This window comes from Macaca fascicularis, chromosome 13 (assembly GCF_037993035.2).
Source record: "Macaca fascicularis isolate 582-1 chromosome 13, T2T-MFA8v1.1".
NCBI classification, from domain to species: Eukaryota; Metazoa; Chordata; class Mammalia; order Primates; family Cercopithecidae; genus Macaca; species Macaca fascicularis.
In genome coordinates, this window is record NC_088387.1 from 80,032,398 (window position 1) to 80,162,100 (window position 129,703).

The window sequence follows — 129,703 nt, forward strand, 5'->3', positions numbered from 1 at the left end:
AGGTGCTCGGTAATAATTGTAGAAGGACTGAACATGACGTTCCAGAGATCTTCTGCCAACTCAAGCTGAGCCCTTCCCCTCCTGTGTTTTGGACATCATGCATCTAGTGATGCACTCATCCTCTGATCTTTTTAGGGATATCATTCTTGTGTCAGAGGCTAAATGACAAGTGTCTCTTCACCAGCAGAAGAAAATCCTCTCCTCTGTCGTCTTTTTTTTTTTTTTTTTTTTTAGACGGAGTCTCGCTCGGTCGCCCAGGCTGGAGGGCAGTGGCATGATCTTGGCTCACTGCAAGCTCCACCACCTGGGTTCACGCCATTCTTCTGCCTCAGCCTCCCAAGTAGCTGGGACTACAGGCGTCCGCCACCAAGCCCGGCTAATTTTTTGTATTTTTTTTTTTTTTAATTGAGACAGGGTTTCACTGTGTTAGCCAGGATGGTCTCGATCTCCTGACCTCGTGATCCACCTGCCTCAGCCTCCCGAAGTGCTGGGATTACAGGTGTGAGCCACCGCTCCCGGCCACTCTCCTCTGTCTTAACCAAACCCAGTCTTTTTATCAGGAGCCAGGTTTCCTGTTTCCTGCAACTGTGACCTGCCCTGCTCTTCAGAATTTACCTGCCTTGTGTCGTATTTGCTTAGGGCTGTCCTTTGTGACTTTGAAGGTGACAATCAGTTAATCCAATAACAGAATCCTGCTAATGTGCTAATGGGAAAGGGTGAAAAAAAGGCACCCAGATCCCTCCCTTCTGACTCAGGTAACATCTGTGCATTTAACAGGGCCCTTCTGGAGACAATTAAATAAATGCTTTATTGAAACAATAAAATTAATAGGGGTCTCATGGAACTCAATGAAAGGTTTTTAAAAATTAACTTCATTGTTTTTTAAGCTTCCAATCAAGCTCTGCTAAGCTAGGGGGTTGGGCAGGGCCAGATTCTCATTAAAGCGGGTCTCTGCCCAAAGGGCTGCACATAGCGGGTTGGGAGCCCAGGCCTGAGCTTTCCATGGGGAAGAACCACTGCCGCTGTTCTGAGGGCCTGGCTCTAATGGGCTCCCCCAGTAACAGGCAAGGTTTTTCTAAATCATAGGTCTGGTTCTGTTCCTGGGACACTGTGACCTTGTACATTTATAAATCGCAGACCGCATGGGATTTGGGTGCCCTAGATTAGGTGTCCCATCCAAAGAAATGTCATGATGACATTTGTCATGTTGAGTAAATAAAATGATGAATGCTGGGAGCACTCACTCTGCCAGGAAGTGGGCGGGACATCGGTCTAGTCTGCATTTGTCTGGATCCAGGCTTATTGACCCCACCACATTGCTCCATACCCCCTTCCCAGCCTATAACCCCCGGCTACTCATTTCTCCCTAGCAATCCTTTTCAGCCTCAAGAAAGGCCTAAGAAGTCAGAGCTTGTCAAATCAGAAGGCCAGAGATTTTGGAAAACCTGTGGGTGGTTCTGCTGGTGGGGGCCAGGGAGCAGGTGTTGATGTGGGACCAGGGACTTCCTCATGAAGCATTTGCCAGGCTTAGAGGGTGATGGGACCCTGGACAGGGAAACTCTCGTGGAAGAAGTGGTTCTATGTCCAGATGGATGGAGCTGGCATAAGACTGTCTTCGAGACTCCTCATTATTCCTATCAAGGTAGCATGTTGATTCAAACCATCTGTGGGCTTGTGAGGTCTGATTAGACTTGGCGTTTCCAACCCTGGGCTCCCGACTTACGCCCTATGTGAGGGTGAGGAGTAAGCTGAGGGTGTGGTTGAACTTGGGAGTGGACCCTCTCTCCAAGCCCCAGACTCCTGGCCCCCAGTGATTCAGGGCACAGGCAGCTCCAGGCCCCTCCCCTCCCCTAGTCTGGTCTGCCAATAGGCATTGGGAGGGGTTCTGAGCTGAAAGTCAGAAGGCTTCTGCTCTCAACTCTGGCCTGAACTACCTATGTGACTTTGAGCAAGTTATTTAGCTTTTCTGGGTCTCAGTTTTTTCATCTGCAAAATGGGGATAATGACACCTGTGGTGGTTGTTTTGAGGATCAAATGAGGCATAGGTGTGAATCACTTTGAAGTGCATGAAGAACAAATTATACAAAGGTTGTTTTCGTTAATGGTGTTCCCAGTCTCAAGGAACAGGGCCTTCCTACCCTGGAGTTACTGTTGCCTGAGTACTGGGTTCAGGATATCTTTTGACTCTGGAAGAGAGAATGAAGCTTTTGGGGGATTTGCTTATTAACTCCTCTGGCTCCCCACTTTCCCTCAAGGGCAGCTTCCATTACCCTTCCCCTCTCCACCACCCTTCTATCCTCCCAGACTAGAGATTTTGGAGGTGTCTTTGACTGTCTTCTATATTATCTTATATCTATTCTGTCAACACATCTTGTTTCCTCCTTTGAAATCTATCCCAGACTTACCTTCTCTTTCCTAGTCTCACTGCCATCACCTTAGTCTAAGCCATCATTATCTGGGTTTCTGCTGGAGCTCCTCAGCTGGTCTTTCCACCTTTGCTCTTTCTCCCCTCCATGCCTTCCTGCATGGGGCTACCACATTAATCTGCCCAAGGTCCACTTTTTATTGGGTCACTTCCTGGCTCAAGAAGGCCCAGTGGCTCCTTAATGATCTCATCAGGGCCATTTTCCCTATGTGCTTTTGTCAGAGGTGTTTGAACCAGAGCAACTCCATCTTGAATAGGGGCTGGTTAAATAAGGCTGAGATCTACTAGGCTGACTGCATTCCCAGGAGGTTAGGCATTCTAAGTCACAAGATGAGCTAGGAGGTCGGCACAAGATACAGGTCATAAAGACCTTGCTGATAAAACAATTTGCAGTAAAGAAGCTGGCCAAATCCCACCAAAACCAAGATGGCGACGAGAGTGTCCTCTGGTCATCCTCATGGCTCATTATATGCTAGTTATAATACATTAATATACTAAGAGACACTCCCACCAGAGCCATGACAGTTTACAAATGCCATGGCAACCTCGAAGTTACCCTATACTGTATAAAAAAGGGAGGAACCCTCAGGTCCAGGAATTGCCCACCGCTTTCCTGGAAAACTCATGAATAATCCACCCTTTGTTCACCATATAATCAAGAAATAACTATAAGTATCCTTAGTCCAGCAGCCCAAGCTGCTGCTCTGCCTATGGAGTAGCCATTCTCTATTCCTTTACCTTTTTTTTTTTTTTTTGAGATAGAGTCTGGCTCTGTTGCCCAGGCTGGAGTGCAGTGGCATGATCTCGGCTCACTGCAATCTGGGTTCAAGCGATTTTCCAGCCTCAGCCTCCTGAGTAGCTGGGACTACAGGCACATGCTACCATGCCCAGCTAATTTTTTGTATTTTTAGTGGAGATGGGGTTTTACCATGTTGGCCAGGCTGGTCTCGAACTCCTGACCTCAAATGATACGCCTGTCTCTGCCTTCCAAAGTGCTAGAATTACAGGCGTGAGCCACCGTGCCCGGCCTACTCCTTTACTTTCTTAATAAACTTGCTTTCACTTCACAATATGGACTCGCCCCGAGTTATTTCTTGTGCGAGATCCAAGAACCCTCTTCCTGGGGTGAATCGGGACCCTTTTCCGGTAACACTTTCGAAGTCTTTCTCTCCTCTGTTCCATCTGCTCTACCCAACCTGATTTCCCTTAGGTCGCCTACACGCACCCTCCTCCACAACCAGACCCGCTTCCTCCAATGAAACTGTGTCCATTCCCTCTGTGCCTTTGCACATTCCATTTACCCTGCTTGGTGTGGGAATACCCTCCCCTAGTCTTTCTGCCAGTCTCCCCAGTCTGCAGCATCCAGCTCAGGTCCCAAGCAGCCACCCCCAGAATTTTCTTAGGAGATTGTCTTATGGAGCTATCTCCCAACTCTGTTTATCCTAAGTTTGTGTGTGTGTGTGTGTGTGCGTGTGTGTGTGTGTGTATGTGTGTGTGACGGAGTTTCACTCTTTTGCCCAGGCTGGTGAGAAGTGGTGCGATCTGGGATCACTGCAACTTCTGCCTATCCTCCCGCCGCCGGCCCCACCCTGGGTTCAACCGATTCTCCTGCCTCAATCCACCCACCTCATCCTCCCAAAGTGCTAGGATTACAGGCATAAGCCACTGCACCCAGCCTGCAGGACTGATTTAATATCAATGATCTTTCATGCTTCTCCCCCTGCCCTGTTTTACCTAGATTATGAACTGATTGAGGGCTGAGACTCTTTCCGTCTTTCCTATAACATCGAATAGAAGGCCAAATGTCCAGTAAATTCTTTGTGGTCTAGGTGCTGAAATAGGTCTGGTTTGCGTATGGAGACCAAGTGTGGAGAATCTCTATTCCAAACAGAGATTTTTTTTTGCCCCCTCCACTCCTTCCTCAGCTCCCCTCCCCCTTTCTTGAGAATCTGCCCCTGCTGCTATGTCTTCATCCATCAGTAATAAAGCGGGAACAATAGGGGGTTTCTTTCTAATTAAAGGGAGCAGTTAGTGTTTCCACTTCAAAGCCCTGAGAGAGAAGACTTTTGTTTCTTGGGCCTGGGAGCTCTGGGAGCCCCGATTGGGTTGGGAAGTGGAGCTCCAGGCCCAACCAAGCATTAAGCTCATGAACCTGAGAGCCCCCCATTTGCAGGCAGAGAAGCTCAAATTTAAAACAACAATGTAATTTGGTAACTTCGGCTCTGATAAAACAGTTGGGGGAATTTCTTCTCTCCTAGCGTCTGAAGCCAATGTTATTACAGGTGTGTGCTTGTCTCTCTCACACCCTTCTCGGCCTCTGTTACCCCAACACACACAGCACACATATGTGCCACACCATGCACTCTCGTGTATGTAGCACTCAAAATCACATGGTGCACACTTAGTGGGTCCGTCCCCACACTCCCGTTCCTGGGGTCCTCTGGCCCACACTCTCCCACACACCCACACCCAGTTACTTTCACACATATCATCTCTCCACCCTGAATGCCCAGGAACAAGGGTCTCTGGCTTGAGAACTTTCCATTCTCTATTCAGTTCCAAGTCAGCTTGGCAGAGATGTGTTCTCTTCGTGCAACTTACACCGGCTACAGACTGACCCTCTAACATAGCCCCAGACTGATTCCCACCCTGAAGATCAACTGGGTCTTATCTCTGACCACACCCTGAGACCTAGAGTGGACACAGATGGTGTTGCCCTAACAGTAGTCATAATCTGAGACTCAACAAAGAGCATAGCATTTGTCTTTGGTCTAACAAATCCTTTCACAAATTTGACTCATTGATCATAAAGGAGATGGGAAGAGTTTTTGGCTCAGCTCCACTGCTGAAATTCTTCAGAGCACACATCACCCATTTATCCAGCCAAACAGCCATCTTATATATTGAGCACCTATTCTTTGCCATGCCGTGGTAAGCAAGGCTAAGGTGCTGTCCTCAGGTACCTTAGTGTCATAATAATAGCATGTGCTTTGGCATTTTACAATCCTGTGTTCAAGGTTCCTTTCTTTGATTTACTAGCTGGGTCACTGTGGACAAGTTACTTGACCTTTCTCAGTCTCATCTTCCTCTTGGGTAAATTGGGTATAATAATATGAATGACCTCTAGGATGTTAAAAGGATTAAATGAGGTCATCTCTCAAGGGCTAACACAGTGCCTGGCACATAGAACATGCTCAGTAAATAATAATGATCATTCATTTAGTTATTCATTCTGGGGATAAAGATATAAACACCTACAATTACAGAACAGCATGATAAAAGCTACGCTGGTTACATACATGACGTATTTCCCCCCCGGTTGGAGGGGGAAGCTGGAAAGAGACTCTGGGTCTTCTGGGGACTGAAGGGGGAACCCAGAAAGAGACTCTGGGTCTTCTGGGGACTGAAAGGGGAACCCAGAAAGAGACTCTGGGTCTGCTGGGGACTGGGGAAGTCTGGAAGGTTCTGGAGAGGAGGAGGGAGGCAGCCCAGGGACAGAGGCTTGAGGAAGTAGGAGCTTGCTTGGCTGATCAGACTCATTGGTCCAGGAGGAGGAAATAAGCATGTTCCACTGAGGCCAAGAATGGCATTCCCCTGCAGACTAAAGACTGTATTTTGAAGACCACAGAGAGGCCCTATTCCCACGACACACTTAATCAGCACGTGCCACTAACTGATGAAGGCAGGTAACATTCTGAGCATCCCTGGGTCTCAAAGGGCATTTGATGATGGTGATGGATGGTGATTGCGGGGAAGCGATGGCATGATTAGGAAATGATGGCTGAGGGCTTTGGGCTGCACATCTTCCCTTTGCTCTGACCTAGCCTTCTCCTCTCCTTTTCTTTCCTGATCTCCCCGCTGCTTGCCTTTCTTCACTCTCCTTTGTCTCTGTGGAGCACAGAGGGGCACCGTTGTCCTCACTGCTTGATTCCCTCGTCCCCCCAAGGCCCCTCTGGTCCGGGGTCTGCGGGGCTGTTCTGCACACGTGATCCCGACGGCATGGGGCATGGCCGTCCTGCTGCGGCCTGCTTGCTCCCCTGATTATTTCTCCTTAATTGAGCGTAAAGAATGTGAGGAATGTGGAGTAGACTGCATGAGGAGGGCTGCTGCAGCTGACCCCCTCGGGGATCAGGGGATCCGGATTCTGGACCCTGGGATGGGAGAATTGCAGATGGCCGGCTAAGCCCCACATCGTGTGTGTGTCCATTTCTGGCACCCCAGCCCTTCCCCATGGGGGTGGCCCACTTCTCCAGACTTGATCTGGTCACTTCTCTGCTCTGGGGCGTGCTTCTCCCTGCTTTCTGCCACAGAGAATTTCACTTCTTTGTAAAACTGGCCATGGTCTCCTCTATTTCTGGAAGCCTTCCTTTGTTTAAACCCATCTGACATGAATAATCCTTCTGAATCTACAATTCCAGGTGGAACTCTAAAAGCGATTCCTTCTTCTCTTAAGATAAAGGAGGAAGCAATGTTTCTGGCTGCCCTTTGACCTTGCTGGGCTGCCGAAATCCTGTTCCCCGGGCTGTGAGAAGGTGTGAGAGCCGGGGTGAACCCTGACGCTGGCTTGTCAGGAAGGCAGCCAGGGGAGTCTCAGCTGAGCACTGTGACTGCATGTGTGCCTTCTCTTTCCTCTGCCTACTCAGCAAATGTCAGGTCCAGCCTTCCTGTCTCCTCAGGTGGGGGTGTGACTTAGAGGAGGAAGCGCAAGTTGAGGGCTCAGACCTGGGTTCCTATCCTGACTTTGTCATCTATCAGTTCTGTAACCTCAGGTGAATTTTTTGTTCTCTCTCAGGTGGTTTCCTCACGTTCAAGATGTTGGTGGTATTTTCTCACTTGTAGGGTTGTAGAGATGAAATTAAATGTGCTGAAGTATATGAAGACTGGGCATGGTAGCTCACGCCTGTAATCCCAGCACTTTGGGAGGTTGAAACGGGAAGATAGCTTGAGCTCAGGAGTTTGAGACCAGCCTGGGCAACATGGCAAAACCTCATCTCATAAAAAAAAAAAAAAAAAAAAGGCTGGGCACGGTGGCTCATGCCTGTAATCCCAGCACTTTGGGAGGCCAAGGCAGGCAGATCATGAGGTCAGGAGATCGAGACCATCCTGGCTGACACGGTGAAACCCTGTCTCTACTAAAAAATACAAAAATAAATTAGCTGGGCGTGATGGTGGGTGCCTGTAGTCCCAGCCACTTGGGAGGCTGAGGCAGGAGAATGGCGTGAACCTGGGAAGTGGAGCTTGCAGTGAGCGGAGTTCATGCCACTGCACTCCAGCCTGGGCGACAGAGCAAGACTCTGTCTCAAAAAAAAAAAAAAAAAAAAAAAAAGCTGGATATGATGGCATGTGCTTGTGGTTCCAGTTCCTCAGGAGGCTGCAGTAAGCAGTGATCATGCCACTGCACTTTAGCCTGGGTGACAACACAAGACTGTCTCTGTCTCTCTTTCTCTCTCTCCCTCTCTCTATATGAAGCACCTAACAGGTATAAGTATTTGTTTGGTTCATTGGAGATGACTGGAAGAAGAGGATTACTTTTTCTAAAAGAGGTCATTTCAGAAAGCCTTCTCTAGGGATCCCCACCGAAGGGACAGGGTAACGCTGAAAAACCCAGTCCTAGGCCGTCCACTCAGAGGCAGGTTGATCTGAGAGCTGCACTCTGCCAGTGAATAGGTCTGTGTAGCATGCAGACAAGAAGAGTGTTAGTTGGGGGACTTGGCAAGCTCAGCACTGTGGCTGTGGCTCCTTAGTGGAGGACAGGGACAGCTGTCTTCTTCCACCTCCCCTCTCCTGAGGCCTGACCAAAGGAAATGACTGATTCTGCAATAGGAGGGGTTCAGGCTATATTTAAAGAAGAACTTCCTGCCCAGGAGAGATGTTCTATGTTGAGATAGCCAGTCCTCCCAAAATAGCAGAGTGTGGGCTGCTCACCTCATTTTCACAAACAGGACCCAGATGGGGGCTGGGTGGGATGCAGGCCAAGCTCACCCAGAGGCAGGGGCTGGGCCAGGCTCCCTGGCTTCTTCCCACCACAGGCTCTGTTGGCTACCTTCAGCCTCCTGCCTCCTCTGCTCCCTGATAGGTGACTCCTTGGGGAAGCTCTGTCTGAGCGTGACAAATCTGAGAATGCACTGATTATATTCTACAACTTCCACAAAGTTCCTGCTGTTAGCGATTTGCAAGTTTCTCCTGAGATGAAAATTCAAAACAAAGTGGAAAGTAAATGGGCTTCGAGTGCGATGGTGTAGGGAGCTCTATCATTGGGGGTGTTTATGTGCAGGAGCTGGTGAGCAGGGCTGTAGGACCCTTCATCTTTATGGCGCCTGGAATGCTGGGTATTAGCGAGGCTTAGGACAGAGGCTGACCTGCCAGGCTGAAACTGACATTTCCCTCCATTTTCCAGAGATGGAGGCAGTTGTTGCTGCCCTCCCTTCTGTGGCAGGAGGTGGTCAAGGAGGCTGCCTTGGCCACCAGTGGATAAGGGTCCTAATGAAGTTGAGGTCAGGATGGGCAGCAGGAGTTGGAGGAGAGATCGAAGCTGGGGTGGATGAGGGTGGAATACCTATTTGCAGCAATCTATTTTCCCCAGGAACAGGCTGAGCATTTTTATGAAGTCAGACACAAGACCCCTCTCTTTCTCAGATCTGTGTTCTTCCTGGAGCCCTGAAAAAGCTCTGTTCCCTCCTCCAGCCCTCATCCCCACCCCAATCTGGATTTACATTCCTGTTCATAGTCACAGCAGCCCTGGCGGCAAACACGGCTGAGCCACATCTGGGGTGCTGATGGCCACATCTGCATCCACCCCTCTGAGAGCTGGTTGTTTCTATTCTTTTATCTGCATCTGTGGGATCTGGAGGGGATCTGGCATGATGGGTTCCCAGCCCTAGGAGCTGTCAGTTTCTATGGGAGGGCTTGGGAAGACTCCATGTCATAGGCCCCCACCTCTTGGCAGACGTGGATTCCTGGCTCTTAAGTTTCAGACAAAGACAACCGGGGAGCCATTCCATGAGAGTCCTTGCATCTCCCTCTGCAGGCCTTCTCCCTCCTCTAGATCTACTCTGCTTAGCCCACTCACCTCTCTCCTCCAGGAGCCAGTTATGCTTATTACTGTTACTGACCCCACTTTATGGGTCCCAAATGACAAACGAGCATGAGGGCAGAAGAAAAGGAACACTCAGGTTGGATATGAGAGGGAGATGAATGTGGGAGGTAGGAGGAGGAAGAACAAGATGGTATTGGATGCTGGTGGATTCAGGAGGTAACCCCTGGCTGTCTTGGGGTCCCCAGTCTGGTTTGGGAGAGGCTGTAAGTCATGCCAACATGCAACACATGGGCCAAGGGTTGTGTGGGCAACAAGTTCGGTGCTTGCAGGCCAGTCTCCAGTATCCATGAGGGACTTCTGTTGGCTTTTAAGCCAGAGCACTGCGGGCCATAGGCTAGGTCCCTCTGCTGGTCTCTGGACAGGTTTCTTTGCATCCAGGGTGTCCTGGCTGGATCACATTTTCCAGACTGATGGAGAGTGGTATGGGCCGGGGCTCTGAGCACGTCTTAATGTGGTCCTTCATGGTTGGACAGACATCCTGGCCATAAAAACCCTGACTCAAAGCCTGACCCAGGAAGAAATGGAGGACTCCAGAGAGTAGATGCCTTTCTTCTAGTCCGGCCACACCTGCTGATGTCCGTGGATTCTTGCAGGCCAGCATGCCCCTGAGTAAGGTCCTCTAGGATGAAGGAGGTAGACCTGCTGTGGGCTTTCCTCACTGTACTAGAGAAACCATCAGTTTTGGGGCAGAGAAAAGACACTGGAGAGGACCCGACCAGGACAGTGTATGAATATATGAACAAGCCCATCTGTGCATCTGTGCATGGGGTAAACACTGTGCTTAGAAGGTTGTCATCCTTGTCCTGATCAAGGACTCTCCTCACTGTGTACTGGAAGGCTCGGGGAACTTGTGATTTAGAATGCTGTTTTATGTGGCCCCTTTTTCCAGGAAGGTCTGGAATATTAGCTGAGCCCAGTTAGGGATGGCTGATTAGAAGAGGACCCCCAGAGTGGTGGAATGGGGACTGCAGTTGTGGGATCCTTGGTGGTTCCATGGAACTGGGGGCTAACTTGCTTTGGGGTGATTTTTCTGGATTTGATCCTGCCTGTCTGTGCTATGATGCTTGTGTCACTCTGCAGTGTGTTTCTGGGCTCTGAATCCTCAGGGCCAACTCTCACTCCCTATCTGAGCAGAGACCCCATTTGGATCTCATCTGACAGGGCTTGGTGTGGCTTCTGGGGCAGCCATAATAATCTCTGTTCCCTCTGCAGATTGAAGTCCTCCTAGCTGAGACCTCTTATTCACTCTGCAGGATACTGCTGGTGGGAGTAGATCATTCCAGCAGTCACCTCCCAGGCTAGAGACGCCTTACCTGAGTAACTAGCTTAATCTTTTTGAGCCTTGGTTTTCTAATCTGTAAAATGGTAATAATAGTAATGTCTAACTCATAGGGTTGCTATTATGTAAATATGGCAATAAATAGAAAAAGCCTGTTATACTGCAAACACCTCATAACTGTACAATACATGTTAACTTTTCCTTTGTGTTAATTCTCACCTCACAACAGATAACTTAGTCAGGTTTGTGATGCAGATCAAGGTGACAGTCCGGATTTGGGGTGAGAGTAAGGTTTAGAATTTGGATGAGGATAAACGTGTGGGGTTACATTCAGTGATTTTGAAGTGTTTGGGCTGAGACCGGTGTGGAGTTCCTGTGAGGGATGGTTTTAGGGTCATCCCTCATGAGCTTAGGGTCAGGATCATATGTGGGATGGAAGTCACTGGGAGAATTAGGGTTAGAGGAGGAGTTGGCTTTAAGGAAGTTCTTTCTGTTGGAAATAGAAGGCCTACATCTGTCTATATCTCAGCATATACTCAGGAGACACATTGGGGCTCTAAAATTCTGTCTTCCTCAGGGGCTGACCTTGTCTACCTCAGCCTGAGCTATTGCCAGGATAACTCCTCCAGGCTCTGTTCTGGGGGACAGAGCAGTGTACAAGGTCAAGGCCTCCCTTGTGGAAAAGCCTAGAAGATCAAGACTGGAGAGAATGTAGGGAACTCACGTGGCTGCCCAGCGTGTTTGAGTTCTGGTAGGTTCATTCCTCCTACACCTAAGCCCTAGGCCTCCCACCTCCAGCCAGCTCTCTCCCTGACGCACTCCACATTCTCCCTGGACTGGCCTCTGATTCCAGGACTCTGTGTCCCCATAGAGTCCGATCTGACACAACTCCAATCTGATAGCTCCCTTCCATGATTTACAGGGAGCAGCAGGGAAAACATTGGCCCGGTCTGGGTGCCCGCTCCAGTGCCCCTGCTCCAGCCTCCAGTTCCTGGGGGAGGGTAGGACACAAAAACCGGATCTCCCTGACAGCCCCATCCTCCTCCCTCCAGCCCCTCTCCCTCTCTCTGAGTTCCCTCCAGGGCTGGAGGAGGCCAAAGAAAACAGAGCGCTTCCCCAGCTCGCTCTCCCTCTCTCCCTCACTTCCTGCTGGGGAAGATGGTTTACTCCCTCCCCTGCCCTGGCTCAGGACCTGGCCTTGGTGTCAGATTTCTCCAGAGCTTCCAGAATCAGAGGCCCTGCCTGCACTCAAGCTAGACCCCTCACCTCTCTCAATTTCACCTTTTCCATGTCTTTTCTCTCTCATTCCAAGGCTGTTTAGCCCAATCTCCACTCCCTGTAGTAAAGTTTTGTTCTTCAGATGTTGGAAAAAATCCAATGGAAGAAAGGTTTCCTTGGAGTGTCGGGCACGCAGGACGAGGGTAGGGTGAAGGAGGACAGATAGCTGCTATGGAGAAGGGGTCTCTGTGCAGCGGATAAGAAAGAGTCATGTGGACACAGGGATCAAACACAACTCCCTTTAGGCCTGCTGATCATGGGGGAAAACAGTTCCTTCTTGCAGCCCAGTAGGAATGGCCTCCCTGGTGCCGTGCAACATGGTGACCCTGGCCAGTGGGCATCCTTAAAAGACCCTCCAGTAGCACCAGTGGGACAAGAGGCCCCAAGTTCATTTGTGGCCAGCTCAGGAGACGCTTTATCAAAGAGCCTGAGCTCCTGGGAATTATGGAGGCTCTGAAGCCCTGGACATCTCCTACCCCTGCTGAGAAAGCAAGAAAAAGAGAGAGGAGGAAGCAAGAGCAAAAAGAGAAGTGCAAAAAGAGTGCAAAAAGGGAAGACGAAGGACAGTCTGGGGAGCCAGAAGAGAGGCCTGCTTATGGAGATTATTATTACTGTTGCCATATCTTACGATTACCCACCTGAACCTGCAGGCAATCCACAGAGACTGTTCAAGGATGACAGAAGAATCAGGGTTCCTTTTATTACTATTATTTTTTTATTTTTGAGACAAAGTCTCACCCGATCACCCAGGCTGGAGCACAGTGGCATGATCTCGGCTCACTGCAACCTCTGCCTCCTGGATTCAAGTGATTCTCCTGCCTCAGCCTCCTGAGTAGCTGGGATTACAGACATGTGCCACCATGCCAGGTTTTTTTGTAGTTTTAGTAGAGACGGGGTTTCACCATGTTGGTCAGGCTGGTCTCAAACTCCTGGCCTTGTGATCTGCCTGCCTCAGCCTCCCAAAGTGCTGGGATTACAGACATGAGCCACCATGCCTGGCCTCAGGGTTCCTTTTCATAGGACTGAGGCAGGACTCCTAGGATTATTGAGTGGGGGTTCAATAATTTGTCAAATCCAGGAGTCCTGGGTTTGCAAATCTACCACTGTGTAATGCCTATCCTTGCATTTAAAACAAAATTAGGGCTGCCTTCTTTGCTTCCATCTTCCCTCTTCCCTCCCTCCTTCCTTTCTTCCTCTCTCCTATCTTCATTCTTCCCTTCCATTCCTCTTTCCTTCCTCATTCTTTCTTTTCTGCACTTAATACTTATTAAGAATCTAATCTGGCCCAATACTTTGCTATGCACCAAGTAAATGGTAACAGATAAGAAAGAGACAAACAAACTGAAGTCTGGTCTTGGGGATGAGGAGACAAGCATGTAAGCCAGAAAATACAATGTGGTGTCCTAGCTACCTATAGTAAAAGGACACCCAGATAGGGTGGAGCATAAAAAAGCTGAGTTAGTAAATCTTAAAAGCTGAGGGGTTCAGGGCAGGTTTTCAGGCAGAGCAGTAACAAGAAGGTAAGAAATACCATATTTCATTGGGAATATCTTTTCTAGCTTGGAGTTGAAGACTGAGCATGAACATGGGATCTGTAGAATATATTTTTCTTTTGGAGAATGCTAGAAGAGCTAAGTTTGCTTGCTCCCTCTAGAATTCATCTGGGAAAGCCCTTCTTCCAGTTACCTTATGGCTTGCTCCTCTTCTCCTTCAAGTCTTTACTCATTTGCCACTTTCCCAGTGAGGTCTTTCATGACCATCTGGGAATTGCAACTTGCCTCTCTGTATTAGTCCATTCTCACGCTGCTTATAAAGACATACCCAAGACTGGGTAATTTATAAAGAAAAAGAGGTTTAATGGACTCACAGTTCCACATGGCTGGGGAGGCCTCACAATCATGGTGGAAGGCGAAGGAGGAGCAAAAGCAAGTCTTACATGGCAGCAGGCGAGAGAGTGTGTGCAGGGGAACTGCTCTTTATAAAACCATCAGATCTTATGAGACTTACTCACTATCACGAGAACAGCATGGGAAAAACCCATCCCCAACATTCAATTACCTCCTACCAGGTCCCTCCCACAACATGTGGAGATTATAGGAACTATTATACTATTCAGGATAAGATTTGGGTGTGGACAAAAAAACCAAACCATATCACTCTCCCTCCACAGCTCTATTCCATACCCCTGCTCCCTGCAAATCCTTCGACTTGCTTAATTTTTCTCCATAGCACTTATTGCCTTCTAGTGTTCCTTACATTTTATTTTTTGTTTTATTTGTCCCCTACCAGTAGAATGTAAGCACCATGAAGAAAGGGATTTTTGTCTGTTTCACTCATTGCTCCGTCACTAGTGCCTGAACAGCCTGACACATAGTGGGGGCTCAATAATTTGTCAGATTGGTACTCATTCCTTGATTCATGTAGGAAACATGTTTGGCTATCTCTAAAACGGGCCAAGTGTGGTGCTGGTGAGCTGTAGCCAATGACTCTCAAGTGCAAATTTCACAGACTTGCTGTATCAGAATAGGGTGTTTATTAAATATACAGATCCTGGAATCCTACTCAAGACCTAATGAGTTAGAATCTCCACAGGTGAATGATGCGTTTTAGTAAGGATGCCCGGTGATTTGATGTGCAAGAAGGTTAGAAACCACAGCCAGACAATCTGAACGACAGAATAAGCTTCCTTTCTCAGTAATGGTCAATAAGAAAATGGAGCCTCAGGGTGTGAGACCAGTCAGGAGACCCTTGTTATAGTCTAGGTCAGAAAACAAGGGGGCTTGGACTAGGTAAGGGTTGAGGCATTAGAGATGGAGAGAAGTGAATGGATTCAGGGGGTGTTCAGGAGCTAAAATCTTGAGGATGTGTTGCACATAGCAGGCAAGGGAGAGAAGGTGTCAAGAAGGACCACTAGATTCTAGCTTGTCCAAATGTGTGGATGGAGGGGCCATCACTCAAATAAGGCTACTCCGGAAGAAGACCTAGTTTGAGAGGTAAGATACAAATTTGTTTTTAGACATATTAAGCTTAAGGTGCTTCTGGAAATCAAAAGGGGAAATGTCACGTCAACAGATATATGCCCAGGCTAGGAGATTTTCAAAGCCAGTTCTCCAAAAATATCATGGTCAAAATGGAAGGAGATAACTTTCAGCTAAGCAAAAAAACTGAGATCAAAGGAATTAACATGGACTACCTCAGCATGTTTACCTGTCATGTGAAAAAATATGGAAACATGTAGAGTTTCCATTGTGAGCATTGTGAGAGGCAAATAGAGCAACGAACCTAGAAATTACATGTGCTCTAAACTAAAAAAAAAAAAAAGCAGGAATGTTACAATTGTAAAATTCATGTGTAGCTCTTACTGCAAGATTTAAATCTTGCTGACACCAATATGAAATGATGGGTTGTGATTCACAGGGAAGGTAATGTGATTTCTGCACATGGGCTCTGACCTCGGGCACCTCAGCCCAAGCTTGGAGAGCAGTTCTAATTGAATCAACACTGAACTGGGTGAGGGTGGGGTAGACACAGAATGTTTACAAGGACTGTGGGAAGACACTGCACTTTAAACAGAAAGAAAAAAAAAAATCGGTCCCCAGACAAGAGGTGGTTCACATGGAAAAAGGGCTTCAGAGAAGCAGGATGTGTCACGCTTCTGCAGCCTGGCCTCGGGGTTGGTGCATAGGACATGAAAAGCAGCCTGGTGACGAGAGGGTGTTCAGTGCTGTGGGGGACGAGGGATATTTCACTGACGTCTCCCAAGTGAAGGGAAATGATCTCCTCAAGGGCTCTTTGTTCTGATTCTGGGCTTGCCAAGCAGCCTTCTGGTGAATTTGACTTAATAATAGAGAACACTTTCTATGCACATAGGGAACAACAGAGAACATTCTGCTCAGTCCTGTACTTGCACTATCTCATTTAATCTTCACTATAACCAATTATAGAGGTTGTTATGATGATCTGGATTTTACAGATGATGGAATTGAGGCACAGAGAGGTTAGTTAATTTGCCCAAGGTCACACAGATAATAAGTGAGAGAGCTGGGATTCAGACTCAGGCAGCTGGGCCCTCAGGTCTCCTCCACTTTTTCTTTTTTTTGAAACAAGGTCCGGCTCTGTCACCCAGGCTGGAGTGCAGTGGCACGATCTTGGCTCACGACAACCTCCACCTCCTGGGCTCAAGCCATTCTCCCACTTCAGCCTCCCAAGTAGCTGGGACTACAGGCTACTGTGGTGTCACCATGGTGGTGTCTCCATGTTCGGCTAATTTTTTTATTATTATTATTTTTGTAGAGATGGAATTTCTGCATGTTGTCCAGGCTGGTCTCCAACTCATGAACTCAAGCCATCTGCCAGTCTTGGCCTCCCAAAGTGCTGGGATTACAGGCATGAGCCACCAAGCCCGGCTTAGGTCTCCACTCTTAACCACTTCCTTGCATACTCAGGTGGTGGCTTTGGCTGGTTTTTGGTGCTGGAACGAGGAGTCAGTCTCATATTAATTTAGCACATTGGAACCCTTGTTTCCATAGCTGCTTCCATGAATTTTGATAGCCTGAGTCTGTTGCTGAGAGACTGTTAAAAGACTAACCAATTTCTGTCCTGAGAGGTGTGGGCCAGACATTAGAACGTGGTGTCTCAATCTAGTTGCCATTCCCGGCAGTTAATCCAGTGCCTAGTATGTGAATGGCTCTGGAGGAGATATATATATATATGTGTGTGTGTATGTATATATATATATATACACACACGTATATATATATATTTTGGGTTATGGGAATGAATCAAGTAAAGGCATAGCCCAGAGGACTTCGAAGAGTCCCTGGGCAGTATTCCATTAGTGGCCCCCAGCCAAAAAGATGATACTCTCTTTGATAATTTTTAGCACATTTCCAATATTAAAATTTTTTTCCTTTTTTTTTCTTGCAAACTGAGACTGCCTAAATATACATTTGTTAACACAACTCCATCCTTGTATTTTAAACATAGCTATGGAAGAAAAAAAATCTACTTCCAGATATAAATAGAGCCAAAAATGTGCAGAAAATGTAGAGCACAGTGAGGCCTTTCAGTGTAATCCTTTTGTGGAGAAAAGTTTCCAAAAGCCATCCCCTCCTCAAAGTTTCAAATAGAAGAAAAGTAGATGTTTTGTAAACTCTTAAGCCTTGAATGGCTGCAAATGTCTATAATTTTGAATCATTTTTTTGGAGGCTATATTTCTATACATCTTCTGGAATGATAACAAAGTTATGGAAAGTGGTGGTTTTTCAGCTTCAGTGTCTTCAAAATGCCATTCAGAGTCTTCAGATGATGCTGAAAGACAGAATGAGATGAAGGGGATCTCCAAGTCGACAGGGCTACTTGCTATTTTAGTGTTATTATTTTTGAACTTTTAAAATTTGAAATAATTATAGTCAAAGGGAGTTGCAGAAAAATGTACAAGGGCTCATGTATCTGTCACTCAATTTCCCCCAGTGGTAATATCTTGGATATTATTATTTTTAATTGAATAGAGAAAGTGTAAAAGTGGCCCAGGCCCTTCTGTGACAAGCTTTCAGAAGACCATTTTGGATACACACTTGAAAGAACACATTGATTTGAACAATGAGGGAAAAAATTATTTTTGTTTAATAATCTAATTTGAAGAAGTTTAAAATGTATTTTAGAATTTTATTTCTTTTCTTAAAAAAAAGTAGAAATTGGTTCGTAGTCACAGGTCAGGGAACGTCCCAGCTCCTTATCATGGCTTAGAAGGTTCTGTATAATCTGAGCCAAGACCACCGGTCCAGCCTCATCTCTTCCTTCTCTTCCTCTTCCCTACCCTCTCCTCCTCCATCTCCATGTACCAGCTACACTGGTCTCCTTTCTTTTTTTCTTTCCTAAATCTTAGTCCACTGTTTAGGACACTTTCCCCTCATTCTTTGCTTGGCTGGCTCTGCTCAACCTTCTTATTTCATCTTAAATGTCATCTGCTGAGAGCTTCCCAGCAATTTAATCTAAATATTCCTTCCTTGATTGTCTCTTGTTGCACTCTGATTATTTTCTTCATAGGATCTATAGAATTTACAATATTCGTAATCATATTGATTGCTTATTTTCTTGTTTATTGTCTTTCAACACAACTAGATTGGGAGGAAGGACCATTTGGGATGTTCAATAAATATTTATTGAATGAATGCTTGGATTGTGAGAAACTTAAGTGACAAACCAAAGTAGCAGTCATTTTCTTTTCTTTTCTTTTTCTTTTTCTTTTTTTTTTTTCAGACAGAGTCTTGCTATGTCACCCAGGCTGGAGTGCAGTGACTGGATCTCAGCTAACCTCCCGCTCCCGTGTTTAAGCAATTCTTCTGCCTTGGCCTCCTGAGTAACTGGGATTACAGGCTTGCACCACCAGGCCTGGCTAATTTTTGTATTTTTAGTAGAGACAGGGTTTTGCCATGTTGGCCAGGTCGGTCTCGAACTCTTGAACTCAAGTGATCTGCTTGCCTTGGCCTCCCAAAGTGCTGGGATTACGGGCATGAGCCACCTCTCCTGGCCAAAGTAGCAGTCATTTTCTATGTCAATTTATTTCTTAATCTTTTTCATGGAAGTATTTGTAGTACTGCCTGGGATCAAGTGTCCTTATTGAAACTCATCAACACAGCAGATGACAAGTACAATGGCATAGCAGTAATATTTAACTTTTTCTTAAAATATTGCTTTATAAATGGAATATTTCCTCTGCTACTACTGTCTATACTTATTATAGAGTGAACATCTACTATGGGCCAAGCTTTGGACTAAAGAGCTTTTTACACAGTTTAACTCATTTAATCCGTACAAGACCCTGGGAGATGGTCATTATTGTCCCCATTTTACTGATGAGAAAACTGAGCCCAGAGAAGTGAAGTGACCTGGGTACAGATAATACCAGCTAGTACATAGTAGATATGGCAATATCCACTGTCTTTTTCTGTTTCTTAAGAACTCCGTAAGGTGGGTGTTTTACCCAAGTGTTTCCAGTGACATTTGTGACTTGTTTTAAGTGTTCTCAATATATCACTTTAACAATTAAAAAATGTCAGCCCCCACAGTGGAAAGTTTGTAAAGAAAAAAAAAAATCTAGATTAACCATGAAAGCTTCAGTGATACTTTGGGCTCAAATGAGTTCTCAGGCATTTTTAGTAATATAAGGACTCTCATTATAACAGCTGAGAAATTCATAGCAAGGGAAATTACTGACTGTGGTTATGTATGTCACTTACTCTCTCTCCCCTTCTTTTTTTTTTCTCTTTCTTTTCTTTTTTTTATTATACTTTAAGTTCTGGGATACATGTGCAGAACGTGCAGGTTTGTTTCATAGGTATGTAAGTGCCATGGTGGTTTGCTGCACCCATCAATCTGTCATCTACATTAGGTATTTCTCCTAATGCTATCCCCCCGCCTAGTCCCCCCCCGCCCCCCGACAGGCCCTGGTGTGTGATGTTCCCCTCTCTGTGTGCATGTGTTCTCATTGTTCAACTCCCACTTATGAGTGGGAACATGTGGTGTTTGGTTTTCTGTTCCTGTGTTAGTTTGCTGAGAATGATGCTTTCCAGTTTCATCCATGTCCCTGCAAAGGACAGGAACTCATCCTTTTATATGACTGCATAGTATTCCATGGTGTATATATACCACATTTTCTTTATCCACTCTATCATTGATGGGCATTTGGGTTGGTTCCAAGTCTTTGCCATTGTGAACAGTGCTGCAATAAACATATGTGTGCATGTATCTTTATAGTAGAATGACTTATAATCTTTTGGGTATATACTCAGTAATGGGATTGCTGGGTCAAATGGTATTTCTGTTTCTAGATCCTTGAGGAATCGCCACTGTCTTTCACAATGGTTGATCTAATTTACACTCCCACCAACAGTGTAAAAGTGTTCCCATTTCTCCACATCCTGTCCAGCATCTGTTGTTTCCTGACTTTTTTTTTTTTTTTTTTTTTTGAGATAAAGTCTTGCTCTGTTGCCAGGCTGGAGTACAGTGGTGTGATCTCGACTCACTGCAACCTTCACCTCCAAAGTTCAAGTGATTCTCCTGCCTCAGTCTCTCGAGTAACTGGGACTACAGGTGTGTGCCACCACGCTCAGCTAATTTTTGTACTTTTAGTAGAGATGGGGTTTCACCATCTTGGCCAGGATGGTCTTGATCTCTTGACCTCATGATCTCTTGACCTCATGTAATCCCAGCACCTTGGCCTCCCAAAGTGCTGGGATTACAGGCATGAGCCACCATGCCCAGCATGTTTCCTGACTTTTTAATGATTGCCATTCTAACTGGCATGAGATGGTGGTTTTGATCACCATTATGATCACCATTATGGTGGTTTTGATCACTCATTATGGTTTTGATCTGCATTTCTCTAATGACCAGTGATGATGAGCTTTTTTTCATATGTTTGTTGGCTGCATTTAAGTCACATTTGTGTCTTAGTATTTTTAGGAAAAAAGACAAGCATTTGCCAGCTGAAAGGGTCTTTCCGCCTCTTCTGCATGAGGGACATTTTACGCAAACCTTTTTTGGTGTCATGCTTTTTTGTCTTGTTCTCTCATAACGTAATTTGCTAACAGGAAAAGTGCCAATATTTTCTTGAAACTGTAATTGGTTCTAAGAGAAGACTCAGTGGGATGCTACCATGATCTCAATATCTGTGTCCCCTCCAAATGTATATGTCAAAATCCTAATCCCCAAGGTGATGGTATTAGGCGGTGGGCCTTTGGGAGGTGATTAGGTTATAGGGGCAGAGCTCTCATTAACAGGATTAGTGCTCTTAGAAATGAGACCTGAGGCTGGGCATGGTAGCTCACGCTTGTAATCCCAGCACTTTGGGAGGCCGAGGCAGGTTAATCATCTATCAGGAGTTCAAGACCAGCCTGGCCAACATGGCAAAACCCTATCTATACTAAAAAAAAAAAAAAAAAAAAAAAAAAATTAGCTGGGCTTGATGGCAGGCGCCTGTAATCCCAGCTACTTGGGAGGCTGAGGCAGGAGAATTACTTGAACCTGGGAGGTGGAGGTTGCAGTGAGCTGAGATTGTGCCACTGCACTCCAGCCTTGGCAACAGAGGGAGACTCTGTCTCAAAAAAAAAAATAAAATAAAATAAAATAAAATAAAATAAAATAAAAGAGGCTTGAGAGAGCTGCATTGCCCTTTCTACCTCCTACCATGTGAGGGAGGACACAGCTAGAAGGTGCTGTCTGTGAATCAGAAAGCAGGACGTCGTTAGACACTAAATCTGCCGGCATCTTGATCTTGGACTTCCAGCCTCCAAAATGGTGAGAAATAAATTTCTGTTGTTTATAGGTTTATAGTATTTTGTTATAGCAGCCAGAGAAGACTAAGACAGATGCCTTTAGAATTCACCTTTGTATTTGTTTCAAGTAACTTTTTTAAGGTGATACTAATATTTCTCTAGGACTTCCATTGGAGGGGAAAACATAACACCAACTGACTGTGATGCCTTAGCTTCAGAGAAAAGAAACGGTCGTCCTTGTTTAAACAGTCCATCAGTAATGAAACATAATCTTAGGGTTTTTTGTGTTTGTTTTGTTTGTTTGTTTGTTTGATATTGAGACAGGCTCTCGCTTTGTCACCAGGCTGGAGCGCAGTGGTGCAATCATGGCTCATTCCCACCTTGACTCCCCTGGGCTGAAGCAATCCTCCTGCCTCAGCCTCCCAAGTAGTTTGGGACTACAGTTGTGTGTCACCATACCTGGCCCCAATCTTAGTTTTTAGAAACAATTTTTTTTTTTTTTTGAGAGACTGTCCTTTAGTTATAAAAAATTACAAGACATTAAAAACTTACAAGTGATTGGAAACTACTCAAATGTCCAGAATAGGAAGCTTGTGGCATGTTCATACAAAGGACTAGTATACAGCAATGTAAGTAAATGAACTGCAATTGTGTACATGGAAAATATAGAGGACTATATATATATAAACATTTTACTTTAAGTTCCAGGATATAAGTGCAGAATGTGCAGGTTTGTACATAGGTATATGTGAGATAAATATATTTGTAATATAATGTTGGGCAAAAACTTTACGCTGAACAAAAAGGCCAGATGCAAAAGAGTACATGCCCTTTGATTCCATTTATATAAAGTTTTGAAACAGATAAAACTAATCAGTGGTGTGGGAAGTCAGCTTTTTGGGGGTGGGGTAGTGCAGTTACTCAAAGGGGGCAGTAGAGGGGCTCCTGGAATGCTGGGAATGTTCAGTTTTAATATTGGTTTCTTGGGTATGTTTGATTGTGAAAATTTATCAAGCTCCACGCACAATTTGTGCACTTTCCGTATTGTAAGTTATACTCTCATAAAATATTGGGGGAAAAGAAGCCAGTAAGTGCAATGGGCATATGGCAGAGCCTGGGTCTCTGGCAGACATCCCAGCATCCTTCACTCCAGACATGGTGGCAGCCTCCATACAATTCTGTCTCAGACTGGATGGTGGATGGTGGAGGAGGAAGAGGCTCCCTAGAGACAGCATGATGGTCTCTAATTATACTTTTCTTTTTAGAAAAAGAGTTTTTTTTTTTTTCTTCTAAAAGAGTGACTTTAAATGATAGTTCATGAAATAACCTCCTTGGTGTCATCTACTCTTGAAATCCTTTTCTTAACCAACAAATCCCTGCATTCTGTGTGACTAAACCCAAACACACATCCCCAGCTCAGCACCATGCCACCAGACAGGGTGGAGCAGTGGCACCCAGAAGGCTTGGGATACCACAGATCTGGATTCAAACCTCAGCTCTACTTCTCACCTGTTCTGCGACCTAGGGCAGGGAACTCTCTCTGATACTCTGTCTCCATCTCACAGTTTGACACTGGGAATTAAATGAGGCCTCTCCAGGGATTTGTGCCTAGTCAAATGCTAAACACAAAATGGCAGGTGTTTGAGGAGTTGTTCTTTACTTACGTCGCCTCCAATTATAATCCTGCATAGTAGGCAATATTTTTATTTTGCAAAGGGGGAAACCAAGTTTTTTGAAGCAAGATTATACCTACTGAGTGACAGGGCAGGATTTGAACCCTATCAGCCCTGAGGCCAAGTATCCAATCCTTCTGCTATACTGCCTCTGCGCCTGCAGCTGGCCACACTGTTGTGGTTCCAGGGACCCTGGGGGATGAATGGAGTAGAGTTCTCCTGGATCCCTGATTGTTTCATTTCCCAGCTCCCCTGGCTGTAGGCCCTGGAATCCCATTTCTCTTCTCTTCCATCTTCCTTCCTAAATCACAACCTCTTTCTGCCCTCCCTCTGTCCCCAGAGTCCTAGATGCCAGGGATCCAGATAATTGAGCTGTGCCCTTCCCTGGGCCAGCCCTGAGTTGCCCCTTAGGACAGCAGTGTTCAGCTCTGTGGGTGGGGAGTGAGGGCAGGGAGCACTTCCGCCCAGACCAGGCCTCCAAGATCTGTAATTGGCCCCTGCAAGACCCAAGGAGACAGCCTAGGCCATAGAAACAGCAGCGCTGTTGGGTAGGACCAATCACACAATCTGCATGGCCTGGTACGAAATACAAATGCAGGGCTCCCTGTTATAAAAAAAAAAAAAGTAATAAGAATTTTGGCCGGGCGTGGTGGCTCACGCCTGTAATCCTAGCGCTTTGGGAGGCCGAGGGGGGTGGATCACCTGAGGTCAGGCATTCAAGAGCAGCCTGGCCAACATGGTGAAACCCCATCTCTACTAAAAATACAAGAATTAGCCGGGTGTGGTGGCAGGTGCCTGTAATCCCAGCTACTCAGGAGGCTGAGGCAGCAGAATCACTTGAACTCAGGAGGCGGAGGTTGCAGTGAGCTGTGATCGCACCATTGCACTCCAGCCTCGGGGACAAGAGCGAGACTTCATCTCAAAAAACAAACAAACAAACAAACAAACAAACAAAAAAACAAAAAAAAACCCCATAACCGAGCATGAATCCTTCTGAGCATGGGACCTTGGGCCTGCCCCTTTGAGTCCTACCTTGTGATTTTGCTAAATGGAATCCTGAGATTTGTGGCCCCGGGCCCTGATCCAGACCCCAGAATCCAAGCTTGCTTGATTCCCTAGTCTCAGAAGGGACTAGGTTGTTAATGAAGTCAGTGGCCTGTGTGTGCTCAGGGCCTGAACAGAAAGATTGCAGTGACCTGGGAACTTGCAGCCCCAGTGATCTAAGGTTCTTAGGTCATGCTAACCTCTGGGGTAAAGCCTCTGCAGTGTGGCCTCAGGCTTTAGGGCTGTGGCTGGCTGATGGAGCCAGTTTGTGGTCAAGGTGGGGTATTAGAGGGATGGATGGTTGGGGTAGTGATGGGGAGATGAAGTACCTGAGTAGTATATTAGAAGGCTAAGGGTGGGGCTGAAGGGATGCTTGGGATCTGGGATTTGGAGAAAAGAGGAAGCTGTGGCCTCCAGGGTTAGAATGCCACAGGCCAGGACTTCAGGAAGCAGGGGCTATTGCCCTACAGACTCTTAGCTTAGAATGGCCAGAGACTTCCAGGGCTCTGGAGGCACATCCTGGTGTTTGAGGAAGGGGTTTGGGGACATTCCAGCCCTTTTGGATCGTGAGGGAGGTTGATAACTGTCCTCTCTTCTTCAGTAGGGACCTCCGCATGCCTGGTGTTCAGGGCAAAGCCTTTAGTGTGTGGGCCACCCCTTTTACTAACCTCCACCCACAATGTCCCAACCCTTCCTCCAGACCCTCTTAGCCCAGACTCAGACAGGAAGAGCACAGCCTTTGGCATTAGAGAGATCTGGACTCCATTTCTGACTCAGTCATTTGCTAACTGTAAGACCCTAGCTAAATAATTTAACCTCTCTGAGTCTTGGTTTCCCCATTTATAAAAGGGAATAATAAAAGAACCTGTCTCATATGAGTGTGAGGATTAAATGAAATAATAGAGCCAGAATGACTGCCATACAGGAAATGCTCAGTGTAGGAAATATAAGACAATTGATGCCAACAGGAAGCCTGGTGTAAGGGGTTAATTTTTTATTTCTTTCCCTCCCTCCCTTCCTTTCTTCCTTCTCTCTTTCTCTCTTTCTTTTGACAGGGTCTCACTCTGTTACCTAGGCTGGAATGCAGTGGCACAATCATGGCTCATTGCAGCCTTCACTTTTCAGCTTAAGCAGATACTTTCTATCCCAAAGTGTGGGTGTGAGACTCAAAATCAAAGTGTCTGTGGCTGGGTGCAGTGGCTCACGCCTGTAACCTCAGCACTTTGGGAGGCTGAGGTGGATGGATTACCTGAGGTCAGGAGTTCAAGACCAGCCTGGCCAACATGGCAAAACCCCATCTCTACTGAAAATACAAAAATTAGGCAGGCATGGTGGTGGGCACCTTTTGTCCCAGCTACTTGGGAGTCTGAGGCAGGAGAATCGCTTGAACACGGGAGGCAGAGGTTGCAATGAGTCGAGATCGCGCCACTGCACTCTAGCCTGGGCAACAGAGCAAGACTCCATTAAAAAAAAAAAAAAAAAAGTAAGTGAGAAAGTACCTGTGGTGCAGAAGCTCCTAGCACAGTGCCCAGTGGGGGCACACCTTTAATCTATTTGTTCACCTCCTCTCTGAATGTCCCCCTCTGTTCTGCACAGCACTTGGGGTCCCCTCGGAGACTTTCAGGTTTGTCCCTAGACAGCTTATGTCATATGGCAGTCTGGCTCAGCAAGCAGCCCTGATTAGAGGGTTTTGAGCAAGGATGAGTGAGAGAAGATCAGGGGAGGGGCAGGGAAACGTGCCCTGAGGGGAGGCCTTGAGACCTTGGGTGCACTCGTGAGAGGGGTGGTCTAGCTGGCTGCTCTGCCCACTGGTCCTGCCTCTGGTCTGACACCCCAGTGTCTGTATCTGCCACCCACCCAGAGCCACTTTAAACCTCCCTGCCCCATTGACCCCAAAAGGGGCCCTTATCTCTCCACTCCTTGGCCAATAATTCAGGCCCAAGCAGGCAGCCCCCCACCATACTCTTCCTTTACCTGCGTGTCTTCTCAATCTGACTGTAACCCTCTCCTCTCTTCATTCCTCCCAGGCTTCGAGTTTTTCCCACACCTATTTAGCCCCCAACCCACCACCATCACACCAGATTCTAATCCAAACTGACCACCCCATCCTCCGTATAGTCTTTCTGCCTCCCCCTCTGCACCCTTCAGGGCTCTGACAAGGTTCCTGGGTCCCCTCTGAGATCTCTAGAGGACAGTACCCTTCAGACCGGAGGAACGCTTGCCATTCATTCCATTCTGACGAGGGCAGAAGCCTCAGGCTGGAGCATGGCCTGTCACCTCGCCTCAGGCCTCCAGACGCCCCTGAAGTGCCCTTCTGTTTGCCCTTCTCCGTCCCCCACTGAGGGCTGCACGGTTCTTGGGTACAGTGAGTTAGGTCTCGTCCCCACCTTTGTTTATGTAATCCTTCCCTGCAGTAACAAGGTGTTTACTGTTGCACAAACACATTTTGGTTTAACGGCTGACAGTAAAACTGTCTGATAAAGTTTGATTTAGCGAAAGAAAGCAAAATAAATCTGGGGGCACAGGGGCTGTTGGGAGGAGAGTCTCCTAGGGCTTCTAGAGAAGGGGCAAGACAGCGTGGCCGGAGGAGCCCTTCTGCACTTCCCTAGCCACTCCTGCCTGTCTTTTAGCAACACCTCTGACAGCTCCACTTCGGGAAGCTGAGATCCTGCTAAAGCTGGGAGCTCCTGGCCCTGGCACTTTCTTGCTACAGCATTTGCTTTTGTCTGCCCTCGTGCATTGCCTCCATTCTTCAACCTCCAGTGTAACTTGTTCCTTCCCTGTGGAGCCTCCCGATTGCCTCAGCCCAGATGCAGCTGGCAGTGTGGCATGCGAGGGAGATCCCTGAACTAGAAGACCTGAGAACTAGATCTAGCTCTGGTATTTACTGGCAGTGTGGACTCAAGGAAGTCACATTGCCTTTAGAGATCTCTGCTCCCTCTGCTGCAAAGGTTGCATGCATGGAACTATGTGAAAGTATTTGTTTTTTTATTTTATTTTATTTTTTTGAGACAGAGTCTTGCTCTGTCATCCAGGGTGGAGTGCAGTGGTGTGATCTTGGCTCACTGCAACCTCTGCCTCCTGGGTTCAAGTGATTCTCCTGCTTCAGCCTCCCAAGTACCTGGGACTACAGGTGCCCGCCACCATGCCCAGCTCATTTTTGTATTTTTAGTAGAAATAGAGTTTCACCATGTTGGCCAGGCTGGTCTCAAACTCCTGATCTCAAGTGATCCACCTGCCTCGGCATCTCAAAGTGTTGTGATCACAGGCGTGAGCCATCGTGCCTGGTCAAAGTACTTGGTTCTTAATAAAACCCTACCCACATTTAAGACACTGCTATCTTGCCTCCTCTGAAATCTCACATATTGGCTGTGACCTCCCTTGTACTCCACTGGCAAAGCAAGGCAGGGCGAGGATTTGTTCTTGTATGTGGACGATGATTCTGCAACCCGTAGCCAACTACCCCCTCTACCTTCAGGGCTGTCTCCTATTCCTGATTTGTCACTATGGGGCTGGGGCTGGACAGTAGGTACCCATGTAATATTTCTGAATGTTTCATCAAAGTATAAATACATACAGAAAAGTTAAAAAATCATAAGACTACATCTTGATGAAATTTCACAAAGGGAACACACCCATGGGACCAGCACCCTGAAAATTTCTCCCACTTCTTCCCAGTTGATATCTGCTCAAGGGTGATCACTGTCTTGACTTCACCATAGACTTCACCACCTGGTTTTGTACTTTGCGTAAAGTAAAACTGCAGTTCTTTCATTTTTGTTGCTGTGTAGTATTTCATTACATGAATATAACACCATCATTTACCCATATTATTGATGAGTCTTTGGGTAGCTTTCAAGTTTTGTATTGTGAATAATGCTGCTATGAACACTCCTTTTTTAGGAGACAGGGTATCACTGTGTTGCCCAGGCTAGAGTGTATGAAACTCTTGGACATGTATTTTAACGAGCACATTTCTTTTGGATGAATTCCTAGGATGGAACTGTTGGGTCAAAGGGTATGCACAGGGGGATCTTTAGAAGATATTGGCCAAGTAGTTTTCCAAAGAGGATGTACCCATTTACATTCCAGCCAACGTTTGGTATGGTCTGTCTTTTTCATTTTAGTCATTCTGGTGGGTGTGTAGTGGCATCTTATTGATGTTTTCATTTGTATTTCTTATTATTTAAAAAGTTGAGCACATTTTTATACGATTTTTGCCATACAGAGATGCTCTTTTATGAAGTGCTTTCTCAAGTCTTTTGCCCATATTTCTATCGAGTGGTTTGTCTTTTTCTTACTGATTTGTAGAAGTTCTTCATATATTCTGGATCTGAGTCCTTTGCCATATATGTTTGCAAATATCTCATCCCACGCTGTGGATTCTCTGTTCAATCTCTTAATCATGTCTTTCAAAGAACAGAAATTCTTCCTTTTAATGTAATTCAACTTATTTATGTTTCCAGGAAATATGTTTTGGCTGGTTAAATCCAGTCAAACTGGCTAAATCCAGTTTTCCATGCTCTGTCTTATATTTTGGGGGAAACAAAAAGATGGTTTCCAAGAAAAACCTCCCAGTTCAGGTCCAGTGGTTCTCCTGGAAACATTTTCCATTTGTAAGCTTGAGCACCCCTGGTTCCTATGCCTGGAGACCTCTCAACCCTTTGGACTTTCCTAGGAATCAAGATTAATTAAATAGATGGCTCTTCCCTCTTCCATTTTAAATCTGATTAGCTTACTCCAGAGAATCTAAAAGGCCAACGAATATATAAAGAGTTGCTCCAACACATTAATAATTAGATAGTTGCAAATTAAAGCAATAATGAGATATCACTTTACATCTATTAGACCGGCAGACATTAGAAAACTGGATAACACCAAGTGCTGACAGGGATATGAGGGTATATGAATGCTCATCCTCTGCTTCTGGGAGTATCTCAGGGAGCAGAGCAAGCAGGCACTACTGAATTGTGACTATACCCTATGAACCAGCAGTCTAACTCACACAGGCCCAGGAGGGGACATGGCAGGCATGTGCATCACAGCATTGTCTGGGTGTCATCCCTGGGGAAGCAGATGGGTAAGATGTGATAGGTACACACCATGTTATGTAACAATTAGAAGCAATGGATTAGGTGTAAATGTAGTAACACACATGAATCTTTGACACACTGCTGGGTGGAAAAATTAAATACACAACATAATAATATTTGCATGAATCAAAACACTTACGCACAAAAGAAAAATAAGCACTTTGCAAAAGCACAAAGAAACAAAATGATACACATCAAACACATTGAGAAGGTTGCCTGTGGGGGGATGGGAGTGAGGAATAAGGATAAAAAGGGATTTTAAAAAGCTCTGACCCACAACCTTCTCTTGCTTACTACATCTTCTGGCTCAGTGTTTAAAAAGCTCCTTCTTCCATCATCTCTTCCGGTTCTGTTTCCCAGTAATCTCAGCCCTCACTTGTCAATCTCCTTTCAGACCAGCCCCTCTCAGGCCATGTCTGGACAACACAAGTTAACATTTACAAGTACCCACATTTTACCCTGGATGAGTACTCAACACATAGCAGTGGCCAAGGTTCAGCACCACAAGACTAGGGAGGCAGAAAGCTTGAGGCATCACATCCTATTAGCTATTGGGTCTGGCACCTGGGTGTTGTTCAGCAAATGTCTTTTGAATGAACTGAAGAATGGCTCTGCTGTTCACCAGCTGTGTCAACCAGGGCAAATACTTTTGCCTCTCTGAGCTTTGATTCTCATATATGTCAAAATGGAGATGATAATTACAATTCTTCTTTCCCAGGGTTATTGTTAAGGTCAGATGAGATCACTGCATTGAAGGCATTTTGTTAACTGTAAAGAGCTATCCAAAGCAATGGAGAAGGGGAGAAAAAGGATGTTGGGGGCTTGAATCCCAGCACAGCCTTGCGAGACCTTGAAGAAGACAGCATCTCCTAATCTCAGATTTTAGATTCTGTAAATTGAGAAACAATAGTGTCAACATTGCAGAGTTTTTATGAGGATTAACGACAATGCAGGCAAAGTACTTGCTTTGTAATAGTCATTAAAAGTAATGGCTGGATGCACGTGGTGGCCCAGGCAGGCTGATACCTGAGGTCAGGAGTTCGAGACCAGCCTGGCTAACATGGTGAAACCCCGTGTCTACCAAAAATACAAAAAATTAGCTGGGCATGGTGGCAGGCACCTATAATCCCAGCTACTCGGGAGGCTGAGGCAGGAGAATTGCTTGAATCCGGGAGGCGGAGGTTGCAGTCAGCCGAGATCACGCCACTGCATTCCAGCCTGGGCAACAAGAGCGAAACTCCATCTCAAACACACACACACACACACACACACACACACACACACACACACACACACACAATGGGAAAAACCTCAATTACTTTGCACCAACCAAATAGTAGGTGCTTGAGAAAATGGGAGCTTGATATCTTCATTCATTAATTTATTCAATGAGTGCTTGTTGAATGCTGCTGAATGTATGTGTCCACCCCTACAAATTCATATGTTGAAATCCTAACCCCCAAGGTGTTGGTGTTGAAACTGGCCCAATTGTCCCATAGAACTGATGTTTAAGGTTTCTTTTGAATGAACATAGAAATAGACCCTCTCTGTCTTAAAACTTAAGAAAGTTACAATAGTTTTATCTGAGTTCCTTTCTCAGGAAACCAGTCATCAGGACTCCCAGATAGTATCAAGCAACTGAGACCAGATCACTGCATCTGGGCCATGAGAGGCCAGACCCTTCAACCATCATGACTGCCTAACTGACCACCTGCTTCCTGTTGACCAACTCCTCTTCTTTATCCTTCTCTAATTCCTGCTCCCCGCATGTAGTTACATTTCTTCCCTGCTATATAAACCCCTGATTTTAATTGGTCAGGGAGATGGATTTTAGGCTGATCTCCTATCTCCTCAGCTGCAGTCCCTGATTAAAGCCTTCTTCCCTGGCAATACTCATTGCCTTAGTGATTGGCTTTGTGTGTGGTGAGCAGCAGGACCTAGATGGAACCCCTGGTGTTTCCGTAACAGTGTTAGGAGGTTGGGGCCTTTGGGAAGTCATTAAATCATGGAGGTGGAGGCCTTAGGAATGGGATTAGTGGCTGTATAAAAAGGCGACAGAGAGCTACCTTGCCCCTTCCCATGTGAGCACACAGCTAAATGGTGCCACCTATCAACCAGAAAGTGGGCCCTCACCAGACACCAAATCTGCCAACACCTGGATCTTGGACTTCCCAGGCTCCAGAACTGTAAGAAATAAAAATTTCTATGGAACATTATTATAGAGTTTGAATGGACTAAGAAAAACCCCTACATTGTGCCAAACAGGGTTCTAGACACAGAATGGAGCAGTGAACAAAACAGATAAAACAGATGAAACCCTAAAATTCCTGTCTTTGGGCCTGGGGAGGAGAGAATCAAACAAGAAATAAAATGAGTAAGATAGATAGTATGTGAGATGATGATAAAGGCTATGGCAAAAACTGAGCAGGAAAGGGGAACAAGGAGCCCTAGGGGTGAGATGGAGGTTATTTATTTATTTAAGCAGAGTGGTCTGGGAAAGCCTTTTGAAGAGGTGATGTTTGAGCAAAGACCTGAAGGAAGTGGGAGAGCAAGCCCTGGGAAGTGCCCAGGCCTTGAGTTGGGTCATACCTGGTGTGTTCAAGGCACAGCAAAGAGGCCAGAGTGGCTGGGATGAGCTCAGAGAGGTAAAGGCAGCAGTGAGGCTGATGGTGTAAGTTCTTAAAGGTTGCAGTAAATTCTATCTGACTGCACAGGAATATCCCATGGGAGGAGAAAAGATCGAAGAAGCAGTGATTTTCAGCGGTGGAAAAGGAGCCAAGTAGGTGTATTAGTTACCTATGGCTACCCAACAAATCACCCCGAAAATGTAGCAGTTTAAAACAGCAAATATTGATTATCTCACTATTTCTATGGGATCAGGAATTTAGGCACAACTTGGATCTTTTCTTAAGACTACAACTGAGGTGTGGCCTGGGGCTGCAGTTATCCTGTCTTGATGGGAAAGGTCGGTTTCTACTCTGGCTCCAGGAGCTGTTGGCAGGATTCCATTCCTCGCAGGCTGTTGGCTGGAGGTCTCCCTTGGTTCTTTGCCATGTGGTGCTCCCCTAGTTCAGCTCACAAAATGGCATCTGGCTTCCCCCAAAGCCAGAGACGCCCAAGAAGGAAGCCACAGTTCTTTGGTGACTTAATCTCGGAAGCGACATCTCATCACCTCTGCCAGTAAATCCAGTCTCACTGGGCGGAGGAGATTACGCAGGAATACCAGGGGAGGGGAACCAACCAGGTGATCATTTGATCAAATCAATCAATTTAGAGGCAAAGTTGCCTGCCACCAGGGAGCTGTAATTTTCAGGTGTGGTGAAGTTGCCGAAGACTACAGACAGGTGAGAGATTATTTGTCCAGATGCTGGAGGGATATTTGGGCCTTACTTTCCAAGTATAATCCAGTAGTACTTTCTACAAGTGTTAGGAGTAATTGAATTACTAGGAACATTTATTTACTTATCTTTGTGGTCCTAGCTAACCTGGCCCATTAGGCCTTCTGGTTGCTCGTTCTGGGCCGTTTCCACTTGCAGGGAAAGAACATTTATTTATGCGTGTGAGGGTGTATTATTTTAGTCCGTGTAAAGCAGCACGTGCGCATGCGCGTCTGTGCTTACTTGCTGCATCTGTGCTTACTTGTTATGTCTCTGCATTGTGGGTCCTACTCTTCCCTGGGCCTACAGACCCCTGGGTTCACCTTTCCTTGGCTCCCCGCTCTGCACTTTGTCGGGAGGTCACGTGTGAGGAAATAAGCCCCACGTGGTTTTAATCATTTTGCTATAAAAGCTGAGCTGCTCGCCGCTTTGATCCAGGCTGAGCTGCTGGAGGAAGGGCTGGGGCCGAGCTGGCCTGTCCGCGGAGTGCTCCGCACACAGCTCCCACATCAGACGGCAGCCGTAAAATGGAGCACAGCTCATTAATTCTGTCTCTTAACCAGGGCACCTGACAAGAAGTGACTTTGAAAATCCGGAGGACGGATGGGCGGGCCGGTGGGCGGCTCTTGGTCTAGGCAAGGAACATCTGTTTCCAGGTCCTTGGCTGTTAAATTGACATCTTTTTATTTGAAAAGTTTCTTTTATTTCCCAACTTCCTGCAATTGGCAAGGTCTCTGTGCCAGGGAACACAGAGTCATGGCTTTGCAGACAATACGAGCTGAGTGGCCTTACTGTCCTGCAGGACCGATGTACAAGTGCCAAGGTCGGCCGCCTGGTGCTTTGTCGATTGTTAAACCTATGTTTGTGCAGAGAACATCAAACCCCATTTTAAAAAAGCAAAAATGGCCTTGAAATTGAAAACCCTGTGAACGTCGTGAGCCTCCATCTGAGAAATATTAACGTTTCGGAGCTAGAAAATTCACGGGGAGCCTGATGTGTTCCATTGAGTCTTCTCTTCTTGGGCTCAGCAGTCAAGTTTCCTTATGAAGAGTGACTTACATGCCTGCTGTCTGCAGTCTTCATCCTGTTTGGTGACCAAAGACCCAACTTTGACCTTTAACCCCTAATGGCAAAAGCCACTAGCAAAGGCTGGGTGGCTCTTCTCAAGGTGAGAGCCCTCAGGATGGGAGACTGAAAGTGATGGGTGGAAGATTCTTTTATCTCCACTGTGTCTGGGAGCCTTTCGATCATCTTATGTTTCTGGCCATCTGATCCACATGCTTTATCCTGCATCCTTTAGGATCCGCCCTTGGCTAGGTGGATCATTGTCAGTAGGACAGACAACAGTCAGTCAGTATTTGAGAAACAAAGTCATGGTGGAATCCCAAGGGATCATCAAGAGATAACTGCATCTCGTATCCCCCTCGGCGTACACAAGTGTGTGTGTGCATGTGTGGTGCCAGATGTGAGTGTGAATGTTGGCGCATCTGTGTGAAAGTATTGGTGCCATAGTGTTTCTGAAGCATGTGTCTGTGAAGTGAGTAGATGAGTGCGTAAAATATCTTTTGTCAGAACATGTTTCTGTGTATTAAGGTACATGAGGAACCACTGGGATGAAGTGACGGTCTGCACTTGTGGGATGTGCATGAGAACTAGCATTTCCTCATAATCATGTTTCCTGAAAGTGATGGAACTATCCTTACTGGTTCTGCTTTAGCAGTGATTGAACACTCATGCCTCTCAATTTTCAAGGCCTCTGATATTCCCATCCCCATCTCTTTGAAGCCTGCATCAAAATTATAGTCTGTCCAGTCCGATTGCCTGGGTCTATCTCTTTCTAGTCTTGGTGAGTTGCTTAGTTCTCTACACCTTAGTTTCCTTATCTGTATAAGGTCAACATAGTACTAGATTGGAGAATCCGTGAAATAATTCATGTAAAGGAACTTGAAATGACCTGGCACAGAGTAAACATTTGGTTAGATGTCATCAGTACCACCCTTTGTCACTTCTTTGTCACTTCTGTCACTCCTACCTCTTATCTCAAATCATGTCCTTCCATTGTGCTTTGGTAGTCTTCCATTCTCTCCCATCTCCCTATCAACCCTCATCAACTCAGTGACCCTAGCACCTTCACCACTGCTGCTGCACACCACCTTTCTAACCCAGACGACCAAATTAGGGAGATCCCAGAAGGGTGAGACCAGCGGAGTGTGACCCTGCCAAGATGGGTCACTTGAGTGGCAGAATCAGAATGTAGAGACTCCTTGATTTCTCAGTGACTTGAGTGCAGATCAAGAACAGGAGAGTGAAAGTAGGAAGGGAGCCACCCAAATTGGCCCCTGTAGCGTGCTTGCTTTCCTCCTCTCCCCTTCCCTTTTTGGACTTGGCTCGGGGTGAGGAGGGAGGCCCTGGGGCAAGGCTATGCCTGTTGTCAGCTTGGGACATCCAAGAAAGAAAGTCAATGTCCTGGCCACTTTGGCTTTTCCATTCCAATTTGAATATATTGAAATGTAACATTCCAGCTGTGCAAATCCCCAAGCCCTTAAAATAAAAGGTTTTTAACTTTAACCATTAAAGATTTAACTAGCCAATAAATCTAAGTATGTGGGGGGTTGTTAGCAAACGTTTATTATATTGCTCTTGCTTTTAACTTAAGAGAAAATGCCAAGTACCATGAAAAAGACATTCCCTTATGCTCAAAACGGTTGTCAACCCCCAACCAAAAAAAGCAAGAGATGGCTGTCTCCGGAAGGATCCACTCTCCTCCAAATCTCTTTAGGAGTTAAAATGGCTATATCTGTTTTACAAACCAATTTGCTTGCCACAAAAAAATTAAATCAAATAATAATAATAAAAAAAGCCTGTAATAACCTCTTGTTGCCACAGTCAGAACACGACTGACTAAATTAATCCTAAAGTTTACTTGCAGTTTGAGCATCTTGGCGCCAACTTTTCCAGGACCAGATTTTATAAAGGCACAAAGGGGATATAGCTTTGGTGAAGAAAATCACAAGATCTTTCTCTTTTAGTATCTTCTGGGTGAGTTGGGTAATCCATGTCTTGGATTATAGTGCTTAGCTTTGCCATTTTTACATTTAAGGCAAGCAAGCCATCTGCCCAGTAGTGAAATATGGCTTTTAATTTACACAAATGTAAAAGTATAGAAGTTAACAATCATATTCACCCTGGACTTAAAAAATGAATAGAAGCCAGATAAATCTTGGCCATTAAAGAAAAAAAAATCTGACGTACATGTTGAGTTATACCAGCCAGCACGGGGACAGAGCCACATTCCAGATGTGCTATTTTCCTGCCCATTGACAGCTCTCCAGCCCACTCCAGCAGTAAAAAAGTCCTGAAGTGGATTTTGTAATCTGGCGTAGACTCCTTTTTGCCCGTGAGGCCTGCTGGGTGGGTCCGCTGGGTGTCATTTCTCACAGAAGGAACCAGTGAGCCCTGTTTGTGGGAAATACACAGTAAATCCTGGCCTTTGCTCAGGAAACCTCCCTCTGGAGCATTTTTCACATCTAAATAGGAGCTGAATAAAGTTGATAAGCAGTTGTATTTTTTTTTAAGTGATTTTACTTTTCACTCAAAGCCGTTTAGCTCAAAGATGTTGTGCTCTAAGAGGCCTTGCCCTCTGCTCCCTAAATTAGAAGCCAAAGTAGCATGACGATGGTAAAGCACATCCACAGCCTGTTCAAATTGCAGGGGACACCTCCATTTTCCTTTTGAGTAGCAACCCGTCCATGTCTTCCTGGCCTCAGTAGAGGAAGGGCTGGTTCCAGAGTTGCCTCTGTTCATATGATACATTTCCTCCATTCCCCTGCAGCTGCCTGGAAGGAAGTGTGAATCCCAGGGTCCTGGGGTGCACAAGTATTTCCCTTGGAGGTCCCTAGCATTGTCCTTTGATGTGAGTGTGACAGGGAAGGGGTAAGCTTGCTAAATTTTAAGTCTCCTCCATGGATCGGGAGGTGGAGGCACTGGAAGAGTTATTTTCAAACCAGCCTGGAATAGAAGGGAAGCTGTGGCTGATTTGCTGGAGGCAAAGCCAGAAACTTCAAAGACCTGTTTTCAGCCGCTAAACAGTGAGGATCATCAACATGAGGGGGAGGCACAGGGTGGTCCCTGCCAGCTTCTCCCCCAGGAAGTTTCCAAGTGGACTTTGCTGTCCCTTCTGCCTTCTCTCATTTTCAAATCCCAGCTGGTTGAACTCTGGAGAGAGACAAAGCAAGAGAGAGACTCCTCAATTGTTATTAGAATGCTTTGCTTCCTGAATGATAGGCTGCTTTGAAAGGAAAATATTTTATTTGGATCCCTAGTACCTGTGGAACTGTACATGGCAGCCCTGTTTTTTGGGGGGGAGTAATCTTGGTGTTCTTGGAGAAAAGGCACTCACACTTCCTGTCAGAAGGATTACAGTTGTTTAGATACTGCTCATTCCATTTGCTTATTCATCCATTCATGTATTAGCTCATTCATTCAGTAAATATTTCTGGATACTTCCTATGTGTCTTGCTCTCTGCTTGGTTCAGGACTGTAGACAGAACAGGACCCAATGCCTGGGTAGACAGCCAGAGCCCTCTGGAATGAGGAAAGTGACCCTTGACTCTATCCCTAGAGATTACTGAGTGGGCCTCTCCTCTCTGAGTGTTCAAAACAGAAGAGTCTTGCCCATTAGAGGTCGATTAGTCCTTTGGCTTTGATTGTCTCCTGGAGTTTTTCACTGCTCTATTTCAGATCTCCCCACCGTCCATAACCCCAACTCCATGGTCTCCTCCAAATTCAATTCCTGCTTTTAGAGAAGGCAGGCAATGTTGGCTCTGCCTCCCTGGTAGCTTCAACCCCCCTGCTTCCACCACCAATGCCCTCCCACCCACAATCCCAGCCACAGTGTCAAAGCGAATCCCTCCTATTTCCCACTTTGCTCTCACCTTCTCCAGAACCCCCCATACCACAGAATTCCTCTCTATCGCGTCTGCTCAGTCTCTCCTCTGACCAGGACTTCAGAGGCCTGTCCCCATGCTGTGGGCTTTCCCTTCCCAGGTTCAGCATGGCCAGTCTGTTGGTGGCTGCAACCTCCGACTGAGGGAAGGGACAGACTCCATCTGCACGAGCTGGGATCATTCCCTCTCCCGCCATGACACAGCCCCCAACACTTTCTCCTGCTGCTGCTTTTTCCCTTCCCCTTCTGAAAGTAGCCATTTAAAAAGGTCGAAATGGGCTTCATGAGGTTTAAGGGGTTTATTAGTTTGAAAAACCATGTTCCCTGTTTGGAGGAAGGGGAAACAGCCGCCTTCTTTTCACATTACGTCAATCTGCAGGCGTCTGTAATTTACATTTTTTTAACTCAAATGTTCAGAAATAATGGAAAGGCTGCTTGAAAAAAACAGATGAAATAAAAACTGGGGGAAATGTGTATTATACAAAAACCAGACCTGTGAGCCTGAGGCGAGACGCACGGATGACCTGGGGAGCTGATTAATGAGGCAAACCAAAGGAAGCCCAGGTGAGCGTGGATGCCACGCTTTCTTCACAGTTGCTGACGCCCACGGGCTGGCATTTCATTTCCCACGCACAACTTCACGGATGGTTTTCATTGGGAAATTTTAGAGTCATTCATATTTCTACCCTAGGAGAAAAGACCCCTGAGCTGTGGAAGTTGGGCAGATGGGGGAATGTGGGGAAAGGACTTGGAGGTAAATAGCACCCTGTTAGGTCCCAGCCTCAGTTTCTGTTAGTCCTCAAAGTCAGTCTTTTCTGGTACAGCCTTGCCTTTAGTTTCTCCTCTTTTCCTCTGCCTTATTCTCTGAGAAAAAAGGAGATGAGGGTCAAATAGTTAAGGCCATAGTAAGATGTATTAACAGTTTTATTTTCTGACAACCTTCTAAGATAATCAGTTAAAAGAAAGAACCCAATTTCTAATTACAAATCAAATAATTGCTTACAAAATAACTTATTCTAGTTCTGTATATAGTTTTCTTCCCATATAATATGTCTCTAAATGCTGCATCATTTAACATTGCGTTGGCAGATATTTTAAGCACATACCATATGCCAAGGACAGTATTGACTTAGGGGATCCAAGGAGACCAAAAGAGACACGGTCTATGCTGCCTACTTTGGTGGGGACAGCGGGTTAGACAATGTGGTCAGTGCAAAGTGATGAGGTCTCTGAGAGCAGGAGTAGCAGGTTTTAGAGCGGCACGTGTAGGAGTGGAGGGGTGGGGATGAGGGGCTAGGAAAGGTTCCTAGGAGAAGTGACTTTAGGTGCTGGCAGAAAGAGTAGGAATGAGCTAGGTGAAGAGGCTCTGGAAGGATTGATTCCAGCCAGTGGGGAGACTGTGCTTGGGCCCAGAGGTAGAGTCAACACACGTTCTGTTGATTGCAACTGGCAGGAGATGGACCTGGAGGGGCAGTCAGGGACCCAACCAGGCAGGCTGTTTCCAAGGAGCTTCGACTGAATCCTGTGGGCAATGCGAGGCCTCTGGCAGGTTTAAGCAGCGGAGTTTACAACTCTCAGAATCACTTCTGTACGGTGATGCAAGTGGCTTGAGAAGTCATTTGATAAAGTTGAGGCCCAGAGAGGTTAAGTACAATCACGCCTCTTACGACAATTGTTACCAGCTGATGTTAATTGAGAGCTTACGGACACCAGCACTGTGCCCGGTGATTCATATGCCTCAGTTCGCTCACCCTCACCACAACCCTCTGGGGGAAGTACTAATATCTCCATTTTTCAGATGAGGAAACTGAGGTCCAGAAAGATGAAGTAACTTGCCTTAGGCCGCTCAGCTAGCAAGGGTTGAAGCCAGTATTTGAACTAGGTCTGTCTGGCTTCATAATCTAACTGTGCTTTCCCAAGTTTCCAGAATTCATAGTAGGACTGGAATTTAAATCCAGGCCTCCTGATATTGGCCTGCACCAGCACATTAGCTGCTGCATCACATGTACCAGGCCCGCTTGCTCTCTTAGGAGGTGGGCGACCACCCTCACATCATCATCTCTGCTTCTATTGACCATGTCTGCATGGACTCCATGGACTTTATCGTCATAGCCAACACCTCTGAATATACCATTTCTGCATGTATTCTTCATTTATCACTGGTTATGTATTTCAGAAAGGCAGTCACATACATGGAGTGTCACTGTTCTGAGGACAATAAATGGACTCTAAGAAAGCTGGAGGCAGGACGTTCCGAGGAATAGGTTAAACAGTTTTGCGGGATTCCTGAATCAGTTGGCCAAGGACTAGCCCCTTTGAGCCCGAGCTTGTGAGCTGGCCTGTCTCTCCTGATTCAGCAGTCTTCAGGGCTGTGACCTCCCAGGGCCTGGCCATGGTAGGGCCAGCTGTCCACCCTGGGACTGTCACCTTCAGGTTCTGTGGGGGTCCATGGCTGCCAAGCCTGGGGAAGCCTCAGGCACTTGTCATTGCTTCCCAAGTAATGACCTCCTGGCCTGGCCACATCTCAGCTAGTTTCTGCAATTAGGGGGGCTTGTTTTCAGAGGCTGAAACAGGAACTTTTCTGAATTAGCTTTTATGGTTCAGAGCCTTTAATTTGAGATTTAAAAAACATCATAGCTCACCAAAACCAAATAAACTGCAGCTAATGAAATTCGCAGAAGTTCTCAGAGAATGCTTCTCACTGGTGCTCCTGGATGATTTATTGACAGCTGGTTGTAAAAACAATCTTATTAAAGGTCATAATGTTGGGTAAAAAAAAAGCCCTTTAATTTATAGCATAATTAGGCTTCCCCCAATAGCTCTCCTGCCAGGGCTGTCACTTAGGGCTCCGAGGAAGCACTTGGTGTTTTTCATTATATCACAGTGAAGGAGCGCCATGCTCCTAGAGGGCCCACTGACTTGCTCTTTATGGCCCTTTTATTGCTGCTAAAATAGTCAAAATAGGGGGTTGATTAGAGCCGACTGATGCCTACTGATTATGGGAACACCTCTTGTGCGGGGAGGGAGAAAAGATGGGAGGGGGCTCAGGACTTCAGGACGGTGCCTCCGACAGGAAGAGATGGGCTGTGAAACATGGGGCGGGGGGCGGGGGAAGTGTGACCAGGCCTCTAGGCTCTTCCCCAGACACTGTGTGGATTGAAGGCTGACCCCAGGCAGGCGGGGCTGGGGTGAGAAAGGGGAAGGGAAGGTGCTAATGCCTCAAGGAAGAGGACAATCCCAGGGCAGGATGTGTATGGGAATAAGAACCTTAAAAATGCTAATGAGTCCCAAGGTGGAGCACAGCTCTCAGGCTGGTGGTGGGGAAACAGCCCCAAAGAGTAGAAGGTCTTGCAGGAAAAGAAGAGAGGACTCAGTATTGGTGTATTATGGTGGGGGAGGAGGACGTGGGCAAGTCCTGGTCTCTGCAAGCTGAGCCTGAGTCAAGTTCCTAAGCATGATATTGGAAAGGGAGCTGCCCCCCCAGGGCTGTGCTTGTGTGTGAAGGTGCCTGGGAGGGGTGGGAGTTTGTGGGTGGAGGTGTCACACAACCTCAGCAGAGCATCAGGGATGGCTAACGATGGCCAAACCCAACAGATATTGTGACAGGGAAGGGGTGGGTAGCTCTGAAGTTATGCTGGTATTCCATTTGGCCTGGGCATGCCCTGGAGCTGACCTGACACTAGAAGGTTGTAGGAATAGCGGGGCTTCAGCAGCCCCTCCCCTCCCCTCCTTTTTCCTCCCCTCCCCTCTCCTCCCCTGCCCTTCCCTACTCCTCTCTTCTGCCCTCCCCTCCCCTTCTTGCCCCCTCCTCTTTCCTCTCCTCCACTCCCCTTCTCCCTCCCCTCCCCGTCTACCTCCTCCCCTCCCCTCCCCTGCCCACCTCCTCCACTCCCCTCCCCTTCTCCCCCTCTTCTCTCCTCCCCTCCCCTTCTCCCTCCCCTTTCTTTTCCTTCTCCCTCCCTTCCCCTCCTCTGCCCATCTCCTCCCCTCCCCTCCCCTTCTCCCTCCCTTTCCCTCCCCTGCCCACCTCCTCCCCTTCCCTCCCCTCCCCTGCTGGTCTCCTCCCTTCCCCTGCCTTCCTCTTCCCCCACTCCCCTGCCCTCCCCCTCCTCTTCTCCCTCCTCTCCCTCCCATCCCTCCCTTCCCCCTCTCCTCTCCCCTCCCCTTCCCCTTCTCCCTCCCTTCCCCCTTGCTCCTCCCCTCTGCTCATCTGCCCTCCTCCTCCCTACTTCCCCTCCTCACCCCCTTCCCCTACTCGCCCCTCCCCTCCCCTTTCCTCACTTCCTCTCCCCTCCCCTCCCCTCCCTCTCCTGAGATTTATGAACGGCTCCGTCTACCTACCATCCTACATGGAACTGGTGAGCACATCTCAGTCTCCTGACACCTGCTCAACCTTCAGAGGGCTGAGAAATCAGATTTCTGGCTCCTTGAAGCTGAAGGTAAGACCTAGGCTTGTGACTGTCACTAATGGGTGTGTGCTGTGGAGATGCAGCTATTCTTTCAGGCTCCTCTTCCTCCTTTCCCTCCCACTCCTGCTTTTGGAGTTGTGTGCAAAAGGTTTACTGGGGAGTAATACTGTGAAAAGAAAAAGGGAGAAATGGGAGAATTGGGCAGGGACCTTGAGACCACCATGCCGATCTGACAAAGTCTCTCTGCCTCTTCTCACAAGGTCACTGGCTTCCCTCCAACAAGTGGGACAAGCAGGAAGGATCGCTGGGCGCTGTAGAGCTGAGCTGGGAGAGCCTTGTATTAGAACATTTGCTGAGGGGCTCCCTTAGGTGTTTCTCCCCCTTAACTCCAACTCCAGCCAGTGGGGGAGAGGGTGAGACTTGCTCCTTGGACCAAAGTCCATAGTTGTGGCCTTCAAAGTTCACACAGTGAACATTACTGAGCACCTGCCATGTGCCAGGCACTGAGCGGGAAGATGGGCTTACAGAAATGAACTTAGGAAGTTTCCGGGTTGAGGTGGAGGTGGAGGAGAGGCAGGATGTAATTAATCACATTACAGTATGGGAAATGCCACAGCTCACTTTACACAGGAGCTAAGGGAGTGCAAAGGAAGGAGGAGATAACTGCTTCATGTGTGTTTAGCAGTTACTGCATGTGTGAGAGCATGTCGTAGGAGGTGTGTGTGTGGTGAGTGCCTGCATGTGAGTGTAGTCTGTGTAAGTATATGTCAGTGTGATGCGATGTGGATATACAGGTGTGTGAGTGGGAGTATATGTGGATGATTGTGTATTCGGGTGTGCAAGTTGTGTGTGATGCTGTCGTGTGTGGGGGTGTGTGACAGCGTATGTGGGTATGTGTCAGGGATGTGCTGTAGGACTGACCTCAGGGACCACAGCAGCCTTTGCAGAAGGTGTAAGTGCCCCAAGGGAAGGGATGGCATCTGCTGTGCTGGAAGCCAGGGCCGAACATAGTGCCAGACAGGAGATGATCAATAACCCTTTTCTGAATGAACAGCTGCCTCCCCTTTTCTGGAGTGCAGGAAACAGAATCTGGTCTGTTAGCATCAGCTGTGGCCTTGATTTCCTTTCAGGAGGCTTTGTCCTCTTGGACAAAGAAAGGGAACAGTATTTTTTTTTTCCTTTCAGATGTCAGTAGCTGAAACTTGAGGGTGAAGGGATAAATTCTTGAAACAATTTAAGTCCTAGTAATGTCCTGCCTCTTGAAATGACCATCACTCAAGTCAAGGATTGTAGTTCAATTTACTTGGCTTCTATACACTTTTTGTACTTTCTAAATCTTCTAAATTTTTTGAGTCTGAGAAAGGGGTTATTATAAAAGGAATCTGACTTTTCCATGTGCACTTGTGCTGTAATTGTGTAAAAGCTCTTGGGGTGCTGCCGTGGACCCTTGGGTTGAATTCAGACTGCTTGCCTTCCCCCACCCCCATCCCATTTTCCTGTCCCAACCCGCTGTTTCTCCTTCTGGCCCTTATGGCTCCGGCCATTCTGCCTTTGGGCTTTGTGTCTCAGCCTCTGTTATTTGTCTTCTCTTTGACTGACAGCCCATTTTGGTGTCGCATTTCCAGGCTGACCTCTGCCTTCTCCAGCAGAGTGCAACTCTGGGACTTACCCTGGGGCCTCACACTCTGAGCCAGGGTTAGGAGCCCTCACTCACCCTACGGGCCACAGGTTGGGCACCCAGTACCAGCCTTCCAGGCTCAGGAGGAGGCTGAACAGTAAGAATTAAACATACTGGTGTCTCTTTTAAAAATCTAGCTTCTCCCTTTGGATTCTCCTGTCTGTGACACAGTGCCCCCTTCCTCTCTCTGCTTAGAAGCTGGCAATTCTTCATCATTTATAAATTGAAGATAATCCCATTTCCTGATGACTCCTGCAGATCAGGGGTTGGAGGAGAAGAGTTTCTTAAGAACTTCCATCCCCGTCTGTTATTCACAGAGGAAATAACTCAAATGCCTCTATTTCTCAGCTGTGAACTTCTGAGGTCTGGTTCTTTCCAAACAGATTTCTGTGTATTAAATCCTTTAATAATGGCAGTAGTCTTCTATCAGATTTTAAACCCAAAGGACAGTTGTTCCAGGTACATTTCAAGCTACATATGGCAGACAGCTGTCAGTCAAGACCACCAGACTGTGGGGCAGCAGCGCTTCTCTCCTCAGAGACCATTCCTTTCTGTATTTCCTTTGACCTAGGGTGAAGTTGGAATCGGAGTTAAAATTAGGGCTGAGGGCAATCTAGGATTCATTGGAATGGATGTTGGTGTTAGAGTTTATTTTAGTTATTTTATTCAGGGTGAGCATCGGGTTAGTGAGGCTGGGACTTGGATTCAGATTGCTATGGTATTAAAGCACGGTGGGTGAGGGTCTGGTAGGGTTAGGGTTAGGGTTCGGTTGGATTAGGGTTCCCATGCGGGGCTGGGGTCAGTGTGTGCTTGCTGTTGGGGTCAGTATTAGGGCTGGATCAGGTGCTTTGCTGGACTCCTGGATGCTCATTGGTGGGGAAACTCTATCTGGGGGTTTTGCCACCTGATATGGTTTGGCTGTGTCCCCACCCAAATCTCACCTTGAATTGTAGTTCCCATAATCCCCAAGTCTTGTGGGAGGGACCTGGTGGGGGTAATTTAATCATGGAAGCCATTACCCTCACGCTGTTCTCAGGATAGTGAGTTCTCACAAGATCCGATGGTTTTATACGGGGCTTTTCCCCCTTTTGCTTGGCATTCTCCTTCCTGCCACCATGTGAACAAGGAGGTGTTTGCTTCTCCTTCCACCGTGACTGTAAGCTTCCTGAGGCCTCCCTAGCCCTGTGGAACTGTGAGTCAATTAAGCCTCTTTCCTTTATAAATTACCCAGTCTCGGGCAGTTCTTTATAGCAGCATGAGAACGGACTAACACACCACCCCTCAATGTTCGTTCTCATGGGGCCAAACCCTTGGTCCTGCCATGCAGTTTTAGGCTGAATGAGGCAAGGTCATGCTGTTTTCCCTCTGGGGTTGTTTGGGGTTTAGGTGCCACATATTAACTCGTGGGAAGCTTGGCAAGACCCAACCTTGGGGTTTATCTCTTCTGGCTCCCATGGAGGCAGGAAGGCGGGTGAAGGCAGCAGAGGGTTCAGATGTTTGTCTGTCCTCCTCCACTGCCAGGAAGCTGGGGTAGGACTGAAGGACTCAATCTCAGGATCTGAGGCACAGAGTGGGCCTGCTGGGTCCCCGGGAGCATTAATGGCCAGACACAAACTCCTCCTGTCCTTGTACCTGGTGCCCGGATGACCAGTTTGCTCTCTTTAAGCACTTTGAAGAAGTATCTGAGAATGGCAATAAACTGATTTTGGTCCTCTGTCTCTGTGAAGGGTCAGACAGGCAGCATCTCAGTGCCTTTCTGGGCGATTTCTGCAAAAAGACGCCAGGCAGACTCAGATAAAGAGCCCACATGCTCCCAGCCCATTGCCTACCACTGCAGACATCACTGTGGTCTGAATGATGCCCCCTGGGCTTTTGCTCTTGCCAAGCCCACTGTTCCCCACACTGTAGTCACAGCAATGCTACCCTAGGCACCAACCCGACATGCCTCCATAGCTTTGTGAAAGCCACTCATCAGCCTGGAATGTCCCCTCACATGCGCCTACAGGGTCCCCTCATCTCCCAGATCCAGCCCTTGTGACATTGTATTGCATGTCTCTGTTTATGGATTAAATGTAGGGACAGTGTCTTGTTCATACCATATCCCCAGAACCTGGCACAGGGACTGGAAGAGAGTGGATGCAAGGTCAATGTCAGATGAAAGATGGAAGAGCAGGAAAGACCAGGACCTCAGGCTAATGCAGTTATACCTATTTTATTAGGACTTAGGTCCTTTTATGGAGCATCTTCAGCTCCTCCATACTTCAAACATCTCTGTGCATTTTTATTTGCTCCCTTTTTTTCACTAGTATTGAATTCAGTAAACCTAACAAGTAACCATATCTAGGTGGTGTGGGAGTATGCAACACTCCAAAGTACATTACAGCTGCAGAGTTGGAAGCTGAAAATGCCTCCTCAACATCACTGACAAAACAGAACACATAGGTAGAGGGAACCTTTCCTGTTTCCCCTAGCAATGCTTTGGCTTTCTGACAAAACTTGACTCCTAGTAAGTTTTATTTATTTTTTGGCTTTAAGAGCTAATATTTATTGTACCCTTAGTATACCCAGAAACTGTTTTAGGCTTTTTCCTCCATGTATTAAGTCATGTAATCTGCTCAACAACTCTGTGAAATAAGTACAGTTAATATACCCATTTTACAGATGAGGAAACTGAGGACCAGAGAAAACGACTAGTTTTCCAGAGTTCTCACCATTGGTGTGTGGCAGAACAAGGATTCAAAGCTAGATGATGTGGCTCCAGTCCACGCTCTTACTGTTCCTTTCTACTGCTCCTAAAATCTCTCTCAAATTCATGCCTCCTTTTCTCTTCCAGTAGATATCATTTAAGCCCTCATTTTTTTTTTTTGTATTTTTATTTCTAGTATGTTCTGAATTGATCTCCCTAAGCATATCCCATCCTTTTTTCATCCTTTCTGGACACTATAGTCAGGATGACCATTGTGAAAGGATAAATGTCATTCCCCTGTCCCCCTCCGCATTGTGGTGACTTAGAGATACCTGCAACATCTTCGACATTCTACACATCGGAGGTGGGTTCTGATTCTCTCTCTTGATCTGGGATCGCCTTAGTGACTCGCTTGGCCAGTAGCATGCATTGGAAGTCAATGTCTGGAACTAGGTCATACATGATTTTGAAGCTTCCACCCAGGTCTCTTAGGATCCTCCCCCCTGAGCCACCTCCTAGAAAGTTTGACTAACCTATTTATAGCAACATAATGGAGGAGCCACTGACATCAGTAGTTCTAAATGAGTCCGGCAACCCAGCCATCAAGGCACCAGAAATGTAAGCAAAGCTGGCTTGGACCCTCCAAACCAGACCATTTGCCATCTGATGCCATCAAATGATCTTCATGGAGACCATAGAAGACATGAATTGCCTAGCTGATCCCTTCACAAATTACTAGCCCACAAAGTTGGGGGGTAAAATACAATGGTTGTTGTTTTAAGTTGTTAAATGTTGGGATGGTTTGTTGTGCAGTGGTAGACAATTGGAACTTCATTCTTTTTTCTTTCTTTCTTCTTTCTTTCAAACTGATACAAGTTTTTGATATCATCACAAGGGATACAGTCGTGAACAAAACATATTCAACCTTGCCCTCAGGAGCTCTGGCATTAAACAATAATACAAATACGTATATTCTTTAAAAGGTATAAGTCATCAGTGCTGCCAAAGTAAAAAGTGCCAAGAGAAACATTAATGGGGAGTCAAATTAGGTTTCTGTAAGGCAGTAATAGTTGAGCTGAGACTTGAAGGATTTAGTTGGGTACAGGACTCTGGGAACAGGGGTAGGAGAGCATTCTGGGCTAAGGGAAGAGCTGGTATGATGGTCCAAAAGGCTGGAAGTTGCTCGATGCTTTGGGGCCCATGTGGCTGGAGTAGAGTGAGGAGCCAGCAATGAGCCTGGAAGTGTGGGGCTTGTGGCTGACTCTGGTGAACAACTCTCCCCGCTGCATTGAAAGAGCTCCACATCTGTGTTCCCTGCCACATGGGAGCTCCTTGGGGCCCCGTTCCAAAGTTTTAAGTGTACGTCATTCTAGAACAACAACCAAAAATACACAATTTAAAGTTACCTTAACCAGTTCCTGCAGGATCTGCCCGGTGTCTAACTCTGTGACTTTGTTCCCAGACATCTCCCTTCCAACTCTTGGTGCTTCTGCTATCTAGAACCACATCAGCTTCCTGAACAGACCAGTGTCCACCTACACCTGGGCCTCTGCATGTCTCTCCTCTGGTGGGTTGCCCTTCTTCCAGTGTTGCTTGGCTAACCTCTACATTTTCTCAGACTTCTCAGCTGTCACCTCCTACGTGGCAAGTCCGGTGGGGCTGGGGGCCTATTATCTGGGCTCCCACAGCCCCCCTGCATCCCTCTGTGGTAGCGTAAAACACAGGTGCATCACAATTGTGTCCTTATTGATTGTCTTTGGACTCTGAGCTCTTGTAGGAAGAAGTGCCTTTTATCCCCTTGGCTTCTTCCTTTAGAAGCTTTTGATAAAAGTTTGTTAATGGAAAGGCCGATAATTCCAGCTTGATATTGTATACAAATTTAGTAAACATGCCATCATCGGTTTCATCCTCATCACTGATAAAAAATTTGAACAGATTAGGACAAATGTGGACACGGAAGCATCTTTGAATCTTCAAATAATCCCTGTCATTTCTTCTTTCCTATCCTAAGAAATTTTATCAAGAGCATGCAGAAATTCAGATGAACCATGTCCACTCTCTTCTACTAATCCAGCGGTATAAGGAGTCTGAAAAAAAGTGAAGTGAACTTGGCAGGACAGAGGAGCCTTTAAAGAACCCACTCTGTGTTCAAAGACCCTGTTGTTCTTTAATAGAACCCCAAACGATTTTTAAATCTGTTTTAAAAAATTTTTAAACTGTTTAAAAAATTTGAAATCTGTTGAGGCTCAGGTGCCTGTCATGGTTTTCCCACATACCTAGGCTCTATTCCTCATTTTTCAGGGAGTGGCTGAAGATTTCTAAATTGAGAGGGATTCCTTTTGGCTTGAGTGCTGTGCTCAGGATCTGTGAGACCTTCCTTAGGAGTGAGACAGCTGTGCACAAAGAGCTCATGAATCACACCCTGCTCATATATATACATATATATATATATATGTATTTTTGGAGACAGTCTCTCTGTTGCCCAGGCTGGAGTACAGTGGCATGATCTCAGCTCACTGCAACCTCCGTCTCCTGGGTTCAAGCGATCGTTGTGCTTCAGCCTCCCAAGTAGCTGAGATTACAGATGTACACCACCACGCCCAGCTAATTTTTGTATTTTTAGTAGAGACAGGCTTTTGCCACGTTGGCCTGGCTAGTCTCAAACTCCTGACCTCAAGTGATCCACCAGCCTTGGTCTTCCAAAGGGCGTAGGCATGAGCCACCACGTCTGGACCAGAAGTCAGATATTTTAACCATGACCGCTAAGATGTCTGTCTCTTTCCACTCTGATTTCCTTGCCTTCACATTTCTGTTTGTGCTGAGTGGCCTTGATGGGAGTAAGAGGATTTGTTGGGATTCAGCTAAGGGGAAGCTGAGTGTGGGATGCTTTTAGTCTGGGTTTAGTGAGACGTATTTATGTGGCCTGCAGTCACTTTCACGGGTATTTAAGTTGTTGCTGGCCATCCACAATGGGAGGGGCTCATGGGGCCTTCTCTGTACTACCTGGCCATGGAGAGGTGCATGGCTGGAGGACATTTCACAAAAGAGTGTGTCTTTTTGTAACCCCATTTACCCAATATTTGGGTAGTAGAAGGGAGACCAGGTTTGGAATGTATAGAACTGGTATGAGTTTCTTTCCTAGGGCCACTATAACAAATTACCATAAACTGAGTGACTTAAAACAACAGAAACACAATCTCTCATGGTTCTGGAGTCCAAGAGTGTGAAATCAATGTGTCGACAGGGCTGCACTCCTCTCAAAGGCTCTGGGGAAGGATGCTTCCTCTTCTTGTTCAGCATTTGGTGGCTCTGGGAGTTCATTGGTTAGTGGCTGTGTAGCCCCAATCTCTGCCTCCGTCTTCACACAGCTGTCTCCTCCATGTTCATGTCTTCTCTTCTGTTTCTTCTAAAGATGCTGGTCATTAGATTTGGGGCTCACTTGGTAATCCAGGATGATCCCCAAGATCCTTAACTACATCTGCAGAGACTCCTTTTCCAAATGAGATCAAATTCACATGTTGATGGAGTTAAAATGTAGACATATCATTTTGGGGGCTATCAGTCAACCCACTTCAGAACCATAAGCTAGTCCAGGAATATTTTTTTTCATCAGAAATATAAAACTGTAAGTTATTGGTTCTTATCAATGCCAAGCCAAAATAAAAATTCTTTCCTTCCAGGAATATACTCAAGCATAAATGCATCAAACATTTTTTTTTTCTTGATGTGAAATAAGATTTCTTCAGAATTCATATGTTTGCGGGGTACAAATTTACAACAGTCCTGCACACAGCTAGAATGCTTACCTATAAAGTCACATGTTTATGATTTTCAAGTTATCACTGAATCATGTGAACAATATTAAATTTTTTGCTTGTTTGAGATGAAATACTGACAGTGAGATAATATAAAACTCATAATAAACTACAATGGGGATATCAACAAACTAATGACTATTGCCAATTAAATAATTTTTAAGATGAGTCACTGTGCAAGAAAACTTGACATCCTCTGAAATATTATAGCTCATACATGAAAGGACCTCAATAGTGGTTTTCCCAAATATGACAATCCTAAAAACTTATGTATTACCAATATCAAGTTATGAAGCTGAAAGAAATTTTTCTGAACCATCAATAATAGAAAACAAATTTTGATCAAGCAATTTAGAGGAAAGTTATTTTTCTTTCTTTTCCTTTCTTTTTTTTTTTTTTTTTTGAGACAGAGTTTCACCCTTATTGCTCAGGCTAGAGTGCAATGGTGCAATCTCAGCTCACTGTAACCTCCGCCTCCTGGGTTCAAGCAATTCTTCTGCCTCAGCCTCCAGAGTAGCTGGGACAACAGGCAAGCACCACCATGCCCAGCTAATTTTTGTATTTTTAGTAGAGACCAGGTTTCACCACGTTGGCCAGACTGGTCTTGAACTCCTGACTTCAGGTGATCCACCCACCTTGGCCTCCCAAAGTGCTGGGATTACAGGCATAAACCACTGTGCCTGGCCTGAGTTATTTTTCTATACCCGCTATAAAAAATGATACCACAAAACCTTTGATGTAAGAGGAGTCCATAAAAGAGTACACAGCAAAACAAATACATTTTTCTCTGAAAGTATTATAGAGGTATGTCAGGAAGTTAATTACTAAACATGCCATTTTTCTGGGTTTTGTGATGTTTGTGGTATTTATCAGCTTAAACATTTAGTTTAAAAATGTTGTGAATGATTTCCTTATTCTAAAAAAATACACTGTCATATCTGATTTTGTATTTGTAAACTTGCCTGCGTTTTCTTAAAGACCACCCCTCAGGTTATACCAGCAACAGGCCCTAGTCATGAAACCTAGAGCAGCCTTGGGTTTGAGTGCTCCCTTGATTTTCTTGATTTTATTTCATTGCCTCTGTGGGTGACTTGCCCCTCACCAACTAGCCCTTCTCTCCCTCGCATCCTCCATCTTTCCTTCCTTCCTGGTTCCTTTGCACACATACACATTCAGCTTGCTCCCCACCCACGCACATTTCTGTCTTTGCAGTTACTTCTTCAGTGACTATTTCTCTTGCTGCCCAAGAAAGACAGTTGCTGCCTCTGCTCTCTCATCCCACCCTGTCCACATCCTGTTAAAACCGCTCTTTGCAGGGTCACTCACATCTTCTTACTAATTGAAGGACCTGGGACAGCTTTATCAGGTTGGGTTGACCAGCATGCAATGGTTTGCTCAGTCCTTGTGTGTGGTCCATGCATACTCTTAGGTCTCCTCCCCTTCATTGCATTTCAAGTGTTACTTGTTCGGCATCATTTTCCACAAACACCAGATCCTAGCACAGTAGGGAAGGAAAGAGGAATCAGTAAGAACCAAGTGCCCACTATGCTCCAATCCCTGTGCTGGGCACTTTCATATATTTTGTTGATTTTCATATACCTTCACTTAATCCTTTCAGCAACCTGGATATAGATCGTATTAACTCTCACTTTTAACCAGCTGGAAAACGGAAGACCCAACCAATTGGGAAATAGAACTTTAAGTAACTTGCTAAGATTTCACTATTAAATGACATAGGGCTGTGTTTGGATCCAAGGCCTGTCTATTTCTCTTTCAAGTCCATACTTTGTCTACTAAGTTTTCTGTCTCTGGATTGCATGGAGAGCAGGGACACAACTGTCATTCTTCAAATAGAATTAACTGAGAGGACCTTCCTCTTAAAGCTCTTCCATTGACTTTGCTGATGCTACACTTTCCTGATTCTTCTGTCTTCTCATTTCTTGCTGCCTTCTGTAGTTTCTCACCCTCAGATTCAGCTCTCTTCTGTAAATTCTCTCCCTTGCCTCTGCCATCTACTCAGATAGCTTCAGTTGTCATTTCTTGGAGGATGACTTCAACTGTAGAATTGCTAGTAGGGGCCAGGCACAGAGGCTCACGCCTGTAATCCCAGCACTTTGGGAGGCTGAGGCAGGCAGATCGTGAGGTCAAGAGATCGAGACCATCCTGGCCAACATGGTGAAACCCTGTCTCTACTAAAAATACAAAAATTATCTGGGCCTGGTGGCATGCATCTGTAGTCCCAGCTACTCAGGAGGCTGAGGCAGGAGAATCGCTTGAACCCGGGTGGTAAAAGTTGCAGAGAGCTGAGATCATGCCACTGTATTCCAACCTGATGACAAAGAGTTCATCCAAAAAAAAAAAAAAAAAAAAGAGGCCGGGTGCAGTGGCTTATGCCTGTAATCCCAGCACTTTGGGAGGCCGAGGTGGGTGGATCACCTGAGGTCAGGAGTTCGAGACCAGCCTGACCAACATGGAGAAACCCCGTCTCTACTAAAAATACAAAATTAGCTGGACATGGTGGCACATGCCTATAATCCCAGCTACTAGGGAGGCTCAGGCAGAAGAATTGCTTGAACCTGGGAGGCGGAGGTTGCAGTGAGCCGAGATCGTGCCATTGCACTTCAGCCTGGGTAACAAGAGTGAAACTCTGTCTCAAAAAAAAAAAAAAAAAAAAGAATTGCTAGTAGAATTTCTGGTCTAAGCTCCAGTCTTGCTTCTGTAACTGTCCACCCATAATCTTCTCTCCTCTCCAAACCATCTGCTCCTCAGTTCCCATTTTCCCAGTCACACATATTTTAAACCTGGGGAACGGGTGTCACCTTTGTTTGTTCCTCACCTATTTAGTTCATTCAGCAAACATTATTGTGTAGGTATTCTGTGCCCTGCACTATGCTAGGCCCTAGAAATTCACTGATGAAAAAGACAGAGTCTTAACCCTCAGGGAGCAACATTCTAGTCATAGTCTATTGATACCAACTCTATTGTGTCCCATCCTTTGCCTTGTCACTGCTGTTTTCCTTGTTCATATTCTGGTTGGCCTGATCTTATTGCCTATAGTCTCCATGCAGTTTCCTCCTTATTCTTTAAGGATAACAACAAATGATTATATTTTACCCTCTGTGCTGAGGTCATTGTCTTTTATGGTTCTTTGGGAAACCTCTTGTCCCTTGGTAGGATTTGGAATTCATTCTGCATCTGCTAGCCACTTCTAGGGTGGATTATTCATCCATCTTATGGTGAGTCTGGTGAGTTTTGATTTTAAAGAGTTACACTGGACCTAGGCATTGGCCAGTCTAAATTGCATTTATAAAGAATCCTCAGTGTTGATATGGTCTGGCTGTGTCCCCACCCAAATCTCATCTTGAATTATAATCCCCATAATCCCCACGTGTTGAGGGAGGGAACTGGTGGGAGGTGAATGGATCATGGAGGCGGTTTCCTCCATGATATTCTTGTGGTAATGAGTGAGTTCTCACGAGGTCTGATGGTTTTAAAAGGGACTCTTTCCCCTTTGCTCTCTCTTCTCTCTCCTGCCACCATGTGAAGGAAGACCTTGCTTCCCCTTTGCCTTCCTCCATGATAGTAAGTTTCCTGAGACCTCCCCAGCGAGGTGGAAGTGTGAGTCAATTAAACCTCTTTCCTTTATAAATTACCTAGTCTCACGTATTTCTTTATGACAGTGTGAGAGGGAATTAACACATGTCTACCTCCAGCTGTCTCTCTCCAGCAGAATTCTATCTATCCTTCAAGGCTCTGTTCAAGTACCTGCTCTACTGTGGATTCTTTCCAGATCATCCCCCTGCCCAACTGAATGCCACTGTCCACTTGTGGAGCTTTCTCTTGGTGCCTCTGGTTTTCAGTGATTACTATACTGTACTTTGTAATGTAGAATCATGTCCCCTACAAGAAGGCAGGCTCCTTGCAGGCAGGGGCTTCTCTTTGCTCATTTTTAACCTTCTGGCTATTGAGCATTGTGTCTTGCCCATAGCAGATGCTAAACAAATGTTGGTTTTCCTGCTTAGCCCTGTGTCTACTCTCTGGTTCTTCTTCTTGCCTTTGCTCTGGCACCATTATGTCTGTTTCATCTCATATTCACAGAATGTTAGCTTTAAGAGAATTTACAGATTGCCAAGTCCAATGTTTCCTGTACCAGGCTGATCATCAGAAATACATGGTGGTTTTTAAAACTTATTTTTATGTAAAAAATTATATTGGGGGGCTGGGCACAATGGCTCTTGCCTGTAAATCCTGGCATTTTGGGAGGTGAAGGTGGGAGGATCACCTGAGCTCAGGAATTTGAGACCAACCTGGGTAACACACAAAAGATCCTGTCTCAACAACAGCAAAACAAACAAATAAACAACAACAACAACAAAAAAAACTAGCTAGGTATGGTGACACATGCCTATAGTCCCAGCTGCTTTGGAGGCTGAGGTGGGAGGATCACTTGAGTCCAGGAGTTCAAGGCTTCAGTGAGCTATGATATGATCACGCCACTGCACTCCAGCATGGGCAACAGAGCAAGATCTTGTCTCCAAAAAAACCCCCAAAATACAAAAAACCTAACCAACTATATTGGTATATATAGTATAAACAGTAAAGGAGTACAAATCTTAAGTGTATAGCTGGGTGAAATTTTACACTTTTGTAACTACTATTGATATCAAAATACAGAATATTTCCAATATCCAGAACATTCCCTCATGTATACTCCTAGTTTATATCAATCCCCTCAAAGGTAATTGCTATTCTAACTTATCTCACAATAAAATAATTTTATCTATTCTAGAAGTTTGTGTATATATATGTATATACTATATACATATATATATAGTCTTTTGTGTCTGGCCCTTTTCTTTCAATGTTTTTATCTGTGAGATTCATCCATGTTGCTGTGTGTATCTGTGGTTTATTTTCTTTATTGCTATCTAGTATTCCATGGTAGAAATCTAGCACTGTGTAGCACTGTTGATGGGCATTTGGATTGTTTCCAGTTTGTTGACTATTACAAATAAAACTGCTATGAACATTCATGTGCATGTTTTTTGGTGGCTACCTGGCTGTATTAGTCAGGGTTCTTCAGAGAGAGAGAACCGATAGGAGATATCTATCTATCTATAAATCTTTTTAAAAATCAGTACTTTATATACATATATATATATGAAATAAGAAATTGAATCACGTGGGTATGGAGGCTGACAAATCCCAAGATCTGTAGTCAGCAAGCCGGAGACCCAGGAGGGCTGATGGTGTAGTTCCAGTCTGAATGCCTGCAGGCTCAAGACCCAGAGAGAGCTGATGTTTCAGTTTGAGTCCAAAGGCAAGAGAGAACTGATATTCCTGCTCAAGACAGTCAGGCAGAAGGAGTTCCCTCTCATTCAGTCTTTTTGTTTTTGTTTTTTTTTTGTTTTGTTTTTTTTTGTTTTTTTTTTTGAGACGGAGTCTCACGCTGTTGCCCAGGCTGGAGTGCAGTGGCGCGATCTCGGCTCACTGCAAGCTCCGCCTCCCGGGTTCCCGCCATTCTCCTGCCTCAGCCTCCTGAGTAGCTGGGACTACAGGCGCCCGCCACCGCGCCCGGCTAATTTTTTGTATTTTTAGTAGAGACGGGGTTTCACTGTGGTCTCGATCTCCTGACCTTGTGATCCGCCCGCCTCGGCCTCCCAAAGTGCTGGGATTACAGGCTTGAGCCACCGCGCCCGGCTCATTCAGTCTTTTTGTTCTATTCAGGTCTTCAACTGATTAGATGAGGAACACACACACCATGGAGGGCAATCTGTTTTATTCAATCTACCAATTCAAATGCTAATCTTGTCCAGATATCCCCTCACAGACACACCCAGAATAATGTTTGGACAAATGTCTGGGTACCTGATGGTCCAGTCAAGTTGACACATAAAATAACCATCACATATGCATTCATTTCTATGGGGCTTCCAGGGTCATAGGATCAGACATAGGATCACAGCCTTAGTAGATACTGCCAAACAGTGTTCCAATGTGATTAAACTGATTTTCACTTTGCACTGGCCATATGTTAACATTCTCCTTGCTCTACATTTTCCTTGCTCTACATTTCCTTGCTCTACATTCTAGCATTCTCCTTGCTCTACATTTGCACATTGCACTAGCCATGTGTTAGCATTCTCCTTGCTCTACATTTTTGTCAACACTTGATATGTTCAGTCTTTTTCATTTTAGCCTTCATGGTGGGTTTGCAGTGATCTCGGTGATGTGCTGGAGCCAGCCTGTGGGGCTTGTGAGAGTCAATTACATACACCTCTTCCCAATTCTGCATTCAGTGATGTCGCATTGGTGGCTTGAAATTAGCAATGGTGGGAGTTTTCACACCAAAAAAAACAAAAAACAAAAAACTGCAAATCAGGCTTTTCCCCCTGAAGTATCAGTTATTAAATATTTACCAGTTTACCATCGGTAGTGGTATCTTATTATGGTTTTAACTTGCCTTTTCCTGATGAGTTATGAAATAAACATCTTTTCATATGTGTATTGATTATTCATATATCTTCATTTATAAATTGTCTATTTATGTCTTTGGTCTGCCTAAAAAGATAGGTTGTTATTTTTTTCCCTTCTTGTTGCTCTGTAGGAGCTTTCTTTGTATATTCTGGTTATGAGTTCTTTGTGGGACGTACTTTTAACGAGGATTTTTTCCCAGTCTATTGCTTGACTTTGTACTTTCTTTTAGTTAGCAGACATTTAAAATTTTAATCAAAGTACAATTTATCAATCATTTCTTTTTGGTTTGTACTTTTTATGTTTTGTTTAAGAAATATTTACCCCAATCACTTGAGTATTTTTAAAAAGTACTGATTTGGGGGTTTACTGAATCAGGCTTTTGAGTACAAGACCCAGAGATCTATATATTTTTGAGGCTAATGCAAGTATAAATGACTTTTAGACACCTTAAAAGTTTCTCAACATTTTTGGAATAAGCGAAATGTAAGTTTTAACCACAATAAAATGCTATTTTCTTTTCTTTTTTTTTTTTGAGGCAGGCTTTTGCTTTGTCACCCAGGCTGGAGTGCAGTGGCGTGATCTCCGCTCACTGCAACCTCTGCCTCCCAGGCACAAGCAATCTTCCCACCTCAGTCCACCAAATAGCTGGGACCATAGGCGCGCGCCACCACATCTGGCTAATTTTTGTATTTTTAATAGAGATGGGTTTTGCCATGTAGTCCAGGCTGACCACATCTGGCTAATTTTTGTATTTTTAATAGAGATTGGGTTTTGCCACGTAGGCCACGCTGATCTTGAACTTCTAGCCTCAAGTTATCAGCCTGCCTCAGCCTCCCAAAGTGCTGGGATTACAGGCATGAGCCACCGCACCTAGCCTAAAATGCTATTTTCTTAACTATCAAATTAATGTGGATGAAAAGTTGTATAACATCATGTTGGCGTAAGATGTGCAGAGATCGGCAGTCTCATATATTGTTGGTGTCTGTGTAAATAAATACCACACCTACAGACAGCAATTTAGCATATTAATCAAAACAAAACAAAAAACCCATGCATATGTCCTTTGATCTGTCTGGCAGTTCTACTTCTAGGAATATTCCCTATTAGTATTCATGAATCTGCATGAAACAGTGTGTTACTGCACTCTATTTACTGTAGCATTATTTGAAATAGAAAAAGATGGGAAATTACTTACTTACCTACCAATAGCCATGCAATGGAATATTAAGAATTCAGTAAAAAGGAGACAGTTCTATACGTACACATATGGAATGGCTTACAAATTATATGGTTAAATATAAAAAGGACATTGTAGAACAATGTTTAATGTCTTACCAGATGTGTAGAAATGGAGTTTATACATATACATATATATATGTAAACACACTTCTATCTATATGCATGTATATCTATATATATGCTACCGTATTCAAATATATTTATTGAAGGAAAAAGAAACTTGGCTACAGTGTGTGTCACTGGGAGTGCTGAGTCTACTATACATCATTCTAGTACAGTTGACCCTTATATACCATGTTCTTTTATTACCTTTTTTGAAAGCTCCCCAGTTGATTTGGATGATTGTCATATATCTCATATAAGGTGACTAAGTCTATAGAGTTTGGATCTAAGCAGGGATTGCTTGGGGCTCCTTGGTGCCCTCACTCTTCCAGTCGGTCAGCCTCCCTCTTCTCCTCTCCCTGCCCTGTCTTGGCTTCTGGCTTTCAGAACCAATTTGTCTTATACAGTTTCTGCCCTCTGCCTGGGATCCCACTGCAAGCCATGGTGAGCCAGACACCCGCTCTGAGGGTCTGGATGGGAGGGAGAAGCAGCGCCACGTGCTGGACCAGCCCCTGTGGCCCTCCCTGTGGGTGATCTATGGCTTGTCAGAGGTGTGGGTTCTCACCACTTGAATAGAAAGCTTCTTTGTTCTTGGGAGTGAAAATAACCCTAAGATAAACGCTGGGCCTGGAAGAATCCAGAGAATGTTTGGCTGTAGCTGCCCAGAGGCTCCTCCCTGGAGCAAAAGATCTGGAGTTGAAGACAGGAGTGGGTTTCCCAAGGAAGATTTTGGCCATGAATCCTCTGCGGGTGGATGATCGTGAGCTGTGGCCCCTGGAAGGTCCATGGGCTCTTGTCAGATGCAACTTAGCTCCTAACATTTGCCTAAAACATGCTTCCATGGTCAGTAACTCTGTCAACCCACAGAAACTTCCTATCCCCCATCACTTATTGGATATGACATGACTAACCTCTCCATTACCTCTCCTCTTACCTGGAGGCTACCTTCTGCCTTCTCTACAAAAACTCTCTTTTATCCTCTCTCTTCCTTTTGTCTTCCCATCCCCCTTTCCTTCTTGCCTTGTGGAAGCAGAATTTCATTTCTCTGGATGTTGCTGAGAAAGGTGGGACCTGGCTCCACACCTGGCCACTGCAAACTCCATAAAGTTCAGGGTATAACTCTTCCATGGACCATAACCTCCTCCCTTCCCCAATCCGGCTCAGGCAGGTCTGAAATGGAGGATGCCCGAGCTTCCAGGAGAGGAGAAAGGGCTGGGGTGTGTGGGGTGGGGGTGGGGTGTTTCAGGTTGCTAGAAGTCTCAAAATAAAGCCACAGATAAGATTTGAGGTTGTTTATTTTTCGCCCTCATTCCTAAGGTTCTAGGGAGAGCATTTTTAACACAGGAACTTTGAGAGGTGGCTTAAGACTTCCAAGAATGCCTGAGGGACAGAAACCCATGAGAGACAGGAGTAAGAATAGCATCAGAGTCCTCCAGGAAAGTCAGAGGCTACAGTCCCCTCTACTCAAACCCCAGCCCTGACTCAGGAGAGAAGGAACCTGGAGGCCTAAGTCAGAGCCACAGAAAGGATTTTAGAGAAGTCCTCCTAGAGCCCAGGACTTCCCTTGTGACGAGCATGGCTTCTCTGTTTGAGGCCTCATCGAAAGGGCTGGGAGGGGGGTTGCAAGAGGATAGAGAGGGATGTGGAGAGATATGTGACACCAGGATGTCAGGCAGGCAGAGCACCCTCCATGCAACCCCCTGACTTTCTGGGTGAGGAGACAGAGGCATAGAGAGCGTGGGGCCGCGTCTCCAGCACCGGGACAAAGCAGCTCCTCCCCTAGTACCTGTGCTTCTGTCTTTCTTGCTGGTACCCTGCTGGGGCCTAATGGAGTAGCAGGTTTGAAGAACAGATTTTGGGACTGACTGGACCCTAAGGACAGACAGCACAAGGTGACGAGAGGAGCCTCCAGCTCCAGCTTCCCTCCCCACATTGGGGGCTGGCACTTGGGTCTAGGGGCTTTCCCATTGCTCTGCCAGGGCCCCTATACCGTGGACTCCTAAAGGCAAAAAGTGGCTATAAGATTGAAGAGTACGAGCATCCTCCTGTCCATCCTCCCTGCCCCAGTGCTTTATCAGCTTTGCCTCTCTTTGGCTCTGTAAGTCTGGACTGAACAAGGCTTAGGATGAATCATCATCTGGGTTTATGTAAAGGAACAGAAGAGAAAAAGAAGAAGGAGAGAGAATGACCGTTTACTGAATCCTTATGTGCTGGACCCTGTGGTAGGCACTTAACCTCTACTATCTTATTTCAGGCTCACAGCAGCTCTTTGGGGCAGCTATTATTGCTCCCGTTTTAGGACGGAGGAAACTGAGTCTTTATGAGGTCCAGTGACTTGCCTGAGGTTACAAAGCTGTAGAGAATAGAGTGGAGAGTATGATCACCGCTGATCTGGCCTCTGAGTCTTCAGACATGAATCTGAACTCCAGGCCTGAGGTGACCTCTGGGCAGGTTGTGTGGATGGCACACAATTCTGAGGATGGAGCTTAACAGGCCAATCTAAAACGCTCCTAGAGGCACCGACCAAATTCCCCAAAGAGTCTGTTGAGGCTCAGACTGCCCCAGCTCTGACCTCTATGGTCTCCTCCTTCCTGCTCCTGGCCCTCGGCATGGATTTCTCAGGGCTCCTTGATGACCCTCAGTGCTCTGGCTCTGGACTGGCAAAAGGCTTTGTGCTCAGTCGCTTAACAATCTATGAAGAAATCAGTGCATTCCCATCTCTTCCCCTGGATTCGACCAGGGCTCACCAGCATGGGTTGTCACCACATCTGTGTGATTTGCTGGCACTGGGCAGAGGGGTGGTGCAGGGTGGGGGTTATGAGCTTCAAGTTAAACTTTTCTAGACTAATAAACTGTTCCTCCCATTACAACTCAACGCCCCTCGCCTTCCCCTGCCGGCCCCCCAGGACAGCCCCCGGCCCCCTTCCAGTCTTCCTCTCTCTTTCACTGAGGCTGACATCACACTCACATTTTCCAAAAATTCCCCAAATTACCCAGTCTTAGTTCCTGCTGTCGTCTGGAATTACACATCCCAGACACTGCTCTCACTGTCATTCCCTCCCGCCCTCACCCCAGAGTACTGGGCCTCCCCAGTTCTAGCTCCTGGTGGGCCCCATTTCCCACTGGCTTCCCCCAACTTGGCCTGGGCAGTGAAGCAGCAGAGTGGGTCCAACCCATTCAGGAGCTCTTCTTGCCAGGCCCAGCAAGGAGGAGGACGGCTGGAAGTAAGTCAGGCCCAGCAAGGAGGAGGACGGCTGGAAGTAAGTCAGGCCCAGCAAGGAGGAGGACGGCTGGAAGTAAGTCAGGCTGTGGGCAGGTTTGTGTGAGGAAGCGCGTACTTTGAAAGGCCCTGTGATGTGGAGAGGGGCAAGATGCTTCTGAAGCCCCAGTCAGTGGGATCAGACATCCCATTGTGCAGTGGGAAAAGCACAGGGTTTGGAGTCAGAAGACCTGGGTTCAGGTTCTGGTTCTGTCACTTGTGGGTGCTGTGCTTTTGTGCCAGTCACAGCCTCCTGAGCCTCAATGTTCTCCCCTGTGTGTTTTTCATGAAAGACCACAGCAGTATTTCCAGTCCCACATGCTCTTCTAGAACCTTGCCACTTTCCATTGAGAAGTGGAGTCCACATTCCCTGCTCTTGAATCTGGACAGGTCTTTGTGACTGTCTCAGCAAATAAATGCATCAGAGGTGACTTCACGTGACTGCCTAGTCTAGGTTACAAAACGCATGTGGCTTCCGCTGGCATGCTCTCTCTTTCTTTCGCCCCCACCCCAGAATTGGAAATTGCCCATCATACTGTGAGGAAGCCCAGGCTATGCAGAGAGGGTATATATAGGTTCTGGCTGAGGGTCCCAGCTCAAGTCTCAGCCGACAACCAGTATCAATGGCCAGACACATGAGAGTCATCAGATGATTCTGGCCCTCAGTCTTCTACTGGCCCAGCTGATGCTGAACCGAGGAGGGAGAAGGGGCTTCCCCACTGAGCCCTGCCCAAATTGCAGATTTGTGAGCAACACAAATTACTGTCTTAAGGCACTACTTTTTGGCGGGTGGTTTGTTCCACAGCTCCAGATGTCTAGAATAGGATTATGACAGTAATGCTAGGCTCATAATAGTCGTGAGGGCTAATTGAAGATATCCATGTGGAGCCCTATAAGGCACTATATGGCAATCTATAACATTGTCATCATTGTTGCTGTCAAAGCACTTCGGTGTCCCAAGACATCAACACGTATGTCTATAAATGTGGCAAGATGGGCTAGATGCTCCCCACATATCACTTCATTTAATCCTTACAATTTTCCTGTGGGCCATGACCTCCTCCTCTCTTCTCTAATCCGGCTCAGGCAGGACTGAACTGGTTGTTGCAATAATTTTTTTTTTTTTAGATAGAGTCTTGCTCTGTCACCCAGGCTGGAATGCAGTAGCACAATCTCAGCTCACTGCAAGCTCTGCCTCCCGGGTTCATGCCATTCTCCTGCCTCAGCCTCCCGAGTAGCTGGGACTACAGGTGCCCGACACCACGCCCGGCTAATTTTTGTTAGCCAGGATGGTCTCCATCTCCTGACCTCGTGATCTGCCTGCCTCAGCCTCCTGAAGTGCTGGGATTACAGGTGTAAGCCACCACGCCCGGCCTGTAATAATTAAATTAAGTTTGGTACTATTATTTTCACCAGCTTGCAAATGGAAAAACAGAGACATGGCTAGTTTAAATTCAGGTGGAATGGGAATTTGAATCCAGGTCTGGCTTACAGCTACATTTTTACTCCTCTTTCTCCAGGAGCCAGGGTTAGGGCTGTACCCCGAAGAAAATGGCGACACGAGGGCATCTCAGCAGGTCCCAAACTGAGAAAATACTTCTGTTTGCTCTATTTAATTTTATCTTGAGGCTGGGTGTGGTGGCTCACACCTGTAATCCCAGCACTTTGGGAGGCTGCAGCAGTTGGATCACCTGAGATCAGGAGTTCAAAACCAGCCTGACCAACATGGCAAAACCCCGTCTCTACTAAAAATACAACAATTGGCCAGGGGTGTTGGCACATGCCTGTAATCCCAGCTACTTGGGAGGCTGAGGCAGGATAGTTGCGTGAACCCTGGATGCAGAGGTTGCAGTGAGCTGAGATCGTGCCATTGCACTCCAGCCTGGGATACAAGAGCAAAACTCCGTCAAAAAAAAAAAATTATTTTGACAAACACTGAGCACTTAAAATGAGACAGTGTGTTACGCAGGCCCTGGATGCATAAGACAATGGCCACTTCTTTGAGGAGCTCATAGTTTTGGGGTGGTGGGGAAAACACATACTTTCTAACTAGGTAACCTTAGATGAGCTATTCAGGATCTCCAAGTCTCAGATTTGTCATCTGTAAAATGGGGATAATTATAGTACCTACTTCAGAGGGTTGTTGTAAGAATTACATAAATATGCTGGGCACAGTGGCTCACACCTGTAATCCTAGCACTTTGGGAGGCTGAGGTGGGCGGATCACGAGGTCAGGAGTTTGAGACCAGCCTGACCAACATGGTGAAACCCCGTCTCTACTAAGAATACAAAAATTAGCTGGGCATGGTGGCACACACCTGTAATCCCAGCTACTTGGAAGGCTGAGGCAGGATAATCACTTGAACCCAGGAGACGGAGGTTGCAGTGAGCTGAGATCGCACCATTGCACTCCAGCCTGGGTGACGGAGTGAGACTCTATCTCAAAAAAAAAAAAAAAAAAAAAATTACATAATATACTCTATTTAAAGCATGGTGTGCATTGAAAGTGCAGGTATAAAAACAAAGATTTGCAATACACTGAGATATATGTCAAAATAAAGGTGGGCAAAGTATGATGGAAGGAGAGAAGAGTAATTAATTTGTCCTAGCGAGGAGTGGGGGTAGCAGAGAAGAGGTGAATTTTGTCCTGAGATTTCAAAGGCAAGCAGAAATAGCAGGTGGTCTGTGGAAGAACAGAATTTAGTGTGTCTGGAAAACAGAGCAGACTCTGGTGGTTGGAGCACGAGGCTGAAGTTGGGAGTTGAGGCAGCTTGGGAAGGGGCTGTGTACATCAGGTTGCAGGGCAGGACTCAGGCAAGAGTCTCCCAGCCAGGCTTAGAGATGAGGCTTTAACTTGCAAATGCCCAGGGGGAGGACTCCAGGCTCTATGGTGCAAAATGCTTGGCAGAAGAGGGCTCAGAGGGGAGGTTGGTGCCTAAAGAGATACTTTCCCAAAAATCTGCTCAGGGTGGGCCCTACTACTTAGTTCCTCAAGGAATTTCAGGGAAGCCAGATCATCAGAATTTGCACTTGCCAACAAACCACCAATTCCCCTTGCTCAGAAATATCCCAGAAATCTCATCCATCCCTGACCAATGAATGTCTACTTGGGGAAATTCAAAGTCCTGAGGGTCAACAATGGGCTTCCTAGCTAGTGCATCTGATCCCAGAAAGAAGTCTCCACAGGAGCCTTGGGCAGGCTCTGGGCTCTGTGTGTGCAAACAGCTGCTTTGGTTTAAATATTAATAATGCAAAATGAAATGTGTGGGGTGCCCGGCGCACCAGAGCCCAGCCAGTGTGCGTTGATCTAATGTCCTCTGCACTTGGGTTTGGAAAAATGTGGTCAGTGAATTTAATATACTTTTTGGCAAAGGGAAGATGACAGTTCACTTCTCCCCCCAGCCTCGCTAATGTGGGTTTTCTCCCTGCAAAGCAGAGGACGGAGACTGGTTTCTCCCAGGGTGCCAGCAGGCCTGCTGCCCAGATTCTGTCACAGTCCCTCGGCTCTGCCACCTTGACACTGGCAGTGGGCTCTGGGGGCCACAGAGCATCCCACGGAGGGGGAATCTGAGAAGTAGCTAGACTTGTTCAGGATCCAGCAGGGCCTGGGTGGGGCTGAAATCCTAGTTCCTGCTGGCTCAGGCTCCTCCCTCCAGAATATTCTCTCCCCATTTTGTGCCTGCTTCTTGGATTGCCCCTTCCTGCTGTTCATTAGTGGAGCTCACAGGCAGAAGGTTGGTGCCCCTGGGTTCTCTGTCACAGGGCCTCTGAGATCGGACAAATGAATCAAGGTCTCCACAGCCCTCATGTCAGACCCTAAGCACTTTGCCTCCCTCAATCCCACTGCATTTGTTAACCCTGGGGAAGTTCTGACTTGGCTGCTGTGAACAGTTTCCCCGCCATTCCTCCTGCACCAGCCATCGCCACAGACTGCGGCCTCTTCCTCTTCTCCAACATCCCAGGCCCTGGAGTCTCTCTTGCCAAATGCCACAAGTCTCAATGGGCTTCTTGAGAAGCTCATAAATGCTTGGTGACATCACAGTCCCCAAGTTGGGGAGCAAGAGTGCGTCAGAGGCCAACATTTCTGAGGAGGAGAAGTCACAGACTCTGCGATTGCCTAACAAAAGCACCCTGTGTGAGCGTGGTCACAGTACCACTGTTGCCGCCATCACAGAACTGGAACTAAGCTGGCCAGGGCTTCCCCAAAGTCTATCTCTGGTTTTATACAACCCGATAATGTTCCCGGCTAAAGGCCTGAGCAGATCATTCTGCAGTGAGGGCCAGGAGGCCCTGCTGGTGGCCTTGCTGTGGCCAACTCTGGGGGGGTCCCCCAGGCTGGTGGGAGAAAACAGTCACCCCAGGGCCCCTCGGGGTGAGCAGTGGACAGGAGGCAGCGGAGAAGCAGCCATGCCCGGGGCGGGTGGAAGCTGCACTCACCCAGCTCTGGGGCTCCAGCTGTGCCCCAGGCTCCAGCTCCCCTGCCCGCCCCCCTTGGCGTCCGGCCCTTGGGGAAGCTGAGAGAAAGTCTCGCCTGTTCTGGATGCCGCAGGCAGGATCGGCCACAGCGATCTCCTTCATGTGTCACCGCTGGCTGTAAGCGCTGTGTTTGGTTTGGCAAAACAGCTATTTAAATAGCAGTGAAATGTGTCACTGGAAAAAAAATTAGCTCATGTTTCCTTTGCCATTTCTTCATGATTTCCATTAAAAGTGTAACCACGGGTAATAAATTAACAAGATCTGTAAAAGCGACCATAGGAAACCATGGATCCAGAATTCCTATAAACTTCTAACCCATGGAGCTAAAAAGCAAGGCTACTTGGGGGAAGGGGAATTGGATCACCCATACTTCAGTTTTCTTTGTGTCTGATTCCTATGCCTTGCCCCTCCCAGCCCCCCAAAATATGGAAGGAAAGCCTCCACTTCTTTCAGGGGTTGTTGTGGTTATCAGGGGTAAAATTCGTCACTTGGAAACCCCAAAGCCTGGAGGCATTGCTTGACAGTTACTGTTTTGTAAAAAAAAGCAAGAAAAACAAAACAAAAATACTACCTCCCTCCCAAAATATAATCCTTTCTCCACGTTGTGTCTGACCTGGTCCTAACCAGAGTCCAGTTATTGAATTCTCAACTCTCTGTGGCAATCAGCCCCTTTCCCAGGGTGCTTGATGCCAGATTGCAGCTCAGTGTTGCAGACAGGAACACTGAGGTCAAAGGAAAATATTTGCCTTTGACACAAAATCCAGTAATCAATGGATGCATGAGAAGCTGCAATCCTCACCACTGCTGCTATCCCCACTCTCTCTCCTCTGTCTCCCCTTTCTCTCTCTCCCTCTGTCTCCACAATGCTTGGTGCTGGGCTGGCACACAGGATCACAGTACGGACCTGAGAGTCTTTCTGCAGATAGTAGGGTAAAATAGCTGCCACCAAGGAAGGTGGCCCTGAGGAATGTGTTTGTCGTGACAGAAGGTGGAGGAGCCAAGGGAACGTAACTGTTCCTTGGCTCCCCATTGAGTGTGGGAGCAGTGCCTTACCCAAGGGTTGGGAGCATGGGGGACAGGACTGGAGGGTGTGTTAGTGTTGCATCCAAGACTGAGAAAGGGCAGACGGCCAGGAGAGCATGTCCAGTGTTACACCCAGGGCTAGAGGAGTGGGGGAGAGGACTGGAGGACTGTGTTTAATGCCACGCCCAGAGGCTGGGGGAGTAAGGAACAGGACTAGGAGTGTGTTTAGCATTATACCTAGAGGCTGGGGAGGTAGGGGTCACGATTGAGTGTGTTCAGTGTTACACACAGAGACTAGGGGATGGGTGAGAAGACTGGGGGTGTGTGTTCAGTGTCACACAGGACTGGGGGAGAGGGCACAGGACTGGGAGTGTGTTGAGTGTTACACCCAGGGACTAGGGAAGTGGGGGACAGGATTGGAGAGTGTCAGTGCACCCAGGGTTTGAGGAGTAGAGGAGAGACCTGGGGGAGTGTGAGTGTCACACACAGGACTGGGGGAGCAGGGAAGAGGATCAGGACTGCACTGGGGGAGTATATTAGTGGGCCACACAGAGTCAGGATAGAGGGGCTGGCAGGAGTGAAGGGAAGGCAAATGGAAACCAATTCATCTGTTTTTACCTCTGGTTCTCTGTGGCTGTTATCACTCTGTTCTTCATGGTCTGTTGTCCCCCTGTCCTCCCTCAATTATCCCTTTCATGAACCTCTCAGCCCACCTTTATTAGTCTAATGTGATGCATCCCTTTGTCTCCTGTTAGGTGGAAGATGGCCTGAGAAAGGGGAGGTGTGTGCTGTTTTTGAAACCCCAGGAGGTCATCCAAGCCCCCAGGACATCCTCTCTTTCTGGAGCCCAACTCCTCTTGCACAGGAGACCCTGGGCTAAGATGGAGATTTGTGCAGGCCACGTCTTGTTTCTTTCCCTGGAAGGCAGTGGTATGGAATGTGGAGGCTCAGGAAACTCTTCGTCACAATGAAATTAGAGAGCTATTTGAAATCAACGCCTTCCTCCACTGATTTGCATTGGCATCTTCTTCTTTTGCTCCCAATTCCCGAACCTTTCATTCTGCCCACACAGACACCATCCTCCATTGTCAGTTTCACCAGCATCTTTTCCCTAGGAGTATCTGGCTTTCTTCACTCATCCCTGTCTATGACACCCAAGGGACTAGCTCCTTGATAAGTTCAAGGGTAGGCAGCCCTCCCAAACTCCCTCTTGGAACTTGGACTCTGGTGTCCTAGTTCCCAGAGGGAGCCCTTCGCTTTCAGCCCCAGGCTGAGGGCACTGCTAAGGCACCTGCTGTAATAAAAGAGAAACATCTGCTTGTTTTGTTTACATTTCATCCAGATGTTTGGGTGCCATATAGATGCAGCCTGTGGGTTGTCTGAATGCTGTGACTGGAAACTGAGCTTCCCTCTGCTTGGAGCTGAGAGGCAGACAGGGAGGGACTTTGAACTGAGAAGGAAACGGGGCTGGACTGTAGACCCTGAGTAGGGATGGGGTGGGGGAGGGGCGGGAAGGCGAGACAAGGAACGTGGGGAGGATTGCAGCCCAGCGTGGCAACAAGTAGAAGGAGATTGCTTATAAACATTGGATCTGTTTACAAAGCCACCAGTGGAGGTGAGCACTTGCCAAGCCTTGATTTTGAAAAACTGCCCTCTAGTGTTTTCCAGCACTTCCCAGATACTGAGTGAGGGCCTACTGTGTGCTCTGCGGGGGTCTCTTGCACCCCTGACCCACTGTTCTCTGCACATCCTGGTTCATGGTTGGGAAGCAAAGAAAAGCAGCTCCAGGGCCTCTAGCCCAGAGCCCAATTAACAATGCCTGGCAGTGCGCATAAATCACCACACTCCCCCTTTTCCTGGGCTCGGGGCTGGAAAGTATCAGAACTGTGCAAATACTTGGGATGTTTCTCTTTATTAGTGATAAAATATTGGACGTCAGCGTGCACCATTTCATGCCCTGCCTCCGACAGTTGGAGCAGTAATTGTGATGAATAGGGGCCTAGGGGCAGGGCTGCAGGCGTTTAAGAAGGCTCTGTGGATTGAAAATATTAGGATTGATTAAAGGTCAAATACTTTATAAATTTATCAGTGCTAGATACATTCTCCCAGGTGGGGGCTACCCTTCCAGGCAGTTTAAAAAAGAACTCAATATGGTTGAACACTCTCCTGCCCCTTCCCTTCTGTCCCACCATGTTTAACCTACAAAACTGATTCAACAAGCAGACCTTTTCCTGTAATTTGTGTGCCCTTTCCCTTCTGCCAGGAGACCAGTTCAGCACAGACATCTTTGGGAGGAGTCTGCCCATTTCTCACTGGAGAAAAAAGAAAAACTTCCCTGGGATTGAATCGGTGGAGATAGAAGCTGGTTGAGACTTCCAGGCTGCTCTGAGATGAGCGCAGAGTCTCCCAGGGACATTATCAGAAATGGTTGTTACCCACCCAGGGAGCACACACGGCAAAAAGGGGGTCTGGGCTGATTCTGTCTTTCCCAAAAGGACTTTCTGATTTCCTGTTATTTGATAAAGAGATCTTTGTAACTCTTTGACTGCTGGGAAGCTCAGAGTAAAATTCCATGTTTCATCACCATAGCAGCCTTCTCCTCCTTATGATAAGGGTCGTCTATTGAACAAATGTGTATTGAAGCAGGAATCATTCTAGTGCTAGGGATGAAGTAGGGAACAAAATAGATGAAAAGCCCTGCCCCATGGAGCTTATATTCAAGGGAGGAGAGAGAAAATAAAATAAATTGTATCGATTGTATATACATAATAATCAATGCTAACGAGAAAAATAAAGTAGAGGAGGATAGGGAGCAGGAGTGCAGTGAGAGGAGATTGACATTTTGGAAATGATCAAGGAGGGCCTCTCTGAGACCTGGAGGAGGTGAGGGTGTGAGCCGGGCAGTTATTGGGAGGAAGAGTGTCTGTACATTTGTTTTAATTGTGCTAGCACCTAAGTATTTCAGTATTGGTTGTCCTCACCCTTTTCGGAATTTGGTGTGGTATAAATAAAAACATGTGCAGAAAACGAATGAGGAAAAATAGAACCTGCTCAGTGAAAGAGATTTCCAACACCCTAGACTAATGGTTTGCATCAGAATCACCTGGAGGGCTTGTTAAAACAAAAATTGCTGGGCTCTACCCCAGAATGTCTAATTCAGTGGGAGTCTGAGAATTTGCAATTCTAGCAAGTTCCCAGGTGATGCGGTTGCGTCGCTGTTGATCCAGGGACCACAATTTGACAACCACTGCCCTAAACCAACTGCGCATGCTCGCAGGTGAGGCTTCCTAGGAGAAGTAAAGTTGGGAAGAAGGGTAAAGAGTAATTTTTCAATCTCATTCTTTAAAAACAAGAAACAAGAAACGGTAGATATGAAGTCAGATTGTGGGCGAAACTACAGGTAGGTGGGGAATGGGCCAGTTGGTTGAAGTTGAAGCTGACATTTCCCTTTCCTCCCTCCAACATCCTGGGCGGGGGCAGAGAAAAAACAGCCAGCAGAGAAAGGAAGAACACCTGTACCTGGGCAGGCGTGGTGGCCAGCTCAAGACTTGGGAACTGGAAGACAGGGAGGCAGAAGTTAGAGACGTGTTCCTCCCCCTAGACCAAGCCTCAGGAAGCTCTGCCCGTGAGGGACACACACACATGCGCATTTCTAAGGGCAGCTTTCCCCAAAGGTACTTCATGCAACACTGCTACCAAGGGATACCCATCGATGTCACCAAAAGAGGATTCTTTTGTGAAACGTGTTTAGATCACACTGAGTTAAACAATTTTCTTTATGGCAGGACTTCTCAGGCCCTCTAATATGCGAAGTACACTATGAATCTCCCCAGACGAGGATCTAGTATCCACTGTTTCATAAACTTTTTGACTACATAATCATCTTTACTTTTTCATTTTACAAGACCAGTGTACAATGGCATATGCTTTGGAAAACACTGCTCTTAGGACTAAGCGGTCTCCTTTACACCACACCGATGGGTAAAATGAAACCCTCACGCAGCCAAGAACTCTGCAAGCATCTTCAGCAGACATGCAGTCAGTCCTTAGTTTTCTCAAAGACTTCTAGTTGAGTTAGAAGGGTCCCTAACTCTGCCCAGGGTTCAGTGCCAGTCCTTAGGTCCCCATGAGTCTTGGAGGCAAAAGCCTGGATCCTGAACCTTATGTATTTAACATGGACAGGACTAGAAGATGCCATCACTCCCACGGAGATCCGAGTCTTGTTCAGACATACTCCCACTACACAGAACGTGCGGAAGTGCGCGTTGACTAGCTGGGCCGGCAGAATTGATTGAACAGGGCGTGGGTACTGCACCGAATCAGAGCGCCTGGCTCCAGTCTGTAAGCAGGGCCGGTAGCGCTGAGAAAGGGAGGGGCATAGAGGCACAGCTGGGTCTGGAGAACAGCAGCCCTGATATTTACGACTATGATGGTCCTTCTCTAGTGGACCTGCTTGGGAACATAAATAAACTTAATAGGCTTCAAATAATTGTGACAACTGAGTTTAAACCCCAGACTGTGGTCTAGGGCAATGGATGTCTCTCTCCCCAGAAAGCATCATGCAGTCAGCCTGATGCCAAAGAGACCATTTCAGTCTCGAGCATAGCAGTACCATGGACTTGTTGGTCTTTGGGCAAAGAGACTGGGGATGGGGAAGTGGCCTTGGGAGTGAACCAGAGGAAGGAGGTTCATTCTTGCAGAATGTTCCAGTATCCCGGGCTGAGATATATTACTTACTTAGTCCAGCCCCCAACCTAATGGGATAGATTTTAGATCTGACTCCTTCTTTGTGGGGAAGGGTGAGCCCATCCCTTTCCCCCTTCCCAGCCATTTCTAGAAGCTGTTGCTGAGACACGTAGAATTATAGCTTTGGTTCAAGGCACAGCCACATTTTGAACACTTTCAATGTGTAAGACAACATATCATCTTGTAGGAAAGAAAGACGCATCTCTTGTGCAGAGCAAACTGGGGAAAAGGGCCATCATATAGAGTTATAAAGAAAATGAAGGAGATAACATGGATTAGTTTCTGCTGAATAGGGACGGGACTTTCCAGGGGAGGGAGAGACCTAAACAAAGGCACAGAGATGAGGGAGTACCAGGAATGTTCAGAGAACAGTGCGGTCGAGTGAGAGAGCAAGCAGAAAAAACGTATTGGAGCCAGAACTTGAAGAGTCTCTTCTTTCTTCCTGCAGGATTTGGATTTCATCAAATAAGCACTAGGAAGCACAGTTTTATTTTATTTTTTTTAAAGTTAATACATGCATAAAGTCTTCAAACAATACAAATGTATATTCACTGAAAAGTGTTTCTCCTTCTCATCCCTGAGCCCTAGACACTCAGTTCCCTTTCCAGAAGCAGCTGTTATTACCAGTTTCTTGTGCATTCTTTCAAAGGTATTCCATGTCTTTGTAAACATATATGTAAATGTATCTCCCGGTTACTTTTTAAACACCAATATTAGTATGTTATATACACTGTCCTGTACCTTGCACATTATACTTAACCATAAATCTTGGAGACTTTTTTTTTTTTTTTGAGATGGAGTCTTGCTCTGTCGCCCAGGCTGGAGTACAGTGGCGCGATCTGGGCTCACTGCAAGCTCTGCCTCCCAGGTTCACGCCATTCTCCTACCTCAGCCTCCCGAGTAGCTGGGACTACAAGCGCCCGCCACCAGGCCTGGTTAATTTTCTTTTTTGTATTTTTAGTAGAGACACGGTTTCACTGCGTTTGATGTTCTCGATCTCCTAACCTCGTGATCCGCCCGCCTCAGACTCCCAAAGTGCTGGGATTACAGGCGTGAGCCACCGCGCCCAGCCAATCTTGGAGATTTTTAGGTGGAGCTCATTGCATTCTATAGTTGATGTAACAAGACGCTACTGATGGACATTTGGTGTTTCCAATCTTTTGCCACTTCAAACAATGATGGAGTGAATATGTTTGTATGTACATCATTTTGTGCATGTATCTATAAATTCATATAAGTGGAATTGCTTGATTACAGGGTATTTGCATTATGGTATTGATAGACTTTACATGAAAAAATTTGATGCTGGGGATACTGGGACCAGCTCTGTTTTAGGAAGGTCCTTTTGGAGTCAATGGGATGATGGGCAGGAGGAGAAGGGGCAAGTTTGGAGAGTGCTGTGATTAAACCAGGTGAGACTGATAAGGGGAAATAGAGTGAAGGACAAGGATGGAAGAGATACAAGTAACTGATCAGATGTTACTAATAACATAGCAGAGGAGAAATCAAAGACAACTTGAATATGCAGAGCCCCACGATGGGGATAGATTAACCAAGAAATAGTAGGTGTAGCTTTTAGCAGATTCTTAAAAAAAAAAAAAAAAAAAAAAAAAAAAGCAACAACAACAGAAATGTGTCTGCTTAGGTAGAAAAGCGAAAAGCAAACACACCACCACATTAGGACCTCTAGAGCAGAAAGGAAACTGATACTCAAAAAAGGGGACATCTCCTAATGTCCCCTGGGGATAAGTTGATGAGACCCCGTGTGGTTACAGACAAGAGAAAAGGTTAAGAGCATGAATGTTAGAGTTTTTGAGTTTGGAAGCAGCTTATGAGTTGCATTAATAATCAGTTTAGGTTTTCAGCTGGAACCAACCATCATCACATTTCAGTGGCTTAACACAATAGGTTATTTCTAGCTCCTATCACCATCCAATGCAGGCTGATGAAGGGGTTCTGCTCAAAGCAGTTGGTTAGAATCCTGTATTCTTCCATATTCAGGTTCTATCCTTTCTAAGTCCTCAGAATCATCTCCATTCAGTCATTTACTAGGAAAAGAGAGAATCATGTATGGGCAGGAACTGGAAATGACGTATGTCACTTCTATCCACTTTCTATGGGTCAGAATTCAGTCAGATGGCTGCATCTAACTTCACGGGAGGGAAAGTGGCATCTTGTTGTGTGCCCAGGAGGAAAAAAAGAAATGTCTGATGAACACTTAGCCAACTTCTACTTCCAAAACTGTGAGTCCTGGGCAAATTACTGAACATCTCAGAGGCTCAGTTTTCCCATTGGTAAAATGGGAATAATGATACTCTTACCTCACAAGTAGGATTCTTGTGAGAATTAGTTTATGTAGGTAGGTCATCCACTTAGCCTGCCATAAGTAGATGAATGACCATTGTAGTGAATATATGTACACATTCATAGCATGACTTATTTGGTTGTGACCCTATGAGAGCAATTGTGGTTGTTTTCCCAGCCTTTCTCTGCCCACTCCAGGTCTGTGCACAGAGAGGAAAGCTCAATCTGTTTATGACTGACCTACACCATTCTGGCCCCAAAGTAGATTATTTTCTTGAAATAAATCATTTGGTTTGGCTGACTCCATGGATCAAATGCATGAGATTATTTCCAAATCTCACTATGCCTGGTCCATGTAGACAGAGCCATAACCTCTGCCAGACAGCTCTGCTCATAGCATATGCAGGCTGCAGAATGATTCTTGTTCATTCTTTCATGTTATTCCCACACTTCAGAAGTCTGGAGGGAAGCTGAATGTTTGCTGTTCTGGGATCATTTGAAGCCGGGCATGCAAAGAGTTTCGAGTCACTTTCAAGTCTGCCCGTAGGAAATCTTTCTTGGCAACCAGACAACTAGAATTAGTTATTAAAGGCATGTCAAATGAATAAAGACACCTCTGTGAGGAAAACCGCAAGAGCAGTTACTTTTTCTAATATGAATAGGAGGCTAATATCAAATCACCTTTAATTTTCCACTCTTTCTTTGCTCTTTCGATAGTAGGTCACATCTAATAATACAGAAACAGTGGAAAACCATTTCTGTTTTCATCTATCACTACATATGCCCACTGCAGATGTGTGTCTTAAAAACCAGGGTCTGGAATTTAAATGAGTACCTGTACACTGACAAGGCTGTTTCCTCCAGGAATGTTCTGCTGGGTGCCAAGCTTGTGTTGCCCTTATGGGCTGTGAGAAGTTAATCCATGAGACAGAATAAAGCATGGTCTTGTCTCTATACCATACACCCCACAGAGCCCAGGACACAGCATTTGCTGAAAGGCAAGGATGACCTTGAAGACCTAGCCACCATGTTCCACAAGGACCAGGGAAGAAAAGCCGTGGGAAGGCATTTTGTAAACACAAGGCTGCCTTCCAGATATGAGTTCCCAAAGGCCTGGTGAACTCTCTTTTCCATGTGGCCTATATTTAGGGTCACTATGGATAGATGTGTGGATGGGGGGAGCTGGTGACCAACAGGAAGTACCGTTAGTGGTGAGGAGACTTCAGAATCTGGGGGCATCGCCTAGGTTCAAACCCCGGTGCTGCTGTGTTTTGTTGTTATAATGGGCTAGCTGCTCTGTTTTCTGGGCCTCAGTTGCCTCATCTATAGAATGGGGACAATAATGTCTACGTCATATGGTTGTTGTAGGGATTAAATGAAATAATTCTTATGAAGCACTTAGAACAAATGTGTGGCATCAAGTAAGCTCTCAATGAATGTTGACTATTTTCACTAGTGTTATCAGCAATAATATTAGAGTTACCAATGGGGAAAGGATCCCTGGTTGGATGGGTTGCACAAACTCAAGCTATATGGACTTAAGATGGAAGGGAATTTAGTTGTTTTAGGGAAACAAATTAGTTTGCCTCTCAAGTGTAGCCACCTTGAAAGCTCTTCTGTTGGGTAGACATGACTTGAGGCTTCATGGTAAAATGGGGAAACTGCCTCCACACAAAAGCCCTCCCAGGCAGGCAGTTTCATATTCTGGAAACGGAGGTTTTCACTGAAGATCAGAAATACAGAAACCATTTGTCTTTATCAGTTCAGGCTGCTACAACAGAATACCATAAACTGGGTGGTTTAAACAACAAACACTTGTTTCTCACAGTTTTGGAAGCTAGGAAGTCCAAGATCAAGGCACCAGCACCTCCAGATGGTGAGGGTCCTCTTCCTGGAGAGAAGACAGATGGCTGTCTTTTCTCTGTGTCCTCAAATGACTCTCGTCTCTTTCTCTTCTTGTAAGGTCACTAATGCCATCATGGGAGCTCTATCCTCATGACCTCATTTAAACCGAATTACCTCCCAAAGGCCCCACCTCTTAATATCATCCTATTTGGAATTAGGGTTTCAACATATGAATTTCGGGGGATAGAAACGTGCGGTCCATAATACTATTTAACTGACCACACTTACTCCAGCCTTCTAGAAATTAACCCCCCATCAACTGAGCTCCTCAACAGGTGGGGCTCCCTGGATAAGTCTTCTGTTAAGAGTTTTACGTGTCTAAGAAATTTGCATACCTTTTTAACTTTTAAAGGCTGAGGGGTCATTTTCCAGTATTTGCCCCTGGACCCAAGTGTAGGCCAACTTTGTGGCTTACCTGGTCCTGGTCCTCACCTTCAGGGTAAACCTTCCTTCTCCCTAGTAGCCTCAGGCCAGGGTGTGGCTCTCCTGCTTCTTTTCCATTGACATTGAAGGTGGATCTTCCACGGATTTTGGATCCACACCAGGTGGCTTCTCTGAGGTTTCTGGGTTTGTTCTGGGAGAACCGAGATTGGTTGTGCCACACAGTGCCTTAATTTATGGGTATAAATCAGGAGACAGGCAAGAGACTAGCATGCTGTCTGCAGGCAGTTAGCAAAGTAGCCAGGGAATTCAAGACAGAACTCTTAGCCTTTTTTGTCCTTGTGGTCTCCATCTTGGATAGTTTTAGATGCAATCACTGTTTAACTGACCAATCAACATTGTGGCCTCAATTTTGTGCATCAGTTTCTTGATCAAAATGTGAATTAAATGAGAACAAGTGATTATTAGTTTTTCTTTGCTTGTTTGTATTCTCTTCTTTTTTCAAAAAAGAGATCTATTTTAAGGTGGCTAATTTATCCATGTAGAACTCCGAATGAAAATGGCAATGGAAAACTTCACTTTGATACTGGGATATGGCTGTCTGTTTGAATGTTTGCCTTTGTGAATCAAAGCAAGCAGTTGATTGCATTTGATTGACTGGACTTTTTTTTTTTTTTTCTAACTGCTTGTGGTGCTCTAGAAACACAGTCTAAGGCCTTTGGCAGAGGATGGAGCCTGCGGAGCCTGTGTGTGCACACGTGTGCACGTGTGTGCATGTGTGTGTAGAGAGTGGCGTGTAAAGAATCACTGGTGAAACAGAGAATGAAAAAGCAGAAGTGCCTGAGTGCCTGCTCTGTGCCAGGTGCTTTCTTGCATTTAGCCCAAACCAAGGAGGCAGATATTATTAGCATTGCATATGAGGAAACTGAGGTCAAGGAAGGCAAGATAGTTTGTTGAAGCTCTAGTACCAAGTAAGAGGAAGAACTGTGGCTCCAAATCAGTCTGTCTGACTCAGAAGGCTGATCTCTTTTCACTTTGAGGAGGGAGGTGGGAGAAAGAGAGGAAGAGAGCCAGAGGAGGTAGAAATATGGAGAGAAAAAAGAGAGACTACCCCAGGGACAGGGTCTAAAAAATCAATACATAATGAAGCCTGAGCCAAGGTGCTAACTCTGCCCCTGACTGTACATCTGACTTGCAGACCTTTTATAATTTGGCTCTCTTCTCATCCCCAGCCCCCATCCTTCCCATCTTCCCTTTCTCATTTTGCCTGGGGGAGGCCTGACCTGCCATGGTGATGCTGGAGTCTGGGGCTCCTCCATCTGGAACTGGGCTCTCACGGTGGTGGTGGGGAGGCCAGGACTCTGCTTAGGGGCCATTCCCCGGGCAGGAGGAAACTCCCTCAGCCTCTGTCTTGAGCTGGGTCACCTGTGGGAGGGTGCCCAGGGCCCAAAGGTGAAGGAGGGCTGGCGCAGCTTCTTTGCCCAGGGCTGACAACTCCCAGCATCTCAGGCCAGCAGCCACTCAGCACCATCTGCCTCATTTCCTGTGCTTTCTCTTAGTGAGTGGCAGCTCAGACTCTTGACTGCAGGCAGTTCTCCTGAACCGGTCACCAGGGCTCAGGACGAGCCATCCAGATGCAGCTGTGACAGTGTGGCTTTCGTCTTCATCACAGTTGACCCTGTGGGAGGAAAGCCCCCTTTCTCCCACTTCAGCCCACATCTCTCTTCCCAGAGCAGCACACTGTCACCCAGGAGGGGCTGCCACTTCCCTGGTCGTGGGAACCTCTGCAGAACCTCCTCTCCTGGGCACTCCTGAGTGAAGAGCCAAGCCAGGGAAGCCTGGGCATATAAGGCCTCAATTTTAGATTAGATTCCCAAATTTAATTTCCTATTCCTTAATTTAATTCTGCATTTTAGTTTTGTTTTTATTATTTACATGGGTTCCCTTTAATGATTCCAAATTGCTGCTGCCCTCTAGCAGTGTTTTGTCTTAGGTTAACGTCTTGAAAACCGATCAGCATTGGAGTTTATTCCGCACTGGGTTTAGTTATTTTCTGAAACGAAGCACAATTAAATTAGAAGAATGAACATGCTCTTTAGAGGATTAATTCATAATAAGCAGGCCATGTGCTACAGCTCACAGAAGAAAGGGCACAAGGATCGAAAGCTGTTTTTTCTGCCTAAATATGAAAAGTACATTCTGCAGAGCAGAACAAATCAGCTAATGACATCCAGAGCGCTGGCCAGCCCCAGAGCGGCACGGAGCTGGCATCTTGAGTTAGCGCAATCCCCACCGACGCTGCTGCCTACCTTTCCTCCCCGAGAAGGCTGGGAGCGGGCAATTTGCCTGGCTCGTCTCTCCTCAGCACAGCTGATAGAAGCCACTGTGGGCCTCCTAAATTCTACCCTCAAGAAGCCCCAAACTCCACAGCCCGTGGCTTCACAAGCTGCATCCTCAGAGCTTCCTACAGCCCATTAACTCATTCATTCTTTCATCCAAGGAATGTTTTACTAGCTCTTGCTATATACCAGGCATCCGTGGGATGGCCCACCCTCGGGACACATCAGTGAAGAAAACATACAAAGACCCCTGCCCTATTGGAAGTTATTCTTGAGCAGGCAGAGACAGATAATAAATGGTAAAAATAATAAGTAAATTATGTATTACGTTAGAAGATGATGAGTGCTAAGGAGCAGGGGTGTTGAGAGTGGGGGGATGTGTATGTGTGTGTGTGTGTGCGCGCGCCTGTGTGCTTTGCAATTTTTAATAGGATGGGTCATGGTAGGCTCATGGGGAAGGTTTCAATTGAGCAAAGACTTGAAGGAAGTGAGAAAGTGAGTCATTTTCAAGCATGTCATCCAGGTCAAGCCTGTTTCAGAAGAAACAATGATAGCAAAAGCCCTAAGGTAGGAGTGTGGCTGGTGAGTTCTGGAAGGATGGGGCCAGTGGGCGCTGAATGGAGGGAGTGAGTGGGAGATGAGGGGGACCCCATCAAGTGGGGCCTTGGCTTTTGCTCTGAGAGAACTGAAAGTCAGGGCAGGGTTTTGAGCAGAGGCAGGACATGGTCTTTTACTAAAGGATCACTGGCTGCTGGCTGAGAACAGACTTTACGGGGACCAGGTAGATGGAAGGATGGAAGACGGGAGACCTGTCAGAAGGTTCACAGCTTAGGCCTCTGAAACTCCAGCCCCAGGTTTTCCCATACCATGTTCCCCAAACCCCCTCAAAGATCGGAGCTCAGGCCTCAGAACCAGGCACAGAAGCTTAGAGTCTCCTACAGTCACCTTTCTCCCAGAAGGATCAGCATATTGTTTTTTCTTTTTCTTTTTTAAACAGCCAGAGCTCGCACACGGTGAGGATGTCCAGACCATTATTCCTCGATTGGCCCTGGAGACCCCTCTGCAGCCCCTCCCAATCTCTCCCACTGACCCATGGACCAGAAGACTGGATTTTGCAATGGAAGGGAAATTGCAGGCAGCAGACAGCTCTGCACTGTCCCTTTGGCTTTCCTTAGGCACCTCTGAGAGGGAGACAGCCTCTCAGCCAAGTACCCAACAAGGGACATGAGAAGGCTTCTGCTGTGCAGCTGCCAGAGAAACAGGGGACAGATCAAAGCAGGAGAGGACCAACATCTGCGGTAACCAAAGCAAGGACAAGGTACAAACACACTGAATGAATAAATAAGCAGATGAGTGATTGATGGGTGGGGGGAATGAATGATTAATGCATAAATGAATGATTGATGAATAAACAAATGGATGGCCTGGAGCTGGCTCCTGCTCCCTGCTCTTTGGGTATCTTCTCTCCTGGGAACTGAAGATTAAAGATTCTCCCGTGACCTTCACCTCTGGGATTCCCTGCTGGAGTTGGGATTACACCTGCTTCTGAGCCCAGAGGTGGGGGAAGCTTTGGCACAGGATCAGTGGCCCAAGGCTGCAGGGGTGTGCTGGAGGAAGGAGGCTGGAAGCAATTGGGGCTGGTCTGGAAGACCCCTGGGCAGCTTGTAGGTTCTGAGGGCGGAGAGCTCCAAGGATCTGGGAGGAGAGACGGGTGTGTTGGGAAGAGGGGAAAAGGAGTGGTTTAGTTGTTCCTTCCTGGTTCCACCTTGGACATTCCGCAGATGCTGGACCTTGGGTTGGTCTCATTCTAGGGCCTGTAAAGATACAGAAGTCTGTCTCAATGGAGCATTTGAATGTATTATCCCAAAAGGCGGGAAGATTTTGGTAATCAAAATTGTCAGAAGCTTCCCCAAAAGGAGCAGGCTGGTGAAGACTCCAGGTCAGGCCCAGGCACTGGTACCACCCAGATGCTTGATGTGCCCCCACTTCCAGAAGCTTATCTCCCAGTGTGGCCAGATCCCTGTGCCTCTGGGGGAGAAGTACCCTACTTGGGGAGGGTTTGAGAAAGCAATGTTTAAAGACCCCGGGTCACATGGCTCCACTTCATTTTGGAGGAACATCTTACCTGGGGATTCCCATAGAATCTAGTTTGGGGCCAAAAGACTGCTCCTAAAGAGTACATGTACACAGTCCACTTTATATTCTAGACTTTGATAATCATAATCAAAATGGCTTCCATTTATTGAGTGCTTACCAAGAGCTTGATGTTGGGTTAAGAGTTTTGGCTAGGCAAGGTGGCTCATGCCTGTAATCCCAGCACTTCGGGAGGCTGAGGTGGGCAGATCACCTGAGGTCAGGAGTTCGCGACCAGCCTGGCCAACATGGTGAAACCCCGTCTCTACTAAAAATACCAAAATTAGCCACACCTGGTGGCGGGCACCTGTAATCCCAGCTACTCAAGAGGCTGAGGTGGGAGAATCACTTGAACCTGGGAGGCGGAAGTTGCAGCGAGCCAAGATCATGCCACTGCACTCCAGCCTGGTGACAGAACAAGACGGAGAAAAAGAGTTTTGCATTCTGACCAGCGTGGTGGCTCACGCCTGTAATCCCAGCTTTGGGAGGCCGAGACGGGCAGATCACCTGATATCAGAAGTTCGAGACCAGCCTGGCCAACACAGTGAAACCCGTCTCTACTAAAAATACAAAAATTAGCCAGGCGTGGTGGCAGGCACCTATAATCCCAGCTACTCGGGAAGCTGAAGCAGGAGAATCGCTTGAACCCAGGAGGCAGAGGTTGCAGTGAGCCGAGATCATGCCACTGCAGTCCAGCCTGGGTGACAGAGCGAGACTCTGTCTAAAATAAAAATGTTTTGTATTTGCACATCATTCAATTATCTTATGAACCCTGGGATGTCCCTCATTTTACAGATGAAACTGAGGTGCAGAGAGGCTAAGTGACTTGCTGGTAAGTGGTAGAGCCAGAACTGAACTCAGATGGATGATGGCCATTTGAAGTTGAGAACTGAAGGAACTTTTCCTGAGGTCCTACTCTAGCAACTGTGCTGAGCCTTCGCTCCTCTAGAACAGAGATTCTTAACCCTTTGGGGGCTGCAGACCCCTTCAAGCAAGTGATAAGAGTGTCCAGCCTCTTCCTCGAAAGTGTACACTTTGCATTTTGCACAAGTGCATTTTCCAGGCAATTTTGGAGGTCCACACAGGCCTCCTGAACTCTGTTTTAGGTATTCACTTTCTGCAGTGATTGTTTTCCTTTCTCATAACCCCGAGGGCACAGGGCAACCCTCAGAGGGCCCCCAAAATCACCTCAGTAGGGAATGGAATCAGACAGGACAGGTTAATCAATGAAAGCTCACCTCATGCTCCTTCCATAATTGCATTCCTGCCTTTTCATCCTAACAGCCAGCACTTAGGTTAATTACATTCCAATAAGGCTCCCAGGTCTGGGGCCTCTGGAGCCTGCCCTGGAACCTGTTGACATGCCATCTGCTTCCAGAGGGATTCTGGAGACCAAGGCAGCCTTTTAAAATTCTTCTCAGTTTTCTTTGCTGTAAGAGGGACAAAGGACCTTATTTTGGATGACCTCTCATCCAAAATCCAACTTTCTTAACCCACCCATATCAGCCCTGAAGCTATGGAGGAGTCTTTGGTCCCAGGCTGTCTTGCTGAAGTCAAAACAGTAGCACCTGTTATTCCAAGTCGATGACCTTTGGAAATACCTGGCTTGGAGCGAGGTGGCCACAAATTGACAGGGCCGGAGAATCAAAAGCCTTAGGAGCTCCCTCAGGGGCTGGGTATTGTGCCGCCTCAAACACTGCCAGCTTCAGTCATTTATTCATAAGATTTATTGGAACCTCCCGAAAGGGTATCTACTCTTTGCAAAGAAAACCCACAATACAAGGAAATAGAAGATAATACACATTATAATATATATTAGGATATTATATATAATATATAGGAATATATGTTATTCGTATATATTATTATATGTAATATATTCTATATATATTCCATATAATTGATATATTGCACAGATACATATGTAATATTCCAGAAATATAACTTCGTCTAATGCAGGTCCATGCATTCTCCAGGCACAGTGAAGTTCACACAATTAACAGAGAAAGTGCAGGGTTCACGGTGATTTGAGTTTCACTGTTTCCCAAATAGAGATGGCTCTACTGCTTGCCCCCACCAAAGGAATGAGGTATAAAATGGAGAGGTCTGGTGTTTGTTATATGACTTACAGATGCCCCCTCCCCCACCACGGCCCCGGACACTTCTTTCCTGCAAAGAAAAGTTTCCTCTGGGACTCTTTATTCTCCTGGGTTTGAACCCCAAGAAGCCCTCCACAAGCCCAGCTCCCTTGGCCTGCATCCACAGGGCTGAGGGCTGATTTTCTCATCCTTGCCGAGGCCGCTGCTCAGAGGAAATGGCTTGTTTTGAGATGGAAACTTTCTTGCTGCATGAGGGAGAAGAGATGGAGTTTGGCCCACGATGCCATGAGTATTCTTGGGTGGTTAATCCCCGCTCCAACATTGTAATCCTTGTGGGTGATCTGTGGTTTAGCAGAAAGAGCGTCGATTTTCAGGAAGGCAGGCCAGTGTTTGAATCCTCACTCTGCCAGCCATGAGCTGTGTGCCACTGGGAAAGTCACTTCACCTCCTTGCATCACAGTTTTTTTCTCCTGAGTGTGGAGTGGGGAGGGAGGGAGATTTACTTTACAAGGTTCAAATTGAGAGAAGCAGGCCATGGTGCCTGGCATATTCTATATATGATTTTCTTTCTTTCTTTTCCTGAACGAAGGCACAAACTTATAAAGCACTTTGCAGATGTCAGAAGGTACTATTAGGTTTTTCTTTATCAGTGCACTTCAGCCTCGTCACCCTCCCACCCCATTCCAGTCTTCCTTTTCTTAACCTCTCCCCCTACCGACAGCAGGTAGTCTACTCCAGATCATAGCTGCAGGCTTTTCCCTGCAAATCTCACTACCAGGTTTAGCATCCCTCCTAGGCTTCAGAGCAGCCACCAGTGCAGCCTCAGAAATGAGATGCCTACAGACAGGTCAATTTCTCCATCCCTGTTGCTTCTGGTTTAACAGCAGGGTCCTAACATCCAAGCCTGTTAGGGCTGCCTCACACTTACTGTGGAGAGGGAGACTGCAGACTTTTCATGGCACGGGGTGGGTTATAAATGGGCATCAGCCTCCTGGGGCTGAGCTGGAATCAGTGGGTGGGAGTGTGATGCTGACTCCCCTCACTTCATTTGACCATGGCCATTGTGGGAATCACCACCATCATGCTCACTCTTGCTGCCAGCATCCAGCACCCAAGTCAGAGCTGTCTGAGCCTCAGGGAGCTAACCTCTAAGACACAGCAACCAAACTCTAAAGAGGACCCCAGACCTACCTTTTTTGGGTAGATTTTGCACACTTACAGGTGGGGTATTTTAAATGGAATCTTGAAGGTAAGGGTGTGGTTGAGGCAGGGGGTGGGGGTGGTAAGGGGATAAGAGGAGGAGAAAAGGGGTCAAATAGGCGAGAGGAGATTAGGGATTTAATTAAACTGCCTGTTTGAGTAAGGGCTTTTAGGTGCAAAGCTGCTTTGCATGATAATGGCAGTTTATCTGAATTCCATTCCACTGAAGGAAGCTTCTTTTACACTTAATTACTGTGGCTCTTAAGCCTGGCTTTTCCTTAATGCCCATCCCCAGGGTAAGGAGGGAAGCTTACCTCTTAGCTTCAGTCATGCTGGCCACTGTCACAGACAGACCCCTCGTCATCCATGCCTGTAAGAGGTCTGTCCACGAAGCAGGCAATACCTAAGTGAATGGAAGGCCTTTAGGATCCCCTAGCAAAGTCAGGTCTGGCTTAAGAGGGTGACCCCTGAAGTCCTTTGATAGGGTTCCCCAGCCAGCAGGGGCAGCTGAGAATGGCTCTGGGCTTAGGTTTCTGTGACTTGCCTTGGGGTCTCCGCTCCCAGAAACCCCAAACACCAAACAGGACCAACATTCCCCTGGTAGGTTCCTGCTGCTTGCTGAACAGCAGCGCTGGACAAGCACAGGTGTGGTTGTTTAAGTGAGCTTGGTAGGGTCTGGACCAGAGGGAGACTCCCTGGTTGACTTGTCTGGGCAGCCTGCATCTTTGGTGGTGAAAGTGACTGCTTTTCAGGCAGAAGGACAGCATTCGGTACTCATCAGGACAAAAGGTGGAGTAGATGGAAAGCCTGGTAGAGGGAGAAGAGAGCCCTGATACAGAGAGGGGGAAGCCAAGGGAGATGGAGACTCCAGCACACGAGCAGGGTAGGAAAGAGTTAAAGGGTTTGGGAACTCCTGTTTCCAATCACTTGTCAGCCAGCTTTGCTCGCAGCCTTATCAGCAGGGATAGGGCCGCGCAGGGAGAGGCTCTGAGCGCTCTCGTTTCCAAGCTCTTCCCAGACTCCAAGCTCTCAGTGTTCTCATTACCTTCTAAGGGCTCCTGGCTCAGTCTGGGGTGAGGGCCACGGGGAGGGGGCTGGAAACCCAAACACATTTAATGGAGTAGAGTGCGAGTTACTAAATACAGCCTGGGGTTGGTGGTGAGGCTGTCGAATCTCAGCAGTAAACCTTCAGAATCCAACTGTCCCTCCTCCTCTCCCCTAGCGCAGGCTGTGTCTTCGCTTCTATTCAACTAGAGCTAAAACTCTTTAATGTTCTTCCCTTTTACAGTTACCCCGAGTCAGAAATCTTCATTGTGTATCTGTGCAGTTACTTTTGGAACTCAAGTGAAGGACTTTACATGTCAGGTAAAGATGTCTTGGTAAGACTTGACTCATGTTAGCCTTTTGGGAGACAGTTTTAGTTCTGCCATCTCATGGGGTTGCTACCTACCTGTTTTAACCATTAGGTAATTTGATAAACCTACTTTCTATATCTTCATTCAAGTTATTGGTTTAAAAGATGTTGCCTGGGAGAGGGCTGAGCTCAGAACCGTTGGTCATGCCAATATAGATTGTCCTCTAGATCTTGACATAAACCCATGGTCAATATTTTTGGGGTGTGGATACTGTTATTAAACCAGCTACTAATTCCTTGTACTGTGCGTCTCTAATTTATAATCCACCAAGGATCCAGAAGGCTGCTATGAGAAAAGGTATTAGGTTGGTGCAAAAGTAATTGTTTATTTTTGAAGAAAGTAATGACAAAAACCGCAATTACTTTTACACCAACCTAATAAAAGTTAAAGGCACCTTTCTATAATCCAATACACTTGGTCCCATGAATCTCCCTAATTTGCCATTCTTGCGATCCTGCTAAAGAAGAAAGTAAAGTTTACATGGTATTTTGCAGTAGAAAAGAGATGTTATGAATTCAAATATAAGCATCATAACCACATTTTTGTAAGGAGCAAGAGTTGCCTGCCAAGAAGAACAGTGGTATGCATGATGGGGATGCCAGGGAGCTGGGTCTTTAAAAGAGACTGACTGGCCAGGCACGGTGGCTCATCCCTGTAATTCCAGCACTTTGGGAGGCCAAGGTGGGCGGATCACAAGGTCAAGAGATCGAGACCAACCTGGCCAACATGGTGAAACCCTGTCTCTACTAAAAATACAAAAATTAGCTGGGTGTGGTGGCACGTGCCTGTAGTCCCAGCTATTTGAGAGACTAAGGCAGAAGAATCGCTTGAACCCAGGAGGCGGAGGTTGCAGTGAGCTGAATCACGCCATTGTACTCTAGCCTGGCAACAGAGTGAGACTCCATCTCAAAAAAAAAAAACAAAAACAAAAACAAAAAAAAAAAAAACTGACCTAGGAAAGAAATGGGGAATGAGGATTTAAGTTAATCAAGAGAAGAGATTGGGACAGTAGTTTGTAGGAAATGTGCTAATTATTTGGGGGGCACAGGGTTCTGTCCTGTGACTGCAAGAATAGACCTTGGGCAAGAACCAAGAGTATCCCCTTATGTACAAGCCACAAGGCCTCAGTTCTTCCAGGTCTGGAAACTTCAGAGGTTCTGAACACAGGCTGTTTGGTGCCTCCATCCCCCTGCTCATGCTGCTTCATCTGGAATCCCTTTCCTTGCTGCCCACCTGGTGAACATCTGCTCATCCTTCCTTTTCATTGCAAGTCTGATATCCTCTAACAAGTCTTCCCTGCCTCCTCCTCCCCTCCAGTTCCAGACTTCCCAGGTAGAGTTCACTACTCCCACTGTGACCTTTGGTTCCCTGTATAGACTTCTGCGTTTGCGCCAAAATCATTTTATTACATAGAGGCTAAAGACACAGAGTTTGAAGTTCAGAAGACTTAGCTATTTAGCTGTGACTTTGCCTCTTGCTATAACCTTTCTAAATCTCAGTGTCCTCATTTGTAAAGTTGGGATAATAATAAATACCCACTAAGACTGGCCTGAAGAGTCAACAGAAAATGAACACAAAGCTCTGTATTAGTTACTTATTGCTGCATGGCAAATTACCCTAAAATCTAGTGGCTTAAACCAATAATAAACACTGTTTTCTGTCTGTGGGTCAGGAATTTGGGAGCAGCTTAGCTGGGTGGTTCTGCCTCATGAGGATGCAATCGTGATGTTAGATGGGACTACAGTTATCTGAAGGCTTGTCTGTGGCTGGAGGTACTGTTTCCAAGATGACTCAGTCACATGGCTATGGGCAGAAGGTTCCAATTCCTCGCTGGCTGTTGGTGGGCAGCCTCAGTTCCTCTCCATGTGGACCTTCCCACAGGATAGAGCTTCCTGAGTATCTTCACCACATGGCATCTGGAGTCCCCTAGAGTGAATGATCCAAGAGAGAGCAAGGTGGAAGCTGCATTGTCATTTATGTCCTGGTCTCAGAAGTCATGTACTATTATTTCCATAGATCCTATTATTTATACCAGCCCTAGTCAGTGTGGAAGGGCACTACACAAGCATGTGAATTTCAGGAGAAGATCATTGTGGGCTATTTTAGAGGCTGTCTACTACAACTATTTAGCTCAATGTTTATCAAAAGCATATCATATGCAGGGTGCAGTGGTGTGTGCCTGTAGTCCCAGCTACTCAAGAGGCTGACACAGGAGGGTTGCTTGAGCCAAGCAGTTTGAGGGTATAGTGAACTATGATCACGCCTTTGTATGGTCATTGCTCTCCAGCTTGGGTATCATAGTGAGATGTTGTCACTAAAAGAAAAAGCATTTCATAAGGGCTTAAGAAACAGTAGCTGCTATTATTAATCCATACATTTGTATTCCCTGCTAGAAAATAAACCCTTGAGGGCACAGATCACGTCTTGGGCCTGTTTGTACCTCAAGTCCCTAGTGTAGTGTCAAGCATACTGATAGGTTTATACTAAATGCTGATGGAGAATACGTGAATGAAGGCTTAGAGAGGGCTAGTCTGGTGGCAGGCTCAGAGTGAATGGGGAGAGAATTCACACCCAGATGTTAAATAGGATTCTGTAATTCAGGTGCTTATCTGGAGTTGCCAAAGTGTGTAGAATCAGGATCTGAGAGTTCCTCATATTTTCATGCTCGAGTACCAAGGACATTTGATATCAAAACAGTAGGCAGGGCAAAGGTAACTCTTATGATTCTCTTTGGAAAACAAGCCCTGAGCAGAAATTTGGCAGGGAGCAATGGTTCCATGATCTAAACAGGGACCCCACTAATGTCTAATTCTCTGGGCCAAGGCAAACATGGGAAGCTCTTGATATTTTTGTCGTACTCAAACTCCTATCTTGATGACACCTCTGTCCTTCTACCGGGCAGAACAATTTCCCTTTCTAAGAAATTCTGATGCACATTTCTTAGAGTTAATTAAGAAGTGAACAGAGGGTTTCATGTCAGAGGCCCGCCCCGCTACTGCCACCCTTTATGCAGGAGAGGGTTTGAGTCTGTGAGGTAACTGATACTCTAGGTGAGATTGAGTTTCCAGACGTCTAGCTCACACTGGAAACCTTGCCCCTGCCCCTGGGCTCGAAAGTTCACCGATTGTCCCTTTTCCACAGACAGAGTCCTCTGTCCTTACCAGTGCTGTACTTTTTTGCCCCAGTTTCCAACAAGGAGCCACTCCTATGAGGCTGCAGCTCCAGGAGCCTCAGAGACAAAGACCAATGGAAGAGTAGGTGTCTTCTCAGAGATTTTCCCATGTAGATCACATTCCCATTTGCCAGAGGTTCCATTTTTTCCCTGTTCCTTGAAATCCCAAACAAGTGACTTTACTTGTCTTTTTCTGCCTTTCTTAAAGCTGAGACAATACAGGGGAAAATCTTTTCCTATCAGGGTGGAAGGAGCTTGCACTGAATAATATTTTGCCTGTGGATAACAAAAAAGAAGATTGAGACATGCAAATTGTAGATGGGACAGAACTATAGGAGACATATGATATTTGAATTGCTTCTAAACCAAACCAGAAGCAGGCATGGTGGTCTGCACCTGCAATCCCAGCTACTTGAGTGGCTGAGGTGGGAGGATCACTTGACCTCAGGATTCAAGGCTGCAGTGAGCTCTGATTGCGCCACTGTACTCCAGTCTGGGTGACAGAGTGAGACCCCATCTTGAAAAAATGAAAGGAGAAATAAACAAAACCAGGTCACCACAAGGAAATGCGAAAGGAAATTTAAAATGTTTGTTGATTGAAATAAAAAAAAATACAATAACTGAGTCTGAAGGAAATAGTGATATGTCAAGGATCATTGTAATTCAAGGCAACTGGACTCTGGAATGACCCTCATCTTGAAAGAGCTTTTTAAATGGTATTTATTTCACTTTCCATTAGGATTTAACCAGAAAGAGAACATTTTTAATAGAGGCAGCATTGCGAAATGTGGCCAGTGGGAGAGTTGGGGTCTTGTGTGTATGAGGAATTCTTTGGGGCATAGGACTAAGGCAATAGAGCTGGACCAATACAACTCTCTTGGTTTTCAAATTCCACCTCTATGTAGCTATGGAAAGAATTGTGTCATTCTTGGTAGAAAACCCAGCCCAAGTGTTCCCCTGGAGATGAAAACACAGAATAAGAATTTTAAGAAACCATTTTTTGGGGGAGTCAAAAGAATGTTAATGAGACAATTGATTAAGTTATACAAAGAAGTTAAAAATAAAATAAATACTATGTCCAGTGGAAATATTTTACTTGCTCCCCTAAAAACCCACCCCAAAACATAACATTGAGCTTTCAGAGGGGAAGCAGGGAGTGGGACACAGAAAGAAACCAATGAGAGGACAGCATGGAAACCACACTGAGGAAACAGAACTTTTAACCAACGATTATTAGAAAAATAACAGCAATCATTGATTAAACAAATTATGGTTCTAGGAAAAGGGGCACAAAACAGTCAACCTTGGGAAGACTGCTATGTTGGGTAAGCACAGAGCTTTAGGGATGACAGCTCTCATTTCCTGTGCAATTAAGAACATTGTTCTTTGGGTCATCTCAGTCAGTTGACAATCACTTTTTGAGTGCACACTATATGCCAAGCTCTGTGTTAGATGTTGGGGCTATAACACCTATGTATCTTTGTAGATATGCTCCCTGCCTTACACAAATGCCCAGGGTATGGTGAATGTGATAAGGCATAATAATAGCTAAAATGTATTGAGCACTCGCTGTGTTTTAAACACTGTACAAGCACTGTAATCCACTATGAGAACAGAACTATATGGTTTTGGTCACATTTGTATCTCCATTGCTTGGCACATAGGTATTCAATAAATATATTTTAAAAATCCTTGCAACAACTCTATGAGGAGGTATCATTATTACTCCCATTTTACAGATGAGAAGACTGAGGTCCAAAGAGATTAAGCACTTGTTTGGTGCTATTGTTAGGAAGCCATGGGACAAGGATTTGAACCCAGGAAACCCTGCAAAACACTACACAATGCTGCCCCTTGATAAGTACATGAGTAATCAAAATGCAAGACAGAAGGTAGAAAGCACTCCAAGGGAGATTCAAACAAACTGCCTTGGAAGTTCTAACCTCTGGCAAGGAAAGGGGACAGTAAGAAGGGAAAGATCCTTGGAAGAGATGGCATTTGAGTTGAGTCTTAAATGTGGGTGAGATTTCCTCAAGGGGGTACAAGGGGAAGCATCTTTAAGATAAAGGAAAGTCAGGAACCAGCACTCGGAACTGGATAAGCGAAAGGTATATTTGAAGACTTTTACACTTCCAGTTTGCTGCGGAAGTAGCCCTCCTCCATGGCAGCAGCAGGAGATTATCTGGAGTGGGTCAGAAGCGGTAAGGAGCAGGGCTTCTCGTGCTGTCACCGCACAAGGGTTGCCTGGTGATTCAGCAGGTCCATGGCGTGGCCCCTGGTGATGCCAAGGCAGCTGGTCTTGGACCACACTTGGAGCAGCTGGGTTCTAGAGGGCCTTGCTTTTCTGGCTGAAGGGTGTAGACTTTATTTGGTAAGCATAGGGCTGTACAGATGGATTTTTAAGCAGGAAAATAAGGCTTTAGAAAAATGGCTTGGTGGTAGTGGTATAAGATGCCCTGGAGAAAGTTGGGCTTTGGTTTCTTTAGCTCCTAACTTATAACTCTCAAAGCTCAGAATACTGATTCAGTCAGGGCCCACACAGGAAAACAGAAACCAAAGAGATGATTAACAGAGATCTTTTAGCCCTTGAAGTTGCATTGTCACTTATTCACCAGCGCTGCCTAGAAACTGTTCTTTTCCCCTCCTCCAAGACCAGCCAGAAGCAAAATTTGTCCTTAGTCTCTAGTGGTTAGAAAAAGAAAGGACATGTTGCCTTGACTTTGCGCTATCCTGATGGGTCTGTTCAGGTTCAAACTGGGCCCATCACTCAGCTTACTCTGGATCACTTTTTCATGACTGGTAGATCTGCTTGGGGAATGAAAAATGCTGTGAATATCAGCCTGAAAAAAAATATCATCAGGAAATTAAATCTGTGGCTTAAAAAATCCCACACTGCTTTCTGGCTCTGGTCTGTCTCCCAACTGGGATCTCTCCCTCGGCATGGAGGCCTCCTTCCGGCCTCCTCCCCCTTCTCTGGTTCTCCCCACCCTCTTTCTTCCCCCCCCCCTCCCCCGACAGCCTCCCCTCCTCCCCTCTTCTCTTTCTTATCCTATAGGACCTCTGGCCTGCCTTTTTTCTTCTCTCTGGGCTCCTCCCTGGTGGCTTCAAGCTTCCCTTCCTGTCTCCAGGCTTCTAGCTATTCCCCAGCTCCACGGAAGCATCTGTCTGTCTCTCTTTCACTTCCCATCAGGGAGTCCTAAATGCTGAATAGGCCCTTCAGACCAGGCCCTGAAGGGGACTTGGCTGGGGCAGTAGGGGGTGGGGGGTGCTGGGGACCTGCTGAGGCCATACAGAAGTCCATTGATAGGCAGCCCTTCCACACAGACAACCCAGTCCAGTCTCCATGGCTCCAGCGGAGAGAGGCGTCCCTTGAGATGGTGGCCAACATCCCGGCCACCATGAATGACCTCAGTGTCTTCGGTGGGCAGGGGGACCTTCATTCTGTAACCTCCAAATCCTTCAGGCTAATCAGTCCCACCATGGGTGTGAATATATTCATCTTGAAAATAATTTGTCAGTACATCTCCATCAGTGGTGCTGATTTCATTAATTGGAAGAATTAGCTCTTTGTGGCCAATGGAAGAATATGGAGCCAAAACACACGGAATACTTTTCCCCAGTGACCCAGAGACCCTTGGACGAACTCCTGGGTGCCATGAAAATGGATCGTTTTGCAGAAAGAATACCATTGGATGTTTATTTAACATCACTCTCCATCCCCCCAAAAAGACCTTCAAAATGCTCTCACATCTGGCTGCTTTTCTTCCCTCACTTTTTTTGTGCAGAGCCAGGGCAGGGAGGAAACTTCATCAGTCTGAAAACATCCAGCAGCAAAGTGTAAATTAAATGTGCAGGGAGGCCAGGGGAAGGGGAGTCTTACATTCTGGGGGTGGAGTAAGAAGACTGTGTCCTCACCCCTACTCCATACTGGCAGAGCCGGTTTTTACCCTGTGTCTCCCATTAGGAGCTGTGTGACCTTGGGCAAGACACTTAACCCTTCTGAGCCTCTGTTTCCTTCTGGTAAAACAGGGAAATAAGCACATACGGGGCTGTTGGAGGGCAAAAGGGAATAATGTATGTAGAGTGTATGGCACGTAGACACTTGATTGATGGTAGCTACTATTGTGGTTGCTGGGATCAAAACCAGAAGAGAATCCCAACTGTTTCCATGCCTCAGAGACTTCCATGCCTGCTGGCCCCATTCGGGGAGACAGATGGGCAAAAGTAAGTCCTATGGGAGGAGACAGATGGACAAAAAAGGGTGATCAAGGGGATCGGATGGACTGATAGGTCGATGGGGTAACAGGCGGATGGAACATCCCATGGGGAAGGCGGATTTATGACAACCCAAAAGAGACCTTGAGAGACGGTGTCCCATGGGAGGGGCAGATGGATGAGGGTCCAACAGGGGAGACAGAGAGATGACAGACCAAAGAGGAAGACAGATGGATGGCAATTTCATATGGGGGGTGGGCAACCCTGTGATTGGGGGGAACAGATGGACAATATGCTGACGATGAAGCCCGGGCTTCCTGTTTAGTCTCTATTCCTCAGGCCTGGACATCCCTGAATTCTTAATAACCTTGAGGCTCTGTGAGGATGAGAGAGAGAGACAGAGAGAGAGAACTTCACACGGCCTGAGAAGACGTGAAGCATCAGGGTCAGTCTGGCCTCTGTTCCTCCGTCCTCCCACAGCCCCTCCCTGGGTGGCCCCACAGATAAAGGCTCAGCCATGATGAGGAGGAGGAGGAGGAGGAGGGACAAAACTGCTTTTGGAAAGAAAGGGAAAATAAAAACTAGCTAAAAGTTTTATTTATTTAAAATAAAGGCTCAGTTATGCTTGACTGTAAACACGCAGGCCCATCCCTCCCTCCCTGGCTCTTCTTGTGGCAGAGGGCTTGGACCACACAGTGAGCTGGGGGCAGGAGGCAGAGAGAAGGCCAGTGTAGGCCGGGGGAAGGGGTGTGACTAGGGTGCCCCAGGTGTGGGGAGGGGAGAGGGGCTGTGGAATTTAGTGACCTGCTGAGCACAGCTGGGTTGGGCTGGCTAGACCCTCTGGCCCTGTCTCCTAGACCTTCAGCACAGACCATCAACAGACCATCAACAGTCCATACGGCTTCAGCCACACTTGCAGCACAACATGGGGAGGCCACAATGTGGGGATGCCAGGGAAATGCACACACACACACAGGTGTGCAGGCCTTTCTCTCAACTCTGTCTCCATCTCTTTGTCAGAGATAGCACAGTGGGGTCCTCGGGGAGGTAGGCCCAACTCCAGCTGTGACTCACATCTTCTATTTGAACTAGAAATCCTACCTGCCTTTTGTCTTCTTTCTTGCAGGTTCCACCTGAATTCCTTCCATGCTTTTCAGCGACTGAACCGTTTGGGTGGCCTGGAAGAGCCTGTGAGCTCCCTAGAGAAAGGAGACAGTGTGGATGGAGAAGAATCTGGAGTAGAGACAAGTCTGGGGACCCTGCCTTTCAAGTCTTTTGTGTGAGGGCTGCGTTGGTGGCCCAACTAGCCAGGGAAAGGCTATGGTATGCGGGGTCAGGCGGGAATAGGCAGGAAATGTTTGTGATAAGAGGCTTTGCCTCTTGCAAGCTCCTCTGGTTTCCAGACCCAGCTGCAGGATAAGGGCCCAGGAGCTGAGCAGGAAGCCTCAGAGGAGGCTGCTGCAGGAGCCAGCCCTTGGGATTTCAGCAGGCAGAGTTGCAATCAGAGGCCCCTGGGGGCTCTGAGGACCGTGCCTGGGGATAGAAACGACCCTGGGAACCCAGCCAGGGCTGCCTTCCTTTGGGATCAGGAATTTCAATCATACTTCAGAGGGCCAAATCAATCCCTTAAGAAAAGTAAAACAAAACAAACCCCAGCTTTGTTAATCCAAGTTGCTGAGAGGGTGGAGCAGGTGGGAACTACAGACTTGACCCCCCAGGGGATTTCATGCCCTGGATTGGTCCCAGTTGGAGCCATTCATTAATGTTAACCAGTAGAAATGGAAAATGGAAGGATATACTGACAAAAGACCAGGCTGGAAGCTCTGAGAAGGAATCCGTTCCAAGAGGATCATCTGCTGAGGATAAATAGAGTCATCGAACAGCGAACAGCGTGTCATGCAGGCATTTGCAAAGCTTGGTGCTCCTTAGATTTCCAGTGTCTCCTCTTTGCCCAAGGCCCAGTGACTCCACCATCTGGTTGACTTGGCCAGCTCACAAAGGAGCAAGATGCTGCTGCACAGGAACACCCCCGTGAGCGGAGATGAGGCTGCAGGCCACTTGCTATTGTACCAGCGCTCCTTCTTAAGGATTAGCAGCTTCTATCTATCCCTGGAGGCTACACTGTAAATGCCTGTGTAATGCTAATTTGTGGTTGGCAGATTGATTGGGAAGGAGCAGGACAATGGCAAGAGGAGGCTGAGCTCCCTCCTCCTCCTAGTGTAATGGTGTGCTTGCATGCTGTGTGTGTGTGTATGCGGGTGTCTTCTGGGAGAAATGTAGCAACAAGCCCACAGAAAAGATGATTATTCAGAGAGGAAGAAGATTTACTCACCGATGCCCAGAATCTGAAAGACATGCTGGAGTGGAGAGATGGGAGTCTATGAAGCACAAATCCAGGGAGATTTTTTGATGGGAGTAAGTGACGCCCCATCACTCTTACCATATTCTATTCATTAGAACCAAGTCCCTAAGTCCAGCCCACACTTAGAGGAAGGGATTACATGGGAGGCAAGAATCACTGAGAGCCGTTTCAGAAACTGCCTACACTTAGAAAAACACTGAAAAAGCTCCCGGCTGAGGGCCTGGCACATAGCACGTGCTCAAGGAATTGTTACTTGGACCAACGACTCTTCTAGGATGTGAGCTTGGTTTTCCCACAGTGGCCTGGGTCTCTGCTGTCCCATCTTTATTCCTGTTGGTTCTGCTGGGTTTTCTCCAAAGGCTTTTCCCTCTGATACTGGGAGGTTTGTGACTAGGCTTTCTGCGTGTGGGACGGCAGACAGCATAGACGCTAACTTCCACTCCTGCTGTCTTCTGAACAGCCTCTTGACGACCATGTGTGGTCTTGCTTTGTGGTCAGTGTACAGATATTTTAATTTCCTGCTCACCTGCTCAGAGGAGGATCTGATTTCTTCTTGCATTTATTTTTCTCTCCAGCAGCCTGTGGACAGGTATTTCTGTCTGACCATCTGGTAGCCATTCACCTTTATGGTGGCGTGAGAAAGGAATCAATTTCACTTGTTTCTTTAGTAATATCTGCCTCTTCTGACAGCAAGTTACCTTTATCACCTCTTAAAATTCTTACTATGTTGGACCTTCTGGTACCTTGGGGACTCTTTCAATCCCCTAACTTCGTGCAACTGCATCTCTCTCTTTGGTTTAACCTCTCAGGCCTTTCTTTTTGCACCACGATTTAATACATTCCATATCTACTTCTAAGTCTGCTGGTACCTCTCCCCACCCACTGCCTGCTGAGAGTGACGGATTCTTCCTGACTAGACCAAGTCTAAAGTAATCACAAAACAATCAACTGAAGGAGAAAAGCTGACCCCTGCCCTCATCCTGCCCCTCTGCAGACCTCTTGAGGCCTTTTGTCTAATTGTGGTGGGTAATTTGGACAGGGCAAAAAATGGGGAAGATAGAGCAAATTTCTGGACAAGAATGAGGGGAGAGGTGAGTGGAGCTTCTTCATCTTGCTCTGGTTTTGTGTCCTGGGTGTCTCCAGGGTCCACTGTCTCCTCCGAGACTCCTAGAAAGTGAGGAGCCATGGATTGGTATCCTACTAACAGATGGGACATCAGAGGCCTCTGGTAAGGAGTATAAGCTCAGCTCACCGTGCTCTTTTGTGTTTTTGCTGGAAGAAGTGTTGAAAAAAGGAGTGGTTATACACTGGCCTATCTAGCCATAGAATACAAACACTTAGGGTGAGCGCCAGGGAATGCCTTTTCTGAAAATGGTGCTTCATGGAATGGATGATTAATTCCCTAGTTAAAATGAAGCCAGACTATCTTTCAGAGTCGTAAACCTGCTCCCAATACCCTCCACATACTAGTTTCTAATTGGTTAATGAATATAGTCACTATTTCTAGTGCTCCAGTGTAGTGGTCAAGAGTGTGCACTCCTATTTACAATAGCAAAGACATAGAACCAACCCAAATGCCCATCAATGATAGACTGGATAAAGAAAATATGGTATATATACCATGGAATACTATGCAGCCACAAGAAGGAATGAGATCATGTTCTTTGCAGGGATATGGATGAAGCTGGAAGCCATCATCCTCAGCAAACTAACACAGGAATAGAAAACCAAACACCACATGTTCTCACGCATAAGTGGGAGCTGAACAATGAGAACACATGGACACAGGGATGGGAACATCACACACCAAGGCCTGTCTGGTGTGGGGAGGGAAGGGAGAGCATCAGGACAAATAGCTAATGAATGCAGGGCTTAAAACCTAGATGACAGGTTGATAGGTGCAGCAAACCACTATGGCACACATATACCTATGTAACAAAACTGTACCTTCTGCACATGTATCCCAGAACTTAAAATAAAAATTCAAAAAAATTACCCTGGAAAAAGAAAAGAGTGTGTACTCTGGTTAGAAAGGCTTTGATTTAGGTCCCAGCTCCTTTACTTACTAGCTATCCTTAGCTATCCTCCCAAAAATGTCACTTTTCTCATCTGTAAAAGGGCTATGTGAGGGTTTCTGTTTTCATAAGATTATTACAAGAGTTACACAAAGTAATAAATAAGAGATAATAAGTAAGTAAATGCATAGAGCGTCTAGTGTGTAGTAAACCCTCAAAGTCTGTTATGCCTTATTATCTCTGCCCCTAAGACTTTCCAGCAGCCGAAGCCTCAAATTTTGGAGCTTACCATCTCTGCTGCACATCTTTCTTCCCCCTCCCTTCAATGTTGAGCTGCCACAGTAATTGCATTGGATTACCCTCACCCCAATCTCTCTCCTAGACATCCTGTCCCTGGGACCTTGGCCCCACTCCCTGCACCCCTGCTCCACGCTTTTCTCTGGAGTGTGAGTCAGTCTCCAAGTCCAGTTAGCATATCTCTGTGGAGTGTCCTCTGGGGGCTGAGGGACAGTCCGGCTGGGAGGTCTACTCCTTATCACGGATGACCTCGTTGTGAACCTTCCTGAGGCAGTGGGGAGAAATGTAAAACATTCAGACAAGTTGTTATTTGTCATCCCTCTCACCCACCCCTAAAAAGTTAACGGCATTTAACTCCCTCTCTAAAACACAGAGTTTAGTCAAAACCCTTTTTGTCTATAGACATAGAGTGAACGTTTAATTTGGCTCTGGAAGCTGTGCTGAAGAAACCACTCGGGAGGCCAGAGGGGATGTCTGTGGTCGGTCAGATCTCTCTATGTGAGAGGGGGTTAGACACGGAGACAGGGAGGAGTCAGTGTGGTCTGAGGCTCCACGGTGATCCAAGGCTGTGTCCACAGTGACTCCAGGACGGAAGCTTCCTTGGTTTCTGCAGGACACCCTGGCAAAGCAGTGCCCCAAGAACAGAGTGTCATCTTTTTCATTTGGAAACTGAGGCAGTGCTCTCCCATGTAACAGAACTCCCCCACTCTGTCCTCTCCGAGCCCCATCTCAGGAACTTTTTGGCATGGATATCAAGGCCTGGGATGGGTAGTTTTTTCAGAGAAGATGAATCATCTGCATACTTTCTTCAGAGGGAATTGGGCTTTCAAAACCCAAATCTCTCATGTGATGTAAATAGTGAAGCTGAAGGCTAGGATGTCAGGGTGTTAGGGAGGTTGGCTATGCTAGGAAAGCAGGAGTGCTGAGTTAGTGGACGGAGGCGGATTTTGATGAGTGTTGCGAATAACTGGTTTGGCATGGAACACGGAATGGCTTTGTACCAACTCATTGGTGGGGAAAAAAGAGGCTGGCACCAGCAGAGGACCTAACTGGCTTAGGTAGAGTGATGGTGTCTGTGAGCCTCTTCTCAGAGACTACAGAGCTTCCCGAGGAGGGTGGAACTGATAACTTCCCTAAAGCAAGGAGGAGGGTCATTCTCCTGTCTTAGTTACTACTGTCCTGCCCATTGGAGTGGATAAAGCATATTTCTTAGAGAGGACAACAGAAGTGAGGGGTTTGGGGAGGGAGGTGATCTTGAGGACAGTAGGAGAAATGAAGTGAAGACATTTTTCCTTTCTGATTCTTCCAGAAGAGGACAAAATCGGTTGGTGGATGATAGTTGCCCTTTGTCTACAGGCTGGATGTAGAAGGTGCTGCAAGCTCTGCAAGCTGATTAGTTAATGTGGAAGCTGAAACCTACCTTGGGAAGTTGACCACTGACCATTGTCTTGCTTTTACCTGGGTTGCTTCCTTGTTTCTCTGTAGGTTTATAGCAAAGAGTTAAGGCTGAATAGATCTCTGCAGTTACAATTATTCATACCAGAAGATCCTGCTAACTTCTTTGTTATTTGAGCAGCTGGATGAGATTCCTGGTTTCCATAATCTAGACCTGGAGGTTTATACAGGAGAGGATCACTGGGGCAGACTTGAACCATGGTGCCCACAAGTGGGGAGGGTGCTCCAGGGCCCATGGAAAGAATTTCCTTCTGCAGTTGGAGACAGCCTTCTTTCTGTGTGGGTGAGTGGAGACATAATCCCTTTTATCCTAGCTTTGGTTTGCTTGATTACCTCTTTAGCAGTGCAGTTCGTGACTGCAACAGGTGTCAGATTTTGTAAAGGCAGAGGCTGAGAGCTGGCCAAGACCATTTGTCATTCATGACCTGTGTAGCTGGACCTTCGATACTATGAAGTCTTATTCCCAATTGCAGTTGCTCGTTCTAGGGATGGGAGATAAGACATTGTGTTGATTTCTGACAAAGTCCATGAAACAGTCAGAAAGGGCAGCCTCTTCTTCCAAATCCAGAAAAGAAGCTATGATGAAAGAATTGGGGTGGGTGGAATGGGTGGGAGCGACGGTGGTTTGTCACTGTCTTGGAAAATCATCCTATACTTTTACAAATCAGAGGAAGTGAAAGAGAAGAAACAGCTGGACTCTTTTCATCACCTTAGCATGTATTTTATCCTGAAATAACACGCTACTCTTTGAGAGAGTGTAGAAAGTGGGCAGTGCAATAGAGTGGATGAGACACTGAGATCGTTTCCCGGGACACTGAGATCGCAGTCTGCTGCTGACCAGTTGTGCAACTCTGGCGAGTTGCCTTTCTGGGTGGATCCAGTTTTGTCCTCTGTTGGAGGGAGCAGGGAGAGCAGGGATTAGGTGGTCTCTAGTCTATGACTCACTGGCCACAGCATGACCACCTCTCCCTCACACAGCCAAGGATGGGGATTGCTCTCAGCTGCTGTGTCCTCTCCCCTCCCGCCCTCCCCAGCGGGTTATCATGCTGACTCGACTAACACAAACCCCCATCTGGATGCAGTCCAAACGCCAGATGTGCCCCCGATTAGTGTCGGTCTGGGGAATGTTTCCATGACTGAAAGGTCAGTGTCAGCTGGAAGTGCCCAGAGTGGGCGTCTGCTCCCCACCCCACGTCAGCTGCAAGGGCTGAACCTTCCATTATCTCACTGGCCAAGGAACTGAGCTGGGTGCGGTGGGGGGCAGCAGGGGTGGAGTGCTGGCCAAGTTCAGGAGGTCCTTGTTTTACTTGCCTTCTCTCTTCACTCTCAGGCTGAAGGACAGAGTGTGATTTTCCACTTGGAAGAGACTCCAGGGCTGTGCAGAGAGGGAAGCCCTGCTGGTGTGTAACTGAAAACACTTAGCTCTCCTTTAGATCTGCAATGTGCTTGTGTCTCTTCCGATTTTCTTACGGGGGCTGTCACCTCCACTATGGAAAGAGAAATGAACGATAATATTGCGATGGGCTGGGCTGCCATGTTTTGCTCTATTTACAGGTCATTTTAAGTATTGCTTCTACACTTCAGATGGGCTTTCATGTTTAATTTCATGCGAGTAGGGCCATGCAAGGCTTTCCTCTAGGTAGCAATGAAAATTAAATACAATTGAGTTTGATGTGTACCTTATTGATTCCAGACCCATTTCAGTAGACTGTGACACTTCAGCGACCTGCAAATTCTACACATTAGAGTTCATATTTTATACAAACTCCGTACACCTAAGACGTGGACTTAACATTTCTACCAACAACATCCAACTTCCAACAAAAGATGCAGGCCCATCAGAAGATGAAAGCTACGAATGAAGATGCATTAAAGATGAGATTTATGGCCACCCCTTAGGGAAAGAAAAGATTCATAAATAATTTCATGGAAATTACCCCAAAATAGAGTCATAATTTCATTAATTTCACGTTTTCCCTTTGGTTCTCTGCAGGCCACATCTTGTTTCATGCGTCACCACAACTCCATTTCAAAAGGATGAGGTAGGAGAGGGGAGAGGTTGTATGTTAACTGGCCTGGGAACAGCTAAGTAATGCAACTGGCTCAGCACCTGTGATTGATAGTGTTCTGTCAAAGCACGGAACTTCTCTTCTTTGCTTGTGACTGGCAGGTGAAGCGTACTTTTCTGTGGCCCGTGGCTGCTCTGGCAGAGGCGGCCTTAGAGAAGACTGCTTGAGCAGGGGGAACGGTTGATAATCAGAGGTAAAGTTGAGGAAGGCCAAATGGGCAGGCCTGACCAGAAATGCTTTCAGGGTATTGTGGCAATCATCTCTCTTCTGCAACCGAGCTGGGAATTAGAGGCTTTCTTCAGCCCGGAGTGGGAGAAAGGGAATTTTTACTAGAGGGCATGGCCTTCTGAGGCAGGAGAAGAAAGTATCTTCTGCCAGCTGGGGCAGGGAACGGAGGTGAGTCAGAAAGGCTTGTGGAGAGCGGTATTCCCCACTGGGGGTCACAGGGCCACTTGTAAAATGACGCCTAGATGTTGGTCTACAGCCAAGGTTCTCAACCTTGGCTGCATATGAGAATCACCTGGGGAGCTTTTACAATCCTGATGTCCAGACCCCACCTCGTCCAGATTACATCAGAATCTCTGGGGTGGGGCCCAGGCTGAGGTAGTTGTTAAGGCTCCCTAGGTAATTTCACTGTATATCCAGTTGTGAGACCCATTGATCTAGGACCTTACTAATCAAAGTGTGGTATGAAGACCGGCAGCATCGTATCACCTGGGACTTGTTAGACATGTAGAATCTCAGGCCCCACCCCAGCATCTCCAGTTTAGTAAAATCCCCTGGAGATTTGGACTGTGTTATAACAAAGTGTGAGGAGCTGGGGTTTTCAAACTTGACTGCACATTAAAATCATCTGGAGAGCTTTTAAAAATCCCAATACCCAGGCCACACCTCATATCAATTAAATCAGAATTTCTGAGGGTGGGAGGCAAGCAATTTTTTAATAGGTTTTCAGGTGATTCCAATGTGCATGAGTTCTCAGCCCTGGATACATATTAGAATCACCTGGGGAGCTTTTAAATATCCCGATGCCCAAACCTACTCTTAGAAATTCTGATCTAATTGGTCTAGGATAGGCGGCAAAAAGATTCCTAGGTGATTCTAATATGCAGCCAGTGGAGCCTCTCTTCCGGAATGTTGGTTCGGCTTCACTGAAGGTACAGCCAGCTTAAAAACCCTCACTGCAAGTCAATGGATCCAGTAACATTCAGAGAAAAAGAATGAGTAGGCCATGGCTGGACTTAGCTCCCAGGGCTTTGATATTTAATCTCCTTATGTGTGATAACTACGATTTTTTTTTTATGAATTCAGATATTTATATGCTCCTCTAGTTTTCTAATAAAGTTCCTTTTGAAAAATTCAACCTCAATGCAGCTGAGTTAAGAGACAAAAGCACTGGCCTACACCTGGGCCACAGGAGCTCAGAGCAGCTAAGGGGTCAGGTGGGATGGAGGCAAGAGAGGTTCTGGTGCAGAACTTGGGAGCGCCAGGACCGAGAGGAAGACCCTGAGGGATAAACAAAAGGTGAGCTGATTGCAATTTTCTTGTTCTTTTTACTCTGTGGTACTGTCATCATTTCTAACATGACTGTGGAGTCGGGTAGTTGTAGAATTGCTGGATTTAGCAAATAAAAACCCATGGCACCCAGTTACATTCAAATTTCAGATAAACAATGTTTTTAGCATAAGTATGACACATGCAATATTTGAGACGTACTTATTCTAGAAAATTTGTTGTTTATCTGAAATTCAGTTTTATCCTGGTATCCTGTATTTTATCTGACAACCCTCTTCCATACACAACCCTAAATTCTCAGAAAATCTGCCCTGTAAGTGGCACTTTCTCTAGGCCTTGAGCTGGCTCTTGCCGTCTTGGGGTGAAGTCTGTGGGTGATTGTTGGAATCCTGTTCCCAGGTAGAACAGGGAACAAGATTCTAATAGGAATTTTTTTTTTTTTTTTTTTTGGAGACAGTCTCGCTCTGTCACCGAGGCTGGAGTACAGTGTTGTGATCTCGGCTCACTGCAACCTCTGCCTCCCGAGTTCTAAGCGATTCTCCTGCCTCAGCCTCCTGAGTAGCTGGGATTACAGGCGCCTGCCACGATGCCAGACTAATTTTTGTGTTTTTAGTAGAGATGGGGTTTCACCATGTTGGCCAGGCTGGTCTTGAACTCCTGACCTCAGGTGATCTGCCTGCCTTGGCTTCCCAAAGTGCTGGGATTACAGGCGTGAGCCACCATGCCCGGCTGAGAACAGGATTCTGACAGCTACCCATGGACTTCACCTGTGTTCTACAGGTGTTGCTCAGCGTCCCCAAACTAGCCCCAGTGTTTGTGTGTGTGTGTGTGACTCCGTGCCTATGGACAATGTCCTTGAACTTCACTCTGCCGGGCTCACTTACAGTCCTTGGTGGTGAGGTGGTTTCTGAGAGTTCCTCCAGAGTACCCTCCTCTCCTGTTGTTGCTTGCGCAATTTATGCCCAAGAGAAAGGAGGCTGAAGGGCCTTGATGGGCTGGAGGCGACGTGTTGAGCTGCTGGTGAATCAGACAAATGTAGAGAAAAGGGAATGGAAAGGAAAGCACGGTTCACAAGTTGCAACCATCACATCTCCCTGAAGCGGCTGTTCAGTGTCTGAACCCGGCTTTCAGCAGAGGCTGCTCCATTGAAATACATTCAGAGTCAAAAGTGCAGTTTCCCGTTCTGTTCAACTCAGAACAGCTCATTCCCTGCGGGCTTGTGAAAGGAAAATATCTTGGGCCCCCAGAATCACTGAGGAAAACTCAAGCTGGAAATTGCTTAGGGCAAACCTGCCTCCCATTCTGTTCAGAGTCACTCCTCTGCTCACTAAGATAGATGCATATCTGATTTGCCTACTTTGGAAAGGCTAATCAGAAACTCAAAAGAATGTAACCATTTGTGTATCACCTGTGACCTGGAAGAGTCTTCCTACCTTTGCTTCAAGTTGTCCCGCCTTTCCAGACCAAACCAATGTATTTCTTACATATGTTGATTGATGTCTCCTGTCTCCCTAAAATGTATAAAACTCAGCTGTGCCCTAAGCACCTTGGGCATATGTTGTCAGGACTTCTGAGGCTGTGTCACAGGCGTGTCCCCAACCTCGGCAAAATAAACTTTCTAAATTAACTGAGACCTGTCTCAGATTTTCTGGGTTCACAGGCTTCAGAGTGTGAAGGGGCTTGGAGAAAGGGAGGCAGAGAAGTGGGGAAGAGCCAGCTGCCAGCAAGAGATACACAGCTACAGCCAGACAGAAGTGCAAGATTGGAGAAGGAGGGCTAGGGAGGTCACCACTGCTGGTTACTTAGCTGGGGACATGCAGCCAGATGCAGGATGATCAGGAAGGGTACCCTTGGCTTGTCCCTCCAGCCTTTCCTTCTAAAGGTCTAAAGCTGGTGCTGGTCTGTCCTGAAGCAGTATCCGAACCAATTAGCCTTAAGAAAAGCTCAGGAGGGCACGTGAAGGCTGGAAAATGGGCTGGGCCAGGTTCTGGAGCCATGGCCAATTTTCTCTGGATGTTCTAGAGGACGAGTGACCCCTTTGTGAGGCTCCTCTGCTGGTCAGGCCCTGCAGGCGTGGTGAGGCTTGGGAGAGCTGGCAGGCCTCCCAGGAGGAGCTCTCACTTAGAATATCTACTGTTGTAAGTCCTCCCCACTTCCCTCCTGACACCACCATCTTCCCAGAATAATAAAGCGCTGTCATTTACCTGACGGTCACAGACTTGGTTTTTGTGTTTCTTCTGGGATTCTAGCTTGGGAAATCCAGGCTCTTCTGTCTCCTTCTCTGTTTTCTGTCTTCTTGTGCCTCCTTCCTGATGGTCTTTCCAGAACATCTTCTCCCACAGGCAATCTGGATGTGGTGTGGGAGGGCTCTCCAGAGAACGTCGGTATCTGGTGGTTAATTAAAAAAGATAAATGGGCCTTTTGCCTCTCTGGCCACTTCATTTAGGGCAGCAATAGTGAGAGGCTCTGTGGAAGATTGGGAGAGAAGCCAGGTGATGGGACGGGCAGCTCCAGGACAGGACAAGCCTCAACTCTTATGTGCAAGGTCCCCTAGTCTAAGAGGGTTGGTCCTCATGCAGATTTTGCTTAGGGCTGGGGCATCTGAGTGAGAGGCGGGTCTGCAGGTGAGGTATCCTGACTGATAATGGGTCTGGGCCTTGCTGACTCTTTGGGGTTTAGCTTGTAGTTTCTCAGCCAGGGCCCAGACCTCCATGCCTTTTCTCCAAGACCACAGTGCTCTTTTCCAGAAGGCTGAGTGGCCTAGCTGGTGAAAAAGAGCTGACTTGGGTCTCCAGGCCAGCAGTTCACTCTGGAACCTAATCCGGAGTCACAGCCTATTGGCAAAATCAATGTGCTGTGGACTGTCATACAGACAATGTGTTAGGCCCTGGAAGCCATGGAAGATGGGCTTGGGTGACCCCTGGGGTCAGGCTCACATCCTTATCCGAGCTCTAGGAAAGAACAGCTTGTCCTGTGGGATTCCCCCAGGCTGGCACATATACCCCAGTTGGGGCTGGGCTGGCATGAGCCCCTCTGGCCAGATCTTGGCTGGCTCTCATATGTTTACCTCTAACCAGGCCCAAGCTTGGCCTGAGAGCCCTGAGTCTCTGCCTGGTGGAGACATTCATGTGGACAGAGCCAGCACCCAGGAGAGATTGATAGGTGAATCCTGACAGGCTTGTGTTGTGTGCATTACTTCCCGTGAAGCTGAGGGGTCTGAATACCCAACTAGTGTCTTATTTAGGGGGTCGAGAAGTGGGAGCTCAGAGCTGGGGCTGTGGCTGGAATGACTAGGACAGGAGAGAGGGTCCAGTTCTCGGTGAGTCCCTGCTCTTCATCATCATTTCCTGGCTCTTCTCCTCTTCCCTGGCATTTCTCAAGTTCTGGGGTAAGGTCTAAATTGGGCACTTGGATGAGACATTCCCAGGGAGCTGCCAACCTTCCAGGTCCAGGGTGGTCACAGGACCTGCTGACTCCACATCTCCTCCTCTCGGTTTGGCCCTCGCCCTAATCCCTGCTGGTGTCTGATGCCAGTAACTTGCTGCCTGCTGAAGTCCTTTCTCATTGTGCCAGTTCCAGGCTCTATCTGGAGCTGCCAAGGTGGATCTGTGTGCATGTGTGTGTGTGTCTCTACATGTCCTCCTTGGACATTTTACTAAATGTTTATTGGCCCCCAAGTGAGGCACAAATTCCACAGTCCTTTCCAAACCTGAACTTAGTGGTTGGAGAAAGTGCCGAGTACAATTTATTAAATGTGTGCCATCCTCTCCACCCTTCAGAGCCTAGTGTGTGCTGCCTTTCCTTTGAGAAGTCTTCTCTTGGGACCTCAGCCCTGTTGTCCCCTGCCCTCTCTAGGCTCCTATGGTCCAGAGAGCCCGGCTTGAGCTCTTGTCCCTTTTTGAACAGTGATATAGTTGGTCTGTGTCCCCACCCAAATCTCATCTTGAATTGTAGCTCCCATTATCCGCACATGTTATGGGAGGGACCTGGTGGGAGGTAAATAATGGGGGTGCTTACCCCCATGCTGTTCTCAGTATAGTGAGTTCTCATGAGATCTGATGGTTTTATAAGGGGCTTTCCCCCCTTTGGGACTTCTCCTTCCTGCCACCATGTGAAGGAGAACACGTTTGCTTCCCCTTCTGCCATGTTTGTAAGTTTCCTGAGGCCTCCCAGCCCGGTGGAACTGTGACTCAATTAGACCTCTTTCCTTTATAAATTACCCAGTCGTGGGCAGTTCCTTATAGCAGGATGAGAACAGACTAATGCAGTTAGTCTCTTACCTTTCAGAGTGCAAGAACCTAGTCTTGTGAGTTGGCCTGACCCAGGTTCAAATTGTGCTTCTCACTTACAAGCTGATGACTTTGAGCTAGTTAATTTGAGACTCAGTTTCCTCATCTGTACAAGGGGGATAATAATGCTTTCCTCTCCAGATCATTGTGAGGATTTACAAGCTTATGCAAACTAAGCCCGTGGCACAATGCCCAGAGTAGGGCAGGCGCTTAATAAATCTGAGTTCCTGTTCTCTGCTCTTCTCTCCTCGCAGTTGCTGGAACGGGGCTGGGCTTGTGGTCGGCACCCAGAAAAGTAGTGGTGACTGATTAATGATTATGGAGCCTGCAATTATTGGGATGAAGTCCCTAAACAGGGAAACAGCTCTAAGCAAACCCATTAATAAGGGGGGGCCTGTTTGCAGTTCTTTTGTGCTGGCTTGTCATGTGTTAGTTCAAGGAGGGCTTTGTACCCTCAGCCTCTATCCACCCAGAGGTCATTCTGGGAAAATAATGACCAAGGAGAGGCTCAGGCCTGAGGTGTGCAATTCCCACCTACTTGTGACCTTCATGCCTATCCTCCCCTCCCCACTCCACAACTGGTGCAATAAACAAGGTAACAGGTGACAAAAACAGCCTCATAAAGAAGGCCACTGGCTTTAGGACAGCAGTAAGCCTGAGTTAATGTACTTTTTGCTAGGAACCAGGGACTTCCTGAGGCAAAGGAGGACTCCTGACTGGGAGTGACCTCTCAGGCCAGGAGAGGCCAATTCAGGCTAGCTACTTTTTATTTTTTTACTTCCAAGTATATTTAAAAAAAGAAGAATTGCCAAAATAGTGTTACATTACAAAATCATGTTATAACTTACATGTTTATATTTATCAAGTTAACAAGTTTAAACCTCAAAGGCAATATGAATGTGTTATTTCACAATAATTTTAAGGCTTTAAAAAATATTGTTGTGTACTGCAAGCAGGTGGTAAGACAAAATAATGGGATATAAGTCTAAAGAACCCTTCTGTCCTGGGTTACCCCCAACCCCACTCCATGGGGATGGTCCCATGGGGCAGCTTACAGCCCAGGGCTCTGGCCTCTGCCAGCCACAGTGGTCAGTGGTCATCTCAGAGTTGGATGGGGGCCCTGGTGACAGAGACCTGGAGATGATTAATCTCATGGGGAAATTTAGACCCATTCACAAGCCATAATATGCCTGTAAACAAGAGGTGGGTCTGGCTTGCTTCAAAGGTTGTGTGGCTCTTGGCTGGTGAGCGTTTATGCTGAGCCCATCTCCAGCCGCCTGCATGCGGTGGGTGCTGAGTAAATACTCCAGTCACCTGCTGCAGGCACAGTCAACAGCTCTTATTCACTTATTTGATGACTACTGCTTTCCCTATTAAATGGAATTATGCCTGACTTTTCCCTTCTGTATCCTAAGCATATAATAAGTGTTCCATGTATATATTGAAAGAAATGAAATCAAATTTTCTCTAAGAAGCATCCTGAATCAGCTCTTTTCTCCTGGGCTTCTCTTCTCCATTTCAGAGCATAACATTGCGTTGTGATTATGTTTATTCCCTTGACTTTGTCCTGCACAGGCTCTGAGCATCTATGTGGTATCCCAAGTACCCAGCACAGTGACTTGCACAAAGCAGGCATTGATGAAAATATCTGCAACTTAACTGAATGAGTGTGAGTTTGGCATATCCAGGCCAATGGAGACAGCCTCCCTTCTAACCCCAGGCCCAGCATGCTTGGAAGCTGTGTTTCTTGATGAGTGTGTTCCTGTTTTCTAAGTCTCTGTCCCTAGAAGCCCATGTTCTCCTCTTCCGGTGTTGGGGCACATCTGGTTATTGGTACATGTTGCTTAGTTAGAAACTCTTAAAACAGCATGAAATTGTTAGCACGTTGCTCAGGCCTGCCAAGCTGTTCTTGAGACTTGAGCTTTGGTGGGTCTGATTTTCAGTTTGTTTTCTGTTTTCATGCAGTTTAGAAAATTGGTCTGTGACAACCTTGGAGGAAATCAGCCTGCCTTGAACTCTACCAAGGGGGAGCAAGCCTGAGATGGGGGGTGGGGGCCGAGGGAGATAAGCTCAGTGGGGAGAGGCTCTGAGATTCCCTGCCTGCATTCCTTTCCTTGCATTCTGGATTGGACTCTCAGGCTACTTTGATGTGTGGGGAGAAGAGGTGCCCAAAGGAGGAGGGGTGGAACTGGGGAGAGGCTTGTCTCTGCATGGCTCCTCTCAGGAAGACCAGCAGGACCAGTACAGCACCTTTCTGTTCCAGAGGACAGAGACATGCTCTCTCCGAATAAATGTCTAGGGATGGAGGCTGTGAAGGAAGATGTCCCTTCCTCATGTATATGATTCCTCTGTTATCTTTTGGGTATGGGCAGTGCCAGAAGTGTCCCATGTGGCCCCAATACACCATCTCTTCTCCCTACTCTTGGCAGCACTTGTCTCTTGGCGGATTTTTCTTTCTGGAAATAATTTCATATGGGGAAAAGGCTGGGCTGACCTATTTCACTTTGGGTGGTAGTTGCTGTCTTTGAGGGTAGGCAGAGCCAGCTACTGCTACTTCTGGATGGTGAGACCTGGCATGAGGAAGGGTGGTTTGAAGAGGTCTCTAGAACCCCCAGGCAGAACTTGGTTTGACTCTTGGCAGTGGAGATGGGACTCAGGAATTGTTCTTTGGTTGAAATGTCAATAGCAGCATCATCTCTAATCCTTCCCCAAGCACCATGCCTTGTCTTTGGTGCTCTCTGTTCCATCTTTGATGGCTATTTAAAAATCTTTCTCTTTTACCTTTTTCCACAAAAGTGCTGCCTCCATTTCAGCCTTGAATTTCTCCTCAGAGAGCAGTTCTCAGCTGTGCTGCTGGGTTCTGGGTCTTTATGAGTGAGTCTGAGATTTCTACTCTGCCCCCGACCCCCTGCATCTAATGAACCTCAAAGCACACCCTCGAGAACTCCAAGGATGGGCATTCTGCCTCTTTATTGCCCTGGGGCACTGAGGTAATTGCATCCCTAAGCATGTCAGTTCTCTAAGGGAACCCTTATTTATTTGGTATCTACAATGTACCAGACACTGAGCACATGACTTAGATGGAATGACTTGCTCAAACCATGGAGGCAGTAAGTGACATCCACATGCATGTCTGTCTGATAGCCAAGCCCTTCCTCATTCCTTGTACCAGGGGTTCATGAACTCAGAGGCTTAGAGTGCTTTAATTCTCAGTCTTCGTCATCTTGTCTGCAGCCCAGTACTTCTAGGCTCACTTTCTTGGTGGTTCATACCCCAACTCTGAGCCTGTAAGAATAACCTTGTTCTCTAGATCAGCATCAAAGTAAAGTTCCCTTTGTCACGAGCCCTTGGTATTAGTTCACTATATTAAAATAGGTCTTTAATTTAAAAAGCAGGGGAGGGAGAGAACTAAACATTGAAAGAGTTTGTACATTTCTAATTGTGAATGTTTGGTAAGGCTTAAAGGCATATGATGGCTTCAACCCAAACACTTCTCAGGAATTTCTGCCAATGTCGTTCCCCATCAGTCCTTAGTCCCTTCTCTGTCTCCTCCTTACCTGGAAAGGGTTTGAGGCAAGTGTCCCTCTCACACCCATAATCTAGATTGGGATTCTTAACTTGGGATTTATGGATGGGTTTCTGGAGCCTGTGAATTTCTAGAAATTGAACAATGTAGTTGGATTGTTGTGTGTGCTTTTTTCTGGGGAATGGGTTAACAGATTTTATCACATTCACAAAGAAGCTGGTGACTCAAAAGTGCTGGAAGTGAACATGGAACCTCCATGTGAGAAACTTCCTTTAGAGCTAAGTGCTAGGATAAGTTTTGCCTCCTCTAAAGGGACCAGTATGCTTTTTTACTTCCGCAATCAATTTTCTGTACGTGACACCATTAGAACATTTCTATTTTTTCCCATTTTCATTTTATTGAAATTATTTCTACCTGAATCAATTCAGCTTTGTGTAAATGTTATAGGAAGAGAAGATTCATTGAGCAGTTACGTTTCATTACAGAAAAAAAAAAAAGAATTGACTTTCTTACCAATGATTGTTTTGGCCATAGGACGTTTTCTAGGGGGCTATGATGTAGAGTGACAGAAGGCGAGATGAAATCTGAAGGGCATCTTTACTAGGTGTGAGTTTGAATGTCTTTCTGGGATAAATGTCCATGAGATCAAGTGATGAGGCCCAAACAACCTGCTTCAGTGTCTCTGGCAGGAAACATTCTTGGGGCAGGAGGAAGCAAGCCCGCTTATAGAGTAAAAAGAAGTTGCCACCATCTCGTGGGCTGTTGCGCTGTCACAGGACATAGTTAATAGGAAAATGCAGACATCAGCGAATTAGAAAACCCCCTTCAGCAGTCCCCCTCTTCTCATGGCCCAAGTGAGGACCAAATGTGACTCATCGTGGAGTCATCCTTGTCTATTAGGTCCTGCAGGCTTCCCTCCATCACTGAGTGACTCAGGACATAAGCTCTCATTGCCGTGCACAGTGGCTCTTGGCTTGGGTGGCAGGGGCCCTGGGAGCAGTTCCCTAGCTCTAGAAACATCTGTGCCACTTCACCTCATGGGCCCCTGTATTTATTTGAATAACTACTGGAAGATAATGTTCATTTAAAAAAAAAAAAAAAAAGAGATGGTGTGGTATACTGGAAAGAACATGGGATTTGGGGTCAGTCAACCCGATTCAAATCCCAAAGGCTTCCCACCTTTACTAAAAGACATATTTAAATACTTGGGGGTAGCTGGGCATGGTGGCACAAGCCTGTAGTCCCAGCTACTTAGGAAGCTGAGGTGGGAGAATTCCTTGAGCCCAAGAGTTCGAGGCCGGCCTGGGCAACAACACAGTGAGACTTCATCTGTTAAAAGCAAAAACAAAAACCACTGTGGGAGGGGGAGGAGATGTCTGCTGGGCCCCTGAGTTAGGTCCATTTCCTCTCTCTGTTTCCCATCCCTTCTAGAGACTTCTTTATTTTCCCTTGTTGCATTTGTGGCAAGATAGGTCTTGTGGAAAGGGGACAGTGACATCATTGGCCTGTTTTGTCCTAATCTAGGCCTGAGGCCTATCTGTCCTGGGTTCATACTTGGTCTAGCCCAACTCACTGAGATGAGTGTGGGACCAAAGGCCCAACTAGAATAAAGTTTTTCTATGCCTGGCACTGGTGGTTTTTTGGGAAACTCCTTAGAAGAGAGGTAATGTTTGATCACTTGCCTTTTTCTCTCTCTTGCTAATGCAGTTGTGATGGCCGGTACTCTATCATCTATCTTAGAACAGGAGGATGAGGTACATACATTAGACAGAGTGATAAGCTGGATCCAGAGGATTGAGAAACTGCCAAATAGCCCTAGATCGTCAGCTTCCAGCATTATTTTAATTCAGAAAGAAAGAAACTTCTGTCTTATTTAAGTCACTGTTATATTGGGCTTTTCTGTCACATGGGATCCAACCCTAACTAAGCTGGTGGTCACACTTTTGGGTTCTGAAGTCAAATTACCTGGGTTGCAGTTTCACCTCTGTCGTCTTATAGGCTTCAATTTGGGCAAATCTCATAACCCCTATAAATCTCCAGTTTTTTTGTCTTTCTGTGAAATGGAGGTTATCATTGTGTTTATAGACATGGTATAGTGCATAGTACATATTCAGCACTCGCTAAATATTTACTGTTATGTTGTTGTTGCTGTTATTGCTGTCATCATCCTGGGGCATTTTACAACCTTGGAGAACATTTTGGGGGTGGCTGTAAGGAGGGCAGGAGTCATGTGTTTAGGATCCTGGGGCATCTATCCCTCAATCTTTTTCCATAAGAGAAACAACTCACACGTTAAGTTGCTTTTGCTCCCTTTCCACATCTAAAGTGCAGCTAATGATATTTGTGCTCTTGTTGGGAAAATTGAGAAAATATATGCAAAGCAGTCCATACAATGCACAAAGCATACATTCCACAAATGTTAGTTCTTATCTCTTCATCTTTTAATACTTCTTTTCACATTGTGGAGATAAACGTGGGGACCCCCATTGTGATTCTCCTGCCTCAGCCTCTGGAGGGATTACAGGCACCTGCCACCATGCCTGGCTAATTTTTTATATTTTTAGTAGAGATGGGGTTTCATCATGTTGGTGAGGCTGGTCTCGAACTCCTGACCTCAGGTGATCCACCAGGCTTGGCCTTCCAAAGTGCAAAGATTACAGGTGTGAGCCACCGTGCCCAGCCTAAAACTATAATCTTTTTCCTTGATGTTTTGTGGTTTCACATTCATGTGAAATGTGTGTTTGTTTTTACTTATTCTGTATGCTTTTTCAACTCAAAGCCCGTCAGCTTTTCTCAAATCTGGAAAATTCTTAGGCAACCTCCCTTCAAATATTTCCTCTCACCCTTATTCTCCTTTGTCGCTCTGTAGCACTTATTGAGAGATACAGGGCTATTAAAACATGTTCTTGGCTAGGGGTGGTGGCTCATGCCTATAATCCCAGCACTTTGGGAAGCCAAGGCAGGTGAATAGCCTGAGATCAGGAGTTCGAGACCAGCCTGGCCAATATGGTGAAACCCTGTCTCCACTAATAATACAAAAATTAGCTAGGTGTGGTTGCACATGCCTGTAATCCCAGCTATTCGAGAGGCTGAGGCAGGAGAATTGCTTGAACCCAGGAGGCGGAGGTTGCAGTGAGCTGAGATCATGCCATTGCCCTCCAGCCTGCGGGACAAGAGTGAGACTTCATCTCAAAAAAAAAAAAAAAAAAAAGTTCTTCATGTTTTTCAACTTCTTTCTCATTGAAAAAGTCTTATCTTTTTGTTGTGTTCTAGATGATTTTCTCAGATCCATTTTTCAAGTCACCATTTTTCTCCACTTCTGTAGCAATAGGCTATTTAAACAGCCTGTTGAGGATTTAAAAAAAATTGGATAATTATGTTTTTTATTTTTACAACTTGATTTTAGTTCTTTTGCAAACCAGTTTTTCTTATAATGTTCTGTGCTTTCAATATAGATGATGGTCTTCTAATTTTAGAACATTTTAGACATACTGATTTTAAATTCCTTTTCAGAATTCTCAATTATTGGCAATTCCTTAGGAATGAATTCTCCTGAGGAATGAATTTGTAACATTTCCTGACACTAGCAGTATCATGTCCCTAAGTGCTTTGTAACTTTCGTCTCATCCTCAGCAGGAATGATCTCATGCGGAGTCCTGTATATTCTCCAGGACATGAGGCCTCCCTCTGCTGTAGTTTCTGCATTATAAAAGTCTCTTTTCTAGACCATCTTAAAAAAGGATGGGATCTCATTATGATGCCCAGGCTAGCCTCGAACTCCTGGGCTTAAGTGATCCTCCTGTCTCAGCCTCCCAAGTAGCTGGGACTACAGGTGCATATTGCTGCACGCTAGACCAATTTTTCTTTAGATTTAGACTGTGGGCTTCTATTCCTGGTAAAAAGTATGAGAATTTGGGTTTTATACTAGTATATGCAAACTAGGTCCTCTAATTCTTTTTTTCTTCCCCCTACCCACACCTTGGGGTGGTCAGCCAGCTTCTCTGCTGTAACTTTGAGTATGGAAAGAGTTTTTCTAATGGCATCATTCTTTCCAAAATTTCTGCGTAGATCCAGTTCTTTGTGATGAATAGGAACTGTGGCTTTGGCTTGTGTTTCTATGTGATATTAAAGCCCCTCTAAAGCAGTGCTTCTTACATTTCAATGTGTGTATGAATCACCTGGGATACTTGTTAAAATGAAGGTTCTGATTCATTAAGTCTGGGATGGGGCCTGAGATTCTGAATTTTTAACAAACTCCCAAGAGATCCCAATGCTGCTGATGTAGGGACTGCTTGGAGTAGCAGAGTCCTCAAGTACATCTCTGGCCAGGTACTCCTGGGCTTCCAGTGGCTCTACCTCCCACTTTCTGTTCTACATGTTCTCTTTGTTTTTGACAACTGAAAGGTTTCCTCCCTTGAAGGTCCCTTCAACCTTAGACTCTGAATCCTAGATTCTTTCCAGTTCTAGTAAAACCCCAGTTACCTGGTATTTTATGACAAAGTATGGCTGTGTGAGATACAGAAAAGCCCCAAATAACAGAGGCTTAAATAAGGTATCACATAAAAGCATTCATAGTTAGGAACTCTAGGGCTGTATGGTTTGTCCACAATTGCCAAGGACCTAGGCTTCTTGCATTTTGTTGCTCTGTCATCCATGGTGAGCTACCTCATGGTTTAAAGTGACTACAAGAGCTCCAGCCATCATATTCACCTTCCAACCAGCAGAAAGAAGGGACAGATTAAGAAAGGCAAACCTTAGAGCACACTTGCTGAAAGCTACAAATGCCAGCTTCACTTCATTTCATTGCTAAAACTTAGTCACATGTTCACTCCTGATTGCAAGAGAGTCTGGCAAATGCAATATTTATTCTGGGTAGTCAGATGCTAAAAACTAGGACTGCTTTTGCTAAGAAAGAGGGGAATTGGTAAGCAATAGTCTCTGCTATAACCGGAATGGAGTTTTCTAGAATCTTATGGCATCTGCCTTAGCCATGGATCCAGAAGAGGATGGGTTGGTGGGAGTGGGAACAGACAGCCTCTTCATCTGCAAAGTGGCAGCCATGGAGTTCTAGCAACCAGCAACCAAGAAACACAAAGGCCCACAAAAAAAAAAAAAAAAAAAGATAAATACTCTGAGAGGACAATATGTCGTCTGTATTAGTCCATTTTCACACTGCTATAAAGAACTTCACTGAGACTGGGTAATTTATAAAGAAAAGAGGTTTAATTGACTCATAGTTCCACATGGCTTGGGAGGCCTCAGGAAACTTACAATCATGGCAGAAGGGGAAGCAGACAATTTATTCACAAGGTGGCAGGAGAGAGAAGAGCAGGGGAAACTGCCACTTATAAAAGCATCAGATCTCGTGACAACTCACAAGAACAGCATGGGGAAAACTGTCCCCATGATCCAGTCACCTCCCACCAGGTCCCTCCCTTGACACGTGGGAATTACAATTCGAGATGAGATTTGGGTGGGGACACAGGACCAAACCATGTCACCTCTGATTAGTTTATTCCTTGCACAGAAGGAAAGCAGAATCGTGAGTATATAGTGATATCTACAAAACCCTAGCATTTTTCTTCAAGGTCTTGGGAAATTTTCCAGAAATAACCAGGCAAATTTCTCAAGACCAGGCAACAAAAGAGAAAAGAGAATTGGAGAGCCCCAAAGAGTGAGAGTGGTGGAAAGAGGGCTGGCAGCAGACGTTCTGTGAGATGAGAGCACAGGCAGTCTGGGTGGGTAGCAAAGCTGCTGAAGACCCGGATGTTTCTCCTGGGGTATGTGCCCAGGACAGGGTGGAGGAGGGGGATGGGAGCAAGAGAGAAGACAAACTAGTCACAGTGTCACATTTCACGACCTCAAAGACTTCAGTGCCAGGCTGAAGGGGAACTGGCCAGGACAAGTCAGAGGTCTCAGGGTTGGGGAGAGAAGGCCAATTTCGGCATAGAGATACTTATGTCAGCTTCAATAGTTAGGGCCCAACACAAAGATAGTGGTTTGTTTTGAACATCCCTAGTCCCCAAGTAAACGTTACACTCAGTAATATTACATAATGCATATTAGCAACTTAGAGAAGTCCTATGGTAAATGGCCAAATAACCAATGACTGGTTTTTCCCTAGAGATTTAAAATTATTTTTGATTATGGAATACCCCTTTCATGGGACACCAGTTAACTACCTTTTACCCCAGTGTTCCTCAGAGCACCCTCTAGAAAACCATGCCACAGATAGGTAAGCCAGTTACCCAGAAGAAACACTACTATTTTTAGTACTAAATTCAGATGGAATTACCCCTGAGGGTACTGAGAACACTGTGATAGCACTGTGATGTGACCCCACATACAATGATGCTTTTCGTGGGACTGTTTCTTGTAGTGACACTTAAAAAAATGTTGATTGCATCACACCAAAAACAGTTCAGCAACAGTAATTCTTCTGGGGCCGATATGTACTGCAGGTATCTGTGTTTCTCTTGCTCTGGTGGGATCCAGGGATTGGTGTTAGAAAATCTGGAAGAACGGATGAACTGCTTGTCCTTCAAGTGATCTTCTCTGAAACAGTGTTATTTTTAAGCAGGGCTTTCACATAAATATTTAGTGGCAGGGCATACAACTGTACTCTCTAGATGAACTCAAAAGATGGTGTTCTCTGTTGCCATTTGAGTACCACATCAATCAAGTTGTGCCTATGACAATCAAGCTGGGATGAGGTTGATATGCCTTTGGAAGCTGAGCCCTCCATCACTGTCCACCAGCATGACAAGGATTCTCTTCTGAAGTTGCTTTGAGTCCACTCCAGTGTGTAAATGAACGAGCATATCAGGCCCCCAAAGTCTACCTCGTTTAACATGGCTGAAGTAGTGCCCATGCCTCAGAATATTTAAGATTGGTATAACTAGACCTTGCCACAGCCAAATAAAATCTTGGCAAAGAACCCAAGAATGCCTGGCTTTGGGCAATGCTACTGTCAGGACACCATCCAAGACAAACTCCATGTTAGTGCCAAGGTAACTGAATGAAGTAACTTGTATTGGGTCATTATTTATAAATCAGTTTCAACGTGGAGCCTACCAGAGATAACATCTTTAGTTTTAGGACAGATCTATGGGCTTTCCTTTTGAAAATAATTGGCTAACATGGCAAGTTTATTTTCAGGTCACTTCTAATTTAAGGTAATACAACGTCATCTCTCTATGCAAGAATGTGTGTCTTTTTGCTTTGCAGTGGAGGTCGGGATTGGCATCTAGGATGTCCAAAACATCATTAGGAAACAACCTAGAAAGAAATGATTCCAGAACACATCCCTATAATACATGTCTGGACATATTTTATAGTTAGAAGCCAAATCCTACTGACATGAATGATCATTCCTATTTTTCAGAACTGGTTCTGGGCAGACATTAATGATCCAAGTTCTAAGTAGCGGCCTGAGTCAGGGTTCACTTCAGGTCAACAACTGTTGCACATCATCCAATATGCTCTTAGAGCTGAGTGAAATAGTAATCTGAGGTGGGATAGCTGCATCTGAAGCTTGCATGCTCCTTGACGCATAAGAATTTGACACTGCTGCAACATGGATTTGATTTGGTAACAGTGCAAACCCAGGGTGGGGAAGGAACCCCTTATTAATGGCCTCAAGCACTTGCATTCTGTCTTTCATCATGGAAGTAAAAACAATTTTCTATGTATGTGTGTATGTGAGAAATAGATCCTCCCTAAAAGCCAACTCCTGGTGCTAGAGAAAGAATTAAAGAAGAGATATTTTGGATAAATTAGAGTGAAATATTATATATATGTACATACAGCAATTTAGTATATGATAAATGTGGCATTGCCAGTAAGTGGAGGAAAGGATAGATTATTCCATAAATGAGATTGGGACTACTGGAAATTTAGAAAAAATAGTTGGTTTCCTATTTTCCCTTAAATAAAAATGCATTCCAGATGGAATAAAGTGCTAAACTTAAAAAACAACTTCAAAATATCTGAAGCAAATATAGATGAATATTGCACTAATCTTGGACGTAGCAAAGGAAACCACAAAAGAAGTATTTGTTATTTTTGACTACAGAAAAATAAAAACTTCTGTACAAAAAAAGACACCGCAAACAAAATTACAAGACAAACGAGTATCTGGAAAAGAGCATTTGTAACATATGTAACAAAGGAATAATAACTACAAAATGAGTTTCTAGAAATTGACAGTTAAAAGACCAACCAGATTAAAACAGCAGACACAGAATAGCAATGGGCGAGTCATAGTAGAAATAGATGACTAGTAATCGGTAAACTGAGAGTTAACAATGAGATGTCTTCCCTATAACAGATAGATAAAAATTTAGGAAGGTTTAAAGTATCCCATGAGGTGGGGACAATTCTTGGTAAAGTGTAAACTGACCCTGCCTCCAGGGTGGCCACACGGCAGAAGCTATCAAAAATGTCAGTGTGCAAATCATCTAAAACTAGGTATTAAATTAGAAATGTTGGTCTTAGTGAAGCTCTTGTACAGGTGCCCAGGAGGCATGGGAAAGGATATATTTTGCAATGTTATATGAGAGGAAATGTAGAAACACCTGAAATACCCATCCATGGGGATAGATTTAAATAAGCATGGTTTGTTTCTGCACTTGAAAGAATGGGGGATACACTGGTATAGAGATATCTGTGAGATATAAGAGGAAGTGCAAAGTGCAAGTTGCAGCACCATACGCTTGGCATGACACCACGTAATACAGGTCTACAGGCACAGAGCTGCAAAGACAAAGGTCTGTAAGAAACAGGTCACATTAACTGTATGTGTGTACTTTCTTGGTAGGGAAGTATGATGGTCTAGGGAAGATACTGGTGAATGGGAACTTTCTTTTACCTAGTTCTATGTTGTTTAACTTAACACACATGCACACACATAAACAAGAAAGGACTCGTGTATTGCTTGTATGATGTTTAACTTAAAACACACAAGAATGTGTTCATGTATTACTTTCTTTTGAGATGGGGTCTGGCTCTATTGCCCCATCTCAGTGGTGTGATTACAGCTCACTGCAAACTTTGCCTCCTAGGTTCAAGTGATCCTTCCACCTCAGCCTCCTGAGTAGCTGGAACTACAGGCGCACACCACCATACCTGGCTAATTTTTTGGTATTTTTTTGTAGATATGGGGTTTTGCCATGCTGCCGAGGCTGGTCTTGAACTCCTGAGCTCGAGCAATCCTCCTGCCTTGGCCTCTCAAAGTGCTGGGATTACAAGTGTGAGCCACTGTGCCCAGCCTATGTATTACTTACATATTTAAAAAACAAATAAAATCACACACACATGCAGAGAATGGAATGTGGCATTTTGCAGTGGCTTCAACTTCTGAAATGAGTGATTGTCATTGTGCCATACGTTCACTTATTCATTCATTTAATAAATATTTTTGAATGGCTACTATGTGCCCAGCACAAAAACTAGAGAAAGACTAGAAAGATCTGTAAAATTATTTCACTGCAGGCTCTGCTTAGTAATTGTATTAGTCACCTGTGGTTGCCATAGTAAACTATGATAGACTGGATGGCTAACAACAGAAATCTATGTTCTCACTGTGTAGGAGGCTGGAAGACTGAGGTCAGGGTGCTGGCCTGGTCTGGTTCTGGTGAGAGTCCTCTCCTGTACTGCAGGTGACCACATTCTCACTGTGTGCTCACTTGGGAGGGAGGGAGGGAGGGATCCCTTATAAGGGCACTAATCCCATCACAAGAGCCCCACCCCCATTTAACCCTAATTACATCGCAAAGGCCCCGTCTCCAAATGCCATCTCATTGGAGTTCAACATATAAATTTTGAGGGAACACAAACATTCAGTCCATCATAATATATTTCATGGAATGTTAAAAAAGAAAGTGGACAGAGACACCAAGGTACAATAGATGTGAAATTACAAAGTTAGATCACCACTTGCAGAATGTACACAGGAAAGTGAACTCAACACTGCTGTATCCACCTTGAGAAAATAAAATGGTTGAGGCACTGAAAAGGGAGAATGGATTAGAAATGAGATTTCTCTGTTGAGAGCTGTTACAGTGCTGTGACTCCCTCCCCACGGGGTCTGTGTGTGGTAAAAAACACACAAGGCAGACGGGCCAACTGCCTCCTCCTTTCCCACCACAGGCTTCCAGCCTAAAACAAAGTGCAGCTGCGGGTAGGGAGGAGGGCATGCTGTTCAATCAAGTTGGAAAGTTTAATTATTGCACAGAATGGCCATTCAGGTCACCACATTGGGACTGTTGTTTTTCACTTCAAGTGACTTAGCGTGTCAACCACACAAGACTGAACCAAAAAGTTCCGTCTTTCTCTACTGCTGAATAAAATCCCCTGCAGGATCTTCTGGACCTGCAGGAGGTTTTATTCAGCAGTAGAGAAAGACTACCCATGTGGAATCAGGTTTAAAGGGATAATGGGAGATGAAAATAAAATTGTGCTTTGATTACATCATAAGTCATGCGTGGTCAATATAATGGTTACATATAATTGCTCATCAAGCAAGAGGCAAAAGTGTAGAGTCAGGGGAAAGGGGGATGGTGTATGGTGCCAGGCTACACAGTGGACACCTGTGGCTTTTCCTGTAAATGTGATCCTTGAGCAAGCCAGGAGTCTGTCCAGGTTCAGCTGTATTTGTGAATTTGGAGGTTCACCAACACCCCCTGATGTACTCCTTGCAGATACCAAGAGTTTACTATGGTACACTTTGGAAGGTTTTCCATTAAAAAATATCCCATTAAAATGATGTCTTGGCACCTAAAGGATTAGCTTCCATTTATCCAGAAAATGAAGAGCTGTCTGGTTGGAATTTATTGCTATAGTGTTTTGAGTTTCTGCTAAACCATCGTAGTTCCTGGGGATACATGCACACCTCTCTGAAGGTGTGGGGAGGGAACCTAGAAGACCTGCCTGCAAAGGGGAAAACCTCTACTGGCAATTGCCTTCCTTCTTCCTCTTTCAGAATTCAGTGCAAACATCACCTTGTGAAGCTGCCCCCATTTTAAAGCCAAGTTGATTACTTCTTTCTGGATGAACCATCTATATACTTGCTAAAGTATTTGTATTGTGTGGTTTATATTTATTTGCCTATCTGCCTATTCCACAAGACCTTCAGCTACCTGAAGGTAAGAAATATAATATTTTATCAGTTTTAAGATATCTATTTTCCCTCCACATATTTACATTTCTGAAATTACTACAGCTTTCGATGACCTGTCATCATAGTTCAATTGGCAGTATATTTCTCAGTGTTCCATAATTTTTGTTTTAGTGGTACATAAAATGATATGTCTCACAATTGATAGTGACTTAAAGTCGTGAAATGTGGCTTATATGATTCACCATCATAACCGCAAACACTACTACCTAACCTAGAATGTAGTAGGTGCCCAATAAATACATGAAACTAACAGATTTTGTGCTGGTGGATTTCAACAGTAGGGGTCACTGATCTGGGTAACTGGCAATGGAGAGCAATTTAGTAGGCAGTGGACTTCTGGAACTGCAAGCAAATTCCAGAATGTTGAAGGGGATATACCACTTAGGCTAACCCCGGCTGCTGTAATGACTAGATCCAATACTGCATTAATGGCTCGAAGGCAAAATAAGTTTATTTCTTTTTTGATGGAAATTTGATGGAAATCATGCTGTCGTGTCATTATCCTGCAGGACCTCTCATCATCCTCCCCATGCAGGCAGAAGGGTAAAGAGAGTGTGGAGAAGGCAGGGCCACTTTTAAAGTCTTGGTCTGGAAATGACTCAGAGAACTTCTCACATTCCACTGGTGAGCAACAGTCACAGGCCACATATAGATGCAAGGGAGGGTTGGGGGCTGGTAATGTGATCCTTAGCTGGGCATCTATTTGCTAGTTAGGAGGTGGGAGCATATATTTTGGCAAGCAGTTATCTCTTTCAACTGCAGGGAACCCCTGGACTGTTGCCTGCCGGTAAAGTTGTCTGCCTTTTATTGCAAGATTAACTTTGACTCCAACTGTGTTGGTCAATCATTTCTTGGAAAACCAACCCTGACCTTTAGTAAAACCAGAAACATCCTGGTTAGGTGAAGCTGGACCTAGGACCTCAAATAATATGAATCCCTCCCCAATTCCTCCTCTTTTTCTCCCTCCCCCTTTCCCTCCCCTTTGCTTTTACTATGCTAGTCTTAATCCACCAACAGGAACTCTCCATAAGGTGGGAAAGAGAAAGATGCCTTACTGGGTGCTTTCAGTCCATGATCGCAGAAGGAAAGGGAGAGCAGTTTCTCATAGATCCCATTAATCTCCCTGAAAAGGACTCCGTGTGGCCCTAACCAGGTCATGAGCACTCTTGGGCCGATGGCTGTGTCAGGGGTGGGGTGGGATGGTGTTCTGAATGGAGAGCTTAACAGACCCACCAGAATTGCCTGGAACCAATGGTGAAGCGATGAAGAACAGACAAAAAAGTGAGAGCCATTCCCTGTTCCCAGCCACCACTCAGCTTCATCTCCCGCCACTCTCCATCCCGTGCCCTGCTCCGCAGTGACCGAGCTTGATGCCTTTCCCCAAGTACCCTTGACCCTGTCATTATTCCATGATGCACCCTCTTGGAGGACCAACCTCTTCCGTGCCTCTCCCCTGGTCACCCACCAGGACCAGCTCTCAGTCATTTCCTTGGAAGATTTTCTTGACACCCCACCCCTGCCAGCCTAGCTACCACCACCAAACAGGATTTTTACGCAAGTGGACTGAGCTTTGAGGCCACAACTGAGGCCCAAACAGAAGTGGGCTCTGTGGTTCTGCCCCGCTGGCTGCACCCACATCTGGGTGTGCAACTGGGCTGGCCTCCGAGCAGCCTGCGATGTGTTGTGTTGTGTTGGCTGAGTCCCCAGAGGTGTAAAATGCCATCTTGTCCAAAACAAACACTAGTGCCAGGGAAATCCTCATCCCTGTCAAACAGGGACTGCATGGGGGAGAGGTCTGCAAGGAGTTGGCTACCCACAAAGCTCCAATTAGCCCCCAAATTATCTCCTGCGTCACGTGTGTGAGGATTTCTAACCAAAATTTGCTGGAAAATGGATTCTCAATGCTTCTGTCTATTTACCTAATACTTAACCCAAGGATAACAACACACATACAAATTTAAAATAAAACACATGTTGGGTTTTTTTTTTTTAAATAAAAATTTGAAACAGATGGTCTCTTTTAAGACAAATATTTATTCCCCTGACATTTTTTCACTTACATGTTTATATTTTTAAATATAGGCTTTATGCAGAGACCTTAGAGATGTCACGATAATAAAATCCATGTTGTTCATAATTGTCTATTTCCTAGAATGCAATGCTGGAAGCAACCTCAAGAAGCTATCTCTGGCATCCCCCTCCCCCAGGCAGGCCAACGTGCGACCAGCTGAGACCAACTGGTGTTTATTCTGTTTATCTTGGAAGCTTTTGAGGAAGGAAGCTGTAAACTCTTTCTTACTGTGCTTACCGGCTCTCCATTGAGTTGCGGATCCCTGGGCTGGGTGAAGAGTTCTTGCAGAGGGGAGAGTTCAGAGCAAAGCTGCTTAGGGTGTTTTCTGCCCTGGTGTCTTCCTTGTTATGTTCCTGTCTATCCCAGTTCAGCATTTGTAGTGCAGCCCCTCTGACTTTGCCATCACATGCTTATCTTGGGTTCCACTGTACTTGTTCTGATTCCTTTGTACATACCTCTGATAGGACCAGCTCCTCCTTGGCCAGAGCTGTCAATTTTTTTTTTTTCTCCTAAGGTAGGTGAGCGTCCAAAGGAAGAATCAATATACGTTATGAAATGTTAGGAAAAAAAAAAGGACAGTTTTCAGAAGTCATTGACAAAGAGGAACCAGTCCTTTGCCTGAAGTATGTGATTTGAGAGGCCTTTCTTTGGGAGAGATAAATGGACTTGTCTGCATTCTTGTATCAGCTAGCTTTTGCTGTATAACAAACTACTCCCAAAATGTACCAACTTAACAGAGTACCATTTCTTACTATTCTGGGGATAGGTTGGGTAGATTGTCTGGTACAGACTGTCCTGGCTGGGGATAGATGGTCTAGAGAGGCCTCACACTCATGTCTGGTGGTTGGCTCCATGGCAGCTGGAGCAACGGAGAACACTTGGCCACATGTTCTCATTGTTCAGGCTAGCCTGGGCTGTTCACAGGGCAGTAGTTGCCACCGTGCCTGGCCCACTTGGAACTTTTCTACTTGAAATACCACTCACCCTCCCACCCCCGTCTTTATAAGCCTGGTTCTTTCTTTTCGTTTAGACTTCAGCTTAAACGTTACTCTTATCCTTCCAAGAGGCCAACCAACCCGATGATCTACACTAGGCCATTTTCTGTCACTAAACCAGTTCAATCCTCGGCTTAACTCTTGATACTATCTAATATTGCCTCATTTTTTTGGTCTATAGTCTTCTGTCTCTTATTTTCCACTAGAATGTTAGTTCCGGGACAGTACCTTGTCCTGGTCCTGCAGCATCTAAAACATTGCTTAATACACAAGTGTATGCTCAAGAAATATTGGGGGCGATGGAAGACTTACCAGATCTTTTAGATCTTAAACTTTCTCCTTGATTTAATTGGCAAACAAAAAGGAAAACTTAGTAATTTAATCTGGTTCCTTCTCTATAACAATTCCCTAAAACATAAGGCACTTACTGCCTGATATGGACATGCATGAAGAAACTGCTGGAGAATCTGTTTGCATTGGTTGTTTGAAAAAAATTCAGGAACAAAAAGTTAAGATTACACAGCAATGAATTATTTTCATGATTCCTTTTTTGGCAATAGTTTTACAGTGTGACCTTTCTTTAAAAGTATTTTAAAAGTTAAAAAAATCAAACCAAATACTACTGAAGAGCTTATAATGCAAAGCAACAGTCGCCTTCCCTTCCAATCCCAACCCTCCACCTCCTGTTCTGCTACTAAGAGACATCCGCTTTTATCTGTTTCTTAGTTCTAAAGCATATCTAAATAATGTGTGTATACCATTCTTCCTTCATTTATCCAGTTCAGGCACTATCTGCTGATTTTGGCTCTGATGGATGAGGAGCTAGCTCTCTATAGCTCTTTTATGTTGCAGGCTCTCCTCAGTGTCTGGGGTCCTGGGTTGTTGAGAATGAGGGACTGGGAAATATATTTGGGAGCTCTGTGTTTATAGCTGGTCACTGGAAGGCTTTGGTGAGAGGAAGATGCGGGCGGGAGCTGAGGGGCTGGCCATCTTGCTGTGGGCTTCTGAAAGCCAGGATATTGGGGCTTTCTTTACTCTGGTGTACCACCAATAACCCTTGTTGTCCCTGTTCTCCAAGACAATGAAATTTCCTTGGAGGAGACTTATTCTCTTCTTCCCCTCCCCTCTGTCCTTTTCTCTCTTTGCCTCTCCCATCTCTGGCCTTAGGATTCAGATCCTGGTTGCAAACCATTCTGACAGCTGGGGTTGTGGATGTGGTTAGAGTACCCTTACCATGCTGTATACATATTTTGAATTAATCTCCCACCTCTTCTCACTTTTATCACCCACCTTGTCTACTGTCTCTCTCCAGGGTAGGGCCAGGTGGGGCAGCTACAGCTCCTTCTAGGATGCTTCTAGAAGATCAGGATTTCTATTCTGCCAGCTACTTTGCTTTGTCAGCTAATTCTTTTCCATTGGCTTTAAGATTTCTAGAAATGGGTTGAAACTTTTCTTCTGCTGAAGGACTCCTTCCATTTTCTTCCCTATGAAGGATTTATACATTTTAAAAATGAATTTTGGCAAAGTCTCAAGAGGAAGAAAAGGTGAATGCATCTGCTCTTTTGCCATGGGAGAGTCTTGACTTTTCTTTCACTTAAAAACATACTGTTATGCTATTTAATTTGGATCTTTATCATTTTAAAATTATTTATATAATCTATTTAATTTGTTTTTCAAGACACGGTCTCACTCCATTGCCCAGGTTGGAGTGCCGTGGCATTATCTCGGCTTACGGCAACCTCCACCTCCCGAGCTCAAGTGATCTTCCCGCCTCAGCCTCTTGAGTAGCTGGGAGTGCAGGCACATGTCACCATGCCCAGTTAAAATTTGTTTTTTTTTTTTTTTTTTGGTAGAGATGGGGTTTTGTCTTGTTGCCCATGCTGGTCTTGAACTGGGCTCAAGAGATCTACCTGCCTCAGGTTCCCAAAGTGCTGGGATTACAGATGTGAGCCACCATGTGTGGTCTATCATTTTTTAGAAAAAATAATTATTCTACAGAGTTTTGCCCTGGTAAGCTCATGACATCCTTTGTTCAGCTGTGATGAGATACATTTTTCTTCATCTCTCCATTCTGCAGTCCTGGAGCCCCAGCCTAAGCAGTTAGTCTGAAAGTCTTCTCTCCCCCTTTGCAAATTCTTGCTTATTTCCACATGCTGATCTGCCCACTTGAAGCCATCACCAAGTTCTCTGAGAGCCTTTGATCATAGCAGCAAACTGGGTTTCTTTCATCAAACCAGAGGCTCCCTGATGGTGGGGTCTACCTCTCTGTCAAACTAGGGATCCCCAGGGATGTAAATGATTTCCTAATTACACAAATGGGACTGCCTCCCCAAATGGGATTGCCTCCCTCATCAGATTGGAGGCCTCCTATCTATGCCTCTATTTCTTTTAGGACCAGGGGGATTTCTAGACAGGTGTGATGAGCACAGATAATGGTAAGCAGGGGATTGGCGATGGGGGCAGTCAGGAGACACAAGCTCAAGGAAAATACAGTGATATCTGGGCTGATTGGGCTGCAGTTGGCTGTTGGTCTAAACCTCAATGAGGTGTTCTCTCTAACCATATTTAATAATTCCTAACTTAGATTAGATTTTATCTTTCTGGAATAGCTCTGTTTTTCCTTCAAGGAGGTCCATATAGGCGAATGAACCAGTCAGAGACCCCTCTCATCAAACAGAATAAACCTGTCACTCTCTGAGCAACAAGAACTAAGGGTCCAGAAAAATGGAAGTGCTAGAGGAGGTTGGGCTCAAGAAGGGCCCGCATGTTTGAACCATTTTCAGTTCCCTCAGAGGATTACCAAACTCTAACTTGAACCAATGCCAGCCTTTACTGGAAGGTGTAAGTGGAAAGAAACTTGGGTATTGGGCACAAGACTTTCAGTAATAACATAGCTATAGGAAAGAAAAAGATGGAGCCAGGCTAGGTATCAAGACTAATAATTTAAAAATGGGAAATAACATACATATGCAATAATAGCAAATAAGATAAGATAGTTATATTACAAGTACTTTACAGAATAACGTTACCACTAATATTTCTACTCCAAGAACACTTAAAACCAGAAATCTATGAAACTTTCTGTATAGTATTATCCCATGTTTAATTAAACATTTACATATTCTAGGCCAGGCGCAATGGCTCATTCCTATAATCCCAGCACTTTGGGAGGCCAAGGTGGGCGGATCACCTGAGGTCAGGAGTTCCAGACCAGCCTGGCCAACATGGTGAAACCTTGTCTCTACTAAAAATACAAAAAATTTAGCTGCGCGTGGTGGCGTCTGCCTGTAATCTCAGTTACTCAGGGAGGTGAAGCAGAAGAATTGCTTGAACCCTGGAGGCAGAGGTTGCAGTGAGCTGAGATTGTACCATTGCACTTCAGCCTGAGTGACAGAGTGAGACTCTGTTTCAAAAAAAAATTATATATTCTACAAATGAATTTCTTGAATATACACTCTCATATGGTAAGACAGTCTTTTCATTCTATTCTAGATTTTCTGTTTTCATCATTGAGCAACTGAGCATGTGTTATTTTTCAATTAGAATTTTTTTTCCTAGAAAATAACACACATATAGAGTGTACACCAGAGGTTGTAAACTCAGATTCTTACAGAATTCAGAATGGCAACAAAAATGTGTAAAGTGAACTGGGTTTAAGAAAAGTCAACTGCCAGAAATGTAATCAACTTTCATTTTTACTTAACTAGGGCATAAGTACATAATACAATATAAACATGTATGATATTAGAGATTATATATTAAGTTTGAAATTGAAAAACATAACATAAAAAATAGAAATATGTAATTATTAATTTTTTTCTTTCATACCTCATTACTACTTTGCTTTAGAACCAGAAATGTGACACTTTTTCTTTTACCCCAACATGTCAATGTTGAGTCTTGCATTTCATGTTGTGATGTGCTGTATAGAATTCAACCTTGAATCTTTTAACTGAGAGCAATCGTTTTATTTAGTTTCATAATGGAAAACAGCTGTTCATGGCTGAGCATTGATAGAATCTTTGTATGATGGTTTTTATATTTAGGGTAACCACTCCTGAGATATTTGTAGAATTCTGGCATTCTAACGTTGCAAAATTTAGTTTCGGGGAATGAATTGTGGTTCAAAAAATTCCATTTATATTACAATATTGAGAAAGGTGAGTTCAAAAAATTGCATCTATGGTACAATATTAGGAAAGATCATTTTCACAAAATTAGAAACTTTTTTGGACTCTTATCCTGTCTTCAGCTCCACAAGTTTTAGAGAGCAGTTGAAGAGACCTGTTTCATTTTTGAAAACTGATTTCAGCATAGGAAAATGAGCCAGATGATTCTTTGCCAAATGAGTTTCCCTAAGATATAATTTCACTAAGAATGAGAAAACTGAATAGTCCATTTGCATATTTGTGATGATTCTTAGAGAGGTACCCAAAAGGGTTAGATGGCTTGCGATATTTACTGAAAAGGCATATACTTTGATCCAATCTTTGCTGGTGAGCTGGGGTGAGTATTTTTGTTGGATGATATGAACAAGTTAATAATTTTTCAGCTGTTCCTCCCCTCCCACCAATGAAAGACTCCGACACTGCACACTAACTACCCTTTATTTATCAGAACAGACGAATGTTATGACTAGTGCATAGCCACTTTATCAGGCAAAGCACTGAACTCTTTATGCTTTTAGCCGTGGGAGTAAATCTCATTCACTAGGCCCATGATATGTGTTCTATTTTAACTTTTTAGCACAAGGCAATTCCTGGTGAATTACTAAGTTTCCATAATTGTGCAAAATTGGCCACCTTAGATTTAAGATTCATAACAAGGTCAGTGTTAATGTTGATCATCTTAGGAGCTCTGTTCTGTAGCCAGGCTTACTAAATTTGACCTGTCTGCTTTAAATTTTTCAAGGCTTCTCAACACACAAAGCTAAGTCATTTCCTGAAATTGTGCCTGTGATGGACACCATGCCCAAAAGTTCTCCAATCACATCGAAGTCTCTTTGGAACCATAAATAAATATAGCTGACTGGGTGGTATTATTTTAACTGGGCTCTCATAAGCTTCACTAGGAAATGCCACAAATGATTTAACTTTTTCACACAACCTGTCCTGTAAGTTCTCAGCCATGTCGTCATCTTGTTGAGCAACCGGTGTTTCTGTTTAGTCTTCCATTTGCAAATACTTGTTTTTGTTCGAGGTATGAATTTCTCTGTCCTCAGTAGATACTCTTTTGTAAACTTACCATTCATAAAAGACTTCAATGCATGAGCAATATTTTCTCCTTCTCCAGAACTTCATTTCACAGTTGTGTCATTTGTTTTATTTGCTTTGAAAAATAAAACATGTTGAAATGTCAGTCCTTTATTT

The 129,703-nt window shown here is 45.8% G+C and overlaps 1 non-coding gene across 3 annotated transcripts; it reads left to right on the plus strand.

Annotated features, from left to right (window-relative positions):
* The first annotated feature begins 41,800 nt into the window (after positions 1–41,800).
* Positions 41,801–118,206, plus strand: LOC123568394 (uncharacterized). 3 transcript variants are annotated; one of them, XR_012422457.1, is made up of 6 exons: positions 41,801–41,927; positions 79,325–79,645; positions 85,048–85,124; positions 93,688–98,973; positions 100,021–100,090; positions 100,384–118,206. It is a non-coding gene; the product is annotated as an uncharacterized protein (transcript). The 3 variants fall into 3 exon arrangements; XR_012422456.1 differs by having other exon boundaries at positions 93,688–100,090; XR_012422455.1 differs by having other exon boundaries at positions 100,021–118,206.
* The last annotated feature ends 11,497 nt before the right edge of the window (positions 118,207–129,703 follow it).